This window comes from Lycorma delicatula, chromosome 3, assembly GCF_047948215.1.
Source record: "Lycorma delicatula isolate Av1 chromosome 3, ASM4794821v1, whole genome shotgun sequence".
In the NCBI taxonomy this organism is placed as follows: domain Eukaryota; kingdom Metazoa; phylum Arthropoda; class Insecta; order Hemiptera; family Fulgoridae; genus Lycorma; species Lycorma delicatula.
Genome location: NC_134457.1, coordinates 219,592,921 through 219,707,566, shown reverse-complemented (window position 1 = coordinate 219,707,566; position 114,646 = coordinate 219,592,921). Strand labels below are relative to the sequence as shown.

Genomic DNA, 114,646 nt, shown 5'->3' with positions numbered 1-114,646 from the left:
AAATTCACAGGCAAATTTATGGCATATAAGGATAATGGATGGCATATCAGTCTTTTTTACTTGATATGAAAATAATGGAGATTATTTTTTTTAAGCCAAATGGTGACAAGTAACAAGATTTGGGTCTCTCACACAACTGCAAAATTCAAACAGCGTTTTATGAAATGATGACAAAAATCTCCATAAAAACAGAAATTCAAAACACCCACTTCAAGACAAAAAATCATGTAGGAATCAACTTCTGGGATAAGATAGGGGTTTTGTTGGTTGGTTTTTTTTGCCAAGAGAAGAGACTATAAATACTTCATTTTGTATTGATACTAAAAATACTGCATCTTGAATGTAAAACAGAAGGAGAGACATGCTCAATATTGCTTCATGACAATGCTCATCCACATGTTGCCAAGGAAACTCAAGTCTGAATGAACTCAAGTCTGGTTGGAATCAATTGGAACCACCCAGCTTATCCTGACTCGACACTGAGTGATTGTCACTTGTTTCTCTATCTCAAGTGATCCCTTGCTGGTCAGTGTTATGACGACAATGCTGATAAGAAAAATGCTCTACAATAGAGGTTATTTTCACTGGCACCACCATTCTTTGAAAACGCAATGAAAAAACTGATTACAAGATATGAAATGTGCCTTAATAATGGTGAAGATTATGCAGAAAACTGGAAAAGGTATGTTTTCCATGTAATAATAAAAATATCCTCTTTGAAGTTTTTAGTATTTTTTAATAACAAAACTGTACTTACTTTCCAGATATCAGACGTAACTAAATAATTTTAAATAAAATGTATGTACTTATTTTAAGTAGCTGTAGGTGTGAAACCCATTTAAAGTTATCAATGATGAAGATACTAAAATTGTATCTAAAATATTGTACTAAAATTGTATTGTAACGTGTAAAAAAATTCAAAACCTGACCAAAATTTAAACCCAAAATCTTCCATGAAATATTTCAAGAAACTTTTATCAATTTTTATCAAGAAACTTTAAAAACCCAAAAAGGGGCAAGTTTTGTCCTTTTTGTGTGATGTATGTGGTTAATTGAAACCCAACCACCAAAGAACACTATCTAGAGTCTAGAGTCTCTTATCCAGAGTCTAGTATTCAAATCTGTATAAAAGTAACTGTAGAGTTACTTTTATAGTGTAAGGTTCAAATTAACTACCCTAAAAAGTAAAAAGTGATGTTTTCAGTTCTGTAAATTTTGACTTTTTTAAATCAACACTTAATTAAGGGAAAATAGTTTTGCTTGATGTTCTTAGGAAACTAATTTATCAACAGTTGGCAAAAAAAGTATTTAATGACTTTCATCCACCCCTCTCTCTCTCATACACACACACACACACACACATGTGGAGAGAGAGTTTGTATAATCTATCATCGCTTCCTCACCTGCACTGCGCAGTAATTCTACAGGTATTCCGTCTATTCCAGGAGCCTATCTGCCATTTACATCTTTTAATGCTCTCTTAAATTCAGATCTCAGTATTGTTTCTCCCATTTCATCCTCGTCAACTTCCTCTTCTTCCTCTATAACACTATTTTCTAATTCATTTCCTCCGTATAACTCTTTAATATATTCCACCCATCTATCAACTTTACCTTTCGTATTACATATTGGTGTACCATCTTTGTTTAACACATTATTAGATGTTAATTTATATACCCCAAAATTTTCCTTAACTTTCCTGTATGCTCCGTCTATTTTACCAATGTTCATTTCTCTTTCCATTTCTGAACACTCTTCTTTAATCCACTCTTCTTTCGCCAGTTTGCACTTCCTGTTTATAGCATTTCTTAATTGCCGATAGTTCCTTTTACTTTCTTCATCACTAGCATTCTTATATTTTCTACGTTCATCCATCAGCTGCAATATATCGTCTGAAACCCAAGGTTTTCTACCAGTTCTCTTTATTCCGCCTAAGTTTGCTTCTGCTGATTTAAGAATTTCTTTTTTAACATTCTCCCATTCTTCTTCTACATTTTCTACCTTATCTTTTTTACTCATACCTCTTGCGATGTCCTCCTCAAAAATCTTCTTTACCTCCTCTTCCTCAAGCTTCTTTAAATTCCACCGATTCATCTGACACCTTGTCTTCAGTTTTTTAAACTCCAATCTACATTTCATTATCACCAAATTATGGTCGCTATCAATGTCTGCTCCAGGGTAAGTTTTGCAGTCAATGAGTTGATTTCTAAATCTTTGCTTAACCATGATATAATTTATCTGATACCTTGCAGTATCGCCTGGCTTTTTCCAAGTGTATATTCTTCTATTATGATTTTTAAATTGGGTGTTGGCAATTACTAAATTATACTTTGTGCAAAACTCTATAAGTCAGTCCCCTCTTTCATTCCTTTTGCCCAGCCCGTATTCACCCACTATATTTCCTTCCTTGCCTTTTCCAATGCTTGCATTCCAATCTCCAACTATTATTAAATTTTCATCTCCTTTTATGTGTTTAATTGCTTCATCAATCTCTTCATATACACACTCTACCTCATCATCATCATGGGCGCTTGTAGGCATATAGACGTTAACAATCGTTGTCGGTTTAGGTTTTGATTTTATCCTTATTACATTGAGGGTTGTAAGGTTCAGTTAACCCTGCATTCTTCCGCAGTTTATTTTATTAACTCTCAAGAAAAATCTATGATTAAAAACTGTTGTGGCACATTCTCGTAAAGTCTTTGCCATGATCCTGCCTCTGTTCTGCCTACTTGATGCCAGTTAATAATAACATAAAATCAATGAATTCTAGATGAAAAGTTCGAATTTTAAGTGACAAAGCCTAGTGACAATAACATAACAATTTTTTTTTTTTTTTTTGTAACTTATTTAATGGAAAATTATAAGCAGAAGAAGCCATTTGGCATTCTCAGAGGTTAGACGAAGGAGCACCTGATAATGTGGGAGTATATCTGGGTATAAGCAATTTTTCATGCAGTGCAACTTTACAAACTTCAATTGCCCTAAAGGTTGTCATCAGGAAGGGTACCGGCCATAAAATCCTGCCAAATTGCTTCTGCATAACCCAAAAGACAGGATGAAAAGAAAAAAAATGGAAATAAGAGTGCATATTTTTCATTGTTTTATTGTTCCAGACTCTTTTCAGTATATTAAAACATCATATTTAATCAAAACTAATGCCAGTTTTTCTTATTAAAATATTTTATTTCACATTTAAATTTCACATTTAACGATTAAAATTATGTCAGTTCCTAACAGGGAAAAGTAACAAATACATTTCAACATTATAACACACCATGCTGTACATCATGATAAAAATTGAGTATTTTGGTCTCAAACATCTATTGTGGAGAGGGAAGCAAGTTGGAAATTTTCATTATTAAAATACAGCGTTTAGAACTATATTTCAGTCATTTCACAATGCAACGAACAACATGTGAAACGACCGTAATTTGTTTGCAGTTATTTTTTTCTTTATCTGTAAAAAGTCTTTTTTTTTAATTAACTGTTTATTATTAGGTTAAATTAAAGTTGTTTTTTTTTTTTTTGTTTTTGAACACTAGTGAAATTAATATTGAATCAATCCAGTTATTTGTCAAGAAATGAATTATTTTATTTTGTCTGTATTTACAGCTTAGATCTTGTTATTTCTTTAATTTAATAATCTAACTATTATCAACGTATCTTTAGTGTAGGGGACCAATACCTTGCTTTGTCTGCCAATACTTATTAAAAAATCATGATGTTGGTACCACCATGTAAACTCAGTCAGATACGATAATACAGCAACCTGGAGGGCTATGTTAAATCTGCAATTTGGAACACCCCAAAACCTCAAGGTAGGTATGTTAGTAGACAACAGTATGTTGTGCAGGTAGTTGGAAATCAATGTCATGTTACAATTTACTAGATGGTTAAAACTGTATGGTTAAACTAGATGGTTTATCATGTTTTACACATGATAAAGTACAGTTTACCAGACAACTGTGTGGATAATCATGTTAATCTTACGCATAGATATTCAGAGGGATCATCAAACTAGTAAAGGTAACCCGTGAAGATGGAAAACAAGTCTGAACTGTTATAAATAAACAGAGGTAAGGCTGAAACAGTCCAACCTCTGTTTGTAAAATGATGAACACAGTATCAAAGTACGAGAAGATACACAAAATCATTTTGCAACAGAGAACGATTATAGATGATTACAAATATTGATCAAACTTTAGTGAAATATTGGACAATACCTGTGTTCAGACATGAAATCAAGTAATGATTTCTTCTTTATTTAAAATTATTATTTTATCACTTATTATATCTTACACCTATCTCTTAATTTTGTTACATTGTAATACTGGTCTAATTAATTAAGTTTTACTGTGATTTCTCTTAATATATCCAGGTAAATGTTGGAACAATTTTTTTTTATCTGTGGAATATCATATCTCTTTCTTTTTTCTGTTTAGCCTCCCAAACCACCGTAAGGTATTACTTCAGAGGATATTTATGAGTGTAAATGAAGTGTAGTCTTGTAAGTCTCAAGTTAAACATTCCTGAGATGTGTGGTTAATTGAAATCCATGTAAAGGATTTAAAGGATCCCTTTACTAGGATTTGAATCTTAGAACTCTCAACTTTGAAATCAGCTGATTTGCAATGACGAGTTCATAGAGTATCATATATATCCATCCTGTATGTGATCTATATAATATGTTATGTAATGATTACAATAAAAGAATTATTTTAGTTGACAACTACATTAAAGAACTTGTGTAATAAAATATTTAGTCGATGTTAATGGATACTTACCCATACTTATAGATAAAATGTTATATAAAAAAACACATTTAACATGAAATATTTAATGTTATATATAGATTGGTTGTAAAGTAACTATTTTAAATTCCTAATAGTTTTATATTTAATAATATATTATAATGAAACAGTTTTGTTCTGTTTCTTAGAACTTACTTGGGTAGAAATAGAACAGTACCTGTTTATCGGAGAATATGCTCAACAATGCTTTATATCACTTCAGCTAATGCAGTCAGCCTTCCACTATGAAGTGTATTTAATATGAGTTCACCAATGGTAGCTGGACCACTCATCAAATATTGCTGTATTTGATCCTAAGAATATTACAAACTGCCATGTAAAGCCAATATGATCTGTAGAACAATCATATTGGCTTGATGCCAACCCTCTACATCCAGGTTGTGAGGTTTTATAAAAGGTGTGGGCTTTACTTGAACCTGAAGTCATACCCTGCAAAATTTTCTTAAGGAAGTGGATGTAGAAGTTTTATTACATTTTTAATTCTTAGTCGGGTGTTGATATAAATTTGATGCATTCTGATCAATATTCCACTGCAGAGTTCATGCTGAAATGCTTTGTAAACATTCTCAAAACTTACAGTCATGAGAAATGCTGGTGCTGATGTTATGTATTAATAAAATAGGTGATCTCTTATATTGTAAACATCACATATAAACATTTGTCACTAAATATAAAAATTATAGCAAATTAAAATATGGAGGTAATTTACAACCTTTCTGTATACCGATAAAACTTCATACAGATTTTTTGTGTGTAGCTTTCAAAACTACACACAAACAAAAAGATTTACATTATAAGACAAATCAATAAAACACTGTTGATCAAACAACCCATAAACCCATGAGTATAAAATTAAATTACAGTACCTGTAGTTAATATTACATGGACAGACTGAGTGTATATTTTCAAAATACAAGGGACATGCACAAAAAACATTACTTCATATAAATGAAGTAATATATATTACTTAAATATATATATATATATATATATATATATATATATATATATATATATATATATACTTAAAACAGGTGTCCAGACCTCCCCCGTCCTCCTTTTCTAAAATTGAAGGAAGTGATTTTTCTGGAAGATGCAAAAAAAATTATGATTTTGACCAGAGGAGGGCTAACTAGATTAGAAGTTAATTTTTTTAAATGGGACACATTTGCACCTTGAATTTGGATTCTAGAGACAATGATACATAAGTCTTGTCAGAAACATTTTTCCATAAAGTGGAATCTAACCTCTAAATAACCTTCGAACTTTACCTTTCTTTTCTTTTCTTTTTCCTGTTTAGCCTCCGGTAACTACCGTTTAGATAATACTTCAGAGGATGAATGAGAATGATATTCAAACTTTACCTAGTCCTGAATTCCTTTCAAAAACTCTTTTAAGCACCAAAAACTTTATATTTACAAAACTTTTTAATGTTTTCTATGCAAACACTATAAATAAATAGGATGTATCATTAAGCTCACCCGGGAATTTTGTAACCTATTCTGCATGTGAAAATAATGGAAAAAATTCATACAAACATATGTCCTAAAACGGATTGTTTGCAAGTTACGGCTTGTGCAAAATTTCACTCGGATTTCAGCTACCCAGGTGAAATGAGATCGTATTGAAATTTTTAGGACGTTAATTAAGGGACATAATTAGTGATTTCTTATGGTTTTTAACTTGAAAAAACTGTACTTATTTACAACAGAGAAATACACTGATGTGGTATTCATTTTGTCTGTCTGTAATGGTAATGCTACAGCTGCAGCAGTAGAATATGAAATAAGTTTTCCGAATAAAGCCGATCGTCCAAGTTTCACTTCCATATAAAGCGACACTCCAAACATACACTTTCAAAAATCTTTTCCTGACATTTAAATTAATTTTTGATGTAAACAAATTATATTTCTTACTGAAGAAATATTCGTTTAGCTTGTGCTAATGATATGCATCATTAACTGCTAGTTCCATGTAAAGATTAAAAAGTAACGGAGATAGGGAACATCCTTGTCAGACTCCCTTTCTTATTACGGCTTCTTTCTTATGTTCTTTAATTGTTACTGTTGCTGTTTGGTTCCTGTACATGTTAGCAACTGTTCTTTTATCTCTGTATTTGAACCCTAATTTTTTTTAAATGCTGAACATTTTATTCCAGTCTACGTTATCGAATGCCTTTTCTAGGTCTATAAACGCCAAGTATGTCGGTTTGTTTTTCTTTAATCTTCCTTCTACTATTAATCTGAGGCCTAAAATTGCTTCCCTTGTCCCTATACTTTTCCTGAAACCAAATCGGTCTTCTCCTAACACTTCTTCCACTCTCCTCTCAATTCTTCTGTATAGAATTCTAGTTAAGATTTTTAATGCATGACTAGTTAAACTAATTGTTCTGTATTCTTCACATTTATCTGCCTCTGCTTTCTTTGGTATCATGACTATAACACTTTTTTTGAAGTCTGATGGAAATTCCCCTTTTTCATAAATATTACACACCAGTTTGTATAATCAATCTATCATCGCTTCCTCACCTGCACTGCGCAGTAATTCTACAGGTATTCCGTCTATTCCAGGAGCCTTTCTGCCATTTAAATCCTTTAATGCTCTCTTAAATTCAGATCTCAGTATTGTTTCTCCCATTTCATCCTCGTCAACTTCCTCTTCTTCCTCTATAACACTATTTTCTAATTCATTTCCTCCGTATAACTCTTCAATATATTCCACCCATCTATCAACTTTACCTTTCGTATTACATATTGGTGTACCATCTTTGTTTAACACATTATTAGATGTTAATTTATATACCCCAAAATTTTCCTTAACTTTCCTGTATGCTCCGTCTATTTTACCAATGTTCATTTCTCTTTCCACTTCTGAACACTTTTCTTTAATCCACTCTTCTTTCGACAGTTTGCACTTCCTGTTTACAGCATTTCTTAATTGCCGATAGTTCCTTTTACTTTCTTCATCACTAGCATTCTTATATTTTCTACGTTCATCCATCAGCTGCAATATATCGTCTGAAACCCAAGGTTTTCTACCAGTTCTCTTTATTCCGCCTAAGTTTGCTTCTGCTGATTTAAGAATTTCTTTTTTAACATTCTCCCATTCTTCTTCTACATTTTTTACCTTATCTTTTTTACTCAGACCTCTTGCGATGTCCTCCTCAAAAATCATCTTTACCTCCTCTTCCTCAAGCTTCTCTAAATTCCATCGATTCATCTGACACCTTTTCTTCAGGTTTTTAAACCCCAATCTACATTTCATTATCACCAAATTAGGGTCGCTATCAATGTCTGCTCCAGGGTAAGTTTTGCAGTCAACAAGTTGATTTCTTAATCTTTGCTTAACCATGATATAATCTATCTGATACCTTGCAGTATCGCCTGGCTTTTTCCAAGTGTATATTCTTCTATTGTGATTTTTAAATTGGGTGTTGGCAATTACTAAATTATACTTCGTGCAAAGCTCTATAAGTCGGTCCCCTCTTTCATTCCTTTTGCCCAGCCCTTATTCACCCACTATATTTCCTTCCTTGCCTTTTCCAATCTCCAACTTCTATTAAATTTTCATCTCCTTTTACGTGTTTAATTGCTTCATCAATCTCTTCGTATACACACTCTACCTCATCATCATCATGGGCGCTTGTAGGCATATAGTCGTTAACAATTGTTGTCGGTTTAGGTTTTGATTTTATCCTTATTACAATGAATGATATTATCGCTATGCGTTTTGAAATCCTCTACTCTCTTCCCTATCTTCTCGTTCATTATGAAACCTACTCCTGCCTGACCATTATTTAAAGCTGAGTTAATTATTCTAATATCACCTGACCAAAAGTCGCCTTCCTCTTCCCACCGAACCTCACTAATTCCTACTACATCCACATTTATCCTATCCATTTCCCTTTTTAAATTTTCTAGCCTACCAACCTTTTTTAAGGGCCTTTTTTCTGGGCATATGCAAATTGTTGTCTCCTTATGGTGGTCTATCGACTCTTTTGGAAACCATCTTCTGTTTGTTTTACGGTATGTGCTTTTAGGCAGTCCTTATATTCACAATTATATACCAGTATATAACTGTGAATATATACATAAATTTTTAAATGTTAACTTACCCTTAATTTATATTTATGAATGTGTAGTCTTGTTAAAAAGAATAGTAACTTATCGTTTACCTTATTGTTTCTATCAAAAAACGACCGCAAAACCTTTTTCCTCTTTACGTATTTAACTCAATACTTGGGCTCACAAGAAAGGGCCTTATTATGCTTCTTATTCCATATCTAATAAATTATCTATCTATTAAAAAAATCTTCTGACTAATTTATTTAAAATACAAGTAAAAAATCTTATCTTACAGAAACAATATTACTCTGTTGAATTTTTAAATAATACTAATTTAAAAATTGAAAAAACCCTGAATCTTCTGTAACTGTTAAACTTGCACATAAACATGTGCTACAATAATATTCATTAATGCCTTTTGATTTTTGAATTATTTGGCTGTTATCTTTTGTATTTAATATCTTCATACATTTTACAAAACATAATTTCATGATTTTATATTGTACGTAAATAAATAATATGGATTTTAATCGCTTCTAATTTTTATTTTCTAATCGTGCATTTTGTGATGCTACTCTGATTGCATGTAATTATACAATAAATTATTTATAATAATTATAATTAAAATAATCATTAGCAGAGGATGTGGGGTGATGAGACGTATAAGGATGTGGATTTATTAAGAATTCTCGTTTTCTTAATAAATTTACTACCTGTTGCAAGCAACATATTTGAAAAATTAATATATGTATATCGTATCAAACATGTTAATCACAGAATATAATTAAAGTTAGAAGAGTAAGCCAGTCAAAAAGTAAAATAAATCTTTATTATCCTCAAATAACACAGTTACAATTAAACAAGATAGAAAACTCAGCCGATTATTTCAAGTACATAACCTAATCTTTATTTGTAACGTAAACCTAATCTTTATTTATAATTATAACATTCAAAACATAAATTATTTTAAATCTACATTTGATTCGATAAAAAATAAAAAGACATTTCAATCCTATTTTCTCCTGTATGCATCACATTCAGTTTAATATTCTATTAAACTGTAATATTTTGTCTCTATATTTTAGTATAAATATATATTATTCTGATTTGATTATAAGATAAAAAATTACGCTAAGCAAACCGTGTTTTTCATGGTACTGAATTTAGGAGAATTTATATACACAGTATTCATGAAGTATAGTAACACTGAAATAAATTTCAACTCTTAAAATGAGATTCAGCAAATGGTTTTGCCTAAAAAAAATAAATTTTTTGGTTAAAAAACCTACCGCATCTCAAGGTCCCCTCCTCTTCAGGGCCAATTCAAAAATGTTTAAAGTAAAAAGGAAAGGTTAGAGTTGAGATACGTTATTCTAATAGGTATTTTAACTAAAATGGTGATCATTTAATTTTTTTTCAGTTATGTACAAAAGTAACTCTTAAACAGCAGTTATTATTATTTTTTTAATACTGGTAGCATGTCATTTTAATAATTAAATACGAATGTTTTAACACGATTTGAAATGTGCTGTTGTATGAGAAAATAAATGAAATTCAAAATTAAAGAGAAACAGATGAGTTCATGGGAAATTAGAGTTGTTTTAGAGGATACATATTAACAATATCTGTAATCAAACAAACAAGAAGAGTAATGAAGTTTATTAAATACGATAAAAGAATTTCAAGGTTTTTTGTTTGTATGTTCATTAATAAATTTAAATTATACTATATAATATCATTTCGTAACTTATCCTTTATGATTTTTTTTCTCTGAGCCCCCTTCAAAAAAAAAATTCAAATTCCGACGCCTATCCCTCACTTTTTCTGTTTAGTCTCTGGAACCACCTTAAGGAATACCTTAAGTAATAAACTCTGAAGTAATAACTTCAGAGGATGAATGAGGATGATATGTATGAATGTAAATGATGTATATTCTTGTACAGTCTCAGGTCGACCGTTCCTGAGATGTGTGGTTAATTGAAACTGAACCGCCATAGAATACCAGCACCATCTAGTATTCAAATCAAAATAAAAGTAACTGCCTTCACTAAGGACCAATCTAAACCAGATTTAATCGGGAAGATTTCCTGATATATTTTTGCTTTCAATTTTCATCATTCAAAAAATATTTTTCACACAAGATGTACAGTTTTGAACACCTAATAGTCTCATTCCAAGACGTCGCCTGCCAAGGGAACCCACCCTAGTTTCAGAGGGCATGCCATAGGCACACCGGGAGAAGCTACTAATATAAATTAAAATAATTAAATTAATAAATAGCACACATAATAAATAAAGAACCCGACTTAATAGAGAAGGAGATGAAATCTGGCAGAAAATAGTGATACATTTTCTGTCATAAGTTGGTTATTTGTCAATAGATTTTCAAAACTAAGGTGTCATTTTGTTCTAAAAAAAATGCTTAGCATTTTCTTAAGAACACATAATTTGATAAAAATTTACACGGTCACCGTTAACATTAATATAGTGAAATACTAAAATAATATAAATAAATAATTAATAAAATGAAATATTTTATTTATTAGACAATGTTGTTAAAAATGTGTGTGTATCATCCTCTGAAGTTATTGTTCACTTCTCAATCCGATTTTCATATATAAATTTATTAATAAATACAAAATGCCGGAGAGAAGGAAAATCGAAGGGAAATGTAACATTTTTCCTTAAGAAACTTTCTGTTCAATTTTACACCTAGAATCTGTAATGTATAAGCCTACCGTTTTAGATACACACCTGTTTACAATTGGCAATTCTTCAGAATGTCTTAACATCACTCCCAAGTGCAAAATAAAATTCATTTCACAACAGAAATTCTATGAATACCTTTAAACAGTATCAGAAATAAGTTAAATTAATTAATATTTTTAATAATTTTTTTATTTTAATTTCTGCTGACACAGGGAGAACCCGATGGGTTAAGTCCTACAGGATAATTTACAGAGAGGTAGTCAGTCAACTCCCATGGATCTTGGGTCAATTGATGTGCTGCTTAATGGCAGTTTCGGTTGCTCCAGGGGTGCTTAAATAAAATTAAGGGAGAAAAAAGGGAATGTTGGTATTGTGAAGCCGTTGTTTTTCACATATATTTATGTTTTATTTACTTTTAAAATTTTAATATCGGGGTCCTTTGCATCCTGTAAGTATGTTCAGTGTTTGTGTCTAAATTTTCTGTCTTGTTTAGTTTGGTGTTTTTAAATAAAATGTAAGGGCCCTTTCCACCCTTACATATGACAAACTTGATTGTGATTTAATCCCTATTTTAAAGAGTGTGATGAGGGCTAATGACTGTAGCAGTTGATGCTCATATAACCAAAAAAATAATAATAATATCCTCGAGAAAAGATTTTATTAATATTATTTTTAAATTTAATAATAAACATAAAATGGGTATAATTCGTATTAAAATAATCAGAAGTACAAAATTTTTTATATTTTAATTTATTATTCAGGAAAAATCACAATATTTAATTAAACAAAAGCTATGAAAATTTTAACATCTTTTTTTTAAATAATAGACTTTTTTTGTACAGATATTATATGTTAATCACTTTAAAACTGATATTATTGTGAATTAAAATTGCATAAAATTATAGAATAAATAGTAACTTATACCTGTGATTTCAATTCAATTTGTATAAGTATTTTATTATAAATAAAAATAAATAAGCTACATTAATTATTATTTATAATTTATACCTCCAAGACGGATGTCAACAACTATAGAAGTATTTCATTGTTGCCAGTGACTTATAAAATACTGTGAAAATGTTATTGAATAGATTAGAACCCCAAATAGATCACATATAGAAGGGTGTGAAGAAGGATTTAAAAAAGGACGATCATATTCAGAATAAATACAAAGTCTGATCGATTCTAAAATATTACGTATCCAGAAACAAACCTTTCTTATATCTTTTACAAAATTTCAGAAAGCGTATGATTTTGTGGACAGAGACTTTTTTCAAATTTTGAGAGAATATGAGTTGACCAGAAAAATTTGAACCTCATTAAACTCACTCTTACAAACACATTCTCTAAATTTAAAATTACAGCAAATATAGGCAAACCTTTCCTAGTCAAAAAAGGGCTGAGACGAGGTGATGAACTATCACCGAACCTATTTAAACTGGTTTTGAACAAAATAAAGAAAATCTTTTGTGAGATGGATGATTTGAGTGCAAAGATCAGATACAAAAACCGAAACATCAAAATAGGATGCCTATTTTTTGTTGAAAACCTATATAAATAATTATAATATTATAGTAATATTTTACATTCACAATAATATTTTATACAATGATATTTATTTAATACAAACATTTTTATTATTTATGTATAAATGGCAATTTTTTAATATATTTTTTTAATTTTTGTTAACGTTTTTAACATATTGAAATGCCATACAAAAATATAAGCTAAAACAATCATTTTGTTATATTTTGGTTAAAACTATACCTTTCAATCCCCATGCACAACAAACAGCTTTTGTCATAATGCATTTCATTTTGTAACACAAATCAATAAATATTAATACATATCAATTAGTTCTGTTTTATCAATCTATCCAACCACCCCAAGGGGCCTGCACCATATCAATCTGTAGTTAAAATAAACATAACAATTACTTAACAATTACAATTATATATATATATATTTTGTATATTACAATAGAAAATTATAAGAAACTTTTATCATATTCGCTGTTATATGTCATTACGGCCTGCTTATTATAATAACTTTTAAAAAAATTATCCAAGTATAACTGTCCAATATTACCAAAAGATGTCAAAGTAATTGTAAGCGGTTAAAACCATGTCAATATAAAAACACCATTACATGTATGTATACATACATACATATATATAAATATAAATATATTTTTTTATCTGAAATGGAATATTAATAGTTTCAACAAAAAAAATCTGTATGACACCATAATTATTAAAATTAGTAATAACATACAAAATAATATACAAATGTATCAGAATAAATTGTGAAGATATAAATCACATTTAAAGTTTATGATCATAAAAATGTTATATGTAAAAGAAATTAACAAAAAATGACCAGTAATTTACCATCAATTTATTTAAAAGATTTATTAAATATACCAAAGCGATACAAGAATATTACGTATGTTGGCAATGAATCTTTGCAGATGATCTACTAAAAATATCAATTGTCAATTTACAGAAAAACTTTGTAATTAAAATAAACATTTTTATATAAATAGGGAATACAAGTAAAGTAATCAGCAACAGATTGTCATTATTAAACCAGAACCAAATATCTAGAAAAAAAAGGAAAAACATTAAGAATAATTTTTAAATTATTAAGCAAATAAAAACAAACACGGGAAAGAATTACAATAAAGGAATCAACACTTTTAAATCAACAAATTATTTTATAAACAAAAAATAAAGAAACAATTATTTGTTATTATAAAAAGAAATAAGTAAAGTAATTACAGTAAAAAAAGCAGTAAAGTAATCATAATAACTTTTAAACCAAATAACATTACTTGACATAAAATACAAAACATTAAAAAAAAATTGCATAATTAAAACAGAAGTATTAATAGTATTTATAAATTAAAGATAATAATTATTAGGTACAGTATAAAATAATGGCCAATCATAAATAAATTCAAAAAAGGTAGACCGAACAAACAATTGTACCAGTGTAAAGTAAATAGAAAATGAGCTCATTGTAAAAAAAATAGGAAAACTTAATGTTATTATAATAATTATTTTATCTCCTCTTAGCAGGTAGTGTTGCTTGAGTATGATGCATGCAGCCTTCTACGTTTTCTGGCCAATCACAGACATTTTCAGAGTGAACAAAAGATTTTATGGGAATAGCGTATGATGTTTTCTTTCACCTTCACACATATAGTACAAAGTGCAATCTGCTTTATCTCGGTGGTATGATATTTAATCGTCTTCCTCTTCACATGACACTGCATTTCCTGTGGAAAAAATATATTCATTATACTCTTAGTTTTCCGAACAAAAATATTCAAATTTTTAGAGATTTTGCTGGTTTTGCAGCTTAAAAAAGGAAATTATATCATATTTTTCCTGGTGTACACTATCTTTTCCATTATTTTTTATGATTATGATGCACATACAGCAACAACTGAGATAAAGATAACACCTGTCAGACTAACATTCTCTGATAATAATGATGTTCACTATACACAATGAACAGTGAACAGAGTCCCCACAGTGAACAGAGTGAAAATGTAATTTGTAGTACTGAACATCACCAGTATTTTTTTTAAACAAATGCAAAAGTATATTCATTTAAGTGAAGAAGGCACAGGAAAATCTCTAATAAGCCCATCGTGAAATACTAGGTATTTTTGAGTACGGCTATGTCATTTTGCGAGTGACTTGTGACACACATTAAGTTGCCTATTACAATAACAATACTCACACGTAAATTACATAGTTACTACTGGATCATAAAATATGCTTTTGGATTTAGCAGAAATATAATTATTTTATCTAAACGTTTTTTAAAAATTAAACTACAGTCCAACTCTTGAAAAGTAATAACAAAAATGATTTTTCAATTACGAAAAACCTATAAAATTGCACATGTAAACTAAATTTTATGCCCGATTACTATAGTAATTACATTGCTTTCAACATAAGAATTCTGCAACTCCTGGGTGATCTCAAACATTTCTGAAAATAAAATGATGTTAAGTAAGGATCACCTACTATGTTAACTGTTCTTAACACTGATAAAGCCACTGAAAACTATTAATCATCAAAGTTAAATTACAAGGTTATGTGCCTTTATGATAGACATTTGAAAGACAGAAATGAAACTACTCTGGTTTTGATGTGGTTGTTCCTGAGCGTGTAATTCTATTCTCATAGTATCCAGTAGATACTGACCGCATCAGTTGACAATACTTAAAAAATATATAAAAAATAAAATAGTTTTCAGTAATTAAAAGTAAATAAGCAAACCGCAGTTTTAGATCTACCTGTAGGAAAACATTTGAAGAATATTTAAAAAGTTACAGGATTAAAAGAACATTTCAAACAATAGATTAAACTCATTTTTCGTATACAATACCAGGCTTCCATGGATCCAAAAAATTTTGATTGTTGAAAAAAAACAAAAAAAAATTTATACAAATAGATATTATTGTAAATTGTAGTTACGTACCAAATATTATAGTGTATCAATCACGATTGATAGGCTTTTTTATATTTATAAGTTTCATATCTAAATTCTAATGCTAGTTTCTAATTTAATTTTTTAGGTCCTGTTATTCAGTGTTTCATGATGCACTACATATTTGTCAGGATATAACTCAACTGATCTGAAATTTTCTTTCTCTGTAAGTAAATAAATGAAGAGAAAGAAGCAGGCTGGTAGACAATATAATAATATTTGCTAAACAACTATAGAACAGGGAATAGAAACGTTGAAGGAAATTGATATACTTTGATAGGTTTGTGAACTGCATTGCTCCATCCATCTCTCAGCAATTATCTAAAAGGTATGTGGCCCCCTTGTGTGGCCTTGTAGTATTTGTTTACGAAGGTGTTGACAGGTCTTGAAAATTTCAATAATCGGTTTGGAAGGATGAATATTTTTGTGTTTTATATAGGTACGTAGAATGCAGTCATGAGCAGAATGTCTGTCATGTTATTTAGGTATGTCTACATTTGGGAGATTTATAGAGAAGATTGTGTTGCATCCAGTTACTTTTAAGATAATATCTACAATTGTAATTAAAAGAAACAAGTAAATAACCACACTTAAATACAATTCGTGTCTGAGTGTGGCTCAAAGAACTGTAATTCATTACTGCTAGTAAAGAATATAAAAAGCTAATATAGAAAGTAATTTTTATCTTAAATTTCAAATTTATTGTACCTTTTTATCACAAATAATAGAAAATTCACTTTCATTTGTTTTAAATAAATACTGATAAAGCTCTACAGCATTTTTATAGATTTCTCAAGTTTATACATTTTGTTGATGTCAATAATAAAAATAATAATTAAAAATCTCTTTTGATTAATGATAATTTGTGTTTAATAATTTTAATTATTATTTAATTATAATTTTATTTTTTTAAACTAATTGAATTATCTTTTGAACGATATATTTATTGTTCTTAACACAAAATTAAAACAATAATAGATAATTTAAAAAAGTATAACAAAAGAACTGAAAATTATATATTTGGTTGAGCAACATTCTAGTAAGTAAAATTCAGTAAAATAATAATCAGGAAAAAATGAAAGTATAGAGAAGATGAGACTTATAGTGGTGAAAGAAGTTATAATGAAATAAGGAAAGATGTAAGGAACAAGAAAAATATTCAGTAAATAAAATAATACAAATTTACAGAAATGGAAGAACCGTACAAATTTATGGCACATCATTTTGATGAATTTGATATTTTATTTTGTTTACTTTTTTGTATGTAAAGTCTTAAAATATCCATCTTATCATAAATCTCAAATACAATTTACTTAAAAATTACATTACGTTAGGGCACAATTACAATTAGGCACTTACATCGGTTCAATTTCAGTCGGACAATTCCTGAGAAAGTTCTGTATTCTTTATCCTTATGAAAAAAGTAAAAAAAACAGTAACATGTAGGGGGTTCAAATCCATTAAAAGTTATACTTTTAGCTAGCTACTTGAATCTGAGGTAGTAGCATCGCAAATCAATTAATATCAGGAATATTATCTATTCACTCAAGTAAAGGATTACCACCACTTAACCCTCCATTGGGGGATCTGGGTGAATGGTGTATAGTGCAGTCAGATAATTCCACAGGGCATACAATTTTAGGAATGGATGACTGTTTTGCTTAATAAAGAAAGGTTAAATTTGTTTTCAGGTAGCTGTTTAATACGTAAAGAATAGAGATATGGATATGATATGATAAAAAAAAAGTAAAGGTTATTTGGATACTCAAAATTCACAAAAAAATCTATCAAATAATATTTCTATTCTACTCCACAGTTAAACTAATTTTAAAACTACAGCTTGGAACAATAAGATAATTCTTACATTAAGTAAGTAAATTAAACTAGCAAATTAAAAATTGGTTATCGTTATACAGAATGTATACAGTATAATTTATTATTTTATTTTTGGTAAAGAACTTACAATCTTTAGTTGTATAACCAACACCACCAACAGGATTAGAAGTTTCCTAAGGACCATCATATTTTACTGTGTAACCATCTAATTCTTGTCCCATTGCATTCATTAATGGGAATTTTCCTGTTCCACAAGACCCTCTGAAGTCTTCCGTAACTACAGACCAAACCATGATACCTCCAAATCCTTCTTCTTTTAACCAAGCCATCTACAAATGAAAAAATTAAATATAATTAGTAATAGTTATTTATATCTTAAAAAAAAGCATCTTGTAAAAATCTGTAGTTCTTTTTGATGTTTACTGCAGCAGTAAACAGCTTAATCACTTTACATATTGGCTGCCAACTCTGTAGGATTTATGAAGCCTCCTGTGTGTTCTTAAATTCTGAGTCTGTTGCATATGGAGTTTCACTATTGTTTAAAACTCTCCTCCATTCAATCGTCATCCGTTTAGCACGTTTATTTTATTTTAAATACACACAATATGAAATTTACTTCATTATCTAAAGCTGGATTAAGAGATTTTTATTTTTGTAATATAGTAATTTGTTCAGTTTGGATTTTTGAGATAACTCAGCCGATAAATTTTTTCTTTCATTTAACTATTTTTAGTGTAAGGTGATACACAATAGGCATAGATTTACAAATAACTTATATAGACCACTGCTATTGAAAAAAATAAAATAAAATGTGCTTTATTGACAAGGCAAAAGTAAGTTACTTTACTTATTTACTTACTTAGTAAGTAAGTAAGTTACTTGACTTAGTTATTTACTTCACAGAAAATAATAATAATAATAAAAATTGAATAATTCATTCAATGGAATAAATGATAGATTTGCATAAAATTCATGTAATAATTTATTTAAATTAATGGAATTTACAACTACATAAATTCAGATGTTTGGCTACCTTTGTTATATCCATTGAATTGCAGACCATGATTACTAATTTGCAGTATCATTATAACAACATTTATATTACACAAGTAAATGCAATTTTACGCATCATGCCTGATAAAGGCATTTGAGGTTCTTTATAGATTGTTGGTATATGTCTTTGTTATGCTATTATGAATCTTGAAGTACAAAACTCTCAGTTTCCATTTTCTGAGCAAAAATTCTTTATTTAACAACAAACTTGTTCATTAATATTTTATTAATATTTTGCTACTTGCAAAAATAAAAACTATACAATATTTGAATCTTTGAGGACGAGTCTACAGTCACAAATTAAGCTTTTTATATAGAAAAATTATTATTAAAATATATTTAATCCACTGGCAAAGAGTTAAAAAAATAATTGAAGAATGAAAATATATATAAATATAAAATATTGCAATATGAGATATTAATAAAAATCATTCGAGAAAAACTATTATTCCATTTAATGTTAAGTTATTTTATTTTAAGATGAAGAAAATTAAGGTTCTTTATTTTTTTTTTTATTATAATTCAATTAGATTTTAACAGTTGCTGTTTGTACAACAGCAATATTTGTGGATAAAAAACGTTTAATTTTATTCATATAAATTTATATGAAGATCTTTCAAATAATTCAGTAATTTGTTAAAGACTAGTCGGAACCTGGACCCCCAAGGCCAAGGTAAAACTTCCACCCAAGTCAGGGTCTCCCAGGGCCGCAGCGCTCGCCATTCCTGTGTTACAGAGGGACGGCGCCTTGAACACCCAAAGAGTTAAATTCGGTCGCCATTCCCGTCTACCTAGAAGGCTACGCTCCCCTGGACATGCGCACTGTTCATTATCCTCATTAGTGTGAGAATAATACTGATAAATAACAAATATTCAGACCTATATACTGATAAATAACAAAAAAATATAGAAACCTGAAAAAGAAACTAGAAAAAGACAGAATAACAGTAGCTTTTAACCTTGCTTTTTCTGTTTAGCTTTGGAACCATAACACTTCACAGGATGATGGGTTTGAAGTGTAGTCTTGTACAGTCTCAGGTCGACCATTCCTGAGAATTGTGGTTAATTGAAACACAAGAACACCGGTATACACGGTCTAGTATTCAAATCCGTATAACAGTAACTGCCTTTACTAGAATTTGAACGTTAGAAAGATCGACTTCCAAATCAGCTGAAGAGTTAACCACTTGACCGACCCCCGGTGGGTTAGAATAACAATAGCTAAAGTAACTAAAGTACACACACTTTTGACAGAAAAATTCATAACTTATTTCTTTGCCATAATAATGAAGTAAAAGAATTAATCTTTTTTTTTCCGTAAAGAATATCTTTAATTTACAACTTCACGCTCCTTGGGGGTGAAAAAATAATACAATTATTAATGTTCAAGGGAGCAAGAGCCTCGGTCTGTGGCTTAAAACCTTCCCTGGTGTAATACGAATGTATCCTGAAAATGTGAAAGCAATCGATCAGTTGGTTCTTCAGAGATTTTTTTAAATGAAATACATCAAAAAACCTTCTCAGTTATGCCCAAGAAACATGGGTAAAAATCTGGTTGCGTTTGATCAAGTGGTTTTTTGTTTATCCCGAACAAACAAAACCCCTTTTCATCTTTATGTAATAGATATACGAGATCTAAAATAACGAGACAATTTTTTTTGACAACCACTTTAAAGTTACTAGTAAACATATGGTTATTATATGACCAGCTGATTTATATTGGGTATGATACTGCTCTAGTATATTCATAACAATCTTGGTAAGTTGCAAACTGTAATGCAAGTGATCTGGATAATTTAGGCTTATGTCAGTAAATTAGTTCATAACGCTTTAAAATAAAATATCAAATTTTTAATTTTTCATCTAGTTTCGGCTTATTAGTTACATGAATACACCATAATGGTGACTGTGCTTATATAAATGCAACTGTTAAGTGAAATATCAGGTGAATTTTATTACATACTTGGGTTGATGGTTTATTAAATTTAAGGAAGTTTTTTCCACTCTATCTTCTAAACCAAATCTACTTTGTCCTAGTTAATTTGAAATTCAATTATAGATTGCATTGCCAACATAAGAAAATAATAGAGGTGTGAATTATGGCAGCTAAAAAACAATAAAAAATTAGGGAATTACCTACCGAAAGATAGTGGAGAACTATAAACCTAGGTAATACCTAGGTTCTATAACTGCCTGCTGGGTAGTGTAGGAAGTACCTGTAACTTTATTTTAAATTTAACTTAAGAGTGGATTTTCTATTTTGCATTTGATGAGATGGAAGCACTGTCTGGCATTGTGGCATTGACTTCTTACTAAACTGTATACTTATAATGTTGTCAATCTATAATATCTATAATGTTGTTATATAATCTATAATATAGTGTGGATGACAATTTTGTATATTGTATAATTTTTATACATATATATATATATATATATAGCCTAGGACACTCCCAGTAAAATAAGGAATCCAACTTAGTCATACTTCTAAATTGGTTCAACTGTTGTGCAGCTACATTGGAACAAACATACAAACACACATATATACATATATATATATATATATATATATATATATATATATATATATACACACATTCTAAATACATTACACTCGTTTTTGAGCAGTGTAAAAATTGAGATACACCAATGAACTGTTAAAACTTTGTTTTTCAAAAACTGTCTGCCTTAAAAAAATCCTATCCTTGAACCCACCTTCAATTTATAATTAGTACAAAGTAACTGTGTACCACCTTAAGGGAGGTACAAATAATGTTAATTTTTCCATTATGTTAATATAACAATATATATTCTATAACATTAGAAACAAACCTGCAAATCCACTTCTAATAACACTTTACTCGTACATCCTTCCAGCTTTCCTTTCTAATTACACGCTTCACTTAAGACCTGAAGAATACATGTGCTGTTGCTGCTTTTTGAGGTCACAAATCAAATTTTATGATCAAATAGTAAATGTAATCATAACAGCAAGTGTTTCCTTAAACCCAACTGATATAATATTGAATATTGGACTTAAATAAGAATTTGTGTGAAGATTACAGTAGGGATGATGTACAGCGTAATAGGCAGTATTATATTGGGTATCCAATTAACAGGATTTGTAATCGGTGATCAGTGACAGCTGATTGGCGATTATAATAATTATTATTTATTATGTTACAGTTACGTTAATGTGCTATAATGCGTTAACTAATACTATAATGCCAGATTAAAGTAATGGTTAAAACGTAGATAGACATTGGCAATATAAGTTGTAAAAATGTTTAACTTCTTAGTAAGCAGTATTATATTTTATTTGATAATGTAAATCTATTTCATGTGTTCTTGTTGCTTTTTACTACCCTGTCTAGCGCTGTAGCAGTAGAAGTTAAAGTATGGTAACCCATCAAAATAACCTTTTAAATAAAAACTACAATGAGACAAGAGGATGGTCTTACAATATTACTCGATTGTGCTCTGGAAAAATTAATTGCAGAATATAATAGGAAAATAAAAATACTTAATAAAAATGGGGGGGGGGGGGGTTTAACATCTTAATATTTAAATGTAAATGTTTTACCATTAGCTGATGATCTGATAACTTTGGTAAAAGACTTTAGATAGAGAAAATTAAAATCAAGAACTAGAAAAATGTGCAAACAAAATTAGGCTACAAATTTTATATTTTTTTTTTTTTTTTTTGTCTTCAGTCATTTGACTGGTTTGATGCAGCTCTCCAAGATTCCCTATCTAGTGCTAGTCGTTTCATTTCAGTATACCCTCTACATCCTACATCCCCAACAATTTGTTTTACATACTCCAAACGTGGCCTGCCTACACAATTTTTCCCTTCTACCTGTCCTTCCAATATTAAAGCGACTATTCCAGGATGCCTTAGTATGTGGCCTATAAGTCTGTCTCTTCTTTTAACTATATTCTTCCAAATGCTTCTTTCTTCATCTATTTGCCGCAATACCTCTTCATTTGTCACTTTATCCACCCATCTGATTTTTAACATTCTCCTATAGCACCACATTTCAAAAGCTTCTAATCTTTTCTTCTCAGATACTCCGATTGTCCAAGTTTCACTTCCATATAAAGCGACACTCCAAACATACACTTTCAAAAATCTTTTCCTGAGATTTAAATTAATTTTTGATGTAAACAAATTATATTTCTTACTGAAGGCTCGTTTAGCTTGTGCTATTCGGCATTTTATATCGCTCCTGCTTCGTCCATCTTTAGTAATTTTACTTCCCAAATAACAAAATTCTTCTACCTCCATAATCTTTTCTCCTCCTATTTTCACATTCAGTGGTCCATCTTTGTTATTTCTACTACATTTCATTACTTTTGTTTTGTTCTTGTTTATTTTCATGCGATAGTTCTTGCGTAGGACTTCATCTATGCCGTTCATTGTTTCTTCTAAATCCTTTTTACTCTCGGCTAGAATTACTATATCATCAGCAAATCGTAGCATCTTTATCTTTTCACCTTGTACTGTTACTCCGAATCTAAATTGTTCTTTAACATCATTAACTGCTAGTTCCATGTAAAGATTAAAAAGTAACGGAGATAGGGAACATCCTTGTCGGACTCCCTTTCTTATTAGGGCTTCTTTCTTATGTTCTTCAATTGTTATTGTTGCTGTTTGGTTCCTGTACATGTTAGCAATTGTTCTTCTATCTCTGTATTTGAACCCTAATTTTTTTAAAATGCTGAACATTTTATTCCAATCTACGTTATCGAAAGCCTTTTCTAGGTCTATAAACGCCAAGTATGTTGGTTTGTTTTTCTTTAATCTTCCTTCTACTATTAATCTGAGGCCTAAAATTGCTTCCCTTGTCCCTATACTTTTCCTGAAACCAAATTTTATATAATGGATTCCAATAATAAAAGTAGAATCCAAAAAGTGAAAATTTCAGAATAAGAATCAATCAAGAGTTAAAAATTTAAAGCAAAATAATTATGCTGAACATGTTTTAGAAAAAAATAAAAGCCAGAACACAAAAAATCAAAGTGGCTTTCATCTTACAAAATTTCTTAGGGAAATCTAATAATTGTAACTTTACGGCCAAAACTCAAAATAATACTGCTAAATTAAGCAAATCTGAAGAATTTTACCAAAATTTTGAAAAGTCATACAATTAGAAAAAGAACTAATTTTATGGTCACTTGACTGGAATGGATGAAAATAAATTAATGAAACAAATATTTAACTTTTTTTTAAAAAAGGAAAACCAAATAAGCTAGTTAAAAAAATGTAAAATCTCAAATTATTAAATATTTCCACAGAAGTAATTTCTGATGAAATCTTTCAGAAAACTAATCTTTCAAGAAAACTAGATAACAGCAATAAAGTAAGCAATGAATAGCAAGATAATAAAGCAAGCAGTAACGTAAGCAAGGTAATAGCAATAAAAGGACTAAAATAAAATAGCAATAAGATATGTTTCTAACTTTTGAAATGTACTCTAGCTTATCAGAAACAAAACTGAATCAATATGTAATGACACCCTTAGCTATTGAATCTGCACGTTTTTTTTTTTATTTATTAGTTCACATCTTATTTGCATTGACAATAGGATTCACACATTTATACACTGAACCACCCTAATTGAATGACTAATTACAAAATTTATCAGGAACATCAAAATAAAAGATTTTAAGACAGATTAGCTTTATAATTTCATCCAGATTAGGATGAAAATAACTTTATCAAAAATTCAACAATTTTCTCAAGAACTCTTATGACTTAAAATTATAACTACAGTGGCTTCTTCAAAACAAAAAATATAGTACATTCAGAGTTGTATCTTCCTGTGCAATATCTTATCTGTAAAAGCATCTTCAAGAAAAGAATTTCATTTAAAAACATTTCATTACAATGAATAAACATTGAAAAACATTTTTTTGAAATAATGATTGCCTTTACATAGTAATGTTTAATATAATTTAAAACATAATTTCAAAGACAATGTTAAACATTGCCAATATTAACATAACCATCTACTCACCATTTGTGTTCCGTAAAAAAGCAACTAACATTTAGTAGGTTTGAACCTGATCTCTCTAAGAGAGAGATAACCTCTCTCTCAGAGAGAGAGAGAGAGAGAGAGAGAGAGAGCGACACAAAAAAAAAATCAAAATCTGAAAGAGCTTAAAAAAGTTTTATAAAGATTTTTGGCCCTTCTATGATGATCTTCCATTCAGTTATGCAGTTATGTTCCTGGAAAACACTTCTCCAGATATTCGATCAGACGAGGAAGTCCAACTGCATGGCCACTTTCTTTCTTTTTCCTGTTTAGCCTCCGGTAACTACTGTTTAGATAATACTTCAGAGGTTGAATGAGGATGATATGTATGAGTGTAAATGAAATATAGTCTTGTACATTCTCAGTTCGACCATTCCTGAGATGTGTGGTTAATTGAAACCCAACCACCAAAGAACACCGGTATCCACGATCTAGTATTCAAATCCGTGTAAAAATAGCTGGCTTTACTAGGACTTGAACGCTGGAACTCTTGGCTTCCAAATCAGCTGATTTGGGAAGACGCGTTCACCACTAGACCAACCCGGTGGCTTAAGGTTAGGATGCACTAAATTTAGCTATCATTTTCATTGATTATTTACGAAAACCATTAATGATACCGTACGAAATATGTAATAATTAATTTTTTCCCTAATTATGTTATGTGCTTAAGGTATTGACCTATAAGCAAAATTTGTTTCAAGATTCTTTAGAAATAACTTTTAGTACTCTCATTAAAAATATGTTATGGTTACATTTTTCCTTATAACTTAAAGTATCTTAAAATAGAAAGATGTAGGTGGCCAAGCAGTTACCGCTTGGCCACCTACATCTCTCAGATATCACTTCTCTGGATGTTTTTGCTTGGGGTTTTATTATAAATTATACCAAAGAAAATATTGAGATTTTAATGATTTAACACAAAAAATTTAAATGTGTTTGGTCTAATAATGCCGCAGATGCTCCCAAACACCTAGCAAGAGTTAGATTATTGTCTAGGCATCTGACCAGCTAAAAAAAGTGCATACACTGAAGTTGACTAACCTACATTAGAACATGACGAGTTGCTAAGTTTAGTAAAAAAAAAAAAGAAGAAAGTTATTAACATGTACTTTTAGATACTTTTAGTCTGGACATCCTGTAGATTATGAAGTGTGTGTGTGTGTGTGTGTGTATATATATATATATATATATATATATATATATAAAAAACAAAGAAAATATTATTTATAATATATAATTATATATTAAAATTAATATAATATATAATTAATATAATATCTTATAAGATATAAATAATACAATGATAATAAATTTATAATAATTAAAATAAAAACACCTCATACTGCATGATATTTTTTTAATTCTTACAAATTAGCACTTCTGTGGTACACACCTTAGTTAAAAACCACACCATATGGCAGAGTATTTCTTCACTAAAAGAGGATGAATATATTCTGGGCCCATCAAAGAATTAATTCGGCAAATGGCCTCTTCAACACCACTGTCAGTTAAAATAACATTTGCTACATACACAGCAGATGTATATTCACATATTTCAGTCAACATCACGTCCAGTTAGTTAATTATATAATTTTCGTCATTAAACTGAATAATAATAAAAGTACTTAAATTAGTTTTTGTGGAATTTCATTATTTCAAACCAAAATGTGAACTAAAAAATAAATGGGTGAAATAACAAAAGTTTAGTGAAAAATAAAGGGCATAATAACATGGTTTTGCACTAAAATAAAGAACAAAAAGGGATTAAAAACCATAATTAAAAAAATAAAATCAAAGAATTAAGACAGAAATATGCCAGGAAATGAAAAATCTTGTTGAATATTTTTTTTATACCAATTTACTATCTATGGAATTTACAAAAACTATTACAAATATGAGTTTTAACTATTACAAATATGAGTTTTATTTTCTTAATGTGCGAGTTGTAATAAAATGAACAACAAAGTAACGTCACCATGGTCCAATTGGATCAGCATGATGCGTAAACAATGTGTAATTATGTACTCAGGCCTACCACTCCTGAGAAATAAGGTGCCACCAAAGCATATCAGTATGCATGGTTTAGTTTTTAAATCCGTATAAAAGCAACTAACGTTTAGTAGGTTTGAACCTGATCTCTCTAAGAGAGAGATAACCTCTCTGTCAGAGAGAGAGAGTGACACAAAAAAAAATCAAAATCTCCAGGAGCTTAAAGAAGTTAAGATAAAGATTTTTGGCCCTTCTATGATGGTCTTTCATTCAGTTATGCAGAAAAAGAGGAGCGCAATAGAACATGTTAAGGTAAAAAGAAATTTAAAAATAATTTAAAGACAGGTGTCAACAAATTAATATTTTTAATAAAATAATATTATACTGTACATTTATATAAAACTATAATGTATAGAACTGTTACTTTAAACTTTTAAGAGCGTTTTTATATTTTCACAATATACTAATGAAGCAACAGTTATTCATTAGTTTTATTTTTAGTTAGCAAACCTTATTATAATAATTCAATACAAAGTTTAATTTTTTGTTTATAAAAGTCTGATTAGTTATAATACAAGTCAGTAGGATAAGAAACTAATTAAATATCTCTTGTAATGTTACTATATTTTTTTGTCTTTAATTTTTAAGAATGTTTTTATATTTTCAGTGTACTAATGAAGCAATAGTTATTCATTAGTTTATTTTTAGTTTGTAAACCTAATGGTAATTAACCAATTAAATATCTCTTATAATGTATTTTTGTACTGTTATCTAAAAAAATGAAAGTGTTTTGTTGTAAGTAACGTCTTTACATTCTATATCTACAATTATTTTGTTTCCTAGTAATTTCAATAATTCAGAAAAACATTTTATAATATAAACCTAATAATATCATGAACACTTGTATTAGGTTTCAGTTCAAGAAAAGAGCAGGCAAAATTAAGTTTCTACGCAGACAGCTGTTTTTCAAAGCATATTTTTCAACTATAACTAAAACATCCAAGTTCAAAACGCCCTATGTAGCCGATCACCATTGTTTGACATAACCTACATGTTTTTTGAATTGTAAGAAATCTTCTAAGCAAGTAACAGATGAAAAAAAGAATTTATCTTAAATACAGGTAATTAGAAATCTTAGATTAAATTTATGATATAACTGTTATATTACATTCTGTTAATTCAATTTCAAAGGTTTTTCTGCTCTCCTGAAAAAATTAGAATGAATGACTATATAACTATTATATATATAGTTATATAACTATATATATATAGTTATATAACTATACAATTAAATATGCATTTTAATTGCTCTCATTTAAAGTGTAACATTCAACTAAGAAATAGGATATGCCACGTTTAAAAACAATTGCAGTTGCTGTTTTTAAGAGAACTGCAATTATTATTTTTAACAGATGGTAAGTTTTAAGCTAGAAACGTTTTGATTCTCAATGTGGGTGGTGGGTGAAAAAGTTTAACAATCAATTGTTTAAAAGAATATTACATAAAAAAAAAAACAAAAAACATGGTGAATATTTGGACTGTACAACTATGCTGGCCAGGAGTTTGACTGTGTGGTTTGTCAAGCTCTTCATCATTTGGCCATTAACATTTTACTTTACTTTATAATCTTCAATCTCAAACATAAACAATAAAACAATAAATCTCAAACATTTTTAAGTGATCATAAAAACACAAGTATAAAACATAATTATGTATAAAATATAATTCTCAAGACTTATCTCTTCTAATAGAAGAGATACAATAATATGAATAATATCTGTATGACTAATAATTAAAATATAATAAAGCAGATCTTTAAATAATTACAGTTACGGCATTTGTGATTTGTACATTTTGACAATCTTAAAATCTTACACAGTATACAGAAAGTAAGGCAAATCAGTAAGAATTTCAAATTAAAGTTTTATAAATTCTTAAATTAACAGTTTCACTCCAGTAGCAGTTATTTTAAATAAATAATATTTAGTTTATATTAATTTTAACAATAGTTTCATAAAATAAATCAACAGCACTTATGTATTGAATAACGCTAATGTACTGTCTTTTTCTAATTAGTCTTTGGAATGTAACGTATTACTTCAGAGGATTATATGTATGAACGTAAATGAAATTTAGTCATGTACAATCTCAGGTCAACCATTCCTAAGATGTCTGGTTATATTTGAAACTAAACCGCAAAAGGAAAACAGTTATTAATGACCTAGTATTCAAATCTGTTTAAAAAAAAGTTCTAAGGTTCAAATTCTAGTAAAGGGAGTACAGATATGTACTTTTATACAGATTTGAATTTTACTAGATTAAGGATATTGGTATTGGGTTACAATTAACTGCCTATCTCAGGAATGGTCAACCTGAGACTGTACAAGACTAAACTCCATTTATATTCATATATATCATCATCTGAAGAAATATCTTGCAGCGATTCCAGAACCTAATCAGAAAAAGAGAGAATGGTAACGTACTAATTAATTTTTCAAAGTAATGCTTCTAAATAATTAAATTTTTTATAATGATTTAATAAATGTAATCTGATATTTTCATTGGCTTTTAATTATTGCTACTTAAAAATTATACCAAGAACATTCTAGTATCGAGTTAAATTTTAAAAGTGTTTATTTGGTTATTTGAAATACCAAATGAAGTTTTTCATTTGCCCAAGTAATTTCCTTTTCAGATAATGTGTATCTATGTCCAGAAACAGTTTACGGATTAACTTCTGTTAGTATTTCCTGTCGAGGTAATATTAGAATATCACTGTGTGCTGGAAAAACATAAAAAGGAGATGGACCTTGAAAGTGAGGAAAACTTACTTCCGCTTCTTCTGTTGATTCTTTTCTAGATAATACACAAACTAACCACAAAGCACCATTATAATGCACAAGACAAAACCTTTTATATCATAAATTTGAGGAAAACCAACTTCTCTTTCGTGCAAATTTTTAAGTTGTTCATATTCTTCATTTCTGGAAATAATTTTTGTTTTAAAATATCCTTTCCTGACTGGTAAAAAAGCACGCAACTTCTGAGTACCTTAGATTGCCATCGTTTTGCTAAATACTTTTCATTTGAAACAAATATGAAATTCATATTTTTAATATTTGACCAAGCCTAATAATAAAGCTTAGTGACTGTTGTTACTTGATCTTGCTATGGGCGTTGTAAAGTTGCTTTTGATGTTAATCTTTTCTTTTAAGACTATCACCAAAACCAACAAATGCACTTTTTAATGTGATGTGGCAAACGAATGCCATTCTGCCCCTGGACCAAAGTCATCCTCATCATACATTAAATTCACAAAATTTTTACGATTTTTATATTGAGCTGCTGAGCCATCTGAGAAGTAAGTTTATTCACAATATTATACTATTCTTTTAAAAACTGAATTAGTTTTTACCTTTTTTAAGGTGACACTTTCATTTTCAACTTTAAAATTTTCTAATTTAACCAAGTTGGTCTCTTCAATTGCTAAAGGATCTTTTTCAATATCACCATTAATAACATCTAGCGGTTCCTCTTTCAGTTGTACTAAATCCTGTAATACAAAACAAAATATGAATGCTACAAATTAAATATGTTTATGATTATTTGTATAATTTATAAAATAAAAATAAATTGCAACTGTAAGTGACTTACAGCACACATTAACAGATCAGCGACTGTTATATTATTATTATTATTATTATTAGACGACTTTAATGTGCAAGGTTTTACATGAGAAAATCACAAAAACCTTTCTTTTGTTAAATATTAACATCCAAATTTAAATGTTAAAAATGCTAAAGACAGCAACAAAATTCTAGCAAGTACTTTGAAAAACTATTAAACAACGACGAACCTAAGGTAAGATTTCAATTCCAAAATTCAGCAATATGAACTGATAAATCAAAAACACATAAGGAAATAAAAATAGGCAAACTCATCAAGAAAATAAACAAGGTAACAGGTGATGGCTTGATTGCAGCAGAATTACAAAAGAATCATGCAAACAGCAAAGAAAAAACTTAAGAAAGAGATATGGAAAATTTAAAAAAATTCCATTAATACATCCACTACACAAATATGAAAATGATACAGAAGTAAATAACTACAAAAGGATTAACCTCTTACCTATGACATACAAAATCCTTTCAAAAGGACTTCAAATTAGAATCTAATTAATCGCAGACTATGGCTAAAAACATTTACCAAAAAGACAGAATTCATAATCATCCAAGATTCCCTAAAGTTGCAACATAAGCTCCAATGGTCTGTGAAAACAAAAAATATTATTTTAATTAAAATGATTTTTTTTAAATTTAAATCCATCTTGTAAACTACCCCCATTCCATTAAAAATGTAGAATTCTTAATTTTTTGATAGTATTAATTCTTTAGTATTTTTTGAAAAAAAAAAATAGCTAAATTTTTCACCCCCTTTCTAGAAAATTACAACTTTGTTTATTTAGAATAATGGCTGTATTATTGTACTTTTTAAACCACTTTTAAAGTTTCTTTTTTATATTTATCACCATTCAGAGAGGGACAATTTTATTAAAAATTAATTTTACCTGAAACCTTTCCCTTGAGTATGGGAGCCCCCAAAATGAAAAAAAAAATTTTTCATTTATCAAGAAACAAAAAAATAGTCCCACCGTAAAACTTTCATTAATTCCTCCACAAATATAGAAATAATCACACTTTTTCAATTTTCTTATTACCTATGTATTATATAATTATAAATAAATATTTTTATGTAAAGATGTGAAAAAAAATGATTCACAATTTCGGTTATTGTTTTTCAATAAAAAGTAATTATTTATCATTCATCAAATCATTTATCATAAAGATGCAAACTGAGCTTAAAATGATTGAATTGAAAAATGGATTACATAACTTGACCGACTAGGAAAGTTATGGAATTCACTGCTGGCTTTTTTAAACTATTATAAATGCGTTAATTTCAGTTAGGTGCATTTCATAATTTTATACAGAGTAAGTCAAGAGAAATACTCCTACCATTCGTGCCATTTATTGATTATTTGCATAACTTAATTTTTTAAATACCACACAGCTGTCCTCCACCATGTTTTAGTCTGTCCCACAGATTTTGCATTGCTGCTTTCATCCTTTTTTCTGAGATCGCTCCTATTTCTTCTTGTATGGAGGTATTGAGTTCATTAATTCTATTAGATCTGCTAATGAAACACTTTAGACTTCAGGTATCCCAGAGAAAATAGTCGCATACTGATGGCAGGCCTTTAGAACATGTTGGCCATACATCTCCTCTTCTGGAAATCACATGACCTGAAATATCTCACAAATCATCATCGTGGATGCTCTGGCAATATGATCAATTGCGTCACACTGCATTCAAGTCGATCATACAACAAGGCAGTTCAAGAGCAAGAAGATCTTGCAACATCACTAGATATCCGTTAGAATTGACTATCACCACTTGTAGTTCCTCTTTACAGAAATAATTCTCTATGATTCCAAAAGCTTGCCAGAGATCACCAGATGGTTACACATGGGCTGTTCAGAGGATGTATACGAAACTGTTAAGATTTTTATCAGACCGATAATGAAAATTTTGTTTGTTCACTCTGCCCGATAAATGAAAATGCACTTCATCACCCATCAGCAGGGCCATTTCACTGGTAAGCAAGTTAATAAATTTTGCACAATATGTCACCCAATTTTCTCATTTTTATCATACTCTATTAGATTTTGCACCATTATCATTTTATAAGGATAAAATTTCAAATCCTAGTGTAAAACAGTTTTATCAATGCTGTAGGATAAACGAAGGGCTACAGCATGCTTTCTGATTAGAAACATATTTGTTTATGAGTATGTATATATTCACAAACAACATACTGGCTTACAAAATAATACACAAACATCAATATGCTGACACAATCTTACTGTATGAAGTGAATGCAAAACATTAATAAAAATATAGCCAAAATATCCCGATAAAAAAACTCTTCGGTAACAAAAAATACAACATAAAATAAATAAAAATAAAAACAAACATAAACATTAAAAAATCACATTAACAAAGACTACGAGGAAATAGTTCATAAGTTTAAAAAAATTGGAATACAATATGGTTTTCAGAAGAAAAAGACAAATACAAACACCAATCACAGCATCCCTGCTATACATATACATATATATATATATATATATATATATTGAAAGTTCTGAAATGGTCAAATAGGACACAGTTTCAAACTAGGATACAATGAACAGTTAAAAGCCATCTATAGTAAACCCAGTCACTGTACTCAAACTACCTCAAACTCAACAATATTAATAAGAGCAGTAAGCTCTTATTAATGTGTATATAGCTATATTACATATACATAAAAATGAACAATATCTTAAATACATTGACACTGAATCACAAGGATCTCTATGGTAGCTATACTAGCCTCTGTACTAGATCATACAGATCCATATGATGGGCTAATATCAAACAGCGAGTTGGTGTTCTTTTTAAAACTTTAGGTTCTTAATAAGGCTGTATAGTGCATTGTACAATGATTAGTTTGTACTTTCTGCACTTAGTTTTTTCTACAATTTTTTTTATTTTTTAAAGATTTCACATCATTTATGAGAAACTTAAATAAGGTTTTTTCTCCACATTTCATTTATTCTAGATATTTTAACATCGCATTAAAACAAAGTCATTTATTTTTCTATTTTCTGCACTGGTTTCTTATGAAATGTTGAAATTTTTTTTTAAAGTACATTTATTTATTAAATTTAATTTCCCTATTTCTCCCTCTTACACTTTCACTGCCATCAGATCCTTTTATTATATTTACTTTTGCAATTACTTCTGGATTATACATTCAATATAATATGCTTTAAAATCATCATTGTAATTAACAATCTTTTGCAAAAATCTTCTACAGATTTATTTAACTACATTGATAATAATTCCATTTTTTCAATATAAATTCTTTATATAATTTTGTTTTTGATTCAGTTTCTATCTTATTGTTAAGTCTCCCCATTTTTTACGAACAGAAAAAAACAAAATTCCATAAGAAAAATATTTTCCAACAAACATAATGTAAATGTTACTAGATGTTAACGATTACTTGAACAAATGGTGGAAAAAAACACATTTCTTAAACATAAATGAAGGTATTTGAATTTCAATGGCCACACAGATGAGGCAAGATCCAGACTTACAGAAAGGACAAACTTACAGAAAGGTTCTTATGAGAAAATGATCACACATTATTACATTTTTAATGAGTTCTGACCATTAAGAAATATAAAGATGTTTTGTATTAGACCCTCGTTAATGAGATCCTTGAAAAAATTATTCAGGTTAATGAGTTAAATAAATGGGAAAACCACTGCACCAAATATTTTAACACGCTTTAACATAATAAAATATTCCATAACAAAAAACAATGTTGTATTAAATAAATAGAAAATTTGAATCTAGCATACTTTCCAATTACAACTTAAAAATCTCTGTCTAATTAAAAACATCTACCCATAATACATAATAAATGCCAAGAGAAAGAACAGCAACACCAGTCACTGAAGATGGTTGCAAGAATAATTGAAAGCATTAAGTTTTACAAACTAAGTAATTATTAAATTTGGAGTGGTTTATCATTTAACAGTTGATAATTAACATAAATGTGTATACAAATCATATTCATCATGAGACTGATTGCAAAGTAAACAAATATAGATAATAATGCCAAAATATGATTTTCTAAACAAATAATACTACTTCTGAGTTAAGCAGTCCGGTGAATAGCGTACATTCATTTTACAAAAAAAAGGAGTAATTAATTAGTTTCTTTATTATCTATCCCAGTTTTTCTTTTAAGTGAGACATATATAAACGACCTGATGTAAAAGATGCACCATTAGCAATATTTTGTACTCTGAGAGTACAATATTCACTGTAGTAAGTTCCTTAATGAACAGAATGAAAGTGTCATTTGTATGGCTTAATACTGCCTGCATTTTAGTAGACCTGGCATGCCTTTAAGCAATCACACATTTGGTTCAGAAAAATCATTGGGAAACAACTACCCTCCTCACTTTCCCAAGTTATACCTGAAGATGGCTACATGAATTTCAAGAATAACTTAAAATTCAAGTCAAGTCACCTACAACCATTATGGATATATCACTTAACATAACAGACATACAAATAACTTGTTACATGATAAATCCCCTGCAACAATGTAATATATCCAACAGATCACACATAACATATAATGTAAGTAGCACAATTCACCTGGCAACAAGTCTCAAAACTCTTTGCTGCAATACGATGTAATTGAATCTAAAGTAACAAAAAATTAGTAGTTTTTAATCATCACTTACTTTTCCCCACAGAAACCATAAATCTTGGTAATTAGAATGTAAGTTCACTACGTTATTTTTATCTGTAATATGTTGTTTTATGTTAATTCTACAATCCCTGGAACCCTGATTTTGATTTTCTTTTCTAAATTCATGATTTCTGATTTTACAAAGAACCTAACTTGAAGAAATATTAGAAACTCTTTTTGATTATATAGAACAATATAAACTTTTCTTATATTGACAAATTTTTTTTATATAAAATTTTTAGAAATGTCATTAAATAACTTTGAACTATTACAAACTTTTAAAATGCTTTGTGCTTTACTTAAATAAAATTTATTAATTAATATAGTCATTACATTTTTATTTTTATTTTAATGTTTTTCATTAAAAAAAAAGTTACAAATGTACATACATATTAATATAGAATAAAGCCTTATTAAGGAATCAAAATCAATAAAACTTAAGGAAAATTCCAAATTCAATTTGTTTGATTCAAAAAATCTAAAAAAAAACGTTTGATTTTTCATTTTTTATTCTAACAAAAGAACATCAAAAAATTGTTTTATTGGAAATATGAATATTTGAATGAAGCTCACCATCCAGATAAAAAATTATATTCATTAAGTACAGAAACTGAATATAACAGTTTTATGAGGAGAACCTTAGTTTAGATCGAAGAAAATTTAAATCTTCTGAGTTAGGTAATCAGATTAAAAAACTGCAGTTTATTTTTCATATTTTTTCTGTCTCAACCGCTTTACAGATTGAATCGATTGTCAAAATAATTCTTGTTTTTTAATTGTAATCATTATTACTCAGCCTTAAAAAAAAAATTTATCTTATCCGGTGACAGGAATATAAATTTACCAAATAACAATAATAAAATAAATAAGTATAAAATCCTACAGAATAGTCAGGGATAAAAATCACAAGTTAATATTACTTTGAGGCCAACATAAGTTTAAGATCATTTGCAGACTATTTGTTTAAAAGAGATAAGATAACCTTGTTTTAAATTACAACCAGAGCATTTAGACCATACGATAATTCTAAACAGTAAACAGAAAAATAAGTTACAATGTAAAGATAGATTTTAGTTGTTTTAATGATTTAATTAACGAAAAAGATTCTAGTTCTATAAATAAATAAAGGCCTATATCCATAAAAAAAAATAACATTAATAATGTTTTCATTATCAATAAACTGAATAAAGGAATTGAATATGCCAAAAATACTGCTAAGACTATTAAATTTCTGTAAAGCTAAGCCTTGGTCAGTTAAAAACATAACCCTACTTCTTTTTTTAACTAAGAAAGTGAATTAAATTAAAAGATAAATTATCCAGATGTCAATGTTTAAATAAGTATTACAAAAGATAAAACAAACTTAATACTTAAAATTTTTAGAACAGATTAAACAATAAACTGCGTATACAGAAAATATAAAATCAAAATGCTAAAGAATAAGGGTATGACAGATGAGCAGAGATAGTTATGAATCACCTAGTGAATTTTTTATTAGAGTTGGCAATAAAATAGATATACACTGAATGCAATATTGACATTACTAATTAAGCGACAGAAATAATCCTTTATAGATAATTAGATAAAACAATAAACTGTGAGCACACAAGTAGGCGCAATATAAAAAGTATTATTTTTCCTTAAAAGATCATAGAGTTGGTTGCTGATGTGGGGAAAGCAATATAGCTTTGGTAAATATCTTTTATTTAAATAGCGATTTATCAATTTTAATACTATTCAATAAAACAACAACTCACTTTAAAATGTAATTAGCGCTTATCGTACCAGGATAATGTGTTCTTAGCCAAATATTATAAAATGTATATAGTTAAGAATAAAACATTAGTAACTTGTTATAACATCAGTACTATTTAATGAAGATGATTTGAGAACTGAAATACTTCCTGTGTTGTAGAGGGCATTATTTGCTTTCTCATGGCTCCAATTTAACAGTCTTGTGTTAATTACCATCTGGTGGTTCATAAGGTTGTGGTTGTCACTACTATTATAAATATATTTCTCTGACTGAAGATCTTTCTATGTCATATTTTAATATTAATAAACTATTTTGTTATAAATTAACATATTTACGTTAAATTATAATTTTTTTTAGGCTAATGATCTTCATTTTCGCTCAATGAATTATGTAACAGTTGATTTATCATACAACAATATTTCAGTGATTGATCTTCAGCCGATGGAATTACTGGCACTTGCACAATATGAATCGAATTCATCAACTTCACACCATTACAAAACATTAGATAATCATAGTGCTAGAATTAATCTGATTGGAAATCCATTATTATGTGACAGTAGAAATTATCACCTTAAAAAGTTTTTTGAGGGAACTCTAACACCAGAAGCTAATATTATTTGATTGATATCATTTCAAATAATCAAATAACATGTTCTGGACCAAAGCAATTAGAAGGTTTGTACTGGAATATGGTGCCATCAAAACTTCTAACATGTAAATTAAGTCAAAATAATAAACGAATCTAGTACTAAATGTCCAAAAGAATGGAAATGTTTCTACCGCCCGCAAGAGGAAGGATTGATTATCGATTGCACTGAACTAAGGATAAAAACTTTCCCCTCGAAACTTTCTTCTTGGAATATTACAATTCTACACTAAATCATATAAAAATGTTAATCATACTGAGCTATATTTAGCAAAAAATTATTTATCATCACTGCCACTAGAATTAGATGAAGGTTTCAAGTATATCACGACTTTACCACTTCCCTCAAATAACATTTCACAAATAACTTTGACCGGCTTATCGCCTAATATAACAGTAAGTATCAGAATAAATTATTTTAAGTATAGCCATAATGATTGCACATTTAATAATAAATATTTTATTTAATGATTTTCACACTTGTTGACTATAAAATACAGTAATTAGACAAATTGTACTAAAATTGGTGTTATAAAGGAAGAAGAGGAAGTTGAGGAGGATGAAATGGGAGAAACAATACTGAGATCTGAATTTAAGAGAGCATTAAAAGATTTAAATGGCAGAAAGGCTCCTGGAATAGACGGAATACCTGTAGAATTACTGCGCAGTGCAGGTGAGGAAGCGATTGATAGATTATACAAGCTGGTGTGTAATATTTATGAAAAAGTTCCGTCAGACCTCAAAAAAAGCGTTATAGTCATGATGCCAAAGAAAGCAGGGGCAGATAAATGTGAAGAATACAGAATACAGTTTAACTAATTAGTTTAACTAGTCATGCATCAAAAATCTTAACTAGAATTCTATACAGAAGAATTGAGAGGAGAGTGGAAGAAGGGTTAGGAGAAGACCAATTTGGTTTAAGGAAAAGTATAGGGACAAGGGAAGCAATTTTAGGCCTCAGATTAATAGTAGAAGAAAGATTAAAGAAAAACAAACCAACATACTTGGCGTTTATAGACCTAGAAAAAGCATGCGATAACGTAGACTGGAATAAAATGTTCAGCATTTTAAAAAAATTATGGTTCAAATACAGGGATAGAAGAACAATTGCTAGCATGTACAGGAACCAAACAGCAACAGTAACAATTGAAGAACATAAGAAAGAAGCCGTAATAAGAAAGGGAGTCCGACAAGGATGTTCCCTGTCCCCGTTACTTTTTAATCTTTACATGGAACTAGCAGTTCATGATGTTAAAGAACAATTTAGATTCAGAGTAACAGTACAAGGTGAAAAGATAAAGATGCTGCGATTTGCTGATGATATAGTAATTCTAGCCGAGAGTAAAAAGAAGAAACAATGTACGGCATAGATGAAGTCCTACGCAACAACTATTGCGTGAAAATAAACAAATACAAAACAAACGTAATGAAATGTATTAGAAATAACAAAGATGTACCAATGAATGTGAAAATAGGAGGAGAAAAGATTATGGAGGTAGAAGAATTTTGTTATTTGGGAAGGAGAATTACTAAAGATGGACGAAGCAGGAGCGATATAAAAGGCGAAATAGCACAAGCGAAATGAGCCTTCAGTCAGAAATATAATTTGTTAACATCAAAAATTAATTTAAATGTCAGGAAAAAATTTTTGAAAGTGTATGTTTGGAGTGTCGCTTTATATGGAAGTGAAGCTTGGACAATCGGAATATCTTAGAAGAAAAGATTAGAAGCTTTTGAAATGCGGTGCTATAGGAGAATGTTAAAAATCAGATGGGTGGATAAAGTGACAAATGAAGAGGTATTGCGGCAAATAGATGAAGAAAGAAGCATTTGGAAAAATATAGTTAAAAGAAGAGACAGACTTATAGGCCACATACTAACGCATCCTGGAATAGTCGCTTTAATATTGGAAGGACAGGTAGAAGGAAAAAATTGTGTAGGCAGGCCACGTTTGGAATACGTAAACAAATTGTTAGGGATGTAGGATGTAGGGGGTATACTGAAATGAAACGACTAGCACTAGATAGGGAATCTTGGAGAGCCGCATAAAACCAGTCAAATGACTGAAGACAAAAAAAAAAATGGTATAAAACTACGTTTCTAAAAAAGTTAAGAAAAAAACTTGTCTAAGAAAAACGAAATACTTGTCTTCACTCCAAATAAAAGGCAATGTGAGAATCATAAAATTAAATTTTGAATAATTAAAAGCAATTAAGTTGAGAGAAATTAGAAATTTTGTATAAAATGAAAGCTGTTTAGAAAGAAAATAACATTTACACTTGTTGGTTATGCTTCCACCAATGAGATAATTCAATTACTTCCCGTTTAGCTCAACAATATAATATTTTAATACAATACAATATAATTTTAATATTTATTGAAAATATAAAAAAATTTGGCCAAACATGAATTGTAATTAAATTTTAACGCAAGAAAAATTCACACTATAAAAATTTATATAGGTAAAGTATATGGTGATAAGAATATTTATAAATAAAATGTGAGAATTAATAAAACATATTCAATAAAGCTACACTGAAATTTATCAGACTGAAAAGAGATTGTTTTGAATGATCTTTTCTTGTATTAAAGAACTGAAGCAAGAAATCAACACTGAAATTTTGTAAGGTTAGACAAATCATTACTGATGAAATATGAAGGTCATCTCATTCATTAGATTTCAAAATTTCACATATACATAATTTTTATTGAACATTATCGGTACAATAAGTTTTGTATGATGACTTTCCCTGATCAATGAATGAGGAAAACAAAGGGTGGATTAGCCTTGACATTTCTTGACTGATATAACCAAGAGGGAATAAATTTCTTAATCGTACTGTCGGTGGTAATCGACACAGATTTGTCATAAAACTTCTGAAAATAAACACTGGATATTGAATATGTATCATTCAGCTACTTCAAAACCAAACATTAAGGTAAATTTACACAAAAAAAAAATTATAATGGATATTTTCTGAGGCCAGAAATGTAAGAAGTCTTTCCTGAAACTATCACAATAATTACAGTTACTAAAAATACTTAATAAAAACAAAACTTTATTTGAAAACAGAATGTGATGAAATAGAGAAAGATGGTAACAGGGGATGTTTTTTCATAGTTTGATCTGATTTACATAAAACTTGATCAAAATATTGCATATGAGAACAGAATCGACTCATCAGTATAAAATTCAGGTGACGATAATGCCGAAGCATTTTTCACCCAGAAAAAAGTCAAATAAAAAAATAACCATTATAAAATGAAGTAGAGTCAGTTATAGTCTCTAAACATTAAGAACCAATAGATTTGGGATCGTATCACCTTATCAGTAATTAAAAATTACACAAATTCATAATGAACCCTTATATTTAATAAATATTTCCTTTAGTCTGGAGAAATATTTTATAACAGTATATTGAAATTTACTGAATTTCATGAAAATGTACTTAAAATAAAAATTGAATTCTTACATTAGTTAATGTAGGAAATCAAAGGTACTGGACTAAAACTTCAAATTAAGAAAAGACACCATCATTTTTACTGGACTGAATAAATTAACTGCAATTATTTATTCGGGTATAAGTTGGAATAAGATTATGTAAAAAAAAAAACTAGCTGGTCAGGGCTCACTTTTCTTACCCAATCGTCTAGCCAGGACCCCCAATGTGCTTCGATATCCTCATGCTTGCGAGAATAATACTGATAAATAAAACTTAAACCTCGTTCAGTTTACAAAAAAATATCATTATATGGTAGGTAAATTTCTTCAAAGCACAGTTTAGTCAGTACAGGACCCAAAACTCTGAGCGATTTGAAGAGTGTGGGTTTCAAAATAGTCAGCCTTCATCTTAAAAATAGTAGTTATATCCATCCATACTTAGTCTGGTTCTTAGTATTACCCTACAAACACCACTAGGAGGTTATCATATTTTGTTTCTTATTTTTCTTAAGTGTTTTTTGGCCAAGTAACTGGAGGCAGGTGCAGCCAGCTGGGTCGCACTACAGTAACCGTGGCTATTGGTTGAGCTACCAATAGTACACGAACAAATCCCTTACAAAATCAAAAATAAAAAAAACACAAAAAATGATCTTTAGAAATTATCTGAAGAATAATTGCAAGCCCAAATCTACTATTATAATATATTGTCTAATCAGAAATGGGAAAAATTTGGAATCATTTTTCAAAATTTTTTAACTTTCTTCATCCCTTTGCAAAAAATCTAAAAATTGGTTTTTAGATATTCACATGAAGATTATTACACACACACACATAAGTTCACGTGCCAAAAATCAAGTTGATATCTTCATTTGTTACTGAGAAATTAAAAAAATAGTAAAAATTTCATTGTACTCCATTTTAACCCTTTAAACCCAGAATTAAAAAAAATCCTTTCTTAATGTGCACTTACACAGTATAAAAAAAACTTGAATACAATTTTTCATTAATTTATCTTCACTAGTTTTTGTTGGGCATTGATAAATCAGTTATCAGTCAAGTCAGTCAATCACGACAAGCTGCTTTATAGGTACAGTTTTTCAAAATTTATAGCTGGCTTAGACATGAACCCCAAGCCTATGGCACATATGGAGAGTTCAAATAGAAACATACACTGCCTAGAAATATCTCTTTTCCAAAGAAATTTAACAAGGCAGCAAAATACACCGGTTTAAAGTATAAAGATGATTTCATAAAAGGTTGAGATCCTAATTTATCCCCACCGGTAAACATTTTTATCGAGTACACAATCAATTATACAAAATGGTTAGCCAAAATCAGCAGAAATCATAAGTCAGTGCACGCATAGGAAGTTTTATAAATGTAAAATGATTTTACATTAGTAAAACGTAGAATCTCCTAAAATGGTCACAAACTGACCACTAAAAACCGAACTTTAATGTCCTTTGTGGATGACTTCTAGTAAGTATATGTTTTTTTTTATAAAGAATAATTTTAAAAATTATTTAAAAATCACAAAATATATCTTTTGAAAATAACTAAGATTTATAGCGATATATAATTCATTTGATTAACTTAATTTTTATTAAATGACTTCTTAATTTACAAGATTTTTTCTGTCTTAATATCTTTTAAATATGATTATTAATCTGTCTATTGTTTTTATATTTCAGATCGACAATCTGAATAATGTAACTTGCTTGGGAGGAAAATCTATATCAGAATTAACAGTAAATGAAATTTGTCCCACATCTACAGCAGGCGTAATAATTATTATTAGCATTCTTGGGCTCATAGTAGGTCTTCTTATAGCTCTCTACTATCGATATAATCAAGAAATAAAAGTTTGGCTTTATGCACATCAGATGTTTCTTTGGCTTGTTACTGAAGATGAACTAGATCGTGATAAGCTGTATGATGGTTTCATAAGTTATTCTCACCGAGATGAAGATTTTGCGATAAAACATTTGGTTCCAGGGCTGGAGAATGGCACCCCTAAATTTAAGTTACATTTACATTATAGAGATTGGATTATAGGTGATTATATACCAAGTCAAATAGCACGGTCAGTTGAATATTCACGTAGAACTATTGTTGTGTTGTCACCTAACTTTCTAGAAAGTGTTTGGGGGAAAATGGAATTCAAAACAGCACATTCCCAAGCGTTGAGTATGGGAAGAGCAAGAGTAATTGTCATACTTTACGGTGATGTTGGCCCGGCTGATAATTTAGATCCTGAACTTAAAGCATATGTATCAATGAGCACATACCTAAAATGGGGTGACCTTGGTTTTGGGATAAGCTTCGATTTACTTTACCTCATCCTACCGACTTATCAAAAGGAATATACCACCTCTTTTCCAAAGAAATTTAACAAGGCAGCAAAATATACCGGTACTAAGTATCGATAAAGATGATCTCATAAAAGATTCAGTTCCTAATTCATCCCCACCAGCAAACAGTTTCATTGACCAAACACCATCGTTTAAACAAAATGGTCAGAAATCATAAGTCAGTGCGCATAGTATTTAGTGTTTAGGTACCATAATTCTCAAATAAATTAAAAATAAGTAACGTACATCATTTAGAGAATGTTGCTCATATAGAGTTTAAAATCTAAGATAGGAATTAGATTAAACAACTTTTTAAGTTTTATTTATAGATGAACTTTAGGAATTTTAGATTTAATCATTTGTACAAATATAAACAAAAATAAAAGAAAGAAAAATTTTACTTAATGTTAGTTAGATCTAATTTATTACATATGTATAGTAATTTATTATTTAGTTCTGCAAGTCATAATTTTTAATATGATATATTTATGATAAGCCACGTTTTTAGTATAGGCATAAAGTATACTTTTTTAAATTTTATATTGTCAATCTGCTAATGGATAAATTAAACCTGACTATAAGTTAAAAATATGAGATATATTCTTGTAATTTGCAACTAAAATTTATTTTAAGACTGATTTTAAAATAATAATTGTCTATGTAAGTAATAAAATACGATAAGCTCATTTTAGAACTTAAATGATACATAATTGTAAAATTTCTAATAAAATTGCTATCAATATTTCATTTTTTATTCTTTAATCAATTATTACAAGCCATAGAGAAAGGGTGACATAAAGCAGAAAAATTAACCTTGTAAAACTAATGCTGACTCCAAATATCTGGGATCGTTTGCTTAGCAGAAATAAAATATTACAACCTTTATGTATCTGATTTATCAAACTATGAGTCCTGGGGCAGCACCCAGAAAAAATATTATTTTATCCCAGAAATCTCATTTCTTAATACTTAGATATTTCTTCTATTTAGGTAAAGAAACAACACATCTTTGGCAAAAAATTAATTACAATACTTTAGTAGTTGAAAAACTAAGCTTTTTTTCAAGTTTAATCCTGTCACAATTAACTAATTTCCATTGAACTGAATTCAAACATGTAATGTTTGAATATGTTTGTATAACAGGAAATTTAATTAAACATAATAATTAAATACTTTACTTACCAATCAAGTTAAACATTTGTATGTTTATATGTGAAATGTTTAAATACTTAATTAACACTGATACTATTATTATTATTATTAGTAATAGTATTTTAATTAGTTGATTGATATTAATTATCAGTAATAACTGTTACTTCTAGAAACAAATATGTGGCGGCCATTTAAAACTATCATTATTTTATATCTAAGAGCCCCTATTAATTAAATAATGCAATTATTCCTCACCATCATGTCTAAAAATCACACATCATTGTACTTTAAAGTACTCTTGCTTTATTAATACATAAGGAAATATGAATCTTTCAGTATCCACAGTGTATTCAGTTGAGGATAATGTAGCGGTTTGTTACATGAAGGTCACTAAGTGTAAAATAACTCATATTCTCTGACATCTTACTTGGGAGTATTGTACTGCAAATACTGCAGAATTACATACATTAAATCATTTATTTTCTGGAGAGCAGGAAATTCCTAATTTGTTTCTAGGAAACATCCTGAGGTCAATACTGCCTCTATTCAAATGCAGGCATGGAGGTTTCTGAAACCTGTGAAGATCTTAAAAAGCTTTTTCTCAATTTGAAGCCGGATAAGATAGGAATGGTTGATATGAATGAGAATATGAGAATGCTCGGTATCTTCACATTACTTACTACTATATGATAAATTTAATTCTAGAATATTACAATAATAAACATTTAACCCTCTTTTTAACATTGCTTTACAAATAAAACCATTTCCAGCCTGCAAATCTTTAATTTATTACTAATTTACATTAAGATTGAAAGCAATATATTATTTCCATCACCAAAAGCGATGGTGTGAATCATTTCCAGTATCTGTGCAATAGATAGATCTACTCTAACTATATGCTATATGACTATAATCAATAGTAATTATTTCACATAATATGAGCTAAATAAATGAATCCTTATACTATATTAATATTAAAGAAATATAAATTACTTAGCTCATGTAACTACAATTATATTTTTTTAAATTTAAGATTATTCAGCAACGTATTTTTTAGTTACAATAAAACAGTGATCACCTTGGTAGCCACCAATTTTCAGGTTGACATTTGTTATGTAAATCAATTAATTAAATCGTGACCAGTTCAAGAACACTGGTAACATGAATATAGAAAAGTAATGATTCATTAAACTGGATACAAACTGAATTTGGATGTGTCCTGCTACATCACTAATTAGTTATAACTTAATCCATGAAATAGACAAGTTGTTAGAATCGCTGCTAATTAATCATTATAAACATTTCATGTCGGAAGTCATTCAGAACTTTAACTACATAAGTAAATAAAGAATTTAATTATTAAGTTTACTTAGCAATTAGTTAAACTTCTTATCGTTCAAACATATGTGAACATACATACTTTTTCGATATTTAATTGTAATAGTAATATTATTATAATATACATCTGCTACACAAAATGGCAGTCCACTTCAACATTCCTTTAAAATAACACTTTCTATGTACGATCATGCAATCTTTTGTCTCAACTTTTCTATTTTTAAAAATTACAAATCACTTTTAGTAATACTACAATACATATTATTAGAATAAAAGAACTTAAGAAGCAGGCACGTGTAAATGTTATACTCTCAAAACCTTTTACTAGTCTTCAAATAAAAAATATATTTTCACTGTTTAATGTTACCAGAGATCTCAACTTAAATAATGAAGGAAATATTTTAACTTGGAACAAGTACTATTTATTGCAATTAAATCCCTGTCCGATGAAACTACGCTACAGTAGATGATTCTTTAAATGAAAATAACAAGGTATTACTACTACTAATTTATGTAAGGATGAAAGGTAAAGAGGAAAATGTTCCATATTTTTATATGATCAGTTTATTGATGAAAATGTCATTTTATGGTTATAAATTACAAAACCAATATGTTGCAATTTAAAAACACTGATGGTAATACTCAAAACTGGTAAGGAATGTAGGAAAAGACAATTGAGAGGGCGTCTTTTGCAATCTTTTGTGTGTTTTACACACAGCTAAAATCAGTAACGTTAAAAAGTAGTCAAGAAGGATAACTTTTTTTTTAGTTTTCCAGTTTTTGAAGACTAATCTCAGTAACAACTGTAGTTTTGGGAGTTTTAAAAAATGAAAAAGCGATTAAGAAATAAAATATCTACAACTCTATTTTTTATTACTATATTGAACAAAGCTTGAACCATATTGCCAATTATATAACTAGTGCTATGTTTTACAAATTATTTCTTTTTTAGTTTCTACAAAAGAAGATCAAGGTGATTCTATATTGCCAAGTCTGATCGGGTACAAGAATTCTTTGCTCTTGCAACGATTGTTTTTAAAAAGAACAGGCTGTAAATGCACAAGAACATGCAACAACAATGTCAGCAACAACCTCAATAAATTTAAGGAAATAAAATAAAAAAATTTTTAGCAATATTAATGATTGTTTTTTTTAAAGAAAATAGCTCTCTAATCTGAGTTACTGTTAATGAAATATTGATACATCACATAGCATCATAAAGTGTTATATAATTCATATTAATTTATTTTGAGTTAAATACACATTAAATATTTAACCCTTCGGGCTAGTCTAGCGGTTAGCTTGTCGCAAATCAGTTATTTATCAGCTGACTTTTTAAAGTTGATGGTTCTGAGGTTCAAATTCTGGTAAAAGATAGGTGATTTTATGTGAAGTTGAATATTAGACAGCGGATACCGGTGCACTTTAGTGGTTAGGGTTCAATTAACCACATGTCTCAGGAATTGTCAGCCTGAGTCTGTAACAAGACTGCACCTAATTTACATGTCATACATATCATCCTCATCTCATCTCATTGGGCCTTTAAGGGGGTTGCTTATTGATGTTCATCACTAGTTGAATAGATTGCAACATGCACATTAAGGGAAAAAATTAGATATTCAACAAAACAATTATTGATCTAGAAACTAAAGTAAAAAATGATAAATTTTATAATTTCTTTTGTATCATGATAAAAAAACAAATTAATTAATCAAAATATTGCACGATTTTATTACTAAATAGTAAATCAGAAAAATTATGTAATTTAATTTTACATTGAATAAAATTTCATAATTCCATTAAAACGTTTTTTTTTTTTTATTATATAAAGATTTTCTTTACTCATAGAAAGAAAAAAAATTAAAGAATGCCAGTTATAACTAAAATTTCACTAATTAATTATATTAATGAAAAACTGAAACAACTTACTGTAGATAAAGGGCATAAATACTGTTATTAATTTAATTTGAATTATTATAATTTATTAAAACCGACTAAAAATTATTTATAAATAAGTAATAGAAATTACATGCTTCTTTCAGCAAAAACAAAACTTGCAGACAAAGAGGAATTATGAATAATGTCCAAATGAACTACTTCAATTTTAGAGAATGTGTTAACATACACTGATCACATCCCTAGCAATGTGCTGTTTTTTAGATGGTGCTAAGAAATCTAATCTATTAGAATAAGTTATTTCTCCAATAAATAAAATACTGGGATAAACAACAGTGAGCAATACATTATATATATATATGTAAAAACCACTGAATTTAATCAGTAAGTTTTAATTTAATTTCCAAAATGAAAATTTCAGGTACTTCGTATTAACGCCACCGCAGCTACAGCTTTATTTTAAAGCAAAGTAGTCAATCGGATTTCGGTGGAAAATGAACAGTCTCTTTACTTATTTTATAAATATAATTTAACCAAACTTAGCCTTCGCTCGCTAACCTTGAATAATTAACACCGTAATTTTTTGAGTATTTATTTAATAAATTCAGTAATTATTGCAATTATTTATTATTTAAATAATCAAAACACTCCAGTTAATTAGTCAAGGTTAGCAAGCGAAGCGAGCATAGGTTAAGTTTGGTTAAATTATATAAATAACCATTTATTAAAATTAATAAAGAGACTGTTTTGAATCTATGTTAAACTCTATATCGGCCCATTTTCCACCGAAATCCGATTGACTAGTTTGTTTAAAGCTGTAGCTGTGGTGGCGTTAATACGTAAGTACCAAATTTCATAAATGTTAAAAATAAGATGGACTAGTAAAATACAAGATGATGGGTTTACGGCAAATTTGGGGCAGAATCCTGTAAAAAGAAAGGCAAGGATGGTAGGCCATATATTTAAAGCACCCAGTCATTGAATTTAATTCACAAAGGAAGTTCAGAAGGTACAGACAGCACAGAGATAGAGATTGAAATATATTAAACAGAAAATTGAGAATATACCACACGATAGGAATGCTTTGGCTAAGAGAGTCACAGATAGTAGAAAGTAATTAAGTGTATCGACCAATCAAATGATTGAAAATCTACAAAAAATCATAAGCCTGATGACTAACAAGTAATTTAACGAAATAAAAGTATTCAGAACTATCGCTATTAACATCCTCTCCTTAGGGAAACACGAGTTATTTTAATAACACACAATAGAATTACTTCAAAAACATACAACAAACAAATCAGGCATTTCAATTTCAGAGAATTATAATTCCTTATAGGCTAGATTATTTAGAGAAAGATCGCTTACCTTCGGTAACTATAACATAAACTACAACAGATGATTTTACGCTGTTTCCAGCTGGAAAACAGTCCTAAAGCAGTTAAATTATATTTTTTCTGCAACTTTTTAGGATTTATTTTTTTATAATCCATTAACTGTCAACAAACTTGAAACAAATCAAACATCCGAAGCTTCTGTCTATGAGGTAGTATTTTTCTAATGAAAACGATATATCGAAATAGCTTAAACTAAACCTCGTTGAAATATCGATAAATAAATATAAATTAATATATAAATGTAAAGGTGAAAAAAACCTCTTTAACACAAAGTCGTCGCAAATAACGACCATGACACTATATTTTAATATTAACTTTTTGAAATAATTAATTACTATAATATCAATTATATTAAAAGAATAACATAGTCTCAATCGATATTTTACGGAGTATATTTTACAATCTCCTTGTATTTTCAATCTGCTATATCAACCAATTGCCTTGCCAATGCCAAGTATTTTACATCATCAATAATGAAATATAAAGAGATATATATTTCCTGTTTTCCAAATAATCGCATTGCTCTTACTGTTTAGTTATCATAATGTACTAATTTTAATTTTTATGAATCAGAAACTAAAGGAATGGATGAACTTTTTTTCTTTTCCCTGTTTAGCCTCCGGTAACTACCGCTTAGATAATTCTTCAGAGGATGATATGTATGAGTGTAAATGAAGTGTAGTCGTGTACATTCTCAGTTCGACCGTTCCTTTGATGTGTGGTTAATTGAAACCCAACCACCAAAGAACACCGGTATCCACGATCTAGTATTCAAATCCATGTAAAAATAACTGGCTTTACTAGGACTGAACGCCGTAACTCTCGACTTCCAAATCAGCTGATTTGGGAAGACGCGTTAACCACTAAACCAACCCGGTGGGTTAAGGAATGGATGAACTGACCTAAAATATTAGGTAATGTATTAGACGTACTGCGAAATAACTCTTATTTTTTATTGCTATATTGAACAAAGCTTGAACCATATTGCCAATTATATAACTAGTGCTATGTTTTACAAATTATTTCTTTTTTAGTTTCTACAAAAGAAGATCAAGGTGATTCTATATTGCCAAGTCTGATCGGGTACAAGAATTCTTTGCTCTTGCACAGATTGTTTTTAAAAAGAACAGGCTGTAAATGCACAAGAACATGCAACAACAATGTCAGCAACAACCTCAATAAATTTAAGGAAATAAAATAAAAAAATGTTTAGCAATATTAATGATTGTTTTTTTTAAAGAAAATAGCTCTCTAATCTGAGTTACTGTTAATGAAATATTGATACATCACATAGCATCATAAAGTGTTATATAATTCATATTAATTTATATTGAGTTATATACACATTAAATATTTAACCCTTCGGGCTAGTCTAGCGGTTAGCTTGTCGCAAATCAGTTATTTAACAGCTGACTTTTTAAAGTTGATGGTTCTGAGGTTCAAATTCTGGTAAAAGATAGTTGATTTTATGTGAAGTTGAATATTAGACAGCAGATACTGGTGCACTTTAGTGGTTAGGGTTCAATTAACCACATGTCTCAGGAATTGTCAGCCTGAGTCTGTAACAAGACTGCACCTAATCTACATGTCATACATATCATCCTCATCTCATCTCATTGGGCCGTTAAGAGGGTTGCTTATTGATGTTCATCACTAGTTGAACAGATTGCAATATGCACATTAAGGGAAAAAATTAGATATTCAACAAAACAATTATTGATCTAGAAACTAAAGTAAAAAAATGATAAATTTCATAATTTCTTTTGTATCATGATAAAAAAACAAATTAATTAATCAAAATATTGCACGATTTTATTACTAAATAGTAAATCAGAATAATTATGTAATTTAATTTTACATTGAATAAAATTTCATAAATCCACAAAAAATTTTTTTTTTTTTTTTTTATTATATAAAGATTTTCTTTACTCATAGAAAGAAAAAAAATTAAAGAATGCCAGTTATAACTAAAATTTCACTAATTAATTATATTAATGAAAAACTGAAACAACTTACTGTAGATAAAGGGCATAAATACTGTTATAATTTAATTTGAATTATTATAATTTATTAAAACCGACTAAAAATTATTTATAAATAAGTAATAGAAATTACATGCTTCTTTCAGCAAAAACAAAACTTGCAGACAAGGAGGAAAGAAAACAAAGGTCAGTGGCTTAGCTAAGAATAAAATAACCTGTAAAAAGAAAATCTTTTAGTAATGGACGAAGTTAAAGTCTTTTAACAAGAAAATTTCAAAGTTTTGTTCATTTCAGATGAAAAGAACAAAATTGAGATTGTAGACAAGCAAGAAAACGTCTTACCAAAAGCTCTCAGTAAATAATTAAAATTTTAATTACATTCTGTGTCCAACTCAACACAAAATGATGGAAGAGGGTGCAGGTGTTTCCACATTCATTCACAACACACAATTTAAATCTACTCAAATATAAAATAAAACTTATAAGCTACTCATATGTCTTTTTCATTTGAAAAGATTTTAAATATTTCTGTCCAGTCCCAGGGCATTACAGGCTGAGAACTTGCCACAGTTGTTTCTGATTTCAGATATTTTATAACTGCTGGAGAAAACTTTAATACCAGACACTTTCAAAGAGCTTTTAGAAGGCATACTTAGTACACATAACAAGGATAAAACACCAACTTAATAAAGTACATCTTTTGGCTCCCTTAGTTCACTAAATTTAATCATTGTCTCACCTACCGCATATTGACTGTAGGTAAAGAGCTCTCAAGAAACCATTTTCTAGTACATTTAAGTTTCCTTCTACACATGAAACAAGGGAACACTTCTGTCATTTTAAAATGAAAGTTAACTTGGAAGTTTTTAAGAAAGAAATGAAAATTATATAAATTACAAATTGAAAAATGTAAACATTTGGAGAGCATTACAGACATATTATTGAAAAAGGGATTCCAACAATACCATGTGATAACTGAGTATGAACCAATCTATGTTAGAATCCTCACTTCAGCGTGTAGATAATTCCTGTTATCAGAACTATTTTTGAACAAGATGATTTTGAATGAATCCAAGCAATCGATTGGAAAAACAGTAAAATATTGCACCACTAAATGATGACAAAAGTGTCTTCATCAATGAAAGAACCATTGTCATAATTTTTTGCAAGTCCATAAAATAAAGGTAAAAATTAATATTACAATGCTCAACATTCAAGGAATGCTAAGTGGTATTTTAAATGATACTACTCTTTCACTCAAATCCTACTCTTTAATATCTTTGCACTTGAGTTAGCTTGTTTAACATTAGGAACATAAATTTCACTGATGATGTCAAATTTGGAAAAAGGCCCCACAAGTTATTTTAAAATTCACTTGGGCATTCCACAAAAAAAGTGAAATCAAATCTATCCCTTTAATTTCTCTAAAATTTCTTTTCAAGATAGACCGCTGAAGAATTCTTTTCCTAAATCAGGTAGGAGAGGAAGAAACCCCTGGAAGAATCTAAATCCCAAGATCTTTGGTGTTATGTTTGACAAAAAACTTGTACAGAGTGGTCACACTCTGTATATATATAAATATATATATATATGTGTGTGTGTGTGGGTAAAACTAATAGATTTTTAGAACAGATTAGAAATTAAAAAATGGCAAATTGGTTTTATCTAATGTTACTGACTACCTTATTAATAACAAACATTCTGTATCTGATCGTCAGACAAATTTGGAAATAGGTGGAAATCAAAAAATTGAATTTAATAATAATAGCAAAAATTTGGACATTTTGGACTTGGCTTTTATAAATATATAAATACAAAAAAATTTCCAACTTGATGAACTTTCAGACAGAATTATGAAGATGACACTCTTATAAAAGTGGCAACAGATGGCAGCACGTTTTTAAATAAAAATAGATATGATCAGAATGTAGATAAATAATTTCAAATCAATATCATCAAATACAATGTATATATATATATATATATATATATATATAAAATTTTAATCTTAAAATGTTGGTCTGTACAAATACAATAATTAAACTACTGGTCCTAATTCTTTGAAGAATATACTTTTTAAAGCAGTTTATGTTTATATAAATACTATGTTTTATATATAAATAGTATGTTTTATGTTATAATTCTGTTATTATGTGTAAATTCTATGTTTTCATAAACTACTTTTTAAAACATTTTGATTCGAACTCACAGTAATTCATACTCAATATCTCCATTAGTCCTGAATTAGTAAAGTTTCAGTGCACTGGCTGTTTTTGTTTTTGAACTATTCATAACTGTAACTATTTGTGGAGTCCAATTTTATAACAAGAATGTTATTTGTTTAGATAATATTTACATTCCCCTCTAATTCATGTAGATCCCATGGTGAGTGTAGAAAAAGTAATACAGCCGCATAAAAGGAAATTTATATTTTTACATTCATCTACTACTTGCATTATCTTTCTTTTTTTTAACTTTTATAACCAGATTAACAGATGAAACCTCATAAGTTATACCAATGTATAACATAAATCAAAGTTACCTTTCTTTTTCTGAGGTAGTGAAATGCATCACATTTACAAGATATCTATGACCATAATTGTTTGATTCCCCATAAAATCAGTAATGCCATCAATCAGCACTGTACAGTTTTCATTTCAGGTATCATTAATGAGCTTGTAATGTATTGCATTAAATGAAATGCAAGAACCTAGAGCGCTCTAGGATAGACAGCTGACAATTCAAATCCCAATAGGTTCAGATTTAAACCCAAATTCTCTCTTACTAGCACATGGAGATTACGACCCATGGCCAACTGAAAACATAATTAATTCCTCACTCTCACAAGACTACATATAGATTACTGAATACGTTACCTCTGGACAACCAATTTTTCTTATGTCATAGAACTTTTAATGTTTAATATAGAACTGCCGTTGAAACTAAATAAGTTTGTGGATTTTTTAAATCTATAACAAAAGTATAATTTCTGAGAACATGAGTAGTATAACAGATAAATTAATATTACAACTAACAGGACAAATTAATCCTGTAGGTCATATTACATTTTTAAGTAATTGTATAATATTTCATTGTTTTCAAGTGTAATGCTTTCATTACACCGCTCAGAAATGCAACATCTCTTCAACATCTTCTTCTGCAACATCTCAAAGTAACATTAACTAATTCAGTAACTACAGCTTTCATAGATAGACCAAAAATTATTGAAGAAGCTGAATTTTTCTTTTGTGATATATGCGTGTGCACTCTTTGTATAATGTGTTAAAAATGCAATTTTATCATTATAGTAACATAGTTAAACAGTTTAAATACAATATAAAGGTGGTACATAAAGTATGACATTTGTGTACATAATGGCAGTTATCAAACCTCCAAATCAATTTAAGCATTAGATGATTATAATTTAACAACTAATTCTTTTGGAAAATGATCAATCCATAAAATAAATTTAAGTTCATAAATAGATAACATGATTTATTTATGCTTTTAAAATTAATGTATACATTTTGAATATTCTTATCTTGAATATTATGTATTTTTTCTCTGTGAAAATTCAACTAAAAAATTAAATTATATATATATTTTATTTAAGCCAATGAAGTAAAATTAAAAATTTACAGTAGATGAAAACATTACCAGTTTGTTTTATATGTAACACTAATTCATTTTTATATTTATTATAAATTACAATTTTTTTTTTGTCTTCAGTCATTTGACTGGTTTGATGCAGTTCTCCAAGATTACCTATCTAGTGCTAGTTGTTTCATTTCTGTATACCTCCTACATCCTACATCCCTAACAGTTTGTTTTACATATTCCAAACGTTGCCTGCCTGCACAATTTTTTCCTTCTATCTGACCCTCTAATATTAAAGCGACTATTCCAGTTTGGCTTAATATGTGGCATATAAGTCTGTTTCTTCTTTTAACTATATTTTTCCAAATGCTTCCTTCTTCATCGATAAAGTGTTTATTTCTAATTCTGATGTAAGAAAACATACTTACAGTATTTCAGAACTATTTAATGTTTTAATTCTAGTCAGCAAAAAGGTGATTAATGTATTATTTAATATTTACTGCTAACAAGCCCTGTTTTCTATATTTTAATTCCCATGATTTTTATCTCTAATCTTATACCACTGAAGTAAATGCAATCAGTATTTAGACGACCTAACATTAAATATTCAATTATAATAAAACTCCCATTTATTGCACAATGAAAGACATAAATGTACTCGTCAAAATGTTTTGCGATAGTATTTCAGATAAATACTGATTGCAGTAATGGAATAAATTTTGCATTACTGCAATCAGTATTGTTGATTTCAGTACAGTAATCTTTACCTTACGTTGGTAAGGTATTTGACTATAATACCATATTTTTTTATCCCCCCTACATAGTAATGTCAAATCACACAATGTAAGTACAGTCCTTACACACAGGGCTTTGCAGCAGGTGCATGGAGCAAGTGGAGCAACAAATCTTTACTCGGAGCAACAACATGGAAATTTGTAGTATTTTGCTGCTCCGATGTATATATTTTTGTAATATTTGAGCTGGTGAGAATGGAAGTGACATAAGTCATAAAATTTAAAAATTGAGTTAAGTTGATGTGTGAAATCCTCTGACATAGTTCTGTTTTATTTAGAATGAAAATGGCTTTAGTCATTAGTACAGAAATTCACCACTAGGAACAGCACTAATATTCATTTCTTACATTTGATTTTTCAATAACAATTTTAACAAACCATTAAATGTTAAACTAAATTTCTTCAATTGGCCAAAAAGTGACTTACGCCACTTTCATTCTCACCGACTCATTTTTCTTTGTTAAGTTTACAACACTGGTATTATTAAAAATGTGACAAACTTGTCAAGCAATACATAACCTAACTATTTTTGCGCCTGGTCGTGAGTGTGAGAATCGTTCATTTCTGTTAGCAATCAGTTTGTTGTAATTGTAATTTTTAATTTGTTTGCCGAGGTAAGATTATTATTATTTGGTTATTTTGTATGCACAATTGTTTATATGCATTATTTCTAAAATAAAAACACTTAAATGTTTGATTATTTAAGACATGGTGTCAAACCAAAATTTAAAACTATCACTGCTGATAGACAGTCGATTTACGAAAGAGCTTAAAGAGATTTTCGTATTTGAATATGATAACAGGAAGAAGACGTCAGTTATAAACAAGATGGAACGCATTATAAATGGCAAATCTATACAATGCAACTTCAAGGCAAGTGGAACTAGTGTGTTGAAAATGTTCAATCTTTGGCAGCATATGAAGCGCAATCATCCTGAAATTTAGGAATGGTTACTTAAAAAGAAGGATCCACTGCAACAAAAAATGTAATCACAAAAATTTTACCATTGCATTTTCATGTCATAAGAAATGCAGAACTGATCGACCAAAAACTGATACGTATTTAGCATTGTTGAAGATTACAATCGCTATGGATAGTAATACTTTCCGCAAGGGACTTGTTGAGATGGTTTGTATGAGTATGACACCACTCACTACGTTCACATTAAATAACAAAGGATTCCAAAAAATTACTGGTGAAATGGCTCAGAAGCTTAGTGTACCAGCAGGACATGACGCTGTTCGTAACTTAGTAAAAAGCACAGCAGAGTCTACTCACATCAATTTAAGACAAACTTTAAAAGGACAATCACGCTGTTTAAAGCTAGATGCTACAACCCATGGAAATAAAAATTTTCTTTCCATCAATGTAGAATTTTGGAATAAAAAAAGCAAGAAACTGAAATAAAAACAATGGATATTATTGATACTGAAGGAAGACATAACTCATTATATGTGAAAAATCAGATTAAAGAAACTTTAAACAAATTTGAAATCAATGAACAGCAAGTACTAAGTATTTGAGTAAATAATGCAGAAAACATGACATGTGCTGTAAATAAACTTTGAGATCGTGGAAATATTTCCCAGGATAAAGAAGATGAAAAAACTGAAAACATTGAAGAAATGAAGGTAGACATTTTGCAACAATGGGTTAAAGATACAGGCAACGTGCTCCTCAGATAAATCCTTAGCTACATTCTCAACCTCATGAAGTACAAAACACAGAGGATCCCCCCATGCGATAGTTTAAACCCAAACAATTCTGCATAAAGTTTACCAAGTCATGTATTAGCTTGTAATCCTTTGCTACCTTTCGTTTCCTTGACTTGATGACACTGAAGCCATCACACCAAGTGTTTCCTCTCCCATTTTTGAATGGAGAGATGTCACAGCCAACCCGCATCAATTTTACAATCAATGTAATTTCCCACAACGGGTACAATCCCATAAGTAGAAAATTCCCGCAGCTTGTAATAGTTAGACCAAAACCTCCTCTTTAATTGGAAGATTGAAATCAGAACATCCCCCTTCTGATCAAAAACCTTCAAAATTCTAGTAGTCAATTTTAAAATGCACTCAGAAATAACAAAACTTAAAGGTTAATTTATATGATTAGCTACAAAAATGAAAACTAGAAAAAAAATTAAACCTTTATAAATGAAGAAGCTATAAAACATTAAAGCGCTTAAAACAAAACACACTAACTGAAAAACATTTATGTTTAAATAGAAATACTTAATAATAGAAAATAAAATAAATAAAATAAAACAAAGGACTTGAATTAATATTAAAATTAATCTTCAAGCTTTAAACTTCTAGATCCACTTAATCAAAGCGTTGTATAGAGTTCAAACACCAATTAAAATATTTATTCATTAAAAAAGCAATATTTTAAAATGTTTGTATAATATCAGTACTAACAGTTATTTATCAAGTTGTTATCTTTCACTTAAAATAATTTTACATCAGAAATGTTAATTTTACAGCAATGTATAGTAGCACCTATTTTGCTGTTAACTAACTTAAACTTAACGACTGTACTTAAGCAAGTAATATCTTGATTCCATCCATATTTTGGTAGCAAGAGAAATATAAAATTGTTTTGTTAATGAATATTTACAAAGAGGCATTCAAGTTCTGCTTATTTTTACAGAACTTGAATGTTTCCTTCATTCTCTACTCTTTGAAGCTTTCCAGTTTTGTCATCAAACTAAATGCGTCTCAACAAGAAACATACTTTTCTAAGTAGATGGTCAGTTATAAATATTAGAATGAAGAACAATTTATTTTACAGAGGATCTGATCAACTAAATAATTACTAAATGTTCATATGACAGAAAGAAAAACACTCCTCACAAATTTGTTAATATATTCAAATGTAATATCTCTTGTAAAATACGTTAAAAATTTGTTACTAATTTTCAAAATTAAAAGAAAATTGGCTTCCAGAACATCTTTAAGAACTAATTATGCAGCTGTTTCTTAATTTGTTACCAGTGCCACTATTGTTAATAACACTCACTTAAAAATGGTTTCATAATAGCTTTAAAGGGGCTTTTAACACGCATGCTTGCGTACATGCGTGCATTTGTATATGTGTGAAATAATATGAATGATCTCAGTCACGGCTGTTCTTTTTCTGTATATTTTTTCAACTTAAGGATTTATAAATTTCATTCTAGGCAGCTCTGCACTGATCATTAGATAAATAAATAAATATTCAAGTTTTAAAAAACTATAGCGAGTATGATTCTTTCAAAGAAAAATGTTTACACATTAATAAACACGGTTACGTTTTATGCATTATCATCACACTATACTAGCGAATGACTATTTTAAAGAAGAACAATATTTCATTTTCTTCCAGTGTTTCATCTAACTCTTGTTCTAACTGAATTTTTATCAAACTCCTAAAAAGTTCTATTGGAAATGGTTTTATTGGAAAGTGAAGGTCGACAGACCTTCCAATAAAACCTCAAAAATACTTTTGTTGATCCAGGTTACTGCACATATTTTTCTTTCGATATAAAAATTTTTTAAAATTCAAAATACTCTTACAATGAAAAAATTATAAAAAAATAATAAACCGGTAAATAAAAAAAAACCCTAGTGAATCATTTTTTAGAAAAATGGGCATTCATAATCATTAATTCAATTTGTACAGATTTCTGAAAGCCTCCATCCTACTACCCTGACTAAGTCAAAATTCTCAATTCCAACCTCCCAATATTATCACATTAATCATACTCCTAAATTCATAAAAGTCATCCAGTGATCGATTTATTTTTTGATCCCATGTTACTTTCTAATATTATTGCGATTTATATCTTTGTAAATAAAAATATATGAAATGCGTGTTAAAATATAATAACAGTCTAATGTCAAAAACATAACTGAGATGGATTGTTTGATAATCATTTTATTAAAATTGGGTAGCCATTCCTGAGTAAATTGTACAGTTGTAGGGGACCAAGTGTGAAACCAAATGTTCAGCTAGCAGAATATAACTAAAATCAAACCTCAAAATAAGAATGGATGAAATAATTTAAATTATTAACCCTGTTAAATTTTAACAGTAAACAAAAGAAAATTCATTTCAAACCAATGTTTTAAGTACCCTCTCTTCTCTTGATCTTGTTTATTGATTCAATATGCATTCAATAAATAAATTCATAATATAACATATACTAGCTGTAATGGGAATCAAAATAGAGAGAATTCAAATAATTTAAATAATAATAATAATAAGAGGAATGCTGGCTTCTGATGTGAAAACTAGCAACATTCATTATTATTATTAAAGTACTCATTTACTGAGTTTTACAATCAGGCACTGTTTAATATTATTATCCTGTAATAATAGTGGCATTCTGTTGTAATTAATGAGTAAAATATTAACTGATACACAGCGAGCTTGTTTGCATTGGTTTTTTATTTTTTACACATATACATGTAAATATTGCAAATAATGAGAAAACTCACAATTAGTAATTTAAAAGCAAAGAAACAATTTATTTAACTTTCAATTCATCAAAAGATAGTGACAGAAGCAATCCGTAGTTTCTTTGACATCATTTAGAATTATTCAAATTCTTGAAAAATAGTGTGATCTGAAAAATAAACTTTGAATATTACATAATTTAATTTACGAGTATATTTTGAAGAGGACTAAGCAATATAGAGAACATAAATGGGCAATAGGGTTCAACATACTTACAAATTTTACTGGCGTAAAGAATTGTGACTATTTCTAAAAGGCAAAATTAAACATCTCAATATTATAAATTTACTTTTATTTAAAGGGGGCTAAAGGCTTTAGGAAGGAGGCATGCGCTTTCTGGATAACATTGTCTATTTCAATTTTTCCAGATGGTTAAACACACTTTGTCAAAAGCTCACTTATTCTATTATTCCTATCTTTGTGAATTATGAGGGGTTAAAGGGCTATGACCACTTGGAGGGGGGGGAAGGACACTTTTGGTACATCTGTTTTTCAATTTAAATATTTAGAACGGTTCTGAAATAAAGGGGTTCAGATCTAGCAATATTTCAACTTTTTTTTTTTAATTTAGTGCGATAGGAATATTGAATTTCTTGAAAGCAAGGGATCTGAACCTTTTGAACAATACTATATTATTTTACTTTTTCTGAAGACAGAACACATATTGAAAAAGAGCTCGAGCACTATAATAATTTAATCTTTGTAAATTAGAAGGGAAGGGTTCTTTTGGGATTAAGGGAAGCCTCATGAATATCATTATGAATGTTAATTTTTTCATATGGTTAAACATATTTTGACAAAAAAACTATACAAAATAATTTTAATTTTTTTGAAAGGAGATAAGGGACTAGAACTCTTTATGAGCAAAGGGATATTTCCAACTTGGATGTAATTATTTTAATTTTTTCTTTAGTAGAAACACCGGAAAAGAATGCTTAAAAAATTGTAATATTTTAATTTTTATTATTTTAGGGGAATCAGGGGCTAGAGACCCTTGAGAGCTGAGGTAATCTAATCTTCCCAGCCATAATTATTCTTTTAATCTTTTCTTCAAATAAAATGAATTTGAAGAATACCCTCAATACCAGTATTTCCTAAGCGGCTAGGGTATGTAGCTTCAGGGAACAAGATTGACTGAACATGGGGCATTGTGGATTTGAAATTTTTTTGATTGGCAATACTTTTTAACAAAATCCATTTAAATAAACTGCATTATTTGAACTTTTGTGAGTTGAATGTGGCAAAGAGCTAGAGCTCCTAGAGTAATAATATGACCTAATGTATTTAACATCTTAATGTTTTTACTTTTTCAGCTAGAGCACTATTTATTGCAGTTTTAAAAACATAACGAAGGGAAAGTTGGTCTGTATTTTGATATCTCCAATCTGGGTTAATATACATTGTGAAAATGTTCAAACAATTTCTATACATGGAACATTAATGGAATTAAATTTTGAACAAAATTAAAAATGGACAGGGATAGCTTTCACATTTTTAATTCTTGACTTCTTGTATGGTGGTCATGGAAAGTTGATCTTTAGTACATTGAAGGTTCCTTCAAAAATACTAGAATTATTTAAAATTCCAAAGTTTCAAGTTAATCGAATTTAGTGGTGTGAGTTACTCAATATTATTTCTAAACAGCTTTTGGCTCCTACCTTCAAAACCTATTGCCCAAAAAGTTGAAATTTGGCACAAATATTTTGCTGTTAATAAACCCATTTCTAGCTTGATCTACAACCCCGTTAGACAAGAGGGCATTATGTACCTATAATTTCTTTTAGTTAACTGTAATTTTTTTTTACCTTTATTAAGTAACATTGCACTGAACTGGGCCAACTTATTAAGTGAATATTACTCCAGAAAATAAACTTTTAAGCACCCCTCCCAAAAAAGTATAATTCCATTCAGGGACCCATAAATAAAATATAACTTTTTTTAATTGTAATTTTCATGACTGAAAATCAAACTATATTTGTATTAAATGTAGACGATATGCAAATTTAAAAGAAAACTCAAGTTGGATCCCCAACTTAACAATTTAAAAATTTCTTTAATTTTTTTTTAATTTTTGATACTACATCTGTTTTTCAAATTGTAGGCTATTATTCAAAATATTTTATGAAGTAGATGTTGACTGATGGGGGCTCAAATGGACCCAAGTGTTTTTTGGCAATTATACTCTAAAATAAAAATAATTTATTTTACTGGGATGGAAATTTTTTACAAAAAATTTTGATTTTTTTTTACATTTAACACTGCATAATTTTTAAGGTAAAATCATCAGTTGATCAAGTAAATCAATTTTTTTTAATGAGCATTTTGACCTTTTTCACAGTAGTACTGTAAATATTTAAATATTCTGTGAAGTGTTAATCTGTGATATGTGAACTTTTCGTGGCTTTTTTAAAATATTTTTTGAGACAGTTATTCTCAAAGAGAATGATTCAAACATCAAATATTTTAATTCTTGTTATTTAAGAGCACTAGGGAGTTTTAATTAAAAGGATTAGGGACTCCTGCAAGAATCCAATGGAGGAGCAAGGGGACACAAATATATTAACCTATTATGATTTTTGATTTTTTCTGAAAATAATTTCTTGAATGCTACGATATTTTATTTTTCCCCGTGAAATCAGACAGTTGAAGGTGTTACAATGTTTTCATCTTGGTTGAAAAACCAAGAATGAAAACAGAATGTCTGATCATAAAGAATCTAATCACAAAATTTAATGGATAGCAAGTGTAGTGTATAAATGGTTTTCTCAAAATATATATTAATCATATTATTAATATATATTGGAAGGGGTACCACCAAAGGATGAAGTAGCATTCAAAAAAAACCTTCAAAAAAAATAAATAAACTTGCATAAAAGAGATTGTATTTTATGAAAGCCTCATTATCTCAACCCCTCGATGAAAAATTTAAAAACATTTTTTTTATTGCTTTCTCATGCGGGTCAAGGACATGTAGATATGATCTCAATTTTGAATTAAGATTATGCCTAATCTCAGAATCAGGAAGTTCTCTTTTTAATAGAGATGGAGGTCAGAATAACTGCAAATTTTTAATATTTATTTACAGGAGTTTTAAGAACTAAAAACACATCTTAAATTTAAAAAATACATTAAAGAATACACTGATGAAGAATTAGGTATCGCTTGGATGATACAAAATCTTGGATGATTATAACATACTATACGCTGTCTAACCTGCAAGTGCTGCCGCATAATGATAGTCTGTTTAGCTCTACCGGGTCCACCAAACTTGACCATATCTTGACAGAACGCACATTCACCACAGTCTTTTTGCTGGCACGCTTCACATTTCTTACACCTTGTTCTGCTTCTATGTGGCCCTGCACCTTTTTTATTACCACTTCCCCCGCCACCATTAAAATGTTTACTTTTATTTTCACCGCTTCCAACCCACCCTTGATTACCATAATTCTTCATCAACGACATTCTATGTTCCACATCCTACATAATGAAATTAAATGAATCATAAGAAAAATATTGATAATTTTTATAAATTATTATTAATAAAACAAAATAATTATTGAATTTTTTATTTCTGAACATCAAGTAATCGAGTAAGGAATAAGGGATTTTATTGCAGCGAGTTGACAGTTTTTTCTAAATAAAGTTATATGTGCCAAGAAGTGTTGACCGACTGATTCAGGACATCAAAAAACAAAAAGGTTCATGCGAAAAAATACTCTACCTTGCTTTGTCTCCCTCTGTTCACGATTTTGTGTTCTTTTAACAAAAATCTGTATCTTAAGAACAGTTTGAAATATTAAATGAAATTTGAAGTGCACGTATTCAACATCTACAAATAAATAAGTTTGAAAATTTTAACTGAAAATTCCATGGTGTCCAAGAAAATCTTTCAATCATTAATACCTTAATAAATATTAGTTTTATTGAATTATATTTTATTAGATAAAATATTAAGTATTTAACTGTGAATAAAAGACAGAATTTGTTTAAATTGATTGATAACTGGTTGAGCTGTGGCTGAAATTACTTAAGTGGATCGTAAAATTACGCAGTCTGAATATCTTTTGCTAGTTCTATTAGTATTATTATTATTAATAATAGAAATTAAAATTTACTATTTTTAATTCAATTAATAAAGAAAGTGGAAACGGTGCACAAAATTGGCACACTACAAATTTCATTAAAATACCTCAATTTATTCTTAAGATGTAAATTTTTACTAAAAAAAACCAAAAAAAACACCAAAATGGCAGACAAGGAAAATGGAGAAAGATCTTTTCATATGAACTTGATTATTTTGATGTCCTGAATCAGTCTCTTACGTTTGGCCAACACCTCTTGGGACATTATGTATACTTGATAAATTAAAAGCAGAACTAAAATTAAAAATAATAATTTATAAAATAAAAAAAACATGTAAAGAAGAAATGCGTAAAATACAACTAAATTAATGCTAATTTATTTCCCGCTACATGAAATTTGTATGCTACTTATATTCTGATTACACAAGAAATACAGACATTATAAAAATTTTATGATTTTACTGCTACCATTTTAATTATATAATTCATAATTAACTTAATAATTTGCAGCACTTTACTTATACTGATAAACAAAAATAAAATAGGTTATTCTCACTGTTATAAAAGGATAACCTGACAATTCAAAAATTTTACAGTTATACGTAGTATAAAATTATACTTATTTACACCCAAAATGATACAATAACAAATTTTTTAACCAGAACCTCTTACTAACATGTTTTACAGTGTTATAATGGATGTCCTGTAGTTAAGAGTTTAATAATCACATAAATAATATTAATTAAAACTGATTAAATAAAGCATCAATTTAAGTACATGTAAGAGGTAGTACCGCAATTATTATGTAGTCATAAACAAGCCTAGTACTCATTTGTCTGTACTCTGTAATATAAACAAGTTAAAAATATGGTAAAATGCTATATGATGTGCTATATGGCCTTATAATATCATTAAACTATACAGTAATATTCTAAGAAGCTGAAGGTACTACACCACAAAAGTCAATTAAAAAACTAGTTGTTTGGTAAATTTGATTACACGACTCTGATCGCAATAGTACTATATTTCTCATGACATTCAGTTTCCGAATAACATTTAGAGAAGAAAAAATTACACATTATTTAATTTTAGAAAAATAGTACACTAATATAAATTTATTTACTATATTTTAGAATCTTTATCATCATTTTCATTTTAAAATTGTTCTATTGCAAATAAAAGCACTATTACTATTATGTAACAACAGCAAGTAAAAATTGTATAAACTATCATCTAACCTAAATAAAGAATTAAAATGTTGGAATAACAACCTGGAAATTAAAGAGTGTGCTGTAAAGTAAATGATAACTGCCAAAACCAGATTTAATGAATCAGCTTCTACAGGTCACTGAAGTTAAAGGGTATCGGGTGTAGTTTCAAGCATTTAAATTATATATACTCCATTGCAGTTTCACTTTAAAAAAAGCAATCTCATGCTTGATCATAGATAAAATAGTAAACGCCATCCCTTATAACCTGACAGTTTTCCAACATTTAGACATAGTAAGGAATAACATCTGCAAAATTGAACGGTGTCAAGTATCACTGACCCAAACCACATTTTATGAACCAGCTCTCAAAGATCACCAAAGTTAACCGATACCAGGTGCAGTTTCTTGGAAAACAGTTAATGACAAATGATCAGAACAGTCAATGACTCTTAAAATTAATAGAGGAATAAAAAAAAAAACATTTTTCTACTTGGTAGTAACATATGCATTATTTGGGAAAACATATTGAAATCTACAGCACATATATTATTGTTTAAAGAATTAGCTTCAATTAATTTTAACAAACTGTGACTATATATAAAATAGCAAAATATTAGTTCATAAAATTTACACAAATTAGTGGCTGAACGATTAAATCACTGCAGGATAACTTACTTACCCGCTGTTACTACGTATTAATTACATAATATCATATTAACTCCTAAAATGTTTCTTTTTATATTTAGGTTTGATTCTAGCAACTAATAATTTTAACAATTGAATACATATAAGTAAACAAATTTATAAAATTTACCTTTGTTCTTAATACAGGTCGGCCAGTTACAACTAACTCAGGGCTATCATATCTATGTTGCTCGACCAGTGTTCTGACATCCTTTAACAGTGCTACTGGATCTCTAATTAGTTCAGGAACATCTTTTTATTTGTCGGTAAAGCATGCAGATACGTAACAATAGCTTTCAAACCATGCAATTCCCAAGGTGTTAAATGTACATGCTCTTCAAGAGTTTCCACATTATTGGATACTTTATAAAGATGAGATGTCCCAAGGTAACGATTAACATATCTATTAATTTCTGCAGTACCTGTTAGTAAAGACATACTTTTATAAAAATAAAGAAAACAAAAAAATAAACTTAACAAAAAGTTTAAGGCATCAGAAAAAGAGCACAAAACAGTACAGCCTATTATTATACTCTTCTGAAATAAAAAAAAATTTTCCAACAGATGCAGGTAAAGGTTTTGTTTAAATTGGGTGACTTGACTTCGTTACCAACACAGAAGGAAAAAGAAACTGAAAATTATTTCAGAGGCGACGAAACTAAGATCAAAATTTGATAAAGATTTAAAAAAAGAAGAATAAAACTAACGGAATATTAAGACCATTAAAATATTATTTGCTACTTGAATTTTTTATAAGATATGTAAAGAAAAACAGCTTCCTCGGAGAAGATTTGTGCCACTGAACATCTGCGAAAGAGAATAATCACAGTTGTAGCAACCATTGCAACTGATATGTGCTGTGAGAATCCGGGAAGAAATGAATATTAATTGTACATCTGCATAGCAGTAAATAGCCAAATATCAAAATAAGCTTCCAAGGGATACCTTTCATTTCATGATATCCATTAAAATTATATTTTTCATTTGTTATTTGAAAAACTACATTAAAACATGGAAGTTTTTTAATAACCTATGTAAATAAAATAAAACTGGCACTATTTCAAATTTATTTAGCATACAAATTTATCCGTTAACCGGTCACACTCTTTTTATAACATTACTAGTCGTGTCAGGTCACTATGACCTGAACATTTGTAAATTAAATTAAAAAGAAATGAAGACTTATATTCGAAAAATAAACTATGTTTTATTCAGATAAAAATAAATATGCTCTCGTTTAAAACAAAATAATCAAAGAAAAACAGAAATTACAAAACCTTTGAAAAAAATAAAGATCTTCATTTTAAATGAACTTTGCTGGTGTAAAAAGATAATTATTCCTGATTGATTATTGAAGACACATTTACAACACATCTGTAAATATCTTTTCAAATAAAAAATTTTTGAACTGAGCCAAACATCTACAAGTAAACAATGCACAATTTGCCTGGGTGTCAAATTGATGTCCTGAAAAGTACATTTGTATATATTTTTTCTTAAATTTATTATTTCAGAGTAAGAAATTCTTTATTTCCAACACTAACATTAATCACAATCTTTACAAATAAAATAAGAGTGATTTTTAAAAATATAGTGCCCACATTTCACACAAACAATGTTATATTTACTGTCCTTGGTGGACAGTGTTTATGTTTCGTTCTAACTTCCACATCTCAGTCCTCTGATTGTTGAACATAAACTACAGTAATGTCATGATCTACAAAATATAATTTTATTTTGTTCAAGTATTTTTGGGTTTTCCGAAGTGAGATACCTTTTAACAAGTAAATTTTGTACTAAAATGTGGCCAAAATTTTTAAGAAAATCTCTTGCAACAGTGTAACACAACTGGTCGTGTTGGATCAAATAGCTTATTTTTGTTACTCATATTACACAAACTAAGGGAAGCTGGATACTGACTGATAGAACGGATTACGATAGATTAGCAGGCTTGCCAACCTAATACCATTGAGGCAAATATTAAACTTTAAATATAAAAAAGTGTCTCGGGTCATACAGACCTGACACGACCAGTTAAGGGTTAAAATGCATCAGAACAATATTTTTAAAAAAGAAATCAATAAAAAGAACAGCAATAGAGATTTCAGATAAAATTGTTACTATAATACGTAATATATATATTATTTTTGTCTTCAGTCATTTGACTGGTTTGATGCAGCTCTCCAAGATTTTTTATCTAATGCTAATCGTTTCATTTCAGTATAACCCCTACATCCTAAATCCCTAACAATTTGTTTTACATATTCCAAACGTGGCCTGCCTGCACAATTTTTTCCTTCTGCCTGTCCCTCCAATATTAAAGCGACTATTCCAGGATGCCTTAATATATGGTCTATAAGTCTGTCTCTTCTTTTAGCTATATCTTTTCAAACGCTTCTTTCTTCATCTATTTGCCGCAACACCTCTTCATTTGTCACTTTATCCACCCATCTGATTTTTAACATTCTCCTGTAGCACCGCATTTCAAAAGCTTCTAATCTTTTCTTCTCAGATACTCCGATCGTCCAAGTTTCACTTCCATATAAAGCGACACTCCAAAAGTATAGTTTAGAAAATCTTTCCTGATGTTTAAATTAATTTTTGATGTAAACAAATTATATTTCTGACTGAAGGCTCGTTTCGCCTGTGCAAATCGGCATTTTAAATCGCTCCTGCTTCGTCCATCTTTAGTAATTCTACTTCCAAAATAAAAAAATTCTTATGTCTCTTTGAAAACAATATTTTTATTTTTGTTCCAACACTTAAGCGCTGTATTAGTAGCAATGATATCATCTATAATTGGCAAGTTTCCTTTAGTGTCATACAGAATCTGTTTAAAAATCACAAAAAATCATTTTTACTACATTCTACATTTTAGATCATCAAATTAAAGATAAAATTCTAAATTTTAATATTACATGTATTTAATATTAGTGTGACTAAATTATTTGGGTGGCATTAAGCTAAATTTTTGGTTATCATTAACAATAATCTTTTACTCACTTTCACATAAAATATGATCAGAAATCAGTTGAAAATATTAAATTGTACAATAATTATTCAAAATTATTACTCAAACATGCTAAAATGAACTTGCTTGACGTAAATTTTTTTTTATTATTTTTCGAAGACACGAAAGAATCTATCTTTTTTAACCAAATTATCATATTACATGAAAGGTATTTTTTTTTTATAAAATTATCATGCGAGTACTCAAGAGAAACTAAAACATACAATACGCCACAAAAATAAGCACTGATGGGAAATGTAGTCAGATTAGAACAAAAGAACTGATACAATGAAGCCTTGCAACTGAGGCTGCAAATGCGATGTGCAACTATGATCATAATTGTGAAGTTACTCATTATTAGGATTAAACGATATCAATATATCAGTAATTGAATAAATAATGCTGCAAAAGAAATTTAAATTTAAAGATTTTTCTGTAAATGATTATGTAATATTATGGAAACTGATTCAATACACTGAATATTTAATATTCACAGTAAATTGCAAGCACAGAAGTTCCCATCAGACTGGTATACAGACCAGATTTATTAAACGTGTGTCTACTTTAGCTGTTAAGAAATTTCATTTAAAACTATTTTCACCAGTTATTTTTGTACGATTTACTTATTTTTTAGTCGAACATACATCTGCAACAATAAAAAACATTGCAAATGCATTGTCTTGTGTCGATTACCGATACAATGAAAATTTAGTGGAAACATACAATCAATCAAGTTTTAAACAGGTATTCTCAGTGACTAATTTTGCATTCTGGAAATCTATACCGGTATCATTTATCAATTTCAATGCTACATGTGGCTGGAATTTTATAGATTTATTTATTATGATAATGTCTGTAGGTATATCATCATGATTTAATCAGATAAATAATCGTTTGAAAGCTGTTAAAGGAAAGGTAAATAACTTTTGTCTGGGGGGTAAGCACTTACACACACATTCGATCTCCACAAGCAAACATCATCCACACACACACTGCTGATCACCACAAATACCTAAAGAGAAAAACATTCAGAAAAATAAAACATTCAGTAAAAGCGTACCGCAATCAAGAAGACATGATATGATGGCCACAAGACATAACTTATCCACCAAAGTACACTCAAAAATTTATACTGCACTTAAACATAAATATTTTAAAAGAGCAGAATGAATGATATACATAAAATGCCCATCAATTTGATGAATGAACGAACTATTATAGGTTAACTAATTTAATATTAGTAAAACAATTTTTTTATGATAAAGCAGTCAATATATTTCTAAGCTACATAAAAAGTATATGCAATTGTATGTATACAAAATTATTGTATGTATAATATTAAAATGACTACATATGAGCAAACAAAAGCACGTAAATATAATATGTATATGAAATATCAAGTAAAAACATTTATGTCTTTCCAAAGAGGTTAGAGTTTATTAAAAGATTAGGAAAATAGTACTTATTAATATTTTTTTTAAATCCTATTATCTACAATGCATTAAAAAAACTGAGAATTCATATAAAGAACAAAATTTAAGTGTTTCCCAAGTGTAGTATTCATAATACTACACTTGTAGTATTATGAAACATCCTTTGAATGAAAACGTTTCAATATTTTCAAAGCCAGTTTTTTAATTCTGAATAATTTTGAAGAATTTTCATATTTTATCACACTATTTTATAATGTCATTAGAAACAGAACTTACTTTAAAGTATGTAGAATGTATTCATGTTGTTGACAATAAAAAATTTAATGATATGAAAATAAATGGAACTCTTACAATACATGTTCATTTTGACTACTTGCTTAAAGCAATGAGTATAAACTGGAGTTGTATGTCTCTTCCTCTATGAAATTTAAAGAGATTTTCACAATTGACTACATAATGAAATAAATTCAATAAAACAATGGAAAAGAAAAGTAGAGTGAAAAATTATAAATGATTTCAATGACAATTTTATTTAAAATAATTAGCTAGCTATATGATATGCATCTAATGACAAGGGAGGTATATAACATCAGTACTTTAACCACTAAAAACCTTATCTATCAAAGTTAATAATTACCTAAAAAATATATTATAACGTAAAGTAAAATTCATTTAGGGGAAAAAACACTAGAAAAATGAAAAATTAGTAATTAAAAAAAATATGTGCTTATCTCTTCTTTCAACCTAGTCAGTCACCCATAAAATCACAAATAAATATAAAATGTGCACTTGCTTGAAAATAATTAAAAAATATAATTAAACTTTTTTGATACAGTATTCCAAAATTTGTGTGCAGGTGGATAATTCACTAAAGATGGTAATGGATCAAACCAAAATATCAAAAATGGATTAGAACAAGTTTGATTTAGATTTGAATATATTTGTGTATTATATTCTGGTGATATTTATTAGTGAACTGAAAAAAATAAAATAAATTTAGACAAAATATTTAACACAGGATCAGTTAATTATGCAATAAAACACCTTTACAAAAGATTTTGTATCGGATTACAATTGAGAGACCCAGAAATGAATACGGTTAACTAAAACTGACATACAGGAAAAACTAGTAACATAAGGAACAAAAATAAATTTGAAATTATCTTTAATTAAAATTAATTAATAAATTTTTAAAATTAATTAAAATAAAAGATAATAGGTCTCCTGGGTTAAGTAGAAATATAATCTAACCTAACTTAACCTACACTCGCTTCACTTGCTAGTCAAGGTTAGCGAGCAAAACAAGTGTAGGCTAAGTTTGGTGGATCTTATAATAAATATATATGTATATTTATTTGGTTATTTCATAACCGAACATGGACATATATTTATAGCGGTGGTCATATAACCCATGCATGACAACCAAGATAATTTCTTAGAGTTATAAAATCTTGGGAAATAAATGAATATATCTACAATAATGAAAAATATTAGTACAAGTGATAATCGGCTTTTATTTCTAGAATTTTCTAGAGAATCACAGGAGAAAGAAATTGAATGATGTAGATCTGACAATGTGTGGTTCATCAGTAAGATTTGGTTTAACAATTTTGTTTAAAAAAAGATTCTGATTTTTCTAGCGAGGAAACACAATTATTATAATCTGAAAAGAAAGATAAAATAACAAATTATGTGATATTAAAACTTCAACTGTGATTAATTTTACGTAGCAATAATTCCAAATAATTCATTAACCAAATGAATCAAGACACCCACGTTCTCAAGGGCTACATTAGGCAACATTCCACTGGATCTGATGTTCATGATCAGTTACTAGCATTTCTAAACTTATTTACCTTTTTTTACTGTGTAAAATAAAATGTAAATAAAGTATACTAACTAAAAAAGAATGAGTGTACTTTAAATACGATATAGAACTGCACATTACTGTTGTTTTCCTAATTCAAAACGAATTAAAATACATTTTTCTCTTTTAATACAGTTTTTAAAAAAATATTTCCTATTTCAGGAATAATAAAAGTATTCAATCCATAAAACAGTAAAATTAAGATAGTTCCTGTAAGATATTCATTATATAAAGATATTTGTACTTATTTTCAGTAGGCCATTAATGGTAGCCAAAAGAAAAAACAGATCTGTTCAATATACATAAATTATATTTACTATTTATACAACTAATGTATCTTAGATGTAATATAAAAATTAGGCAATTCCTATAAAATTATAGAAAACATGAAAGACATTTTATATTCCTTTCCTTTATAAAATTCATTTTAGTTCATACATAAAATTGATCAATTATTTTTATACAAAAAATTTCTCCATATTGATGTATCACATCAAAAAAAAAAATCAAATCACCCTTTTTTTTTGAATAGAACAAATTTTGTAAATTGGAAGTTTATTATTTAAATAGAATAGATTTTAAATTTAAAAACGAGATTTCATTTAAAAAAGTGGATCGTATAAATTCTAGCAATGAGCTATTAAAAACCATGTTGAAATTTTAATTTAGTTTTCATCAAGCAATAAATGAAAAAATAAATATTTAACTTTAAACCGATATATTAAAAAAAAAACTATGTTGTATACAATAAAACAAATCAAATGTTCCTCACTTTAAAATAATGTCCTAGACTGTGTGGTTTTTTCTTTCTAGAAAATTCTTCAGTTATACAAACGACACGCATAAAGGTAAGCGATTTGACGAAACTTTGAGATGTCTCTTAATCGGCACGACGTTATAAGATTTACAAACAACGTTCTTACTTTTCTGTGTTTCTGATCGGTCGGTGATATTAGAGGAGTTTATTCGCTCAGACTCGAGCGACTCGTTTGAGGGATTTGGTAGGAGTTTAAAAGAATTAAAAAAGAACTTAATTACTTTTCGGTGTTTCTGAGTGAGTGTTACAATTGTTTACTCGCTCTAACAACCCCCTCGTGACTAAACCCCCTGTTTAAAATATAAATCTGAATTTTAAATATATACTTTAAAATAAAAATTAGAATCTAATTTCAATATGATTTTATTTACTTTTTACCTGCATTAAAATATTATTTAATAAAAACATTCGTTATCAGAATTGCTAATCTAGTTGAAAATTAACAAATTTGTTTTTTGAATAGTAATTTACAGAACTGAACTTTCGTTTTATACACCGATAATTATATTTTCAATTAGGAAAAGTAAGAAAGAAAATTTAATAAAGAGAATATTTTATGTTCTCTAAGACTGAAAACGGTATTATTTGATCAATTAAAATTGGTAAATATAAAATGTATTTGGTTATAAATTATTTTCTAGACATATATATTTTTTTTTTTTTTATTTTAATTGAATACCTTAGAATATATTATTCATAAAATACATTTTATTAAAACATTTGTGTTGAAGAAATTCGAAAAATTCAAATTCGCTTAGTATGGTTTTAGCAGTCGGCTGTTGAAAGATAAGTTAAATCCGTGCGTAAATATTTATTTGATTTACTGATAACCTTTTTTTTATTGTAATGGTACAGTTTTTAATTTATTTAATAATGCATGTACTCGTGTACGCTAACTTTTAAAATAATATAAAACGAGATTGATTTATTTCTTCCTTACAAAGCTGAATATTTGCTACTGTAAAACAAGTTAAAAAGATAAAACGCGTGTCTGTCTATTGAGTCACGTCTGTCTATCTCCCACTTATTCGTTTCTCATTTTACCCTCTCCACTCTTTCTATATGTTTTTTATTGTAAGCTATAGTGGTATGTATTTTATTTGTTATAGCACGTACTCATTTTTGTCCTTGAACATTAACTAAACGGCATTTTTTGTTTTAAATATTACCATCAAAACAACACAGATTTTATTCTATACTCTTGACCATAGGGGAGATAAGACATGTTTTTTCTGTACTTATAAAAGTAAAATTAACAACTATACTGCAGCTGCCTTTCTTTTTTTGTTTTTATCCCTCTCAGATACAAACACATACACACACACACACACACAGAGAGAGCAACAGATCAAAAGACTTTGCTTTGAAGGAAACAGCAGCAGCGACTAATGGTTGTAAAAATTGATTTTTATAAAAATGCTACCGTATTTTTATAAAAAAAAACTGTTCTCCTGGAAACAAATTGTAGCGTGTATACGTATCCTTGAATATATTGTTAATTTAATACGTGCATTAATCTGCACATATCAAAAAAGTATCTTGGAATTATTTTTTTTTTTTTTTAATTACAATTTAATTTTTTCGGTTATGTGTTTTTATACTAATTAGTACATTTATTAATTTTTGCTTTACCACTAACGATTGTATAATAATGGAAAAACGCATCCCGCATCTGCTATTACAAACCCTAATATGGAGAACTTGAAAGTAGCGGATTTACAAAGAATTTATAGAAATCGCTATTGCTACTGGTCAGATTTTCTAAGAGCATGTCGCTGGGAGAAGGAGGGAAACAAACTTTTCTGTACGATTTGGTGTCTCCTGAAAACGATTCTGCAACGTTTATATACATATATATACATTTAAAAAATTTTTTCACCCGCTCTACCGGACGCAAATTTTAACCGATTTTGAAAAAAATTGATGGGGGAGATGTAAACCTGTTGAAAATACATCCCTAATGAATTTCAAATGAATCGGTTATCAGAAACCGGAGTTAGAGGAAACAAAATTGGTTTTTGGATACGTTTTCAAAGATTTTCAAGGTTTTCACGTAGTAATTTGAAAGGTAACTTGTTATATAGAAAGCCAGAATTAGATTTCTGTGAGCAATACGTAGCGCGAAATAATTTTGTACGATTCATATTCAAAATATATATTTGAACCAAAAACTGTTTGTTTAAAGAAAAACAAACCAACATACTTGGCATTTATAGACCTAGAAAAGGCTTTCGATAATGTAGACTGGAATAAAATGTTCATCATTTTAAAAAAATTAGGGTTCAAATACAGAGATAGAAGAACGATTGCTAACCTTTACAGGAACCAAACAGCAACAGTAATAATTGAAGAACATAAGAAAGAAGCCGTAATAAAAAAGGGAGTCCGACAAGGATTGTCGGACTCCCTTTTTACTTTTTAATCTTTACATAGAACTAGCTGTTAATGAAAGGGCAATTTAGATTTGGAGTAACAGTACAAGGTGAAAAGATAAAGATGATACGATTTGCTGATTATATAGTAATTCTAGCCGAGAGTAAAAAGGATTTAGAAGAAACAATGAACGGCATGGATGAAGTCCTACGCAAGAACTACCGCATGAAAATAAACAAGAACAAAACGAAAGTAACAAAATGTAACGAAGATGAAAAAATAACGAAGAAATACGAAGAAAAAAAAATGTAACGAAGATAGACCACTGTATGTGAAAATAGGAACAGAAAAGATTATGGAGGTAGAAGAATTTTGTTATTTGGGAAGTAGAATTACTAAAAACGGACGAAGAAGGAGTGATATAAAATGCAGTACATCACAGGCGAAACGAGCCTTCAGTCCGAAATATAATACGTTTACATCAAAAATTAATTTAAACATCAGGAAAAGATTTTTGAAAGTGTATGTTTGGAGTGTCGCTTTATATGGAAGTGAAACTTGGACGATCGGAGTATCTGAGAAGAAAAGATTAGAAGCTTTTGAAATGCGGTGCTACAGGAGAATGTTAAAAATCAGATGGGTGGATAAAGTGACAAATGAAGAGGTATTGCGGCAAATTGATGAAAAAAAAGCATTTGGAAAAATATAGCTAAAAGAAGAGACTGAATATAGGCCATATATTAAGGCATCCTGGAATAGTCGCTTTAATATTGGAGGGACAGGTAGAAGGAAAAAATTGTCTAGGCAGGCCACATTTGGAATATATAAAACAAATTGTTCGGAATGTAGGATGTAGAGGGTATAACGAAATGAAACGACTAACACTAGATAGGGAATCTTGGAGAGCTACATCAAACCAGTAAAATGACTGAAGACAAAAAAAAATGTTTGAAGCCAAAATCAAATTTTTCCAAGCACTGTCGCTATAATATTTTAATTTCGCAATAATCCAAAATTTGATTCCCTTTTTTATTACCTATCCCTTTTTTATGTTACCTATCCTAGTTACTTTTTAATCTTTAATGTTTGTAATAAATGAAGTTTTTAATAAATGAATGTTTGTCTGTCTGTATGTCTCTTAAGCCTTTCTAAACCGTTCATCCGATAGCATGAAACTTTAGGGAACGGTTGGACGCATGCCAGGGAAGGTTTCTTAATTAGTTTGGACCCGCTAGGTAGCGAGTCCAGACTGTGTTCGAGATATTTAGAAAAATTATATTTATGGACCAATTTGGTTCGTATTCAGAATATGAATATTAGTTACGTGAAAAGAAATATTTTTTAAAAACTGTACCCTCTAGGTGGGGCCGGTGTCGACATATTTACAAAACAAACAAACAAATATACAAATAAACTTTTTTATTCTATATATATATAAAAGGCTTGTTCGTATGTGTGTCCGCTAAAAACCAAAAAAATATATATAAATAGTTCAAGAGTTAATGATAAAATAATACAATAACATAATTTATAAAATTGTATAGTTTATACAGTGACAGAGGACTTTAGCTAAGAGGAATTTTAGAGGTAAATCTTTTTTTATTTAATTTTTTTCGGATGAGGCATAAGTAAAAACTTCTGTCAGTCTAACTAATGCGCTGAGGGTGTGAGGGATGGAGGGACGGGGGTTTCCTTCGCTCTGATTGGCTACCGTCAGACAGTACTGAACAAGCGTTGTACAATTCAAATACAACCGTAAACATGTATACATGTGTGTGTGCGTACGTATGAGTATTGCTGGGCGAGTAACACGTTAATATAGACGTTTTCTTATAAAGACATTTCTTATATAGACGTTCGAAATAATTAAATCAAGATTTGTCGATTCTTTTATATTTATTACATTTTATTTAAAATAATAATTAATCACCTTAAATTTTAATAAATTAAATAAAAATATTACGATAAAGTTTATCCGTTTTGTAAAGTATTTTACAAAAAAAAAAAGATTCTAATTTTACATAATAAGATAACATTTTCCAGTTTTATTTACAATTTGACCTCGTAATACCCTACACGTGTATTTTAACGAGCGAAGAATATGGTCAATGAGTTATTAAAAAAAGTGAAAACCACATGACGTAACAAAATAAAGATATTGTTAACTTATAGTCATAATACCATCAATAGATTATTTATACTCGAGACACATTATTCTTCAATTCTGATATCCATCAAACATAGACGTCAATTTGTAGAAATAAGCTTAATAATTATCTTGAATTACTATTATTAATTATCATTAGTTATAAGCACGAGGATTATTTAATTTCAACCGTTATTAACAATAATTCGAACAACCGACATTTTTACCGATAATTACATACGCTAGTTATCAGGTAAAGCGGTATGTTCGTAACAATGCTAAATGAATATAGTTGACTTAACATTTTTTCATTATTTAATTAGGTATTTTAACTTCAAAATCTTAATACGATAGTACTATTGCGTTAGCACATCAAACACACCTACACCATCAATAGAAATTCCCTCTAAAAACAATGTACCCTTTATACATCAGATATTGTACAAGAAAGTCTAGTTCCAGATTCATTTTCAGCAGATTCACTGTAGAACTCGGCACATAATTTCCAATATTTCTTTTGGTTCTCTCTTCTCAAGGGTTGTCATTTATTTTTAGAATACGGAAGGTAGCAACTCAGTGTCCTAGCCGGTTGTAGTTTCCTTTTAAATTTTGTTAGATATTATTACAACATACCGTACTACAGTATACGCAACACAAAAATATAATAGCAAACAACATTTTTCTTTATATTTCTACTTATTATAATATCTTCCTACGTATTCTCTTAGACTACACAGCCTACTTCTATTAGGAAAGTTATTAATTCCGTAACTAATTGTCTGTATAGTATGTATACTAATAATTTTTAAAAACGTTTAAATTAATTATTTTTAAAATTAGAGATTTTGCTAACAAATGTGATTTTGGCATTTCTACTGAACTGTGAGATGGACCAAACTCGAAAAAACAAATTTTTTGGTTATTTTTACGTACTTCATAATTCAGTTTTGAGTTTTGTTAAGGAATTAAAATAATAAGGAAGTTAGGTGGGCTAAGAAAAGTCCTTTAGGCTGAGGTGCTTAGGGCTAAACTCAAGGCCGCTCGCTCATCTTAAATAGCACTGTAATTTCCTCACTCGTCCCAGGCTACCGTACTTTGATCGTTCTTACGATTTACTCTTTCCATCATTAGATCAAAACATTATTAAAATATTTCAAGGATCGGGTACCGGTTTTTATTTTTATTGAAATTAATGTATATCGGTTACATAGTGTAATCGCAGCGTTCATCACTTTTCTTTTCTTTTTTACTTGATAATACCGGCAATAAGTTTAAAGCTTGTGCGTGGGATATAGAAATGGAATTTTGTAGCGTATGAAAAACGCCATACCTTACTGGGATTCAAATCTGGAACCTCCGTATTAAAGGCCAAGCGCTACCGCTCGCCCCACGGAAGCCGGCAATTTCATTTTAGGTTGTTAAATAATGTGCGCCATTAAAAACAAAATAATGTAAAGAAATAGAAAAATAGAAATTAACGAAATCGTGCGGCTATTAAAATATTATATCTTTTTTCATTAAAATGTTTACAAGTTAATTTGAAAGTTTACTGAATAATTAGTATTGCGCAGTTTATGTCGCTACTTTAATGTTACTGTACACGTAGTTTTGCTAAATTTCTTCATACTGAACAGGTACATTTTAAAAGCTCGGTTAGAAGATAGCGACGTAACTTTTAAAAAAGTATATCTTTTTCTTCATAAAAACGTATTTAATAATTAATTAAAAAATTACGTAAACGTAATTTTATCCGTCGGTAAGTACAATGTCATTTCAGAAATATCAACAGGTCGCACTATCTTTTGTCGGAATAGTGATGAAACTGCTCGAGAGGTTGTTGTTTCTTGGAAAGAGCTACTAGGTAGTACAAGAAAAAATATGTATCTTGATTTATTCAACAGATTGCTGCTCGATCTTTATAGTCTAAGCGATATATTTTTTTTACGATTTTCATTTCTACTAAGGTTAGCGTGCTTTTAATTTTTGTTATTTTAATTAAAGACATATTTTAAAATGTATCTGGTTTTTTAGATATTGCGGATATTTTCATTAACGCTTTAAAAACTATCGAATAAATTGATAATTTTTTAAAATATAAATACAAATTTTCTGTATAGTTTAAAAATCACTTAACAGTAAAATCATTAAAAAACCGTTTAAACATCGGTTGAAAATTAGAAATATCAAATTTCTCTCCTGTAAAATCGCTAGTTTCTTGATATTTTGTCTTTTATGTAAATAAAATAATATGCGCATAAAACATCCGGTTTATTTAAAGCAAATTTTATTAAAATATTTTATAGATTAAAATATTTAATTAATCAGAAAATTGTTTGTTTAAAGAGTTAAAACTTTTTAAACAAATAACTCACGTTAATTTTGCCTTTTTTTATTGTTCTATCTATTTTGTTTCGAAGCCTATTATTAGAAATATTAACATAATATAAACCAAAATGTTACACATCACAACACTTTTATCATCCCTTCCGTTCATATAATAAATTTTATACCGCATTGCTAGGCTATCTACTTTCTTCAATTACGGTATACATACCGCAATTAAAAATAATTTAAAAAATATACAAAAAAACTAAATGCAGTTTTCATTATTACTATTATTTTTTATAATTATTATTATTATAGTGAAATAAATTTTCCTTCGTTTTTATTCACCGTAAATTATCTGCAAAGAGTTTAATTTTAAATCTACTAAATGAAATTTTAGATTACTAAATGAAAGCGCGCCCGCTTTCATTTAGTAAGATTTACCAGCCTTCTTGTCAGTTTGACTCTTTATTGATACGATGTTGTAAATTGTTAACTTGCTTTCAATATCGTGTACGCACAGTTTATATAGTCGATCCGGTACAATAATACAACATACACCGATCTATCGATCACAACGTATTTACTACACCGTAAAGACCTTACTTCGATCCTCGGAGACCTTTCTATTCAAAAATTATTTAATCGCTTTTTTGCCGGTATTATATTCTTAGAATTCGATACGATGTCCTTGAATGAAATACCTACATTTTACAAAAAACAGTTTTAATATTCGACTATTTGATTTTGATCGATCGATTTTATAATAAGAAGCTTCGATATTCTGACCGTAAAATTTTAAAATCTCAACTAACGCATTATTTTAATATTTACGTCGATTATATTTAATATATATTTATATATATCTGAAATCGTACAATAAACCCGCTTAGTATCATATAAGTCATATTTGTTATTATTTATTTATACACCGACCGATTGCAGTAGCAGTAAAATAAATGTACCCGGTAATAGAAAAATGAGAACAAAAATGTTGAAGATATTAACATTTTTGCTGCTGTTTTTAGTTAAAGGAAAATATACATAAGGCGTCGTCCAAAAGGCAGTAACCCGGTTTTAAGTTGTTCTTACTCCTACCTCTCATCTATATAACAAGGTGTAACCGAGCGAATCACCCCTATTTCTGGTTATGTAATGCCTATTATTCTGCTTCTTTTTTAAAAAACAAAGAATTATAATTTTTTATATAAACGTACATATTTACATGATTATGTAGGAACTCTTTAAGTTAGATAATATGTGGATAAAGGTTAGTTTAATTTTCACATTTTATTTATTACAAAATTTTTTCAGCTTTTTTTTTTGGATGGAAGGATACAAAAAAACTATCAAGGACTGTAACCCCTCCGAACTAAGGGTAAATAAGTACGCTACGCAAAATTATTACAAGTGTAGTAAGCTACCTAGTGTTTATTTTTTCTTCTAAATTAGAACGGTTTTTTTTTAATATAAAAAAAAGATTTATGGAAAAAAATTATTTTTTAAAACAAAAGTAAATTCACTTACACTTAAAATATCATTCGCAGGTTCCTTTTGTACGAGTATTTATGTCATTGTTACACGCATTTTTTATGCTAATATAAACAATATTAATCGGCTGTTGTTTGGAAAACGGTAAATATTAATTTACTCATCTGCAACCTTCTAAATAACATATCGTAATCTTATATTATACCTCTACCCTGTTCTAAGACAAACTGAAGTCAGGGGGGACAAGAAAATTATCAGTAACCAAAAACTGAATTCTGTTGCCTAGAAAAATTCAATACCAAAAAATTATAAAACTAATTATTTTGCGTTATATATTTATATCGGTATATGTACAGTTCTTACCGGCAATGTAGCTCAGAAGGCAACCGGGTTCTTTATCCAAATAAATAAAGAGATTCTATCGGTTTAAATTTGTAAACTAATAAAAAATGAAGTTTATTTTATCAGCACCTCATCCCATCTAAGTTACTTTGATGTGAACTTTAACTGCTAGTGTATTAAAAAAAAAATAAAAAATACTTTTTTAAGAGAATTTTGACATCGTATTAAAAAACGAATAATACAAATGGAAGAATAAATATCCGCTGGACAGTTTGATGCGATAGACGTAAGATCTAGAATTTGTACAAAAACAGTACTATTTTGTAGATTTGTTATTCGGTTTTTCCCAGGGTAACAGGTCGCAATCAAAGACGGTAATAAAATAGTAAAGCGTTGATGGTAAGGATGACGATGATAATTGGTGTAGATGCAAATAAGTATCGGACAATAGTTTCACGTTAATCGCCCCCGTCTCGTAACGGAACAGTGCTGTTAGTTGTTTGTATTTCTCCGGTTGTACTCCGATATTTGTTCCCACAGTCGCACCGCAATTCTACTACAAAAATTATTAATTAGCCCTCCTTCCCTTCTCTTCGTCTTTTCTTTCGGTCGTTCATTCGTTCTTTAATTTTCTTTCTCTAAATCGAATTCACTCGTACATCATTTTATTTCTATTCTTTCTTTTACACGAGATCTAATGTCGTAAGTAAAATGCGTCGTTTCTACACTGGCACGCGTGAATTCACAAAAAGGTAATGTTAACCTTCATAAATCAGATGAAACTATTTATTTTTTTACTGTCTATATCAACCGACTCCCTCCCGCTCGTAAAATTTATAACGTATCAGTTATAAATTACTTAACAGCCGGCAAAAAAGTTTTCGATATTTTCCTGGCATTAATTATTTTCATACGGTGGAAAAATAATGATACGTGAAAAAAGTTAACTAAAATTTATTTTTTCGGCTTGGAGATTTATGATGGTTTACTGTAAAATTATCGTGTGTTTAAATAAATTTTTTAAATTCAAAAAATCCCCTCCTCCAAAATTTCCCTCTAATCGCCTCCATAAAAATCATCTTCCAAGCAATTTTTTTGATTTTTCTAGTTTCTTTGTTAAATGAAAGAAACTAAAAAAAATTACACTAAAAAATATACGGTCGATAAAATGTTACCTAAGTTTATTTTTTGGGTGTCGGATTGAATTGAAATAAAACTTTATTCTAATACTGTTATTAAAAGCTTATTACTTAAACTTTTAATAGCGTTAAAATTTTAAATAGACCAAATAAGGCTTTAGAAAATTCAAAAAATCGATATTTTTAAAATTTGATCGGGGGCCCACCACCCCCACATTGCCACCAAAGTATTTTTTGGGAGGTCACTTGTACTTTTACTATGTCAAGGAAGATATAAAAATAATTTTATTTCTTCCTAAAAAAACTGTTAAAAAATATACGATAAATAGAAAGATTTTTAGTTTTTTTGGGGGGAAAGGAGGTGAATTTTGAGGCAAAAACTTTATTTAAAATTGTAAAATAAGCATGTACATATGTACCGAGTTCAATATGAAATGGGGTAATGTTAGTAAAATTTTGAGAAAACAGACCTCAAAAAACTATTTACTCCCCTGGCGATATTGACCCCAATATGTGTTATATGTGTTATAGTCATGATACCAAAGAAAGCAGGGGCAGACAAATGTGAAGAATACAGAACAATTAGTTTAACTAGTCGCGCATCGAAAATCTTAACTAGAATTCTATACAGAAGAATTGAGAGGAGAGTGGAAGAAGTGTTAGAAGACCAATTTGGTTTCAGGAAAAGTATAGGGACAAGGGAAGCAATTTTAGGCCTCAGATTAATAGTAGAAGGAAGATTAAAGAAAAACAAACCAACATACTTGGCGTTTATAGACCTAGAAAAGGCATTTGATAACGTAGACTGGAATAAAATGTTCAGCATTTTAAAAAAATTAGGGTTCAAATACAGAGATAGAAGAACAATTGCTAACATGTACAGGAACCAAACAGCAACAGTAATAATTGAAGAACATAAGAAAGAAGCCGTAATAAGAAAGGAAGTCCGACAAGGATGTTCCCTATCTCCGTTACTTTTTAATCTTTACATGGAACTAGGAGTTAATGATGTTAAAGAACAATTTAGATTCAGAGTAACAGTACAAGGTGAAAAGATAAAGATGCTACGATTTGCTGATGAAATAGTAATTCTAGCCAAGAGTAAAAAGGATTTAGAAGAAACAATGAACGGCATAGATGAAGTCCTACGCAAGAACTATCGCATGAAAAAAAACAAGAACAAAACAAAAGTAATGAAATGTAGTAGAAATAACACAGGTGGACCACTGAATGTGAAAATAGGAGGAGAAAAGATTATGGAGGTAGACGAATTGTTATTTGGGAAGTAGAATTACTAAAGATGGACGAAGCAGGAGCGATAATAAAATGCCGAATAGCACAAGCAAAACGAGCCTTCAGTAAGAAATATAATTTGTTTACATCAAAAATTAATTTAAATGTCAGGAAAAGATTTTTGAAAGTATATGTTTGGAGTGTCACTTTATATGGAAGTGAAACTTGGACAATCGGAGTATCTGAGAAGAAAAGATTAGAAGCTTTTGAAATGCGGTGCTGTAGGAGAATGTTAAAAATCAGATGGGTGGATAAAGTGACAAATGAAAAAATATTGCGGCAAATAGATGAAGAAAGAAGCATTTTGAAAAATATAGTTAAAAGAAGAGACAGACTTATAGGCCACATACTAAGGCATCCTGGAATAGTCGCTTTAATATTAGAAGGACAGGTAGAAGGAAAAAATTGTGTAGGCAGGCCACGTTTGGAAAATGTAAAACAAATTGTTAGGGATGTAGGATGTAGAGGTGATACTGAAATGAAACGATTAGCACTAGATAGGGAATCTTGGAGAGCTGCATCAAACCAGTCAAATGACTGAAGACAAAAAAATAAAAATGAATTCAGTAGCACATGAAAGTGCTACATATGATTAGGAAGAAAAAACCAAGTATATTATGGAAGAAAGGTAGAGTTGCTATCACTTCACCTCAAAGGTAAACATAATAATGATAATTATAATAACAATACCTGGTTGAAACAACTGTTGTAGAGTTGTATATATTTCATGGCAATCACGTTCTCTAGGAACAACAAATGTAATGGATAAAAATGTTTTACATCGTAACTGTAATGGCGATCCTGATGTAGTCAATGGCAACTTTTCTTTTCACTTGCGATATGCATATGTAAAACCTGAAAAATAAAAAAATGTATTACATAATTATAACAATACTAGTAAAATAAATTCCGGTATTTCCAATAAAGTCCGGTATAACAGACCTGAGTAAAGATTCCTGCCAATTAACAAGAAAGTAGTAGAAAATATAATGGAAGGAATCCAGAAGGGGACTAAAAGGGATCCTTTTTCTAAAGCTAACAGGTCCATTTACAACAAACAAACAACAAAGAACAATAGTTCTTTTTAATACCGCCCAACAACACACCTACCACAGATGTTGTTCCACGAGAAGAAATACCAGACCAGGGTGGGAATGTATGGGAAAATGTCTTTGAAAATCACTATCATGCTTCAACTTGGGTCTGGTTCTGTAAGTAAAGAGGATAAGAGTATAAATACTCCAGGGAAGACAAGGTGAGTTCAGTTTTGAAAAAGGGAGGAGTTATTACACAAGTCAGTGAAGAAGTGAGATTGTGCATATTTGACCATGTGAAGTGACATCTCAAGCATTCTGTGAGGACAGTAGGAGGCCGCAGGAGGTTGTTCGGTGAGTGACTATAGAAAATTAGTGAAAGAGATAAAGTATTGAACTCATTTATAAATTATTAGGGTAATTTTATTTGTGAACAGGAAAGGTATTTGAATGAAAGAACTTTGGGCTAATATTATCTTCATAGTAATACAAAACCAGTTGTTAGAGGTGTAAATATTAGTGGTCATGATAATGTGTTTTGTCAATGGGCTGAATTCTGGTTTTTAATATTTAACTACCTGCAAATAAATCCTGATCTTACTTTAAATTCTATTTTGTATGTAATCATTGTTTATTACAATTACTGACAGTTGTCATTATTTTTATTATAAATGTTTGTTATTGTTGATTGGTCTTATTTTATTTATGTTCTATACTGTTAAACTAATAAATGTAATTATATAAACATTCTCAAATTGTTAAATTCTCAATATCCTGATCGAGCCATGAACATGCGACACTATAATGTTATAACAGAAAACAGGTAAGATGATAAACAGCAGTTTATCTATCTGCTGTTTATAGCAATAGTAACTGAATGTAGATGGTGAAATACTAGTAACCAAGTTATGTTTATGAAACTAGTGTGTGTAGATAATCAAAGTTAAACACAATGCTAGGTGCAGTTCCACTGCACGTTGTTGGAATTAATTAGTCAGTGACTAATGACCTTATCAATCAATGCCAGTTAAATAAAGAGTAGTATTTTAAAGGGTAAAGCCTTAATAGCCAAACCTATGCTTAAGCTGGTTTTTATACATCACCACCAAGAACACTAGTTCGGTTTCATAAAACGTTGATATTTTTGAGTGACAATTAAAAATTGATCTAACTGATCTCTTAGCAATAGATCCAAATAAAATAAAATTAATATAATATGAACCTTAAGGAGTTCATCTAATTAACAGGGGTTTTGTTAATATCAAATGAAGTTCCATACAGTGTTCTGAAAAAATACCCTTCTCGGCATTTCATGAGAATGTCCTGGATTTGAATCCCGGTCAGGAACAGGGTCTTTTCATACGCTACCAACTTTCCATCGGGCTAATGAACATAATTTTTGATTCCCACTCTTTCATAACAAAAAAATACATATAAATTGTCATTAGTTTTCTTGTTTTTAAAGTAATTACTTTATTTGAAATCACTAAAGCTTCTTTTCCATATTTAAATTAAGAGGGACATCCTGAACTAGTACAGACCAACACCCTCCATGTGACAGTTACAGTCGCCACACCACCTCCTCCGTACCTAGCCCTTATGGGCTTTTATTGGGGGTCATTTTTAATACCTCGGTTATGACAGCTTCCAGTCTTAACCTAGGCCAGGATGCCACCAATATGAATGCCAACAGCAACATTCACATCGATGTACTACTAACTAAGAACTCTAATGAACAAAACACATCTCAAGTCTTAAACAAGACTTTTTTGTATCTGACCCCGCATAATCCGAGATGGCCGGTCACACATTCTTAAGACATGACGGATTAGAACCACCTTTGGTAGTATTCTTCAAAAATGAACTTTCCATTTTTATTGTTTCTTAACTGCACAGAAGTTTAGAACTCCTGAAAAAGGACGACAGTTAGAAGTTGTACAATTCTGGCATCAGCTATACAACCGGCACTACCAGTTACCGGAGGAATTCCATTTTAGTTCACTCTCTTGGCCTTTTTTTCTCTACAAAAAGAACTATCCAGCCAAACCACATGGAAGCACGCACCAAATTCGAAGTATTAAAGATGTTAATATGTATTATATCACCATCGTATTAAAATGTAATATGCTTTAACAAATGTAAAGCACTGGTGATATAAATATGTTGATGTTTTTAAAGATGTTGAGGCAAATAATGAATTTAAAAAATTCTTGAACGGGATATATGGAAAGAGAAGTAAAGAGGTAAGAGAAGATAAGGAAACACCGATAAAGAGGGAAGAGAATAGTTGATGCCTCCTCACTACCAAGAATGGAGCAGAAACTTGTGTTAAAGACAACTAATTAATAAGAACAGAGCTCCAATATCTAAGAATTGATTGAAAGACATAACAAGATCGCATCAACATGATTGTTAGCATGAGAAGATAACTAAAGCAGAACCTGGTGGTGGACTTCTTAGAAAACAGACAACTTAGATTATATGATCGTATGAAAAGAATGAATGATACGAGTATGTCAAAATGAATACTGAAGAAGAGACTGGATGAATAGTGAACAAAGAGAGGCAAAGAATGGATTTAATAAAAACCTGAATAGAATATGTGGAAAGAGAAGTAAAGAGATGAGAGAAGATAAGGAGATGCCAACGAAGAGGGGAGAGAATAAAATTTGGCTGAATATTCTGCAACTCCAAGGAATGTAATGAGATATTATGACAAAAAAAGGTGAAGAAAAGAGACAAAAAGGTGGCATTAACAGAGGTTGAAAGTATATAAGAAAGATAAGAATAACTAACATAAAAGTTATAATATTGTAATAAAAAGGAATGATAAACAAGTTAACTTAAGACAGAAATCTAATTAACAGTTCAAAACAAAAGCTATAAAATGTAAACTTTTCCTGCATTTAAAAAGTTTTAAATTACAAGTACATTAAAAAAAGAAGGATTTGTTGCTAATAAAGCTAAACTTTTTAGAAACTTTGTTTAGAAATAGCAAAAACTATCTATTTATTAATTAACAAATTTAACACATTGTGACAAGACTGACATAAAGCTCACACAACTGTTAGAATGGAAATAACTGTTTTCAGTTGTTAACATCAATTTGATTAATGACTATAATAATAAAATGAATTTCCTTTAAATCAATCGCACTAATTTTCAATAGATTACTGCTGAAATATTAATTTACCTTAAACCAATAAAACGATTGATCGCTACTAAATAAAAACAATTCACTGGAAGGGGTTATTCACAAAATAATTTTTTTACCAAAAAGGAGGTTTCCAATATGTAGTTAAAATTGATCACTGGGAGATGGGGCAGTATCAATTAACAGGATATCCTTTGTCTAGTTTGGTTTAGGGTACAATGAAATTTTCTTGTTTTTTAACAAAAGCTTTTCTAGGGTTAGGTGAATGAGACTCAGTAAAATTTCCGAGATGCTCTACATAAAGTAGAGCATCTCATAGATAACAAATAACAAACAATAAGATTAAACAATAGATAATAATAATAATAATAATAATAATAATAATAAATAACAATAGATAACAAATAACAGATATAAATGGATAAAAAAATAGAAAATTAAATTTCATCTATGACTGTTATTCAACAGTCTATTAACTTCAACAATAGCATAGTAGTTCGTATAACAATACTGTTGTCATATCATGTCAGGTCTGCAAACTGGTAATTTGTAATGTTTTTTTTTAAGATTTTAATTTACATTTTCAGTGACAAAGAGCAAAGTTTTGGCTTTTACAAGAGCAATGACAACAGAACAATGAGTCAACAGAATGAGTAGCGCAGTGAAACATGCTTAAAAATAAAATAAGATGAGAAATCCTCCTGAAATTTATCAGGTAATGTCAGTTCCAGGTTGTTTATTGTCCAAGACATGGACAATAAGATCGGCTCACAGGCAAACACGGTAAAACAGACTTTTACACCATTTATATTTGCGTATTTTTACTTTATATTTTAATTTTTGTAATTAAATATATATATATATATATACACACACAAGATGATTTAGGAGGAAAGAGAAATAATTTGGGAACCGATTTTAGAGCTTGAAATTAAAAAGAAGGGTTCGTACAAACATACGTCCGAAAACAGTTTGTAATCGAGTTACGGCTAGCAAATTCTTTAAGAAGAATTAGGAAGAAGCCGTTTCCCGTTAGATACTTTACTTAGCTAATATATGTTGTCGCGTAACAAGGTACTAACCTACTGAAACTGAAATGATGTTCAGTCGTACAAATGACACCTTCACTTCTTTCACCTCAACGAAGGCTGTATATACCGAACATCATTACTATCAGAGAAAGCAATTCTTATTGGTACCCCCTATACCAGAGACGGTTTATATCACAATCGCAAAAAAGAATGCGACAAATTAATGGATTCTTTCTTCAGGAAACGATACATTATACACAAACTCCAATCCGTATGGAATGTAGTAATTAAGTCTACATCAGATAGTTATTCTACCGATATAATTATTTGTTTCTTATTATTTGTTTCACTTTTACAAAATTAATAACAAAAGTTATCGTAATCAATTTTTTTTCATAAAATGATCAACAGTTTTGTAAAAATAAAATCGAACTAGCGAGTTACAAATTAAACATTTTAATTGCAGCTAATTACTTGAAAAATTTATTTTTATGAGTAAATCCAGTATAAACTTTTCTTTATACTTTTGTTAATGATTTTTTCTTTATAAATTTAAAAATTATAGTTTTTATGAATGAAAAAAGTCAAGGAAAAGGGCAATAGTAGTAGATTAAAAAAATACCGCTGCCTTCTCTACTTTTGAAGTATCGTGTCACATGAAAACAGTCTTTTTTTCCTGTTTAGCCTCCGGTAACTACCGTTTAGATAATTCTTCAGAGGATGAATGAGGATGATATGTATGAGTGTAAATGAAGTGTAGTCTTGTACATTCTCAGTTCGACCGTTCCTGAGATGTGTGGTTAATTGAAACCCAACCACCAAAGAACACCGGTATCCACGATCTAGTATTCAAATCTGTGTAAAACATGAAAACAGTCTGGTTTGATTAAAGTGGATGTTCTTTTTTTTTTTTAGTATCTTTGTAAATAAAAAAATTAAAATTAATTACAATATCTTAAAAAATAATAATCTTTATAATTGTACAATTTAATTAAAACGTTGTAGTGGCATCAACTTGATCGATATTATTTTTGAAAAAATTATTCTTCTAGGTTAAAAACGCAATATTATTTTATAAACTGCAATATTACAGTACGTGATAAGAAAACAAAAATAATAACACTTATTTTAAGCTATATTAAAACAATATTAATATTTAAAAAAACTTACCTCGATCAATAATGAAGGTCATTAACCAAAAAAAAATAAACAACGTATAAGAAATAGTTAAACAAGAATGACCGCAGACACGAGGATCCAAATTAAACTGCATATCACACCCCATCTGTAATGTCGCTAGATTCCATAAGCATTCGTTCTCTGCCACGCACGTTATTTCTCTGTCGCTTCAAACTACGTCCGAACAACAAACCTGCAAAATAAATTATGAAAATTAGCGCGCCAACTAAAATGTATTGCCTACACTGTACTGTTTCTCCTCTCATAATAACAACCGACAGTATAGCATTAATGTTTTACAGATTTGAAAACTTTTAATTTTACAAAATAATAATTGAAACCAAATTTTCGCTTAAACCTATGTATACAAAGTTAACAAAGGAACGTAACCAACGTTAAACTGTAATGTTAAGGTTTTCAGTTATTTCGTTTTACCTAATATTCAATTTACGGATATAATTTACACTCACGCATATTTTATTTTAATTAAAAAAAAAAACTAGAGAGCGCCCGTTCATCTTTTTTACTAAATATTGCTATTTTCTTTTAATATAAAAAAGTTTATAAAAAAACGTAATAGCGTAAATAAAAATAAAAATGTTACGTCACCACTTTAGTGTCACAAAGTAGCATGCTTGCCTGCTACACCAATGGTGTCGGGTTCGATTCCCTGTCAGGATCTGAACACAATTTTACAATAACTTAGACCATATCGTCTTTAGTCACAGAGAAAAAAAACAAAAAAAACAGGATCATTTATTTTAATATAGATAAGAAATATTAATTAGTACATAAGGGGGTTATGATATAAAAGGATTATTTCTAAATTTATCTCAGCAAGCCGACTACCGTATTTCACAGTAGAGCCCAGCCCGTCTATAATACAAAAAAGCGCGCGAACACAAACGTGCAAACACACATTTAGTATGGATTTATCTCAAAAATTATACTTAGATATTACAAAGTAACTTATAATTTTTCGCGTCTCACTGCATTTTTGTAATCGATTTGTCACCTCGGTAACGTAATAGTGAAACTGACTATACTGAAAGTCACAGGTAATTAATACTTCAGCACGTATCAATTAATCACCTCGCCAGTCGCCGAGGTGGAGTAGTAATGTCTTCCCTTTTTATCCGAAAGGTCCCGAGTTCATATCCCTGTCAGGCTTTAAATTTTAATTCGCTTTAGAATTGAAATACCGTACTTCTACACACAACCACCAACCTAATATTATGGTGAATATTTAATAACAATAAATTACTGAATTAAAATAGTATTATCGTTTCCGCGAGCAGAAAAAGTCAGGTTTTTGTACTCGTCGAGTTAAAGCCTCATATAATTTCCAGTTCGTTTCGTTATAATTTCTTAAACGTCCTTTATTAAAAAAAAATTTGGAATTTTTTTAAAGAAGATTAAATGTTTGTATTAAATTTATATTTAATTTTTAGGGTACGGTTACAGCTCGGGAATCACTCCATATATGTAATACTTGTAGGGAGTTTTATGCGTTAAAAAAAAAAAAATAAATTGAAGATTCGATTATAGAGTTGTTATCAATTGCACGCATAATCGTTATTAAAAAAAAAAATTTTAACTCAATTTGATTACCACAGAGTTCAATTTTTCTGATGTAAGTTTTTTTAAAAATAAGTTCGTAAAAAGATTAAAAACGAAAGAAAAAGGATTTAAATAATGAAAATCTGGAGGTTCGATTCTCAGTTTAAAAAAAAAAAAGACTGACAAATTGAAAGTCGCGATTTCGATTCTTCGTTTCCGCACAAAATCACATACTTAACGTTAAAATAAATATTACATAACGTTAAAGAATAGACTTGATCTTCCCCCAAAACAGAGTTTTACTTTATTTAACACAGTTTCATTCAAAAATACTGTTTATTAACGATAAAAAACTATATTTAAAAAATCGAGAGAAATGCTAATGGTCTCGGATTCAATTCCCGGTTTGGATAGTAAGTAGTTCAATTCGTAATGTATATCCGAGTATCAATAGTAAAAAAAATCTAAGTTGAAGATCCTGGGTTCGACTCTCACAACATAATCCTTTTCAAAACATAATCGCATTTATAATATTTATAAAATATTTCGCCTAGAATCAATTTAGTCTCCATACAGTTAAATTTATTTATTTAGAGCTAATTAAAAAAACAAAAAAGGATATTGAAGAACTAAGTTTCGATATTATTGACTTACATCCGTGCTGCTTATACGTGTATTTAAAATACAAAATAAATAAATAAAAATGATAAAAAAAAATAAAAATGCCGGGTGGTGTGAGAAAAAAAAATGAACCGAAAGACTCTATTTTAGTCAGTATTATAAATTCGTTAATTATTATACTGTTAAAATTGCTTTATGCAGTTTAACCTTCAACACAGCTGTTGTGAAGGGTGGGGGTACCACTCGTAGCAACGGGATTGTAGACAGCCGTCGCCGAGCAGTTCCGCAGATGATTTATATAAGTTATGTTACACTAAATAACCAGCTTTTTTTTATTAATTTATTTTACTCGTATTGACAACATACACAGTATCTACAATTTTTTTCATTTCCACAGCGCCAACCGTTATGTATTGCATCACAGGATGAGATGAGATGGCAATTTTGTAGCGTGTGAAAATGCCATGCCTCATCGGAATTCGAACCCGGGACCTCCGGATAAAAGGCCCCGCAATTAGTCGAAAAATGTTTGAGATATGGAGGTCCGAATAATCGACGTTTTAATAAACATTAATCTCAGATTATATTTAATTTGAATCACAAATTATTTCTGAATTTTGTTACAAGAAAATCTCTCTGATAATTCGAGTACTTAAAGCAAGCAATGATTTATGTAAATTTTACGGATAAATAAAATATGTAAGTCCGGTTAAACGAGAGTCGGATGTATAAAATCAGTGATTATTTTACTAATTGTATTATAACAACATAAAAAAAAATTAAAATAAACAAAAAAGTTATCAAGTATGATTTTTAAGTTTTTAACACTAATACATAAACGATAAATATCAAAGTTCATTGACCTTATTGTCAAACAAAGAATTTAACACGATTTTTTTTTTTTTTTTTTTTAATATATAAATATAAATAATAGTAAAATAATAATATGATTCATTATTAAATTAAAAAATAAAAATAAATAATAAAAATTTTACAAAAATATTAAAAATTATTTTTTTCATTCATCTTCCTTACTGGTTAGCTTGGAAAATGTATTCTATGTAAAAGTGTTGAATAACTCAAACGCAACGCAGTGAATTACCTAATGCCGATCTTGGCTGCCAAAGGGTCAGGGGGGGAAGGAAAACTCAGGTTAATTGGCAACATGGCACCTGTTGTAGTCACAATGTTAGAGCTGCGATTATATACCACTCCGTATTAAGAATAGTATTAGAAGAGAAGAGAAGTAAGAGAGAGAGAGAGACCATCTGTCTCGCTTCCTCTCCATCATTGATCCCCCTACCAAACCCTCTCTCAATTTCTCTCCATCGCCCTCGCTCTCTCACACTACCCGCTCTGTCTCTCACTGGACCCCTCCGTCAATCTCTCTCGCTGTATGCGGTGGGCTACTTAAACATGTTTGTATTTTTTCAATTTTCTCACTCAAAGTGCATTTTTACAAAAACTTTGTAATAAAAAAATTGACCGTTAAGGTTTTCGACACTTTTTAAATTTATTAATGCCTTTCCGTTCGTGAAAAAGCTTTAAAAAATTTCTCGTTGGAATTATAACAAAAAAACGGTAACTGTAAATGAAAAATTTAACCTCTGATCCAAAGATTTTTCCCGACAAGAAGAAAAGTTACAACGTCGTTTGTAGTAATAAAAAATTACGCGTATAGAATTTTATTTCGAAAATACGAGTACATCGTTAAATTATGTTACTTCATAAATTTTTAGCTTAAAAAATATAAAGTAAACACGGGAAATGTTAAATATAAAAATTTGTAATGACTTTGTTGTATATATGTCGTACACTTTTTACGAATAATTTCTGCTTTAAATACTATGTACGCATAATTATTAAGATATATGACAATTACCCGGGGTCGAACTCAGAACCTCACATAAATTATAAATATCGGTCGCCTTCTACAAACTCGCTACCGATGTTTTTTTCTTTTCTTACGATTAATTATTGTTAAATATATATGTTAAATAAAAAATACTATAGATTTCTAAAAATATTTTTACGAATTTAATAAAATGATTATTTGTAGCTTTCTTTCCTATCAAAAATTATTTTTTTCAAATTTTTATGTTATTCCCTATACATTCATTTATGAATATTTAACGACATTAACCGAGATCGGTGAAGAAACGGTAAGCTATTTTGGGTGTCGAACCCAGGAGCTCGACTAAATCGAATTATTTTCTCGCTTAGCACGATTCATTCTCGTTACCAGACTTAAAACTTAATATATCTAATATATCACTCACGAAATACCCTTTGCTTATATCAGTTTAGTTAAATATATACACCGTTAATGGCCAAATAACCTAAAATACAACCATATAACTTGTCTCTCTTTATTTATTTATTATTATTAAATTTATTTTGTAAAAATCAATCGGCGTTAACTGGAATCTAACATTTTTAATCTAATAAATAATTTGGGTAATACATACACAGAATAAAACTGCCAATTATGGTTTAAAAAATTGTAATAATATTAACAAAATAAATAAAACTCACCTTAAATCAGTAATAAGGAATATCTCAATAAAAAGATGAAATTTGGATAACGTTACATGTAGATCAGGTTAGACTAAACAATACTGTTATATGAAGACAATTTCACTGCGTATTCAGTCGCCTATCTACCGATAATTCCCGCCAATAACTAACTACAAGACAAAACATCTCGGTGAATTTCTTTAGTTACACAACACATAATGCTTCTCATCGTCTCCCCACTCCGGAATGACGTCATCGATAGACTATTTTAAACGACAAAATTATTCAATCTAAAGTTTGGTTCGCAAACTGTTTCATTCATCATCAAATTTTTTTAACAGAGATCATCCATCATTACACGTGTCTAATATTAAATTGTTTTTAAAATTTACTATCAATGTTGCCGAACTTATAATTAGATAAAATATTAAAGAGAATAAATTTTCACTTAAAACTATAAATGGAGAACAGCCAACCGTACACAAAGGGGTTATAACGAGATTCTTACTTATTATTTAATTACATGTAATAATCATTTTATATACGTAATCAAGTTCAATATAATTTACAATCTACAATACAATTTTGTTATTAAGTATTACTATATTTTTTAAATATCAAATCAGGAATTTAAAAAAAACAGTATTAATCTTTTTTAGATGTAACTGACCTCCGTGCTATTAAAGAGGTAGCTACTTTACCTGCTAGACTAAAAGTTCCAGATTCGATACCCGGTTACATCTAGGAAATAGGACCTCAGAAATGAGTCAGAAAAAAAGAAAAAGATTAACCGGATTAAAAAAAAACTGAAGGTACTGGGTTCGGCTCTTTGAATTAACGTTTTTTTGTTTTTTTTTTTTTTAATATTCATCTTAATTTGCACATAAAAATAATTCTTAACCCGACAAGAAATTCAAAAACAAATAAATAAAAACCGTCATCAGACGGTGAAAGTGAACACAAAGCTTAAAGTTGCTTTAAGTTGTTTTATTTTATATTTTTGACTTTATTTCCTGCCACTGGGTAAAGGGATATATAAAAGCGATAAGACTCTGTTAAACTTGAACGTACGTGACTGGAGTGAGGAACGGCTACATAACTGTGTACAGCAACAAAACGTTGATGAGACAGGGCGGCAAGGGACTTTTATCTTCATCACGTATTATAAAAACAAATATTCATAATCTATTTTATTTAAAATAATTTATTAATGTCAATTGACAATATTAATATCCAGTTATATTTTCTCTTTAATAATGAAATAAGGATGGCAGTTAACGGTTTGGAAAGAAACATAGTTATTATTACTTTTTTTTTTAACCTCCGGGATCACCGTTAGGTATTACTTTCAGAGAATAGGATGAATGATTTGTAGCGTGTGTGAAAATGGCATGCCTGACCGGGATTCGAACCCGGGATCTCCGGATGAAAGGCCGAGACGCTACCATTCGCGTCACGGAGGCCGATTATACTTAGTATACTTGATTACTTTTTTTATAATCGTCATTTATTTTTCTCGGAAAACCACAAAAAAAATTCATTTAAAATAATGTAATTCTAAAATAAATTAAAGTTTAAAGCAATTTTTTTTTAAAATTATTGATTACAATTAAAAAATACGTTTATAATAAATTATATTGAAAGTGTTATAATATAAAAAAACCTTTCGGCAAGCCGGAAGGCGAATGTAGATTTCACCGGTGCTAAATAGGGGATAAAAAGATTTCCACCTTAATGTTAAGAAAAACTTCATATTTACTCGATACAAAAATAATTTGCACGTGAAAAAAAGTTTCACATGTTTAGCGTACGACAATTTTAGCCCATCTTACAATTCCGGCAATATTTTGGTCGTCCCTTGCCGTAAGTAAGGGTTGGTCATATCAAAAATTGTTTCGGACAAAAGTTTTAGGTAATGTTTAGAGGAATAACGATCACTTTAAACCGATTCGATAATTGTGCCTATTAAGGGAGGTATGATTTTTTTTTTGTCTTCAAAACCCCATTTTTTCCACCCCATGGGCCAATCGTTAGTGATATCAAAAAACTTTACTTACATATATTTTAGGCCCTTATATGAACTTGAACAGAAGTTCAATATTTTACTTAATAAGAAAGTTATAGCAATGTTTGTTTTTTTTTCGAAAAACCCACCCCATTTCCACTCCCATAGTCCGGTTTTTCCCATTAACGAACTCGATCGAGATTTTGGGCAGTTATATTTTATGTATCAATTTGAAAGTGATTGGCGCAAAATTACGGCAGTTATCGTCCATAATATAAAATAAGTGAAATATATACATACTTATGATATATCGTTGAAAAGCTCTCAGTGAGGGCTTATTACTCCCAATTTTTTTGATTTTCGGCACTTTTTGTTCAGTCGATTGCAATCAAAAGGGATAGTGTACAACTAGATGTTACAACAGTCCTAAATAAAAAATTACAATCATCTAAAGCTAATCGTTTTTGAGTTATGCGAGATACATACAAACAGACGTCACGCCAAAACTAGTAAAAATGGATTCAGGGATGGTCAAAACGGATATTTCCATTGAAATCTGAAAATTTTTCACGATCATAATATACTTTCTTTACTTCGTACAAGGAATTAAAAACTATTAACTCGAAAATTAAAACTAATGAATTCAGTAATCTGTATTATTAATATAAGGAAGTAATAATAAATAAAAAACTAACATTAGTAAAATAAAAAGATGGCTCTGAACAAAATTTACTTCCTGTGATAACTTTGTACGTAGTGATGATTGTGAGGGAGTGTGCACGTGAATGGGACCAGATAGCAAAATTTCTAGAATGTTCCGATTCTCGTCCTTCAATCTGGTTCGCGCCATAATTCGTCAACAAAAAAGAACTGCGTGTGTCAAAATGTGTTACGTTGATGAAAAATTATATTTGTTTATAATATTATTACCGGTTCCATTACATAAAGCAATGAAGAAAAATAAACCAAACTTATATATATATATATATATATAATCTAATCTTTTCTTTCTGATAATTTGTTAAATTAGTATTACTGTTATTAACGATTAAAGTTGTCAAATACACCAAATAATATTTCTTTACGATTTGTAGCGTCGTTATTAAAGCCGTATCAAATTTTGTTTACTTGATTATTTGTATTTGGCGAACATTATTAATATTTACGAATATTTTAAACGAATCTAAACGACCGTTCAGAAAAGAATTCAACATGTAAACCAGGTAAGTTCTTTTAAAATTCTTATAAAATTTATATATAGATTACTTTATACATAATAAAAATAATTTGCTTTCAAGTAAGTTATACATTTCTCTTTTAGTATACACTAAAAGAGAGGTTTCCGATTCTTTTGTAGACTAAATTTTTTGTATTTAATTTCTATTTAAATGTCCTCTAATAATTGCTACTTATTAATTATTTCGGGTGTCAATATTTTATTTAAATTCTGTTTTTTGTTTTTAAAAAAAATTTAGATTTCTGTTAATAACAAAATCTTTTATCTGTGTCTGCATTTGATGATTAATAAATTAGCTATATATTTTAAAAAGGTAAAATGGCCTTTATTGTTACATGAAATACTTTAAAAATATTTTCTCGCTTTTTTTAAACTTACATTGATGTGTTTTGCAGATCAAAACGGTCGGTTTTTATGTTAGGTGGTCATATTTATTATTAATTTTTTTTGCAACAAAAATTTATTTTGATTTTTTAAAATATTTTTTATTAAGCGTGATAACTTACTAAGGTGGGGACTACTAAGGAAGGGGTCACCAGAAAATTAAAAAATAACATTCTACGAGTCGGAGCGTGGAATGTTAGAAGCTTAAAAAAGGTTGGTAGGCTAGAAAACTTAAAAAGGGAAATGGATAGGGTGAATGTGGATATAGTAGGAATTAGTGAGGTTCGGTGGGAAGAGGAAGGCGACTTTTGGTCAGGTGATTTTAGAGTAATTAACTCAGCGTCAAATAATGGGCAGGCAGGAGTAGGTTTCGTGATGAACAAGAAGATAGGGAGGAGAGTGGAGTATTTCAAAACGCATAGCGATAGAATCATTGTAATAAGGATAAAATCAAAACCTAAACCGACAATGATTGTTAACGTCTATATGCCTACAAGCGCCCATGATGATGATGAGGTAGAGTGTGTATACGAAGAGATTGATGAAGCAATTAAACATGTAAAAGGAGATGAAAATTTAATAATAGTTGCAATTGGAATGCAAGCATTGGAAAAGGCAAGGAAGGAAATATCGTGGGTGAATACGGGCTGGGCAAAAGGAATGAAAGATGGGACCGACTTATAGAGTTTTGCACGAAGTATAATTTAGTAATTGCCAACACCCAATTTAAAAATCATAATAGAAGAATATACACTTGGAAAAAGCCAGGCGATACTGCAAGGTATCAGATAGATTATATCATGGTTAAGCAAAGATTTAGAAATCAACTCGTTGACTGCAAAACTTACCCTGGAGCAGACATTGATAGCGACCATAATTTGGTGATAATGAAATGTAGATTGGGGTTTAAAAACCTGAAGAAAAGGTGTCAGATGAATCGGTGGAATTTAGAGAAGCTTGAGGAAGAGGAGGTAAAGAAGATTTTTGAGGAGGACATCGCAAGAGGTCTGAGTAAAAAAGATAAGGTAGAAAATGTAGAAGAAGAATGGGAGAATGTTAAAAAGGAAATTCTTAAATCAGCAGAAGCAAACTTAGGTGGAATAAAGAGAACCGGTAGAAAACCTTGGGTTTCAGACGATATATTGCAGCTGATGGATGAACGTAGGAATGCTAGTGATGAAGAAAGTAAAAGGAACTATCGGAAATTAAGAAATGCTATAAACAGGAAGTGCAAACTGGTGAAAGAAGAGTGGATTAAACAAAAGTGTTCAGAAGTGGAAAGAGAAATGAACATTGGTAAAATAGACGGAGCATACAGGAAAGTTAAGGAAAATTTTGGGGTACATAAATTAAAATGTAATAATGTGTTAAACAAAGATGGTAAACCAATATATAATACGAAAGGTAAAGTCGATAGATGGGTGGAATATATTGAAGAGTTATACGGAGGAAATGAATTAGAAAATGGTGTTATAGAGGAAGAAGAGGAAGTTGAGGAGGATGAAATGGGAGAAACAATACTGAGATCTGAATTTAAGAGAGCATTAAAAGATTTAAATGGCAGAAAGGCTCCTGGAATAGACGGAATACCTGTAGAATTACTGCGCAGTGCAGGTGAGGAAGCGATTGATAGATTATACAAACTGGTGTGTAATATTTATGAAAATGGGGAATTTCCATCAGACTTCAAAAAAGTGTTATAGTTATGATACCAAAGAAAGCAGGGGCAGATAAATGTGAAGAATACAGAACAATTAGTTTAACTAGTCATGCATCAAAAATCTTAACTAGAATTTTATACAGAAGAATTGAGAGGAGAGTGGAAGAAGTGTTAGGAGAAGACCAATTTGGTTTCAGGAAAAGTATAGGGACAACGGAAGCAATTTTAGGCCTCAGATTAATAGTAGAAGGAAGATTAAAGAAAAACAAACCAACATACTTGGCGTTTATAGACCTAGAAAAGGCTTTCGATAACGTAGACTGGAATAAAATGTTCAGCATTTTAAAAAAATTAGGGTTCAAATACAGAGATAGAAGAACAATTGCTAACATATACAGGAACCAAACAGCAACAATAACAATTGAAGAACATAAGAAAGAAGCCCTAATAAGAAAGGGAGTCCGACAAGGATGTTCCCTATCTCCGTTACTTTTTAATCTTTACATGGAACTAGCAGTTAATGATGTTAAAGAACAATTTAGATTCGGAGTAACAGTACAAGGTGAAAAGATAAAGGTGCTACGATTTGCTGATGATATAGTAATTCTAGCCGAGAGTAAAAAGGATTTAGAAGAAACAATGAACGGCATAGATGAAGTCCTACGCAAAAACTATCGCGTGAAAATAAACAAGAACAAAACAAAAGCAATGAAATTTAGTAGAAATAACAAAGATGGACCACTGAATGTGAAAATAGGAGGAGAAAAGATTATGGAGGTAGAAGAATTTTGTTATTTGGGAAGTAAAATTACTAAAGATGGACGAAGCAGGAGCGATATAAAATGCCGAATAGCACAAGCGAAACGAGCCTTCAGTAAGAAATATAATTTGTTTACATCAAAAATTAATTTAAATGTCAGGAAAAGATTTTTGAAAGTGTATGTTTGGAGTGTCGCTTTATATGGAAGTGAAACTTGGACGATCGGAGTATCTGAGAAGAAAAGATTAGAAGCTTTTGAAATGTGGTGCTATAGGAGAATGTTAAAAATCAGATGGGTGGATAAAGTGACAAATGAAGAGGTATTGCGGCAAATAGATGAAGAAAGTAGCATTTGGGAAAATATAGTTAAAAGAAGAAACAGACTTATAGGCCACATACTAAGGCATCCTGGAATAGTCGCTTTAATATTGGAAGGACAGGTAGAAGGGAAAAATTGTGTAGGCAGGCCACGTTTGGAGTATGTAAAACAAATTGTTGGGGATGTAGGATGTAGAGGGTATACTGAAATGAAACGACTAGCACTAGATAGGGAATCTTGGAGAGCTGCATCAAACCAGTCAAATGACTCTTTAGTCCTGTTACCCAATTTTAAATGTAATTTATTAAGAAAGAGAAATTTAGGTGGAATAAGAAAATGTATTTGTTACAAAAGAGATTTAATAAAAAGCTATTACTTACATAATTGTTAAAGAATATGCTCAAAATGCCCACCCCTTGCAGTTATACATGCACGGACTCTTTTCAGCATATTAGCAGAAGCCTTTTTAAGAGTCGCATTAGAAATATTCGTTGTAGTTGTAATATTGACTTTCTGTTCATCAGTAATGTGAGGATTGTTTTTGAAGGCCTCAGACTAATATAACCCCACAAAAAGCAGTAAGGAGATGTATGTTCTGGGGACGTTGGAGGCCATAAGACCTTATATTACTTTAATTAGAGTATATTATGAATAACCTATAGAAAAGTTTGATACTCAAATTAAGTTGTCTTCACGGTTTATATCAACTGTGGAGTCAATTAAAGGTAAATGATATTTTAATCAATATTCTGCTACACAACAGAATATTACAATGTAAAACATGTTATGCAGTATTAATAATACAGATTTACTTATTTTTAAAAGGTTGTGCATCAAATACTGATAATGTTATAAAAAAGCTGGGCAATAAAAGTAAACCTAACCACTGAAGAGAATATTCCATAACATATTAAACAAATTATTATTCTAATAACAGTACTGCACAAAGTACAATTGCACCCTTAACTTCATTAAAGTTAATGTTACGTTATAATAGACGCATTAATGCGATTAGATGAAATAAAATAAACAAATATTGTTTAAAAGCTGCAAGTTTTAATCAACACGAATACATATATAATTCCATAGCTAACTAATCTCATTTAAAATAAATCCTTAATGCAATACTGAATATAACTATAATCCAATAAAATAAAAAACTTATAATTTATAATTATTCTTTAATATCAGAATACGTAAACAAAAAAATATCTATCCAATATAAACACACAGTATTTCAACGGAACTTACTTGAAATCCCTTTTTATGATGAAAACCGACCACTAACACGTGCAGAACTGGGTTTTCTACTTTATTATAACCGTTTTCACCCATTTTAATGACTATATTTAATGAAATTCAAATACTATTTGGTATAATATATTTCGCTACCACTTTTTCTCCGCCATTACCGTATGTGAACTATAATCAGATAAAGAAACGAACACTGGCATTCAGTAACAAAACATCTGATACGATCGGTCAAATAGCAGGTGTACAAACATTATAGATTTTATAGACAGGTGGTTTAAAATAAAAAATATACAAATAATGTATATTTTTGTAACATTAACACAAAGAAATAAATAATTGTCGGTGTTTAAATTGTTTAGTTACTTCAAATAAAAAAAAGATTACAATGATTAATTTACTTGATTGTAAATTAATTCAGCACTGTATTAAAAGGCAGTCATTTCAAAATATTTATGAAATATTTAATTTTGTTTTATAATAATTATACAATAAATGAATTATTGTATAATTCATTTATTGTATTTGTACATTGTATTTGTTACAAATACAATGTAACAAATAATTTATAATAGGCTACTTCCGAATTCTTCGTGCATGTTTTTTTATTATACCAAAAACTAACATATACAAACACATACTTTTTTTTTTTGTAAACTAAACGTATCTATAGCAATACGTCTTGCTGTTAACGGTGACAGGAGGCTACCATATGATGACATGAGTCAATCTTGGTGATTGCTGGAGTGAATCCAATTGATCTAATTGTGTCAGAGGAGCAGAAGTCAGGAGAGTTGACTTCAGAAAAAGTGTGGACTATTTGGCAACAGGGCTATCCTTTATGGCAGGCTAGATGGGGTGAAACAGTTGATGGGCTTGATCTGTTTCCTGATGTTGCTGGTTTGCAGGGCGCCTCTTCGGTATGATCAAAAAATTTGTGATGCAATTTCTTTCAGGGTATGGCACGTTTAGGGCAGATTGGCTTGCTTTGGCCTGGTTGATTCCGTGTTATGTCTGCAATGTGGTGCGCTGGACAATTACGTTTAAGTTTTCTATTAATGTTTCAGTATGATATGAAGCATACAGAAGTGATTTGTTAGCTTGATGTTATTAGGTCATGAAAATTGGAAAAACCAGGCTGAATGGACCATCATTGAAGAACATATGGGATCTCTTGTAAAAGAAAGGATTGCTGAAGGTGTGTAGAGTAGGTTCCCCCTTGGGTTTTCCATTTGTTGTTCTGTTATGGTATTAGTGTTCATGTTTTATGTTCTTGCTCTTGTTCCCTATTTACTTTTTGCTACGTTTTATGTTTTTGTTTTATTTTATTCATGCTGGTGTGTGTTGAACTCAACCTTTCCTATTAGGTGTAGTTTATTTTATTGTCAGCTCAATCGGTCAGTCTTGTTTAAGACTCATTGATAGGTTTTTATAGGGATAATATGGAGAGGATGACATTGCGACCAGAATCATCACATGGAGGGTGTCTATTCCTACAGAGTCAGGATGGACGTGATACAGATGAAACATAGTTGTGAAATAAAATTTTATTAATGAAATGAAAATAAAATAAATTTTAATTCTGTATTTATATTAGGTAAAATTAAAAAATATTTACAACTAATCCTTCAGATCTGGTGAACAGAGGCTATTGTCCTCTGCTGACTGTAAAAGTTGTATGAATGTATACTAATAAGTTGTTTAATGTGCAACACATTGACTTCTTCCATCAAGACAAAGAAACAGTGTGTTGCACGTTAAACAACTCAGTATAATGTTTAAACAACGGTTTTTATCCACAATCTTAATCGAGTAAAGAATTCTTGAAAATTGTACAGAATACTTTAGTACTGACAATACAGTAACAAAAATTGAGATTAAAGCCTAAATTCATAAAATACACAACACTCCTTTTTTAAAGATAACTTTGCGTCTAGAAATAATTTTAAATACAATTTTAAGAGAAACTAAAAAATGATAAATAATCTGTTTATCCTACAGTGACAAAAATGTATAAGAATGCTGCAAAAACTTTTCTGTAGATAAGTATGTCTCTGTGAGTGATTGAGAATAAAATAAGTAGGGTATTAATGCAGTAGGCGATCCACCACTATAGCCAGTTCTTAGATGGTGCCACTGAAACAAAAAAATGAATAAAATTATAAATATAATCTAACTAAATTTAATCTATGCTCACTAACCTTGACTAGCAAGTGAAGCGAGCATATAGGTTAGTATATCTAGATTATAATTTTCTTGATTTTCTTATTTCAATATAGGGTTTCAGTGGCACCATCTACGAACCCACTACAGAGGCAGATTGCCTACTACATTAATACCAATAGAATGACACAAACTTTATTGAATTTTTTTTTTTGTTACTAGAATTTATTCAGTTATTACAATTTACTTAAAGGATGTTGATAACTGGCATCACTCATTTTAGAATATGAAAGAAATCACCACTAAAAAAAGCCTTTTCTGAATAGGCCCTCTCTTCTCTTTCTTTGTAACCTGATGTCTTAAAAAAAAGAAGAAAATATACTGTTGGTTGAGCAAAATTAATTTAACATTTTAACAAGTAAAATATCTCTAATTTTTTTCAATATTCTATTATGTTGTAAAAATATATAATTGGCAAAATACTGAACTTACATCTGCAATATCACTCTGGTTGGCTCTAAATGGTAAGCCTCTCATATGTATGTTGTGATGAGCACCACCACCATTCCAAGAGCCTCCAGAGTTGCTCATATTCCCAAATATGCTACTTGCTCGACTATTCATTATACTGCTACCACGGCTGGATCCACGCATTTCTCTTCCGTTGCTCCAAGGGTTCGGCTCCCATGGTCCATCATCAAAGTCCCTAAAACCTGAAGAAATCCCTATCATCTTCAAAATGAGATATCATCCTTCCAAACAATTTTCCCTTAAAATACTTAGGTCAACAATAGCATACACAAATTTGCTCGCATGTATTGTATATCTATACTGAATGTTATCTTTTTAAGGATTTTTTAAAAATAAACTTCTATAATTTTAACTTTAAATTAAACTTCAGAAGAATTGCAATGGTTAAAATGAATAAGTCTACACTATCACAACGGTGATGACAAGAAATTTACATTAAAAACAGTATAGAGTTACCATTTATTTCATTTATAAAGTATATATTAAAGCAGTAATAAATACTTTGTCAATTTATTACAAACTTAAGTGAGAAATGTAAAGCGAATAATTGTTTATTAAAAAATAATTAAACATGAAGCTCACTTATGCAAGTTATTAAACGCTTTACCACACTTGAATAAAATTACTGCCAATTCTGAAGTTATAAAATATGAACTAAGTCTATGACTTACAAACTTTCCTAAGATAGGCACACCAATGACCCTTTTCTTGGCTAAAAAAAAAGTAGCAAACATATAAACCTCTCAGAATCCAGTATCAGTTTAAGCTTGTAAAAATGTCAAAGTTTAGAAACTTCAATTGACATGCAGATTGCTAGAACAGCAACTGGTTTCTTACAAAGGTATCCCGTGCAGTATAATATCCTCTCCATTGTATTATTAGCATTGCCAACACCAATATTTATTTGTCTTTACTTTTCACTTAAAATGATAAGGACGACGCTTAAGAAAGCAAGTTAACAATAAATGAATTTGTTAAGGCAAGTAAGAGAGTATGTAAGAAGCCCATAAATATATTGTTTTAAATTATCAATAATTTGATATAGTAGTAATTATCCAATTATATGTACAAGACGAAATGGCAGTAATAGAATGCAGAACAAAAATTGTTTCCTCCCATATATGTTCACCAGAAACAGCAGGAAATTCATTCGCTAGTCTTGAAAATGAAACCATGCCCCTCATCTGACAAAAAAGTGTAGATCGGGTGTATCTGATATCGACAATGTTTTTGAGAAGTCAATCTGCATTAATTAAGGTGTTACGGCTAGTTCTCATATGTTGTTACATAGTACGGTTTCAGATTTAAATCGGCAAGAATCTAAAGGCAAAATGTGTAATTTACATCGCTTTATTGTGCTATTTAATATATAAATTTTTTGGACAGGCAGATCCTTCTTTGAATATCAGCAATGGCCTCTGGAGTCATTATAATGGAAGGTCATCTATTTCATTTTTCAATTTGAAATCAACTTTGTTGTATGCCTTTTTGAATTGTGTATGATGCTTTTTGCTTGAATTCTGTCATTCAGATTGATGAGATTACCTGTAAGTTTTTAATGAAAGTTCCTTTTTTTATTTTTTAAACCTCTTTCCATAACATTATTATTATTATTGAATAACGTTACTATAGTTAAATACACGTGGTTTAGAGCAAAAAATTATTCTTTAATCTTACATATTAATTTTTTAATGAAATTATGAAGCATTAAAATTATACTTAACAGAAAAAAAACAACTAAATAAAAAAAAAATTCATTTATTAATTCTTACTGGTAACAGTTACATAGAAAATAGAGCAGTAAAAACCATTTTCTCATTCAAGTACAGTTTGAAAACATGAATGAATATTTAAACATAGAATTTTCCATTTTGATACAAGGTGTAATTGAAAGTAATCAATTAATGATAATTAGTTTTAAATTATGATATTTGCAATAATTATTATATTACCTAGTCTTGTAGGTTTTATAAAAAACATTTATTATGACGTATGTCCTAGTTTATGTAATGAGACTCATAATATTGTAAAATATAACACCCTTAATAACAGTGATTATATAATATTCTAAATTATTATTATATTCGATATCCCTCCATAAATTAGTAATTATTATTGTAATGTAATGTAATCAATTATTTTTTCTTCATTTTTTAATGCAATATTATTATATTAGAATACTAAATAAAAATTATTAGGAATTAATAATTTTTAGTAAATGCAAATTAAAATTAGGTAAACAAATTTATAAAATATGTTTTATTCTGATTTTTAATATATCATCTAGACAACAAATATAAATTATGACTAATCAATCAAACCAATTACTAAACATTTACATTTTTTTTTGTCTTCAGTCATTTGACTGGTTTGATGCAGCTCTCCAAGATTCCCTATCTAGTGCTAGTCGTTTCATTTCAGTATACCCTCTACATCCTACATCCCTAACAATTTGTTTTACGCATTCCAAACGTGGCCTGCCTACACAATTTTTCCCTTCTACCTGTCCTTCCAATATCAAAGCGACTATACCAGGATGCCTTAGTTTGTGGCCTATAAGTCTGTCTCTTCTTTTAACTATATTTTTCCAAACGCTTCTTTCTTCATCTATTTGCCACAATACCTCTTCATTTGTCACTTTATCCACCCGTCTGACTTTTAACATTCTCCTATAGCACCGCATTTCAAAAGCTTCTAATCTTTTCTTCTCAGATACTCCGATCGTCCAAGTTTCACTTCCATATAAAGCGACACTCCAAACATATACTTTCAAAAATCTTTTCCTGACATTTAAATTAATTTTTGATGTAAACAAATTATATTTCTTACTGAAGGCTCGTTTCGCTTGTGCTATTCGGCATTTTATATCGCTCCTGCTTCGTCCATCTTTAGTAATTCTACTTCCCAAATAACAAAATTCTTCTACCTCCATAATCTTTTCTCCTCCTATTTTACATTCAGTGGTCCAATTTGTTATTTCTACTACATTTCATTACTTTTGTTTTGTTCTTGTTTATTTTCACGTGATAGTTCTTGCGTAGGACTTCATCTATGCCGTTCATTGTTTCTTCTAAATCCTTTTTATTCTCAGCTAGAATTACTATATCATCAGCAAATCGTAGCATCTTTATCTTTTCACCTTGTACTGTTACTCCGAATCTAAATTGTTCTTTAACATCATTAACTGCTAGTTCCATGTAAAGATTAAAAAGTAACGGAGATAGGGAACATCCTTTTGTCTGACTCCCTTTCTTATGTTCTTCAATTGTTACTGTTGCTGTACATGTTAGCAATTGTTCTTCTATCTCTGTATTTGAACCCTAATTTTTTTTACATATTTAAAAAAAAGATTTAACAGTGAAATTATTTGAAGGTCTAATAATGTATCATCAATTTTAGTGAACCAAATCACAGAATAATGCATTTATGTTCATAAATTTCAAATTTTACTACAATAAAATATATGAATTCCAATTGTATGCAATTATATAAATTATATACTGCATCTGGATTTTCATTGAAACCCACCGGGTTGGTCTAGTGATGAACGCGTCTTCCCAAATCAGCTGATTTGAAAGTCAAGAGTTACAGCGTTCAAGTCCTAGTAAAGCCAGTTATTTTTACACGGATTTGAATACTAGATCGTGGATACCGGTGTTCTTTGGTGGTTGGGTTTCAATTAACCACACATCTCAGGAATGGTCGAACTGAGAATGTACAAGACTACACTTCATTTACACTCATACATATCATCCTCTGAAGTATTATCTGAATGGTAGTTACTGGAGGCTAAACTTGAAAAAGAAAAAAAGGTCATAAAGCAAATTTCTGTTTTCATAATGGCTTCAAGAGGCTGCAACAATTCTGTAGATACTTTTTGTTACATTTGTGGTTAGTTAACAGTTTAAAGATAAAAAGAAATATAACAAGTTTCGTTGATAAACTGTAAGAGTGTTTTCAAAAGGCTACTTGTATGAGGTATCTCATAAAAATTATTAAATAAATAAAAATTAATTTATAAATGCATTATAAAATTCACTTGATTTCTTTACCGCTTAGATTTTAAAAAATGTATCAAAATGGCGGCAGAATAAAATTGTTTTCTCATAATCAACTATAGAATGCGTTAAATATATCAACGCACGTGGCGGTGTATAATGGTGGCGTCCTTTCTAACGGTACCGTTAACGGCTATTCGATATAACTATGTAGATTAATTTGTTAGTCCAAATAATCTTAGTCGAATGCTTACTACTAGAAATAATTAGATAGGTCTACTGATTGGTTTCTGCGAATAATGAAATACTATTTTGCGTCATGGTCTCTACTGAAAGAAAGTAATGACTTTAATTCTCTTAATTGTATGTTATGTGAATGTGTTTCTGAACCGGCTTTATGTTAATTATTTACAATTGTACTTCATACTGAGTGTGTTATCTAGGTAATATAAAACTATAAGTAACTTTTAAGACGTTATGTTTATAGTTAATTTAGAAAACTTTTGGTGTTTATTTTATCTGAAATTTTTACTGTTTAATATTATATTTTGTGTTCGTGAACAAAGTTAAGTTTAATTATTTATGCTTGTTGTTAGTTCTAATTTCCATGTTAATTATTTTCAATATTATTAAGGGATACTGGTAATTCCTGCTGAATAACAAGTATCAGGTATTATTTACCCATCCTAGCTATTTATTTTATGATTTGTTTAAAATGTTTAATACTTGTGCTTAAAGATTTACTTCCTCACACAAACGATTTAAATGTAAGCCTCAAAAAGTTTTGTTTAGAAACTCAAATTTGTAATAATGCTATTGTGTAATCCATAGTGCATTTATTCATTGAACAGGTTGACAAAAAACTAAAGTTATTAATAATCCAGTTTCAGATTAATTTAATTTTTCCTCCAAACCATTTATAGCTAATTGGCACCTTCCTGGAGTAAATAGTAATGAGGCAGTAATTAGCTACATAAGGCATTTTGGAAGAAAGAGTTTCATTAATTTGAAAATGGTAGTCAAACTTTAAACCTAATATAGACTCATTAATTAAAATTAAATGTAAGAAAAAAATAGTATTTAGAGAATTAAAGCTAGAATTCAGATTTTTAAAGTAAGAAAAACATGGAAGAGGTTAATGAATCAGTTTTTCTCCAAGGGAAGTGATTTTATTTTAATAGTTTTAAAACAAATTTTAACTTTACCCTTTTACAAAACAATTCAAGATTTATTTTTAATTGTAAGCTAAATAAGCTCAAGTTATGTCACTTTAACACTTATTCAAAGATCTCAATGTGTTTAATAAATATTACATCTTAATTCTTAACATTATATCTTCTCATAGTTTTTACAGTAGATCATTCTTTCCATTATTAAATTATAACTAAGTCAGCAATGGGAGGAAGGCTTGGGTAAGATGATACCCTGCCACAATTCCTTACAGTTTGATGATTCCACATTGTGCAGAGTAAGATCCTGGAAATTGAAGATTATTAAGTAAAGTAAAATGCTAATGGCCAAATGATGAAGGGCTTAACAAACCCTTGGCCCGCCTACAGTGAAAATATTCACGATTCTTCTTTTACATATAATATTGTTCTTTTAAACCATTGATTCTCAAAATTTTACACTCACTGTCCACATTGAAAACAAAAATTTTCTAGGGGCCTCCAACATTTTTAAACTTACCATCTGTTAAAAATAATAATTGCAATTGCTGTTTTTAAGATGCACTCTTAAAAACAGCAATTGCAATTATTGTTTTAAACATGTCATATCCTATTTCTGAGTTGAAACTTCTTACATTTTAAATGAGAGCAGTTAAAACGCATTAAAGTATTTTTCATAAAATTGCTTTAAAAAAAATTACAATTGTATGTATATACTACTTAACAACAATAGCGATAGCATATTCAATTTAACAATACAATAATTAAAACAAAGGTTTCAGTTGAAATATTTTTTGTACTAGTGTAGTAGGTATTTAATTTTAGTTTGAAATATCAGGAAAACATAATTTTGCCTTTTTTTTTTTAATCAGCCATTGTCTTCCTAGACTGTCTGAATGCCCCAGCTCCCACAAGGGGGCATTATTCCCCACAGTTTATAGTTCAACTGGATTTGTCAATTAATCGCGTGAGTCTGGGGTTGGTCTGAGGATCTTGCTTAAGAAAGCCTAAGCTTCACTAAAATGGTTTTTTATTATATTATGTAAAAGCGATTTATTGTTGTATATTTTTGAGCTGATTATTGCTACTTATATCCTACATGAAGACCTAATCTTCTAATGGATTACCAGTAAGATTGATGTCCACTGTAGAAAAGATTTAGATACATTCCTTCGAGTGGAATTGTTTGCAGTCCAGTTTAGATCATCCCTTTCTAATTTCTACTCTATTCCTTTATTTTTGATTCCTTTCTTCCCGCTAATGATTTCTACGTTTTGGCTGAATGCCTGCTAGGTCCAGGTTCAGATTATGGTAATCTTTAGAGATATTATATCGTTCAGTTTGAGTGATTTTCTTCCCAGTGTCTGCATAAAAAGCTAACCTATTGCTGAAGAATTGTAATGAGTAATATCAGCCCTCATATTTCATAATACAATATGGTACAATATTTATGTTACAAATGTATTAATTGCCAGCATAACCAAAACATAGTAAGTTGATATAATTATTGTCACTAATAGTACTGTTTATTTTCTTTTGTTGCAGTTAATTCGATGTTCATTTAATTATTAAAAGAAAGGAAGAACTGCAATGTAAGTGGCCTTCCTTATATTGTGGTACAACCTTTGCAATGGGGTAAATTTATGCTAAAAGGTAAATATTTTTATTAATTGCATGTTAGAATTAAGTTGTTTAATTTTAAGATAAAATCGCGTGGTAGGTTTCCTAGTCCCTGTAGGGTCCAGTGTTTCCCCCTAGTAGGTTGTATTTTTACGTGTACTTTTGTGTTTTTCTGTTTCAGGATTAATATAAAAATTTTAATTAAGATTATTTTGATTAAGTGCTATATATTTTAAGTTTTTTATCAGTAGACATATCTCCTTGTTGTGTATTTTTTTCAGGTTCAACTAAATTTATATTATAACTACGTAAACATTATTATTACTTAGGTTAAGTTGTTCACTGTCCAAATCTCTACACCATAACTATTTTTAATACTTAGTTGTCTTATTCATGGTAGGTGTCCCAGTCCCGGTAGGATCCACTATTACGATTTCCCCCAATAGGTTATATTTTTATACATCTGTTTCTATGTTCCTATTTCAGAATCGATAAAAAATTAAATTAAGATTATTTTAAGGGCTGTGTATTAAGTGTTTTATAGTAGATATGATAACTATGTATTTTTTTCAGGTTCAACTAAATTAATATTATAACTGCATAAACTTAATTAGTTTTCATATTGGCCATTCTAATCGCAGTAGGGGTTCCCCATGATAGGATATGTGAATTTTCCTATTATTTTTGTGTTTTTTTAGATTTATGTTTTAAAAAAAAACATTTTATTAGTGATGTTATTTTTAAGATTCCTTGGGTTAAATGTTGTTATATGTTAAGAAGTTTCATTTTGTAAGACACATTTTCATGAATTTTGTTTGTATCAGATGTTTCCATGTTCTAATAATTTAAGGTTTTTTTTTTAACCTCTGGGTCCATCGTTAGGCATGCTTCAGAGGATGAGATGAACGATTTGTAGCATGTATGAAATTGCCATGCCTGACTGGGATTTGAACCCGGGACCTCCGGATGAAAGGCCGAGATACTACCACTCGCACCACAGAGGCCGGCTAATAATTTAGGGTAGAATAAGTTAATATAATGTTTTTGTATTGTTAAGATCTTTTTTTTTTTTGTTTTTGCTGACTGATTTTGAGTTGGGCTCATAATTTAGTATTTAAAAATTGATTATTTACAATATATAAAAAGTGGAGGAAAAGTATAGGGACAAGGGAAGCAATTTTAGGCCTCAGATTAATAGTAGAAGGAAGATTAAAGAAAAACAAACCAACATACTTGGCGTTTATAGACCTAGAAAAGGCATTCGATAACGTAGACTGGAATAAAATGTTCAGCATTTTAAAAAATTAGGGTTCAAATACAGAGATAGAAGAACAATTGCTAACATGTACAGGAACCAAACAGCAACAGTAACAGTTGAAGAACATAAGAAAGAAGCCGTAATAAGAAAGGGAGTCCGACAAGGATGTTCCCTATCTCCGTTACTTTTTATCTTTACATGGAACTGGCGGTTGATGATGTTAAGGAACAGTTTAGATTCGGAGTAACAGTACAAGATGAAAAGATAAAGATGCTACGATTTGCTGATGATATAGTAATTCTAGCTGAGAGTAAAAAGGATTTAGAAGAAACAATGAACGGCATAGATGAAGTCCTACGCAAGAACTATCGCGTGAAAATATACAAGAACAAAACAAAAGTAATGAAATGTAGTAGAAATAACATTTAATTAGGTGGTGACCAAGCTAAAGATGTTGTTGATGAAGCAACAATATTCTTATTATGTTTATTTCTTGGTGAAAGGATTTTTTAAGAAAACATCTTTCACTATTAAAACAGATGTTTGGACAAGTATCACAAAATATGACTGACAAGATATGTACTGTAAGTTTATTTTATTTTCTGATTTACTTTTACTTACATTTGTTTACTATTTATTTGTCTTAATTTAAAAAATTTAAAACAATTAAAAGAAAACTGAATGTTTTTTGTTCTCTATAATACAGAAGAGGTTTATACTATAAGATTACAAAAA

General features: G+C 29.4%; 1 protein-coding gene, 1 long non-coding RNA gene and 1 pseudogene across 7 annotated transcripts; 2 read left to right on the top strand and 1 right to left on the bottom strand.

Moving 5' to 3' along the window:
• Positions 1-14,728: 14,728 nt before the first annotated feature.
• LOC142322433 (uncharacterized) lies at positions 14,729-103,356 on the bottom strand. Of its 6 annotated transcripts, none has more exons than XM_075361520.1 (7): positions 103,173-103,356; positions 90,850-91,051; positions 85,151-85,315; positions 63,458-63,724; positions 30,425-30,562; positions 18,057-18,258; positions 14,729-14,867 (listed from the first exon to the last, which is right to left on the bottom strand). In XM_075361520.1, exons 3-6 carry the CDS (start codon positions 85,187-85,189, stop codon positions 18,103-18,105), a joined length of 600 nt encoding a protein of 199 aa, XP_075217635.1. In that variant the 5' UTR covers positions 85,190-85,315; positions 90,850-91,051; positions 103,173-103,356; the 3' UTR covers positions 14,729-14,867; positions 18,057-18,102. The 6 variants fall into 6 exon arrangements, with proteins under 6 accessions (XP_075217635.1, XP_075217634.1, XP_075217637.1 ...); XM_075361519.1 differs by lacking the exon at positions 103,173-103,356 and adding an exon at positions 95,575-95,709; XM_075361522.1 differs by lacking the exons at positions 90,850-91,051; positions 103,173-103,356 and adding exons at positions 66,355-66,646; positions 95,575-95,709.
• Positions 37,975-43,940, top strand: LOC142320779 (protein toll-like; annotated as a pseudogene).
• LOC142322434 (uncharacterized) lies at positions 49,898-51,578 on the top strand. The gene is made up of 2 exons (XR_012755847.1): positions 49,898-50,281; positions 51,496-51,578. It is a non-coding gene; the product is annotated as an uncharacterized LOC142322434 (long non-coding RNA).
• Positions 103,357-114,646: the final 11,290 nt, after the last annotated feature.

Excerpts from the sequence above, each read along its gene's own strand:
- LOC142322433 (XM_075361520.1), bottom strand. The coding sequence starts at position 85,189 with ATGAAATATATACAACTCTACAACAGTTGTTTCAACCAG. Across the intron at positions 63,725-85,150 it reads ACAACAGTTGTTTCAACCAG|GATGTGGAACATAGAATGTC; the intron begins GTATTGTTATTA and ends TTCATTATGTAG. Across the intron at positions 30,563-63,457 it reads TTATGCGGCAGCACTTGCAG|GATTTAGTACAACTGAAAGA; the intron begins GTTAGACAGCGT and ends TTTGTATTACAG.